Source organism: Salmo salar, chromosome 04, assembly GCF_965601325.2.
Source record: "Salmo salar chromosome 04, fSalSal1, whole genome shotgun sequence".
In the NCBI taxonomy this organism is placed as follows: domain Eukaryota; kingdom Metazoa; phylum Chordata; class Actinopteri; order Salmoniformes; family Salmonidae; genus Salmo; species Salmo salar.
This window is the reverse complement of record NC_138294.1, coordinates 86,357,785-86,501,963: the sequence shown is the minus strand read 5'-3', so window position 1 is coordinate 86,501,963 and position 144,179 is coordinate 86,357,785. Positions and strand designations below refer to the sequence as shown.

Sequence of the window (144,179 nt, the reverse complement as noted above, 5' to 3'; positions counted from 1 at the left end):
AATAACTCTAAATAGCAGGTTGAAAGTTGTGTATTTCGTACAGGCAAAAAAAAAGATTAGAAGAAATATCAGAAAACATGTTGCACCCAAGAGAACCCAAGGTCTGCCACTCATTGGCTGACTCAGTGATATTGTCTCATGAGGTGACTTGCTGTGCTCCTCTACTTCCTCTCTGCCATGACGGTGACAAAGCCATCCCAGTCTTCTTCAATCAGCAGAGTAATTTGACATCTCTACACTTCACCGGTAAGGACACTGTCTTCCCCTCAGGCAGTATCAAGGAGGATGGAGTTCAAAATATTCTGGGGGTGTACATTAAGTAGTTCAAGGAAAATGTCACTTTTTTTTAAAATCTTCTTCATTTAACCTTTTATTTAACTAGGCAAGTCAGTTAAAGAACAAATTCTTATTTACAATGACGGCCTACATCGGCCAAACCCGGACGACGCTGAGCCAATTGTGTGCCGCCCTATGGGACTCCCAATCACGGCGGGTTGTGATACAGCCTGGATGAACATGCACAGGATAACGTTTTATTGTCTTCAGACCGATAGTCTTTTTCCACATTTTGATACGTTACAGCCTTCATTTAAAATGGATGAAATCGTTTTTTTCCCCTCATCAATCTAAACACAATACCCCATAATGACAAGGCAAAAACAGGTTTTTAAAAATGTTAACAAATGTGTAAAATAAAAACACTGAAATATCACATTTACATACAGTGGGGAGAACAAGTATTTGATACACTGCCGATTTTGCAGGTTTTCCTACTTACAAAGCATGTAGAGGTCTGTAATTTTTATCATAGGTACACTTCAACTGTGAGAGACGGAATCTAAAACAAAAATCCAGAAAATCACATTGTATGATTTTTAAGTAAATAATTTGCATTTTATTGCATGATATAAGTATTTGATACATCAGAAAAGCAGAACTTAATATTGGGTACAGAAACCTTTGTTTGCAATTACAGAGATCATACGTTTCCTGTAGTTCTTGACCAGGTTTGCACACACTGCATCAGGGATTTTGGCCCACTCCTCCATACAGACCTTCTCCAGATCCTTCAGGTTTCGGGGCTGTCGCTGGGCAATACGGACTTTCAGCTCCCTCCAAAGATTTTCTATTGGGTTCAGGTCTGGAGACTAGCTAGGCCACTCCAGGACCTTGAGATGCTTCTTACGGAGCCACTCCTTAGTTGCCCTGGCTGTGTGTTTCGGGTCGTTGTCATGCTGGAAGACCCAGCCACGATCCATCTTCAATGCTCTTACTGAGGGAAGGAGGTTGTTGGCCAAGATCTCGCGATACATGGCCCTATCCATCCTCCCCTCAATGTGGTGCAGTCGTCCTGTCCTCTTTGCAGAAAAGCATCCCCAAAGAATGATGTTTCCACCTCCATGCTTCACGGTTGGGATGGTGTTCTTGGGGTTGTACTCATCCTTCTTCTTCCTCCAAACACGCGAGTGGAGTTTAGACCAAAAAACTCTATTTTTGTCTCATCAGACCACATGACCTTCTCCCATTCCTCCTCTGGATCATCCAGATGGTCATTGGCAAACGTCAGACGGGCCTGGACATGCGCTGGCTTGAGCAGGGGGACCTTGCGTGCGCTGCAGGATTTTAATCCATGACGGCGTAGTGTGTTACTAATGGTTTTCTTTGAGACTGTGGTCCCAGCTCTCTTCAGGTCATTGACCAGGTCCTGCCATGTCATTCTGGGCTGATCCCTCACCTTCCTCATGATCATTGATGCCCCACGAGGTGAGATCTTGCATGGAGCCCCAGACCGAGGGTGATTGACCGTCATCTTGAACTTCTTCCATTTTCTAATAATTGCGCCAACAGTTGTTGCCTTCTCACCAAGCTGCATGCCTATTGTCCTGTAGCCCATCCCAGCCTTGTGCAGGTCTACAATTTTATCCCTGATGTCCTTACACAGCTCTCTGGTCTTGGCCATTGTGGAGAGGTTGGAGTCTGTTTGATTGAGTGTGTGGACAGGTGTCTTTTATACAGGTAACGAGTTCAAACAGGTGCAGTTAATACAGGTAATGAGTGGAGAACAGGAGGGCTTCTTAAAGAAAAACTAACAGGTCTGTGAGAGCCGGAATTCTTACTGGTTGGTAGGTGATCAAATACTTATGTCATGCAATAAAGTGCAAAATATTTACTTAAAAATCATACAATGTGATTTTCTGGATTTTTGTTTTAGATTCCGTCTCTCACAGTTGAAGTGCACCTATGATAAAAAACAATTACAGACCTCTACATGCTTTGTAAGTAGGAAAACCTGCAAAATTGGCAGTGTATCAAATACGTGTTCTCCCCACTGTAAGTATTCAGACCCTTTACTCAGTACTTTGTTGAAGCACCTTTGGCAGCAATTACAGCCTCGAGTCTTCTTGGGTATGACGCTACGAGCTTGGCACACCTGTATTTGGGGAGTTTCTCCTCTGCAGATCCTCTCAAGCTCTGTCAGGTTGGATGGGGAGCATCGCTGCACAGCTATTTTCAGGTCTCTCCAGAGATGTTCGATCGGGTTCAAGTCCAGGCTCTGGCTGGGCCACTCAAGGACATTCAGAAACTTGTCCCGAAGCCACTCCTGCGTTGTCTTGGCTGTGTGCTTAGGGTCGTGTCCTGTTGGAAGGTGAACCTTTGCACCAGTCTGAGAGCCTGAGTGCTCTGGAGTAGGTTTTCATCAAGGATCTCTCTGTACTTTGCTCCGTTCATCTTTCCCTCGATCCTGACTAGTCTCCCAGTCCCTGCCGCTGGAAAACATCCCCACAGCATGATGCTGCCACCACCATACTTCACAGTAGGGATGGTGCCAGGTTTCCTCCAGACATGATGCTTGGCATTCAGGCCAACGATTTCAATCTTGGTTTCATCACACCAGAGAATCATGGTCTGAGAGTCCTTTTGGCAAACTCCAAGCAGGATGTCATGCGCCTTTTACTGAGGAATGGCTTCTGTCTGGCCACTCTACAATAAAGGCCTGATTGGTGGAGTGCTGCAGAGGTGGTTGTCCTTCTGGAAGGTTCTCCCATCTTCACAGAGGAACTCTGGATATCTGTCAGAGTTACAATGGGGTTTTTGGTCACCTCACTGACCAAGGCTCTTCTCCCCCGATTGCTCAGTTTGGCCGGGCGGCCAGCTCTAGGAAGAGTCTTGGTGGTTCTAAACTTCTTCCATTTAAGAATGATGGAGGCCACTGTGTTCTTGGAGACCTTCAATTCTGCATAAATGTTTTGATACCCTTCCCTAGTTTTGTGCCTCGACACAATCCTGTCTTGGAGCTCTACGGACAGTTATTTTGATCTCATGGCTTGATTTTTGCTCTGACATGCACTGTCAACCTTGGGACCTTATATAGACAGGTGTGTGCCTTTCCAAATCACATCCAATCAATTGAATTTACCACAGGTGGACTCCAATCAAGTTGTAGAAACATCTCAAGGAGGATCAATGGAAACAGGATGCACCTGAGCTCAATTTCGAGCCTCATAGAAAAGGGTCTGAATATTTGTGATACTTTTCCTTTTTATAAATTTGCAAACAATTCTAAAAACATGTTTTCGCTTTGTCATTATAGGATATTGTGTATAGATTAATGAGGAAAACATTTAATTTAATACATTTTAGAATAAGGCTGTAACGTAACCATATGTGGAAAAAGTGAAGGGTTCTGAATACTGTCAGAATGCACTGTATGTACTGTAGTGATAGAGGTAGGTATGTACTGGAGTGATAGAGATAGGTATGTACTGGAGTGATAGAGGTAGGTATGTACTGTAGTGATAGAGATAGGTATGTACTGGAGTGATAGAGATAGGTATGTACTGGAGTGATAGAGGTAGGTATGTACTGGAGTGATAGAGATAGGTATGTACTGGAGTGATAGAGGTAGGTATGTACTGTAGTGATAGAGATAGGTATGGACTGGAGTGATTGAGGTAGGTATGTACTCATGTAAACAGAAAGTGGCTGGTAGCAGGATAAACACTAACGGTACTAATAATCACTATAATCTCTATAGAAGCAGTGTATGTTGTGAGTGTGTGTGTCCACGGAGGTGTGTGTGTGTGTGTGTGTGTGTGTGTGTGTGTGTGTGTGGTGGTGTGTGTGTGTGTGTGTGTGTGTGTGTGTGTGTGTGTGTGTGTGTTGTGTGTGTGTGTGTGTGCCTTAGTGGGTAGAGACCTGAGGAAGAGCCAGTTCAGGTAGTCAGTTCATAGAGTCAGTTCAGGTAGTCAGTTCAGGTAGTGGGAAAGAGCGAGGGCAGTGGTAGTTTGCTATTCAACAGTCTTATGGCTTGGGGAAGTAAGCTATCTCGGGGCCTGTTGGTCCAAGACCCAATGCTCCAGTAATGCCGGACGGGAGTAGAGAAAACAGTCCATGGCTTGGTTGACTGGAGTCTGAACATTTTTCAGGCATCAATGTCCTGGATGGCTGGGAGCTCGCCACCATTGATGCGTTGGGCTGTCCCCACCACCCTATGTAGGGCCTTGCGGTCGAGGGCAGTACCAGGAAGTGATACAACCAGTCGAAATGCTTTCCCCACCTGTACAGTTTCTTGAGGATCTGAGAGGCCGTGACAAATCAAAGGGAGAAGAGGCTTTGCCGTGCCTTCTTCACAACTATGCTAGTGTGAGAGGACCATGTTATGTCCTCAGTCATGTGGACACTAAGGAACTTGAAGCTTTTGACTCTCTGCCCCACGGCCCCGTCGATGTGGATGGGTGTGTGCAACCCCATGTTTCCTTTAGTCCATGATCAGCTCCTTGGTCTTACTGAAGTTGAGAGGATGAAACTGTTGTCCTGGCACCACACTGCCAGGTCTCTGACCTCCTCCCTGTAGGCCGTCTCATCGCCGTCGGTGATCAGCCCTACCACCGTCGTTCCCGTCAGCAAACTTGATGATGGTGTTGGAGTTGTGCGTGGCCACGCAGTCGTGGGTAAACAGGGAGTACAGGAGGTGGCTAATCACAAATCTCTGGGGGTCCCACGTGTTCAGGGTCAGTGTGGCGGAGGGGTAGTTGCCTACCCTCACCACCTGGTGTCGGCCCGTCAGGAAGTCCAGCATTTGGTATTTGGTATTTTATTAGGATCCCCATTAGTTTTTGCGATAGCAGCAGCTACTCTCCCTGGGGTCCACACAAAACATGGAACATGACATAATATAGAATATTAATAGACAAGAACAGTTTAAGGACAGAACTACAATCATTTAAAACAAGACAAATATAACTAAAAGGTTCTGTACTGACTCAATACTGAGATGCAACACAGAGGCCAGAATATTTACATTTCCATATACTAAACTTACATTCAGTAGCATCTATCAGTACATACACTTACAATATGTCAAATAGGGGTTGAGGCGTTGTGCCGAGAAGTGTTGCTGTATCTGTTTTATAAAGTCAGGTTTGTTGTTCACTTGAGCAATATGAGATGGAAGGGAGTTCCATGTAGTCATGGCTCTATATACTACTGTATGTTTCCTTGAATTTGTTCTGGAGTTGGGGACTGTGAAAAGACCCCTGGTGGCGTGTGTGTGTGTGTGTGTGTGTGTGTGTGTGTGTGTGTGTGTGTGTGTGTGTGTGTGTGTGTGTGTGTGTGTGTGTGTGTGTGTGTGTGTGTGTGTGTGTGTGTGTGTGTGTGTGTGTGTGTGTCAATGCTGTGCGTAAATTGACTGTGCAAAACATTTTGAACTTTCAACACATGAATGTTTCTTATAAAACAAGAAGCAATGCAGTCAATCTCTCCTCTACTTTTAGCCAAGGAAAGACTGGCATGCATGGTATTGATGTTAGCCCTCTGGTTACAGTGGAGAGCAAGACGTGCCACTCGGTTCTGGACCAGCTGTGGTTCTGGTTCTGGGCCAGCTCGGTTCTGGTTCTGGGCCAGCTGTGGTTCTGGGCCAGCTCGGTTCTGGTTCTGGGCCAGCTCGATTCTGGTTCTGGGCCAGCTCGATTCTGGTTCTGGGCCAGCTCGATTCTGGTTCTGGGCCAGCTGTGGTTCTGGGCCAGCTCGGTTCTGGTTCTGGGCCAGCTCGATTCTGGTTCTGGGCCAGCTGTGGTTTTTCTAGGTCCTTCTTTGTAGCACCTGACCATATGACTGGGCAATAATCAAGATAAGATAAAACTAGAGCCTGCAGGACTCGCTTTGTGGAGTATCAAACACAGCAGAGCATCTCTTTATCACAGACATACCGCTCCCCATCTTTACATTCATTGAATCAATATATTTTGACCATGACAGCTCTCAATTCAAGGTAACACCAAGTAATTTAGTCTCCTCCACTTGCTCAACAGCCACATTATTTATTATCAGATTCAGCTGAGGTCTAGAATTTAGGGGATGATTTGTAGCAAATACAATGGTTTTAGTTTTAGAGATGTTCAGGAGTCAGGACCAGTTTAATACTGGTCACCAATTCTAAAACTGACTGCAACTCTTTGTTTAGGGTTGCAGTGATTTCACTAGGTGTGGTTGCTGACGTGTATAGTGTTGAGTCATCAGCATACATAGACACACAGGCTTTGTTTAATTCTAGTGGTAGGTCATTAGTAAAAATAGAAAAGAGTAGAGAGCCAAGAGAGCTTCCCTGTGGTGTTGAAGAGAGCTTCCCTGAGGTACAACACATGGGAGTTGATAAGAGGGAGGTGTTCAGTCCCAGGGTACTGAGCAGGACCCAGTTGCAGAGGGAGGTGTTCAGTCCCAGGGTCCTGAGCAGGACCCAGTTGCAGAGGGAGGTGTTCAGTCCCAGGGTCCTGAGCAGGACCCAGTTGCAGAGGGAGGTGTTCAGTCCCAGGGTACTGAGCAGGATCCAGTTGCAGAGGGAGGTGTTCAGTCCCAGGGTCCTGAGCAGGATCCAGTTGCAGAGGGAGGTGTTCAGTCCCAGGGTACTGAGCAGGATCCAGTTGCAGAGGGAGGTGTTCAGTCCCAGGGTCCTGAGCAGGATCCAGTTGCAGGGGGAGGTGTTCAGTCCCAGGGTACTGAACAGGATCCAGTTGCAGAGGGGGGTGTTCAGTCCCAGGGTACTGAGCAGGATCCAGTTGCAGAGGGAGGTGTTCAGTCCCAGGGTCCTGAACAGGATCCAGTTGCAGAGGGAGGTGTTCAGTCCCAGGATCCACTAGCGTAGCACACACTCCTGCAGCCCCCGCAAGGCAAGGGGTGCCCACAAGCTTTGGTTGGGGTCTCTCTGGATTCAGGCCCCCCAGATTACATATGGACACATCGTAAACCATGAAAGACATTTTTAGAGTTACAGGAAATTAGCTCTAGAACTGAAATATTTTTTCTCAGCCTCATGGTAAAATGTCTAGAATAACAGGAAATTAGCTCAGAGATTCTTGAAAGTCGGGACAATACTTGTCCGGCAGGGTATCTTTATTTTCATAGTTACATTTTTTGTTTGTTGCATTTAGGGGAATTTTATAACGAAAAAGGTTTGTTTTGGGATTTTTCAAAATACTTTCAATATTATACATTTTTATGTAGGCTCTATGCCTGGAAATGGCCTTGTCCAGAGCAAATTATCCCAATTTCAAACTCTCCAAAAAGTGTTTACATTTTTTTTAAACAGGCAATAGAGGATTTTAACTGAGAAAGTATTTTATGTAGATTCTTGCAATAGCCCTCTGTGACTATAAAGAATATTTCCCTCAAAACTGTGATTCCTAAAAGATGTCGCTGAAGAATTGGTCAACTCCGTCGAATATGTCTAAAATCCTCAATTAATCAGGAATGAGCAGGGCCAGCTATACCATAAGGACCCCTTATTCATGTCCTCTACATGTAGTACAAGACCACTCATGGTCTGTCAAGTTTTCTACTTTTGACCATAATAACCACCATAATCACAACCGTAGACTGTCAACTCCCTCTGCCTGATAGATTCAGATATAATTTAACCAAAATTCATATACTGTTACATTTAATTATGTTTTAGAGTCTTAAAACAACTGAGGAAAAACACAAATTAGCCCTGTAGACATTTACTAGTGATGTAAAACAAAACAAAAAGAAGTTTGGAGATTTATGTTACATATTTGAATAATTTAAAGTTATAAATAAACAATCAAGGCCTTTAAAAACTTGGACAATAATTGTAAAAATTAAATGTATTTTATGGTGGACGGAGTTGACATGAATCCAGTTAGTTGCATTTTATGAAGAATTCATTTTTTTTATTAGGAGGTGGTTCCTTTACGTGTGATAGTTGATACTTTGGTCTATAAAAATTATATATATCATAAAAGATATGTATTAAGACAAATATGTGTGGAAAGAAGTCTCCCATCTTTCAAGAATCCCTGAGCTCTAAAACATCAGCATTTTCTCTCAGCCTCATGGCAAAATGTGTAAAATAGCATGAGATTAGCGATATACTGCACATTTATCGCTCTGCCCCATAGAATAAAAAAACATATATATACATTTGGGGGGCTTGGTCGGACATTGCGGGGGCCCGCCGAATCTGCGCTATGCCACTGCCAGGGTCCCGAGCATGGTGACAAGTTTGGAGGGCACTATGGTGCTGAACGCTCTCAGATCTCAGATCCTCTCTCACGTTGGGCTCCTAAAGGTCTCCAATGAGGAGTAGCATTTGCAGATTCTTTCATGGTGTTTCTCTGACCTTTAGTGTTGACCCGCTTTATAGTCTGACTGATCTGACACAATGTGGATAAGCAATGCCCACAGAGGAGGCTTACCATGCTCAAGCACTCAGTGAATGTTGGTTACTATTGGGTTGTTGCATATGATTTCAATCACTTTCTGACTGCACCCCTTTTCATTTGAACGAAACCTTCCATACATGTTTGCCCATGGTAAAAGTGGTCAGAAAGTGACTTTTTGGACGTGAATGCAAAAACATTCAGGAGATGGAGGTGCTCCATTTTGATCCACAGTTGACCCATTTTGCATACCTCACCCTACCATGAGACGTCAATGAGTTTGATATAATTTTAAAGTTTATGAACAGGTTTGTAAAACTATTTGAAAATGACTCGTCGGACCGCCATCTTTCATATTCATATGGAACAACCCTATTGCCACTGAGAACTATGTAACTTCTAAGAGTGTAGAGAGTCAGTTGTGAAGTGAAGCATCACAAACACTGCTATAACAAAACTCACATTATCACGGTTGTAAAAGTGAAACCAACCTAAAGGTTAATGGTTTTGCTGATGTTTTATTTATGTAACCTTTATTTAACTAGCCAAGTCGATTAAGAACAAATTCTTATTTACAATGACGGCCTACATCGGCCAAATCCAGACGATGCTGGGCCAATTTTGCGCCGCCATGTGGGACTTCCAATCACAACCGGTTGTGACACAGCCTGGGAACAAACCAGGGTCAGTAGTGACGCCTCTAGCACTGCAATGCAGTGCCTTAGACCGCTGCACGACTCGGGAGGCCTGATAATGTAAGCTTGGGGAAACATCTGTGACTTCAACTGCAGGGGGCTGCCATAATCAACATCCACATCTTCAGCACCTGGGGAACAGTGGGTTAACTGCCTTGCTCAGGGGAAGAACGACAGATTTTTACCTCGTCAGCTCTGGGATTCAATCAAGCAACCTTTCGGTTACTGGCCCAACACTCTAACCACTAGGCTACCTGCCGCCCCTACACTCTAACCACTAAGCTACCTGCCGCCCCTACACTCTAACCACTAGGCTACCTGCCCCACTACACTCTAACCACTAGGCTACCTGCCCCCCCCTACACTCTAACCACCAGACTACCTGCCACCCTACACTCTAACCACTAGGCTACCTGCCCCCCCCTACACTCTAACCACTAGACTACCTGCCGCCCCTACACTCTAACCACTAGACTACCTACCCCCCTACACTCTAACCACTAGGCTACCTGCCGCCCCTACGCTCTAACAGCTAGGCTACCTGCCGCCCCTACGCTCTAACCACTAGGCTACCTGCCGCCCCAACGCTCTAACCACTAGGCTACCTGCCGCCCCAACACTCTAACCACTAGGCTACATGCCGCCCCAACACTCTAACCACTAGACTACCTGCCGCCCCAACACTCTAACCACTAGGCTACCTGCCGCCCCTACACTCTAACCACTAGGCTACCTGCCGCCCCTACACTCTAACCACTAGACTACCTGCCCCCCCTACACTCTAACCACTAGGCTACATGCCGCCCCTACGCTCGAACCACTAGGCTACCTGCCGCCCCAACGCTCTAACCACTAGGCTACATGCCGCCCCAACACTCTAACCACTAGACTACCTGCCGCCCCAACACTCTAACCACTAGGCTACCTGCCCCCCCCCCCCTACACTCTAACCACTAGGCTACCTGCCGCCCCAACGCTCTAACCACTAGGCTACATGCCGCCCCAACACTCTAACCACTAGACTACCTGCCGCCCCAACACTCTAACCACTAGGCTACCTGCCCCCCCCCCCCCTACACTCTAACCACTAGACTACCTGCTGCCCCAACAATCTAACCACTAGGCTACCTGCCCCCCCTACACTCTAACCACTAGGCTACCTGCTGCCCCAAAACTCTAACTACTAGGCTACATGCCCCCCCCTACACTCTAACCACTAGACTACCTGCTGCCCCAACACTCTAACCACTAGGCTACATGCCACCCCAACACTCTAACCACTAGGCTACATGCCGCCCCAACACTCTAACCACTAGGCCACCTGCCGCCCCAACACTCTAACCACTAGGCTACATGCCGCCCCAACACTCTAACCACTAGACTACCTGCCGCCACTACACTCTAACCACTAGACTACCTGCCCCCCCTACACTCTAACCACTAGGCTACCTGCCGCCCCTACACTCTAACCACTAGACTACCTGCCCCCCCCCCAACACTCTAACCACTAGGCTACCTGCCGCCCCTACACTCTAACCACTAGGCTACCTGCAGCCCCAACACTCTAACCACTAGGCTACATGCCGCCCCAAAACTCTAACCACTAGACTACCTGCTGCCCCAACACTCTAACCACTAGGCTACCTGCCGCCCCTACGCTCTAACAGCTAGGCTACCTGCCGCCCCTACGCTCTAACCACTAGGCTACCTGCCGCCCCAACGCTCTAACCACTAGGCTACCTGCCGCCCCAACACTCTAACCACTAGGCTACATGCCGCCCCAACACTCTAACCACTAGACTACCTGCCGCCCCAACACTCTAACCACTAGGCTACCTGCCGCCCCTACACTCTAACCACTAGGCTACCTGCCGCCCCTACACTCTAACCACTAGACTACCTGCCCCCCCTACACTCTAACCACTAGGCTACATGCCGCCCCTACGCTCGAACCACTAGGCTACCTGCCGCCCCAACGCTCTAACCACTAGGCTACCTGCCGCACCAACGCTCTAACCACTAGGCTACCTGCCGCCCCTACACTCTAACCACTAGACTACCTGCCCCCCCCAAACACTCTAACCACTAGGCTACCTGCCGCCCCTACACTCTAACCCCTAGGCTACTTGCAGCCCCAACACTCTAACCACTAGGCTACATGCCGCCCCAAAACTCTAACCACTAGACTACCTGCTGCCCCAACACTCTAACCACTAGGCTACCTGCCCCCCCCTACACTCTAACCACTAGACTACCTGCTGCCCCAACACTCTAACCACTAGGCTACATGCCGCCCCAACAATCTAACCACTAGGCTACCTGCCCCCCCTACACTCTAACCACTAGGCTACCTGCTGCCCCAAAACTCTAACTACTAGGCTACATGCCGCCCCAACACTCTAACCACTAGGCTATATGCAACCCCAACACTCTAACTACTAGACTACCTGCCGCCCCAACACTCAAACCACTAGGCTACATGCCGCCCCAACACTCTAACCACTAGGCTACATGCCGCCCCAACACTCTAACCACTAGGCCACCTGCCGCCCCAACACTCTAACCACTAGGCTACATGCCGCCCCAACACTCTAACCACTAGACTACCTGCCGCCACTACACTCTAACCACTAGACTACCTGCCCCCCCTACACTCTAACCACTAGGCTACCTGCCGCCCCTACACTCTAACCACTAGACTACCTGCCCCCCCCCAACACTCTAACCACTAGGCTACCTGCCGCCCCTACACTCTAACCACTAGGCTACCTGCAGCCCCAACACTCTAACCACTAGGCTACATGCCGCCCCAAAACTCTAACCACTAGACTACCTGCTGCCCCAACACTCTAACCACTAGGCTACCTGCTGCCCCAACACTCTAACCACTAGACTACCTGCCGCCCCAACACTCTAACCTCTAGGCTACATCTCGCCCCAACACTCTAACCAATTGGCTACCTGCCGCCCCTACACTCTAACCACTAGGCTACATGCCGCCCCAACACTCTAACCACTAGCTACATGCCGCCCCAACACTCTAACCACTAGGCTCCCTGCCGCCCCAACACTCTAACCACTAGGCTACATGCCGCCCCAACACTCTAACCACTAGGCTACATGCCGCCACAACACTCTAACCACTAGGCTACCTGCCGCCCCAACACTCTAACCACTAGGCTACCTGCCGCCCCAACACTCTAACCACTAGGCTACATGCCGCCCCTACACTCTAACCACTAGGCTACCTGCTGCCCCAACACTCTAACCACTAGGCTACATGCCGCCCCAACACTCTAACCACTAGACTACCTGCCGCCACTACACTCTAACCACTAGACTACCTGCCCCCCCTACACTCTAACCACTAGGCTACCTGCGGCCCCTACACTCTAACCACTAGACTACCCGCCCCCCCCCCCCCCAACACTCTAACCACTAGGCTACCTGCCGCCCCTACACTCTAACCACTAGGCTACCTGCTGCCCCAACACTCTAACCACTAGGCTACATGCCGCCCCAACACTCTAACCACTGGGCTATATGCAACCCCAACACTCTTACTACTAGACTACCTGCCGCCCCAACACTCTAACCACTAGGCTACATGCCGCCCCAACACTCTAACCACTAGGCTACATGCCGCCCCAACACTCTAACCACTAGTCCACCTGCCGCCCCAACACTCTAACCACTAGGCTACATGCCGCCCCAACACTCTAACCACTAGACTACCTGCCGCCACTACACTCTAACCACTAGACTACCTGCCCCCCCTACAATTTAACCACTAGGCTACCTGCCGCCCCTACACTCTAACCACTAGACTACCTGCCCCCCCCCCCCAACACTCTAACCACTAGGCTACCTGCCGCCCCTACACTCTAACCACTAGGCTACCTGCAGCCCCAACACTCTAACCACTAGGCTACATGCCGCCCCAAAACTCTAACCACTAGACTACCTGCTGCCCCAACACTCTAACCACTAGGCTACCTGCTGCCCCAACACTCTAACCACTAGACTACCTGCCGCCCCAACACTCTAACCTCTAGGCTACATCTCGCCCCAACACTCTAACCAATTGGCTACCTGCCGCCCCTACACTCTAACCACTAGGCTACATGCCGCCCCAACACTCTAACCACTAGCTACATGCCGCCCCAACACTCTAACCACTAGGCTCCCTGCCGCCCCAACACTCTAACCACTAGGCTACATGCCGCCCCAACACTCTAACCACTAGGCTACATGCCGCCACAACACTCTAACCACTAGGCTACCTGCCGCCCCAACACTCTAACCACTAGGCTACCTGCCGCCCCAACACTCTAACCACTAGGCTACATGCAGCCCCTACACTCTAACCACTAGACTACCTGCCCCCCCCCCAACACTCTAACCACTAGGCTACCTGCCGCCCCTACACTCTAACGACTAGACTACCTACCCCTACTACACTCTAACCACTAGACTACCTACCCCCCCTACACTCTAACCACTAGGCTACCTGGCCCCCCCTACACTCTAACCACTAGACTACCTGCCCCCCCTACACTCTAACCACTAGACTACCTACCCCCCCTACACTCTAACCACTAGGCTACCTGGCCCCCCCTACACTCTAACCACTAGACTACCTGCCCCCCCTACACTCTAACCACTAGACTACCTACACTCTAACCACTAGACTACCTACCCCCCCTACACTCTAACCACTAGACTACCTGCCCCCCGCCTACACTCTAACCACTAGACTACCTACCACCCTACACTCTAACCACTAGGCTACCTACCCCCCCTACACTCTAACCACTAGGCTACCTGCCGCCCCTACACTCTAACCACTAGACTACCTGCCCCCCCTACACTCTAACCACTAGGCTACATGCCGCCCCTACGCTCGAACCACTAGGCTACCTGCCGCCCCAACGCTCTAACCACTAGGCTACATGCCGCCCCAACACTCTAACCACTAGACTACCTGCCGCCCCAACGCTCTAACCACTAGGCTACCTGCCCCCCCCTACACTCTAACCACTAGACTACCTGCTGCCCCAACACTCTAACCACTAGGCTACATGCCGCCCCAACAATCTAACCACTAGGCTACCTGCCCCCCCTACACTCTAACCACTAGGCTACCTGCTGCCCCAAAACTCTAACTACTAGGCTACATGCCGCCCCAACACTCTAACCACTAGGCTACATGCCGCCCCAACACTCTAACCACTAGGCTACCTGCCGCCCCAACACTCTAACCACTAGGCTACATGCAGCCCCTACACTCTAACCACTAGACTACCTGCCCCCCCCCCAACACTCTAACCACTAGGCTACCTGCCGCCCCTACACTCTAACGACTAGACTACCTACCCCTACTACACTCTAACCACTAGACTACCTACCCCCCCTACACTCTAACCACTAGGCTACCTGGCCCCCCCTACACTCTAACCACTAGACTACCTGCCCCCCCTACACTCTAACCACTAGACTACCTACCCCCCCTACACTCTAACCACTAGGCTACCTGGCCCCCCCTACACTCTAACCACTAGACTACCTGCCCCCCCTACACTCTAACCACTAGACTACCTACACTCTAACCACTAGACTACCTACCCCCCCTACACTCTAACCACTAGACTACCTGCCCCCCGCCTACACTCTAACCACTAGACTACCTACCACCCTACACTCTAACCACTAGGCTACCTACCCCCCCTACACTCTAACCACTAGGCTACCTGCCGCCCCTACACTCTAACCACTAGACTACCTGCCCCCCCTACACTCTAACCACTAGGCTACATGCCGCCCCTACGCTCGAACCACTAGGCTACCTGCCGCCCCAACGCTCTAACCACTAGGCTACATGCCGCCCCAACACTCTAACCACTAGACTACCTGCCGCCCCAACGCTCTAACCACTAGGCTACCTGCCCCCCCCTACACTCTAACCACTAGACTACCTGCTGCCCCAACACTCTAACCACTAGGCTACATGCCGCCCCAACAATCTAACCACTAGGCTACCTGCCCCCCCTACACTCTAACCACTAGGCTACCTGCTGCCCCAAAACTCTAACTACTAGGCTACATGCCGCCCCAACACTCTAACCACTAGGCTACATGCCGCCCCAACACTCTAACCACTAGGCTACCTGCCGCCCCAACACTCTAACCACTAGGCCACCTGCCGCCCCAACACTCTAACCACTAGGCTACATGCCGCCCCAACACTCTAACCACTAGACTACCTGCCGCCACTACACTCTAACCACTAGACTACCTGCCCCCCCTACACTCTAACCACTAGGCTACCTGCCGCCCCTACACTCTAACCACTAGACTACCTGCCCCCCCCCCAACACTCTAACCACTAGGCTACCTGCCGCCCCTACACTCTAACCACTAGGCTACCTGCAGCCCCAACACTCTAACCACTAGGCTACATGCCGCCCCAAAACTCTAACCACTAGACTACCTGCTGCCCCAACACTCTAACCACTAGGCTACCTGCCGCCCCTACGCTCTAACAGCTAGGCTACCTGCCGCCCCTACGCTCTAACCACTAGGCTACCTGCCGCCCCAACGCTCTAACCACTAGGCTACCTGCCGCCCCAACACTCTAACCACTAGGCTACATGCCGCCCCAACACTCTAACCACTAGACTACCTGCCGCCCCAACACTCTAACCACTAGGCTACCTGCCGCCCCTACACTCTAACCACTAGACTACCTGCCGCCCCAACGCTCTAACCACTAGGCTACCTGCCGCCCCAACACTCTAACCACTAGGCTACCTGCCGCCCCTACACTCTAACCACTAGACTACCTGCCCCCCCCCAACACTCTAACCACTAGGCTACCTGCCGCCCCTACACTCTAACCACTAGGCTACCTGTAGCCCCAACACTCTAACCACTAGGCTACATGCCGCCCCAAAACTCTAACCACTAGACTACCTGCTGCCCCAACACTCTAACCACTAGGCTACCTGCCCCCCCTACACTCTAACCACTAGACTACCTGCTGCCCCAACACTCAAACCACTAGGCTACATGCCGCCCCAACACTCTAACCACTAGGCTACATGCCGCCCCAACACTCTAACCACTAGGCCACCTGCCGCCCCAACACTCTAACCACTAGGCTACATGCCGCCCCAACACTCTAACCACTAGACTACCTGCCGCCACTACACTCTAACCACTAGACTACCTGCCCCCCCTACACTCTAACCACTAGGCTACCTGCCGCCCCAACGCTCTAACCACTAGGCTACCTGCCGCCCCAACACTCTAACCACTAGGCTACATGCCGCCCCAACACTCTAACCACTAGACTACCTGCCGCCCCAACACTCTAACCACTAGGCTACCTGCCGCCCCTACACTCTAACCACTAGACTACCTGCCGCCCCAACGCTCTAACCACTAGGCTACCTGCCGCCCCAACACTCTAACCACTAGGCTACCTGCCGCCCCTACACTCTAACCACTAGACTACCTGCCCCCCCCCAACACTCTAACCACTAGGCTACCTGCCGCCCCTACACTCTAACCACTAGGCTACCTGTAGCCCCAACACTCTAACCACTAGGCTACATGCCGCCCCAAAACTCTAACCACTAGACTACCTGCTGCCCCAACACTCTAACCACTAGACTACCTGCCGCCCCAACACTCTAACCACTAGGCTACCTGCCGCCCCTACACTCTAACCACTAGACTACCTGCCGCCCCAACGCTCTAACCACTAGGCTACCTGCCCCCCCCTACACTCTAACCACTAGACTACCTGCTGCCCCAACACTCTAACCACTAGGCTACATGCCGCCCCAACAATCTAACCACTAGGCTACCTGCCCCCCCTACACTCTAACCACTAGGCTACCTGCTGCCCCAAAACTCTAACTACTAGGCTACATGCCGCCCCAACACTCTAACCACTAGGCTACATGCCGCCCCAACACTCTAACCACTAGGCTACCTGCCGCCCCAACACTCTAACCACTAGGCTACATGCAGCCCCTACACTCTAACCACTAGACTACCTGCCCCCCCCCCAACACTCTAACCACTAGGCTACCTGCCGCCCCTACACTCTAACGACTAGACTACCTACCCCTACTACACTCTAACCACTAGACTACCTACCCCCCCTACACTCTAACCACTAGGCTACCTGGCCCCCCCTACACTCTAACCACTAGACTACCTGCCCCCCCTACACTCTAACCACTAGACTACCTACCCCCCCTACACTCTAACCACTAGGCTACCTGGCCCCCCCTACACTCTAACCACTAGACTACCTGCCCCCCCTACACTCTAACCACTAGACTACCTACACTCTAACCACTAGACTACCTACCCCCCCTACACTCTAACCACTAGACTACCTGCCCCCCGCCTACACTCTAACCACTAGACTACCTACCACCCTACACTCTAACCACTAGGCTACCTACCCCCCCTACACTCTAACCACTAGGCTACCTGCCGCCCCTACACTCTAACCACTAGACTACCTGCCCCCCCTACACTCTAACCACTAGGCTACATGCCGCCCCTACGCTCGAACCACTAGGCTACCTGCCGCCCCAACGCTCTAACCACTAGGCTACATGCCGCCCCAACACTCTAACCACTAGACTACCTGCCGCCCCAACGCTCTAACCACTAGGCTACCTGCCCCCCCCTACACTCTAACCACTAGACTACCTGCTGCCCCAACACTCTAACCACTAGGCTACATGCCGCCCCAACAATCTAACCACTAGGCTACCTGCCCCCCCTACACTCTAACCACTAGGCTACCTGCTGCCCCAAAACTCTAACTACTAGGCTACATGCCGCCCCAACACTCTAACCACTAGGCTACATGCCGCCCCAACACTCTAACCACTAGGCTACCTGCCGCCCCAACACTCTAACCACTAGGCCACCTGCCGCCCCAACACTCTAACCACTAGGCTACATGCCGCCCCAACACTCTAACCACTAGACTACCTGCCGCCACTACACTCTAACCACTAGACTACCTGCCCCCCCTACACTCTAACCACTAGGCTACCTGCCGCCCCTACACTCTAACCACTAGACTACCTGCCCCCCCCCCAACACTCTAACCACTAGGCTACCTGCCGCCCCTACACTCTAACCACTAGGCTACCTGCAGCCCCAACACTCTAACCACTAGGCTACATGCCGCCCCAAAACTCTAACCACTAGACTACCTGCTGCCCCAACACTCTAACCACTAGGCTACCTGCCGCCCCTACGCTCTAACAGCTAGGCTACCTGCCGCCCCTACGCTCTAACCACTAGGCTACCTGCCGCCCCAACGCTCTAACCACTAGGCTACCTGCCGCCCCAACACTCTAACCACTAGGCTACATGCCGCCCCAACACTCTAACCACTAGACTACCTGCCGCCCCAACACTCTAACCACTAGGCTACCTGCCGCCCCTACACTCTAACCACTAGACTACCTGCCGCCCCAACGCTCTAACCACTAGGCTACCTGCCGCCCCAACACTCTAACCACTAGGCTACCTGCCGCCCCTACACTCTAACCACTAGACTACCTGCCCCCCCCCAACACTCTAACCACTAGGCTACCTGCCGCCCCTACACTCTAACCACTAGGCTACCTGTAGCCCCAACACTCTAACCACTAGGCTACATGCCGCCCCAAAACTCTAACCACTAGACTACCTGCTGCCCCAACACTCTAACCACTAGGCTACCTGCCCCCCCTACACTCTAACCACTAGACTACCTGCTGCCCCAACACTCAAACCACTAGGCTACATGCCGCCCCAACACTCTAACCACTAGGCTACATGCCGCCCCAACACTCTAACCACTAGGCCACCTGCCGCCCCAACACTCTAACCACTAGGCTACATGCCGCCCCAACACTCTAACCACTAGACTACCTGCCGCCACTACACTCTAACCACTAGACTACCTGCCCCCCCTACACTCTAACCACTAGGCTACCTGCCGCCCCAACGCTCTAACCACTAGGCTACCTGCCGCCCCAACACTCTAACCACTAGGCTACATGCCGCCCCAACACTCTAACCACTAGACTACCTGCCGCCCCAACACTCTAACCACTAGGCTACCTGCCGCCCCTACACTCTAACCACTAGACTACCTGCCGCCCCAACGCTCTAACCACTAGGCTACCTGCCGCCCCAACACTCTAACCACTAGGCTACCTGCCGCCCCTACACTCTAACCACTAGACTACCTGCCCCCCCCCAACACTCTAACCACTAGGCTACCTGCCGCCCCTACACTCTAACCACTAGGCTACCTGTAGCCCCAACACTCTAACCACTAGGCTACATGCCGCCCCAAAACTCTAACCACTAGACTACCTGCTGCCCCAACACTCTAACCACTAGGCTACCTGCCCCCCCTACACTCTAACCACTAGACTACCTGCTGCCCCAACACTCAAACCACTAGGCTACATGCCGCCCCAACACTCTAACCACTAGGCTACATGCCGCCCCAACACTCTAACCACTAGGCCACCTGCCGCCCCAACACTCTAACCACTAGGCTACATGCCGCCCCAACACTCTAACCACTAGACTACCTGCCGCCACTACACTCTAACCACTAGACTACCTGCCCCCCCTACACTCTAACCACTAGGCTACCTGCCGCCCCTACACTCTAACCACTAGACTACCTGCCCCCCCCCCCAACACTCTAACCACTAGGCTACCTGCCGCCCCTACACTCTAACCACTAGGCTACCTGCAGCCCCAACACTCTAACCACTAGGCTACATGCCGCCCCAAAACTCTAACCACTAGACTACCTGCTGCCCCAACACTCTAACCACTAGGCTACCTGCTGCCCCAACACTCTAACCACTAGACTACCTGCCGCCCCAACACTCTAACCTCTAGGCTACATCTCGCCCGAACACTCTAACCAATTGGCTACCTGCCGCCCCTACACTCTAACCACTAGGCTACATGCCGCCCCAACACTCTAACCACTAGCTACATGCCGCCCCAACACTCTAACCACTAGGCTCCCTGCCGCCCCAACACTCTAACCACTAGGCTACATGCCGCCCCAACACTCTAACCACTAGGCTACATGCCGCCACAACACTCTAACCACTAGACTACCTGCCGCCACTACACTCTAACCACTAGACTACCTGCCCCCCCTACACTCTAACCACTAGGCTACCTGCCGCCCCTACACTCTAACCACTAGACTACCCGCCCCCCCCCCCCCAACACTCTAACCACTAGGCTACCTGCCGCCCCTACACTCTAACCACTAGGCTACCTGCTGCCCCAACACTCTAACCACTAGGCTATATGCCGCCCCAACACTCTAACCACTAGGCTATATGCAACCCCAACACTCTAACTACTAGACTACCTGCCGCCCCAACACTCAAACCACTAGGCTACCTGCCACCCCTACACTCTAACCACTAGGCTAACTACCACCCCTACACTCTAACCACTAGTCTACCTGCCCCCCCAACACTCTAACCACTAGGCTACATGCCGCCCCAAAACTCTAACCACTAGACTACCTGCTGCCCCAACACTCTAACCACTAGGCTACCTGCTGCCCCAACACTCTAACCACTAGACTACCTGCCGCCCCAACACTCTAACCTCTAGGCTACATCTCGCCCCAACACTCTAACCAATTGGCTACCTGCCGCCCCTACACTCTAACCACTAGGCTACATGCCGCCCCAACACTCTAACCACTAGCTACATGCCGCCCCAACACTCTAACCACTAGGCTCCCTGCCGCCCCAACACTCTAACCACTAGGCTACATGCCGCCCCAACACTCTAACCACTAGGCTACATGCCGCCACAACACTCTAACCACTAGGCTACCTGCCGCCCCAACACTCTAACCACTAGGCTACCTGCCGCCCCAACACTCTAACCACTAGGCTACATGCAGCCCCAACACTCTAATCACTAGGCTACCTGCCGCCCCAACACTCTAACTACTAGACTACATGCCGCCCCTACACTCTAACCACTAGACTACCTGCCCCCCCCCCAACACTCTAACCACTAGGCTACCTGCCGCCCCTACACTCTAACCACTAGACTACCTGCCCCCCTACACTCTAACCACTAGACTACCTACCCCTACTACACTCTAACCACTAGACTACCTACCCCCCCTACACTCTAACCACTAGGCTACCTGGCCCCCCCTACACTCTAACCACTAGACTACCTGCCCCCCCTACACTCTAACCACTAGACTACCTACACTCTAACCACTAGACTACCTACCCCCCCCTACACTCTAACCACTAGACTACCTGCCCCCCGCCTACACTCTAACCACTAGACTACCTACCACCCTACACTCTAACCACTAGGCTACCTACCCCCCCTACACTCTAACCACTAGACTACCTGCCCCCCCTACACTCTAACCACTAGGCTACCTACCCCCCTACACTCTAACCACTAGGCTACCTACCCCCCTACACTCTAACCACTAGACTACCTACCCCCCCTACACTCTAACCACTAGACTACCTACCCCCCCTACACTCTAACCACTAGACTACCTACCCCCCTACACTCTAACCACTAGGCTACCTACCCCCCCTACACTCTAACCACTAGACTACCTACCCCCCCTACACTCTAACCACTAGACTACCTACCCCCTTACACTCTAACCACTAGACTACCTACCCCCCCTTAACTCTAACCACTAGACTACCCACCACCCCTACACTCTAACCACTAGACTACCCCCCTACACTCTAACCACTAGACTACCTACCCCCCCTACACTCTAACCACTAGACTACCTGCCCCCCCCTACACTCTAACCACTAGACTACCTACCACCCTACACTCTAACCACTAGGCTACCTACCCCCCCTACACTCTAACCACTAGGCTACCTACCCCCTTTACACTCTAACCACTAGACGAAATACCCCCCTACCCCCCCTACACTCTAACCACTAGACTACCTACCCCCCCTACACTCTAACCACTAGACTACCTACCCCCCCTACACTCTAACCACTAGGCTACCTACCCCCCCTACACTCTAACCACTAGACTACCTGCCCCCCCTACACTCTAACCACTAGGCTACCTACCCCCCTACACTCTAACCACTAGACTACCCACCACCCCTACACTCTAACCACTAGACTACCCCCCCTACACTCTAACCACTAGACTACCTACCCCCCTACACTCTAACCACTAGACTACCCCCCTACACTCTAACCACTAGGCTACCTACCCCCCTACACTCTAACCACTAGACTACCCCCCCTACACTCTAACCACTAGACTACCCCCCCTACACTCTAACCACTAGACTACCCCCCTTGCACTCTAACCACTAGACTACCCCCCCTACACTCTAACCACTAGACTACCCCCCTTACACTCTAACCACTAGACTACCCCCCTTACACTCTAACCACTAGACTACCCCCCCTACACTCTAACCACTATACTACCTACCCCCCCTACACTCTAACCACTAGACTACCCCCCCTACACTCTAACCACTAGACTACCTGCCCCCCCCTACACTCTAACCACTAGACTACCCCCCCTACACTCTAACCACTAGACTACCCCCCCTACACTCTAACCACTAGACTACCCCCCTTACACTCTAACCACTAGACTACCTACACTCTAACCACTAGGCTACCTACCCCCCTACACTCTAACCACTAGACTACCACCCCTACACTCTAACCACTAGACTACCCCCCCTACACTCTAACCACTAGACTACCCCCCTTACACTCTAACCACTAGACTACCTACACTCTAACCACTAGGCTACCTACCCCCCTACACTCTAACCACTAGACTACCACCCCTACACTCTAACCACTAGACTACCTGCTGCCCCAACACTCTAACCACTAGGCTACATGCCGCCCCAACAATCTAACCACTAGGCTACCTGCCCCCCAACCTACACTCTAACCACTAGGCTACCTGCTGCCCCAAAACTCTAACTACTAGACTACCTGCCGCCCCAACACTCAAACCACTAGGCTACATGCCGCCCCAACACTCTAACCACTAGGCTACATGCCGCCCCAACACTCTAACCACTAGGCCACCTGCCGCCCCAACACTCTAACCACTAGGCTACATGCCGCCCCAACACTCTAACCACTAGACTACCTGCCGCCACTACACTCTAACCACTAGACTACCTGCCCCCCCTACACTCTAACCACTAGGCTACCTGCCGCCCCTACACTCTAACCACTAGACTACCTGCCCCCCCCCCCAACACTCTAACCACTAGGCTACCTGCCGCCCCTACACTCTAACCACTAGGCTACCTGCAGCCCCAACACTCTAACCACTAGGCTACATGCCGCCCCAAAACTCTAACCACTAGACTACCTGCTGCCCCAACACTCTAACCACTAGGCTACCTGCTGCCCCAACACTCTAACCACTAGACTACCTGCCGCCCCAACACTCTAACCTCTAGGCTACATCTCGCCCCAACACTCTAACCAATTGGCTACCTGCCGCCCCTACACTCTAACCACTAGGCTACATGCCGCCCCAACACTCTAACCACTAGCTACATGCCGCCCCAACACTCTAACCACTAGGCTCCCTGCCGCCCCAACACTCTAACCACTAGGCTACATGCCGCCCCAACACTCTAACCACTAGGCTACATGCCGCCACAACACTCTAACCACTAGGCTACCTGCCGCCCCAACACTCTAACCACTAGGCTACCTGCCGCCCCAACACTCTAACCACTAGGCTACATGCCGCCCCTACACTCTAACCACTAGGCTACCTGCTGCCCCAACACTCTAACCACTAGGCTACATGCCGCCCCAACACTCTAACCACTAGACTACCTGCCGCCACTACACTCTAACCACTAGACTACCTGCCCCCCCTACACTCTAACCACTAGGCTACCTGCGGCCCCTACACTCTAACCACTAGACTACCCGCCCCCCCCCCCCCCCCAACACTCTAACCACTAGGCTACCTGCCGCCCCTACACTCTAACCACTAGGCTACCTGCTGCCCCAACACTCTAACCACTAGGCTACATGCCGCCCCAACACTCTAACCACTGGGCTATATGCAACCCCAACACTCTTACTACTAGACTACCTGCCGCCCCAACACTCTAACCACTAGGCTACATGCCGCCCCAACACTCTAACCACTAGGCTACATGCCGCCCCAACACTCTAACCACTAGTCCACCTGCCGCCCCAACACTCTAACCACTAGGCTACATGCCGCCCCAACACTCTAACCACTAGACTACCTGCCGCCACTACACTCTAACCACTAGACTACCTGCCCCCCCTACAATTTAACCACTAGGCTACCTGCCGCCCCTACACTCTAACCACTAGACTACCTGCCGCCCCAACACTCTAACCACTAGGCTACATGCAGCCCCTACACTCTAACCACTAGACTACCTGCCCCCCCCCCAACACTCTAACCACTAGGCTACCTGCCGCCCCTACACTCTAACGACTAGACTACCTACCCCTACTACACTCTAACCACTAGACTACCTACCCCCCCTACACTCTAACCACTAGGCTACCTGGCCCCCCCTACACTCTAACCACTAGACTACCTGCCCCCCCTACACTCTAACCACTAGACTACCTACCCCCCCTACACTCTAACCACTAGGCTACCTGGCCCCCCCTACACTCTAACCACTAGACTACCTGCCCCCCCTACACTCTAACCACTAGACTACCTACACTCTAACCACTAGACTACCTACCCCCCCTACACTCTAACCACTAGACTACCTGCCCCCCGCCTACACTCTAACCACTAGACTACCTACCACCCTACACTCTAACCACTAGGCTACCTACCCCCCCTACACTCTAACCACTAGGCTACCTGCCGCCCCTACACTCTAACCACTAGACTACCTGCCCCCCCTACACTCTAACCACTAGGCTACATGCCGCCCCTACGCTCGAACCACTAGGCTACCTGCCGCCCCAACGCTCTAACCACTAGGCTACATGCCGCCCCAACACTCTAACCACTAGACTACCTGCCGCCCCAACGCTCTAACCACTAGGCTACCTGCCCCCCCCTACACTCTAACCACTAGACTACCTGCTGCCCCAACACTCTAACCACTAGGCTACATGCCGCCCCAACAATCTAACCACTAGGCTACCTGCCCCCCCTACACTCTAACCACTAGGCTACCTGCTGCCCCAAAACTCTAACTACTAGGCTACATGCCGCCCCAACACTCTAACCACTAGGCTATATGCAACCCCAACACTCTAACTACTAGACTACCTGCCGCCCCAACACTCAAACCACTAGGCTACATGCCGCCCCAACACTCTAACCACTAGGCTACATGCCGCCCCAACACTCTAACCACTAGGCCACCTGCCGCCCCAACACTCTAACCACTAGGCTACATGCCGCCCCAACACTCTAACCACTAGACTACCTGCCGCCACTACACTCTAACCACTAGACTACCTGCCCCCCCTACACTCTAACCACTAGGCTACCTGCCGCCCCTACACTCTAACCACTAGACTACCTGCCCCCCCCCCAACACTCTAACCACTAGGCTACCTGCCGCCCCTACACTCTAACCACTAGGCTACCTGCAGCCCCAACACTCTAACCACTAGGCTACATGCCGCCCCAAAACTCTAACCACTAGGCTACCTGCCGCCCCTACACTCTAACAGCTAGGCTACCTGCCGCCCCTACGCTCTAACCACTAGGCTACATGCCGCCCCTACGCTCTAACAGCTAGGCTACCTGCCGCCCCTACGCTCTAACCACTAGGCTACCTGCCGCCCCAACGCTCTAACCACTAGGCTACCTGCCGCCCCAACACTCTAACCACTAGGCTACATGCCGCCCCAACACTCTAACCACTAGACTACCTGCCGCCCCAACACTCTAACCACTAGGCTACCTGCCGCCCCTACACTCTAACCACTAGACTACCTGCCGCCCCAACGCTCTAACCACTAGGCTACCTGCCGCCCCAACACTCTAACCACTAGGCTACCTGCCGCCCCTACACTCTAACCACTAGACTACCTGCCCCCCCCCAACACTCTAACCACTAGGCTACCTGCCGCCCCTACACTCTAACCACTAGGCTACCTGTAGCCCCAACACTCTAACCACTAGGCTACATGCCGCCCCAAAACTCTAACCACTAGACTACCTGCTGCCCCAACACTCTAACCACTAGGCTACCTGCCCCCCCTACACTCTAACCACTAGACTACCTGCTGCCCCAACACTCAAACCACTAGGCTACATGCCGCCCCAACACTCTAACCACTAGGCTACATGCCGCCCCAACACTCTAACCACTAGGCCACCTGCCGCCCCAACACTCTAACCACTAGGCTACATGCCGCCCCAACACTCTAACCACTAGACTACCTGCCGCCACTACACTCTAACCACTAGACTACCTGCCCCCCCTACACTCTAACCACTAGGCTACCTGCCGCCCCAACGCTCTAACCACTAGGCTACCTGCCGCCCCAACACTCTAACCACTAGGCTACATGCCGCCCCAACACTCTAACCACTAGACTACCTGCCGCCCCAACACTCTAACCACTAGGCTACCTGCCGCCCCTACACTCTAACCACTAGACTACCTGCCGCCCCAACGCTCTAACCACTAGGCTACCTGCCGCCCCAACACTCTAACCACTAGGCTACCTGCCGCCCCTACACTCTAACCACTAGACTACCTGCCCCCCCCCAACACTCTAACCACTAGGCTACCTGCCGCCCCTACACTCTAACCACTAGGCTACCTGTAGCCCCAACACTCTAACCACTAGGCTACATGCCGCCCCAAAACTCTAACCACTAGACTACCTGCTGCCCCAACACTCTAACCACTAGGCTACCTGCCCCCCCTACACTCTAACCACTAGACTACCTGCTGCCCCAACACTCAAACCACTAGGCTACATGCCGCCCCAACACTCTAACCACTAGGCTACATGCCGCCCCAACACTCTAACCACTAGGCCACCTGCCGCCCCAACACTCTAACCACTAGGCTACATGCCGCCCCAACACTCTAACCACTAGACTACCTGCCGCCACTACACTCTAACCACTAGACTACCTGCCCCCCCTACACTCTAACCACTAGGCTACCTGCCGCCCCTACACTCTAACCACTAGACTACCTGCCCCCCCCCCAACACTCTAACCACTAGGCTACCTGCCGCCCCTACACTCTAACCACTAGGCTACCTGCAGCCCCAACACTCTAACCACTAGGCTACATGCCGCCCCAAAACTCTAACCACTAGACTACCTGCTGCCCCAACACTCTAACCACTAGGCTACCTGCTGCCCCAACACTCTAACCACTAGACTACCTGCCGCCCCAACACTCTAACCTCTAGGCTACATCTCGCCCGAACACTCTAACCAATTGGCTACCTGCCGCCCCTACACTCTAACCACTAGGCTACATGCCGCCCCAACACTCTAACCACTAGCTACATGCCGCCCCAACACTCTAACCACTAGGCTCCCTGCCGCCCCAACACTCTAACCACTAGGCTACATGCCGCCCCAACACTCTAACCACTAGGCTACATGCCGCCACAACACTCTAACCACTAGACTACCTGCCGCCACTACACTCTAACCACTAGACTACCTGCCCCCCCTACACTCTAACCACTAGGCTACCTGCCGCCCCAACACTCTAACCACTAGGCTACATGCAGCCCCTACACTCTAACCACTAGACTACCTGCCCCCCCCCCAACACTCTAACCACTAGGCTACCTGCCGCCCCTACACTCTAACGACTAGACTACCTACCCCTACTACACTCTAACCACTAGACTACCTACCCCCCCTACACTCTAACCACTAGGCTACCTGGCCCCCCCTACACTCTAACCACTAGACTACCTGCCCCCCCTACACTCTAACCACTAGACTACCTACCCCCCCTACACTCTAACCACTAGGCTACCTGGCCCCCCCTACACTCTAACCACTAGACTACCTGCCCCCCCTACACTCTAACCACTAGACTACCTACACTCTAACCACTAGACTACCTACCCCCCCTACACTCTAACCACTAGACTACCTGCCCCCCGCCTACACTCTAACCACTAGACTACCTACCACCCTACACTCTAACCACTAGGCTACCTACCCCCCCTACACTCTAACCACTAGGCTACCTGCCGCCCCTACACTCTAACCACTAGACTACCTGCCCCCCCTACACTCTAACCACTAGGCTACATGCCGCCCCTACGCTCGAACCACTAGGCTACCTGCCGCCCCAACGCTCTAACCACTAGGCTACATGCCGCCCCAACACTCTAACCACTAGACTACCTGCCGCCCCAACGCTCTAACCACTAGGCTACCTGCCCCCCCCTACACTCTAACCACTAGACTACCTGCTGCCCCAACACTCTAACCACTAGGCTACATGCCGCCCCAACAATCTAACCACTAGGCTACCTGCCCCCCCTACACTCTAACCACTAGGCTACCTGCTGCCCCAAAACTCTAACTACTAGGCTACATGCCGCCCCAACACTCTAACCACTAGGCTATATGCAACCCCAACACTCTAACTACTAGACTACCTGCCGCCCCAACACTCAAACCACTAGGCTACATGCCGCCCCAACACTCTAACCACTAGGCTACATGCCGCCCCAACACTCTAACCACTAGGCCACCTGCCGCCCCAACACTCTAACCACTAGGCTACATGCCGCCCCAACACTCTAACCACTAGACTACCTGCCGCCACTACACTCTAACCACTAGACTACCTGCCCCCCCTACACTCTAACCACTAGGCTACCTGCCGCCCCTACACTCTAACCACTAGACTACCTGCCCCCCCCCCAACACTCTAACCACTAGGCTACCTGCCGCCCCTACACTCTAACCACTAGGCTACCTGCAGCCCCAACACTCTAACCACTAGGCTACATGCCGCCCCAAAACTCTAACCACTAGGCTACCTGCCGCCCCTACACTCTAACAGCTAGGCTACCTGCCGCCCCTACGCTCTAACCACTAGGCTACATGCCGCCCCTACGCTCTAACAGCTAGGCTACCTGCCGCCCCTACGCTCTAACCACTAGGCTACCTGCCGCCCCAACGCTCTAACCACTAGGCTACCTGCCGCCCCAACACTCTAACCACTAGGCTACATGCCGCCCCAACACTCTAACCACTAGACTACCTGCCGCCCCAACACTCTAACCACTAGGCTACCTGCCGCCCCTACACTCTAACCACTAGACTACCTGCCGCCCCAACGCTCTAACCACTAGGCTACCTGCCGCCCCAACACTCTAACCACTAGGCTACCTGCCGCCCCTACACTCTAACCACTAGACTACCTGCCCCCCCCCAACACTCTAACCACTAGGCTACCTGCCGCCCCTACACTCTAACCACTAGGCTACCTGTAGCCCCAACACTCTAACCACTAGGCTACATGCCGCCCCAAAACTCTAACCACTAGACTACCTGCTGCCCCAACACTCTAACCACTAGGCTACCTGCCCCCCCTACACTCTAACCACTAGACTACCTGCTGCCCCAACACTCAAACCACTAGGCTACATGCCGCCCCAACACTCTAACCACTAGGCTACATGCCGCCCCAACACTCTAACCACTAGGCCACCTGCCGCCCCAACACTCTAACCACTAGGCTACATGCCGCCCCAACACTCTAACCACTAGACTACCTGCCGCCACTACACTCTAACCACTAGACTACCTGCCCCCCCTACACTCTAACCACTAGGCTACCTGCCGCCCCAACGCTCTAACCACTAGGCTACCTGCCGCCCCAACACTCTAACCACTAGGCTACATGCCGCCCCAACACTCTAACCACTAGACTACCTGCCGCCCCAACACTCTAACCACTAGGCTACCTGCCGCCCCTACACTCTAACCACTAGACTACCTGCCGCCCCAACGCTCTAACCACTAGGCTACCTGCCGCCCCAACACTCTAACCACTAGGCTACCTGCCGCCCCTACACTCTAACCACTAGACTACCTGCCCCCCCCCAACACTCTAACCACTAGGCTACCTGCCGCCCCTACACTCTAACCACTAGGCTACCTGTAGCCCCAACACTCTAACCACTAGGCTACATGCCGCCCCAAAACTCTAACCACTAGACTACCTGCTGCCCCAACACTCTAACCACTAGGCTACCTGCCCCCCCTACACTCTAACCACTAGACTACCTGCTGCCCCAACACTCAAACCACTAGGCTACATGCCGCCCCAACACTCTAACCACTAGGCTACATGCCGCCCCAACACTCTAACCACTAGGCCACCTGCCGCCCCAACACTCTAACCACTAGGCTACATGCCGCCCCAACACTCTAACCACTAGACTACCTGCCGCCACTACACTCTAACCACTAGACTACCTGCCCCCCCTACACTCTAACCACTAGGCTACCTGCCGCCCCTACACTCTAACCACTAGACTACCTGCCCCCCCCCCCAACACTCTAACCACTAGGCTACCTGCCGCCCCTACACTCTAACCACTAGGCTACCTGCAGCCCCAACACTCTAACCACTAGGCTACATGCCGCCCCAAAACTCTAACCACTAGACTACCTGCTGCCCCAACACTCTAACCACTAGGCTACCTGCTGCCCCAACACTCTAACCACTAGACTACCTGCCGCCCCAACACTCTAACCTCTAGGCTACATCTCGCCCGAACACTCTAACCAATTGGCTACCTGCCGCCCCTACACTCTAACCACTAGGCTACATGCCGCCCCAACACTCTAACCACTAGCTACATGCCGCCCCAACACTCTAACCACTAGGCTCCCTGCCGCCCCAACACTCTAACCACTAGGCTACATGCCGCCCCAACACTCTAACCACTAGGCTACATGCCGCCACAACACTCTAACCACTAGACTACCTGCCGCCACTACACTCTAACCACTAGACTACCTGCCCCCCCTACACTCTAACCACTAGGCTACCTGCCGCCCCTACACTCTAACCACTAGACTACCCGCCCCCCCCCCCCCAACACTCTAACCACTAGGCTACCTGCCGCCCCTACACTCTAACCACTAGGCTACCTGCTGCCCCAACACTCTAACCACTAGGCTATATGCCGCCCCAACACTCTAACCACTAGGCTATATGCAACCCCAACACTCTAACTACTAGACTACCTGCCGCCCCAACACTCAAACCACTAGGCTACCTGCCACCCCTACACTCTAACCACTAGGCTAACTACCACCCCTACACTCTAACCACTAGTCTACCTGCCCCCCCAACACTCTAACCACTAGGCTACATGCCGCCCCAAAACTCTAACCACTAGACTACCTGCTGCCCCAACACTCTAACCACTAGGCTACCTGCTGCCCCAACACTCTAACCACTAGACTACCTGCCGCCCCAACACTCTAACCTCTAGGCTACATCTCGCCCCAACACTCTAACCAATTGGCTACCTGCCGCCCCTACACTCTAACCACTAGGCTACATGCCGCCCCAACACTCTAACCACTAGCTACATGCCGCCCCAACACTCTAACCACTAGGCTCCCTGCCGCCCCAACACTCTAACCACTAGGCTACATGCCGCCCCAACACTCTAACCACTAGGCTACATGCCGCCACAACACTCTAACCACTAGGCTACCTGCCGCCCCAACACTCTAACCACTAGGCTACCTGCCGCCCCAACACTCTAACCACTAGGCTACATGCAGCCCCAACACTCTAATCACTAGGCTACCTGCCGCCCCAACACTCTAACTACTAGACTACATGCCGCCCCTACACTCTAACCACTAGACTACCTGCCCCCCCCCCAACACTCTAACCACTAGGCTACCTGCCGCCCCTACACTCTAACCACTAGACTACCTGCCCCCCTACACTCTAACCACTAGACTACCTACCCCTACTACACTCTAACCACTAGACTACCTACCCCCCCTACACTCTAACCACTAGGCTACCTGGCCCCCCCTACACTCTAACCACTAGACTACCTGCCCCCCCTACACTCTAACCACTAGACTACCTACACTCTAACCACTAGACTACCTACCCCCCCCTACACTCTAACCACTAGACTACCTGCCCCCCGCCTACACTCTAACCACTAGACTACCTACCACCCTACACTCTAACCACTAGGCTACCTACCCCCCCTACACTCTAACCACTAGACTACCTGCCCCCCCTACACTCTAACCACTAGGCTACCTACCCCCCTACACTCTAACCACTAGGCTACCTACCCCCCTACACTCTAACCACTAGACTACCTACCCCCCCTACACTCTAACCACTAGACTACCTACCCCCCCTACACTCTAACCACTAGACCACCTACCCCCCTACACTCTAACCACTAGGCTACCTACCCCCCCTACACTCTAACCACTAGACTACCTACCCCCCCTACACTCTAACCACTAGACTACCTACCCCCTTACACTCTAACCACTAGACTACCTACCCCCCCTTAACTCTAACCACTAGACTACCCACCACCCCTACACTCTAACCACTAGACTACCCCCCTACACTCTAACCACTAGACTACCTACCCCCCCTACACTCTAACCACTAGACTACCTGCCCCCCCCTACACTCTAACCACTAGACTACCTACCACCCTACACTCTAACCACTAGGCTACCTACCCCCCCTACACTCTAACCACTAGGCTACCTACCCCCTTTACACTCTAACCACTAGACGAAATACCCCCCTACCCCCCCTACACTCTAACCACTAGACTACCTACCCCCCCTACACTCTAACCACTAGACTACCTACCCCCCCTACACTCTAACCACTAGGCTACCTACCCCCCCTACACTCTAACCACTAGACTACCTGCCCCCCCTACACTCTAACCACTAGGCTACCTACCCCCCTACACTCTAACCACTAGACTACCCACCACCCCTACACTCTAACCACTAGACTACCCCCCCTACACTCTAACCACTAGACTACCTACCCCCCTACACTCTAACCACTAGACTACCCCCCTACACTCTAACCACTAGGCTACCTACCCCCCTACACTCTAACCACTAGACTACCCCCCCTACACTCTAACCACTAGACTACCCCCCCTACACTCTAACCACTAGACTACCCCCCTTGCACTCTAACCACTAGACTACCCCCCCTACACTCTAACCACTAGACTACCCCCCTTACACTCTAACCACTAGACTACCCCCCTTACACTCTAACCACTAGACTACCCCCCCTACACTCTAACCACTATACTACCTACCCCCCCTACACTCTAACCACTAGACTACCCCCCCTACACTCTAACCACTAGACTACCTGCCCCCCCCTACACTCTAACCACTAGACTACCCCCCCTACACTCTAACCACTAGACTACCCCCCCTACACTCTAACCACTAGACTACCCCCCTTACACTCTAACCACTAGACTACCTACACTCTAACCACTAGGCTACCTACCCCCCTACACTCTAACCACTAGACTACCACCCCTACACTCTAACCACTAGACTACCCCCCCTACACTCTAACCACTAGACTACCCCCCTTACACTCTAACCACTAGACTACCTACACTCTAACCACTAGGCTACCTACCCCCCTACACTCTAACCACTAGACTACCACCCCTACACTCTAACCACTAGACTACCCCCCCCCCTACACTCTAACCACTAGACTACCCCCCTTACACTCTAACCACTAGACTACCTACACTCTAACCACTAGGCTACCTACCCCCCTACACTCTAACCACTAGACTTCCCCCCCTACACTCTAACCACTAGACTACCCCCCCTACACTCTAACCACTAGACTACCCCCCCTACACCCTAACCACTAGACTACCCCCCCTACACCCTAACCACTAGACTACCCCCCCTACACTCTAACCACTAGGCTACCTACCCCCCCTACACTCTAACCACTAGACTACCCCCCTACACTCTAACCACTAGACTACCCCCCCTACACTCTAACCACTAGGCTACCTACCCCCCCTACACTCTAACCACTAGACTACCCCCCCTACACTCTAACCACTAGGCTACCCCCCCTACACTCTAACCACTAGACTACCCCCCTTACACTCTAACCACTAGACTACCTACACTCTAACCACTAGGCTACCTACCCCCCTACACTCTAACCACTAGACTACCACCCCTACACTCTAACCACTAGACTACCCCCCTTACACTCTAACCACTAGACTACCTACACTCAACCACTAGGCTACCTACCCCCCTACACTCTAACCACTAGACTACCACCCCTACACTCTAACCACTAGACTACCCCCCCTACACCCTAACCACTAGACTACCCCCCCTACACCCTAACCACTAGACTACCCCCCTACACTCTAACCACTAGGCTACCTACCCCCCCTACACTCTAACCACTAGACTACCCCCCCTACACTCTAACCACTAGACAACCCCCCCTACACTCTAACCACTAGACTACCCCCCCTACACCCTAACCACTAGACTACCCCCCCTACACCCTAACCACTAGACTACCCCCCCTACACTCTAACCACTAGGCTACCTACCCCCCCTACACTCTAACCACTAGACTACCCCCCCTACACTCTAACCACTAGGCTACCCCCCCCCCCCTACACTCTAACTACTAGACTACCCCCCCTACACTCTAACCACTAGGCTACCTGCCCCCCCTACACTCTAACCAGTAGACTGCCTGTCGCTACACAGAGCTGTAACCCTGTGTAACGTATGCCTCTTTATGCCAGGTCTTGGAGGACGTCAACAGACAGACCTATCTATCTATCCACTGCTTGTGAGTTAGTATTCTTAGGGAACACAAGACATGATACATTGAAATTCACCATACTTTCATTGTTGGGTAACACACGTGTACATCAGAGGAGGCTGGTGGGAGGTGCTATAGAGGGACAGCTCATTGGAATGGCTAGAATGGAATCAACGGAAAGGAGTCAAGCATGTTGTTTCCATGTGTTTGGTACGATTCCATGCAAGCCCTTAAAATGAGTCTTTCCTCCTGTAGCTCCTCCCACCAGCCTCCTCTGGTGTACAGGTATACAGCTCTCCAGAGTATGCAGAGTTCTCTGGGACGAGGTAAATAAACATTCTTCAAGCACTGGGAGGAGTGCTGATTTGTTAGTTGTGTTTCTTCTGTTTCACACAGTATTTTTCTGACTAAATCAATCCACTCTCATTGTAGCAGTACACTCAGTACAAAAGCCATAGTCAGACCTATCCTCAGTTATTCATTATACTGTAGTTTGTGTATAAATGGCCTGAACGTAAAACTCTAAGATGCACAATCAAAGGTTCTCTCCTTCTCACATCAAGAACAAGAAAAGCTGATGTAGCTAGTCCTTCACAGACATATCTGACAGTTTGATTCTTACACATCATCATCCCATCATGCCACCTTCGGGAAACAATTCTGTGCACCTCATTTTGAGACAAACACTTCCTCTTGCCTCCAGCAAGAAAAAGATGTGACAGTTTAGATACCGAAACAAAATGGATATGAAAGGAGGGAGGCTTATTTTTTTTCACCACACACTACTTTGTGTAATAATGACGGGAATGACCGTTGTGATTTCTGTACGGGGCGAATGCACTGAGACCTTCCACTGGGCGCGGACGCCAGTTCACCGCCTACTTTGGTTGAGTTATCAACAAACGTGAATTTAACGTGAAATCAACAAAACAAACTATGTCATTGGATTTAGGTTAAAAGTTGGGTGAAAAAAAATATATATTCTTTTACAGCCCCATCCCTTACATTGATGATTTTTTTTTCTCTCAAATCCAATCAGTTTTCCACGTTGATTCAACATCATCGCATAGAATTTTTTTGGATTGAAATAACGTTGATTCAACCAGGTTTTGCCCAGTAGGTTCCTGCCTCACTGTCTGCTTTCCAAAGGTTTAAAGCTTTTAAAAGTATAATGGAGCTGAAAGTGAAAGACCTCTGAGTAGCAGATGAGTCTTGCTCTTTCACCTTTCTCACAGGCCAGGGAAAACAGCCAGGGGGTCTGAGGATGGATGGGAGATAAAAATGCTTTTAATGTGCTGTGAACCAAAAACAAAAGAAGGCACAATCAATATGACAAATGGTTGAAGAATAATGGATGTCAGCTGTTCGGATGGTTTGTTCCATTATTCATCTGTTTAATATTTCATCCATTGGCCTCTTTTCATAAATGGGCACCACATGGAAATACGTCGCGCCCCGGGACTTGACAAATTACTGCACATGATGTACAAAATGGGCCTGCCTATCTGTGACTATTTGTCGTGGCCCATCGCCAGCCATAGATTCAACCAGTCTTCCCATGAGTGATTGCAGTGGTCAGCTGGTGCGATTAATGCATGTACAATTGAACCTGCAACTCCTCAGTGATTCATGCGGTAATGTAAATCCCCAAAGAAACTTGTGCTTACTTACTTATGACTTACTTTCAGTCTTTTGGATGGTTACGATAAACGAGTGTCCTGACTCTCTGTGGTCAGTGAAGATCCCTTGGCACTTATCGTAAGAGTAGGGGTGTTAACCCCGGTGTCCTGGCTAAATTCCCAATATGGCCCTCATACCATCATGGTCACCTAATTATCCCCAGCTTCCAATTGGCTCATTCATCTCCTCTCCTCTGTAACTATTCCCAAGGTTGTTGCTGTAAATGAGAATACGTTTTTAGTCAACTTACCTGGTAAGTGTTAATAAATTCAGACTAAGAGGTCAGTGGGATTTACCCAGGAGACAGTTCAAATCCTGGATAATTCATTCAGCAGCAAACACATTATCATATAATGCATTATCATCCCATGATATTTAGCATAGAGGGTGAAGCAGCAGGTAGCCTAGTGGTTAGAGCATTGGACTAGTAGCCGAAAGGTTTCAAGATTGAATCCCCGAGCTGACAAGGTAAAAATCTGTCGTTTTTTCCCGCTGAACAAAGCAGTTAACCCACTGTTCTTAGGCCGTCATTGTAAATAAGAATTTCTTGTTAACTGACTTGCCTAGTTAAATAAAGGTTAAAAAGAATGGTGATGCTTACTGTATGTTGTTGCCAGTTTTGAGGGTCTAAACACATGGTGTTGAAATCTCACACACCAGTCCTATATCCTAGGTTCCTATTGGACTATTTTATTGTTGATTTTGCTTGCTATAGGAGGCTTTTCAGTGCTAACTAAATTATACAAAAAGTAAGCCAAAACTCAATTATTCAATTTAGAGTATTAATGTATTATTTATGAATATCAATTATATATTTTGTTTTGTTTTTCAACAGACTCTCAACAACTACAATAGCTAACTCACATAAGGCATATTCCTGGCACTTGCTTCAGAAGCCCAATTACCATGAGAGAGCACCGTGAATTCCCTCTAAAACAGCCACGACGTAGAACTGTCCAATTCCACCCTGGTGTTACTACTGTGTGTAAAGTGAATATTTAATCAGTAAAAAAAGCCTGTAATTGTAAACTAACAAGACACTGTTTAGTAAAATGGCATTCCAAAGCATTTTTTTTTCTTTCCCTACTGTATGTAATCTAATGATCTCAAAGTGGATAGTGCTCATGCACCCTGCTCTTAATTACTTAACAACATAGTGTAAAAGCTCAGTGTTCTATCTGTTGCACGGATATGAAAGAGGGTTTTCCTCTATCCAGGAACACATCTTATCCAAGTGAATATTACAGATCTTGAACATTATACTATTGGTTTAAAGGGAGTGTTTGTAATATCATTAGTTGTAGTTTCCATGAAACAAATCAAGTGTCTTTAAAAAAAAATGTTAAAATAAATAAATAAATTAATTAATGAATTAAAACAACATTTATTTGGGGATTTAAAACATCCATTATCAACTAAGAAAATACAAAGTGATAGTCACTTGTGCGTGTGTGTTTTCCCGATTACAGACATCATACTGTTATCATGTGCATAACTCAAGATGACAGTACAGCCCGGTGAGGTAGAGTCAAGGCATTGGCTCTGGGAGCTAACGCAAGTCTACAAGTATGACTTAATTAAGGTTATACTCTTCATGCAGGAGTTGTTCACCGAACCATCTTTGCTACATATGAAGTGACAGTGATACCTTGCATTCCTCCTCCTACTCATCTCATCACTCATTCTATACTGTCCAGTACCATGGTAACATTCCTGTGGAGGTGACATCTACACACCCACCCTACATATTCTCTCTAAACACATCCACAAGTGAAAACATATTCCATCTTACCAAATACTATACTGTTTGTGTTCTAACAAATAAACTGAAATGTTCATCTTGCAGAAATATGTATCTTCTTCTACGCATTTTGAATTTAACAATGGCTGACTCTCTGGTTGTGAAATTCTGTGATTCATTGTTGTGATGAAAATGCCATCTTCACTCTCTATTACTGTCATCTATTTACTGATGACTCATGATTCACAATATGCATCAAATCTGAATCTAGAATTCAAGGTGAGGAAATGTGTTTGAATGACATTGCATCTTGCATAATGTGTTAGGAATACCACAAAACAACATGCCATGGATGTAAACACAACAAATGGGCTTTTACAGTCATGTCTGAGATCTAGAGAAAATAATGGTCCCACAGCTAGAAAGATTGATTCCAACAGTGTTTAATTCCTCAGGTTTGTAATGCATTATGTCATTTTGCATTTAATAGATGCTGTGAATGCACAATGCATTCATCCTTTATTCATTGTCTAGTTTTCAACTGTTGAACATCGGGAAAATCGGGATTTAACTTTAGTCAATATATGAGCTCCTGCTGTGAGGTTGCTATAGAATTGTGCAGCAGATGCACGTGACAACGTTGTTTTAAGATGTTGTTTTATTGCTAGCATGGTGACAGTATACACTCAGCACTGTGGTAAACATATGGAAGAGATTTAGTATTAGTAACTGTTATCCAAATAGGCCTATCACAAAGCCAGTAGCCCATGAAATGTTTCTCCCATTTGCAAAAAAAAACAACCTATAGCGTCAATAAATATTCTGCTGTCCAAAAAGAGCAATCTCTAAAAATCACTTCTGTGTCCGTGTCTCTCTCCTGATCCAAAGTCATAAGACTCCAGACACGAGAACAGTGGTGGGGCCAAACGAGGTAGTAATGAGGCTATTATCAGGCCACACGCCGCCTGTTATGGCGTTCATTCATTTCCGATGTCCTGGATTAGAGCGCGCGCAAAGAGTTGATCTCGGGTCGACTGCATATTAAGACAAAACCGCAGTCTTGTTGTCTGATTTCTGATGTATAGGCAGAATTTAAACACTGTGCCGTATATATGTTATTATTGTGACAGAGCAGTTGTGAGGGTCAGGCCAATATACCGTATCTTTCAAGAGATGTATGACTGTAAAATAACGCATGTTAAAATTCTCCGTATTTATTATCTTACTGTCGGTCTACACCTTGATGTCAGTCGCAAAACAGCCTCATTAGGCTATACATTTGTGTTCTGTAACCTAATAATAACATATGTATGTGTCATAAAATAGTTACCTATATGTGTCATTGTTTTCACTATACTTGTGTACATACGATGTAATTAACTAGTTAACTATATGTGTCATTATTTTCACTATATTTGTCAACATAAAATGTAATTAACTAATCGATTTAGGTTGCCATTTGCGACCAATCATAAACCGGTAATGAGCTGCTTGCACAATCATTATGCCGTGAACGTCTTGGCAACTCCACTACTGGTTTATTAACACAGTCTGGGCAAGGGGATTTGGGCATTCCCAGATCTGTAACGATTTATCTAAGCGTAATTCTCATACGATACTGTGTGAATACGGTGACAGAATGTTCAGAAAACCATCATGAGCTCCGATTTAATGCTGACATAATCGTAGCTCCGCAGTTTGTATCTAAAGTAGGTAGGGCTCCGTCTGCTTGTGTATTGACACCGTCATTATCTTTAGCTCTGCGCGCACCGCAGACAGCGAGAGAGAGAGCGCCAGGGTAGGGAGAGAGCGGTTGTGACTCAAGCTCTGCGAATTCAGTTAGTCTACTACAACTATGAATGCATTGTGAGTGGCTTTGTGGGCAACAGAAGCAGACCTTTATTTGGAATTTGTTTATTTTTTCGTCGCCAATGCAAAAGGAAATATGCAGCGAAGACTTACCTTGGCCTTTGTTAGTTTTTGTGTTGGGTTTTGCTCTGGTTCAAGTTTCCCAAGTAATATAAATATAGGTGAGTATTATCAACACGGAATGCTTATTATATCACTACTGCGTCCTGTCAGTTTGACATCTAAACTGCTGCGTAATTCCAAAGTTGCAAGACAGTCCCCATTCGTTTTATTTTGTAATAGGCTACGTTAAAATATTCGTTGTTTGATGACAGTTGATGTGAACCCTTTTCAATGATGGCCTTTGTCTTGCACACAGGGGGATTGTTCCCAAACGCCTCCCACGAATATGAGGTTTTTCGGTTTGCACTCTCTCATCACCAGGATATCCCCAAACTGGTACCACAAGTGGACATGGTCGACACAGCAAGCAGCTTTGCTATGACATATGCATGTGAGTTTAGCCTTTATCTCCCTTAATGAACAGCACATGTACAGATGCCATATCTTAATTTGATCATCCTGTTTTTGCAGGAATTTTCCTGCATAGCAGGAAACGCAAACGTGTAGTGTATTCGAGGTTAAACGAGGTTAGAATCCTTTTGCATAATCATTTCCACTTTCAAATTTCAGACCTCATTTGCCCAAACCTCTACAAAAAATGTCCATTCATTATAATCTACATAACAATTCACATTAACTGTTGCTGCACGTTTATTTTCCTGTTGTGTGAAACTGGCTCAAATTAAGGCATCTGGCATTTTTTAAATTTGTATTTATTAGGGATCCCAATCAGCTACTCTTCCTAGGGTCCAAACACATTAAGGCACTTACATCACACACTAAACAAAAAATAAAACAGTACAGTACATATAACATTACTATACCACAACATATCTACAATACAACATGTATAATACCACCGTACAACAATATTACAATGTACGTGTGTAGAGTGTGTGTGCTAATGTGTGTGTGCTAGCGTGCGTATGCGTGTGTGTCTCTTCCTAGTCCTCGTTGTTCCATAAGGTGTAGTTTTAACCGTTTAAAAAAAAAATCTGATTTTACTGCTTTCATGAGTTAATTGATGTGAAATAGAGTTTGTAGTCATGGCTCTGTGTAGTACTGTGCGTTTTCCAGAGTCTGTTCTGGACTTGGGGATTGTGAAGAGACCCCTTGTGGCATGTCTTGTGGGTGTGTGAGCTGTGTGCTAGACAGCTCTATGTTTTTCAACATGTCAGTGCCTCTCACAAAGACAAGTAGTGATGCAGTCAATCTCTCCTCTACTTTGAGCCATGAGATATTGACATGCATGTCATCTCTCCATGCTGCTCTTTTCTGGGACAACTGTCCCTCTTTGTGGCACTTGACCATATAACTGGTCAGTAGTCCACGTGCAACAGAACTAGGACCTGTAGGACTTGTTTTGTTGATAGAGATGTCAAGAAAGCAGAACGTCACTCAATATGTTTAGACCATGTCAGTTTAGAATTGATTTAACTAGTCAAGTCAGTTAAGAACAAATTCTTATTAACAATGACGGCCTACCCGGGAACAGTGGGTTAAACTGCCTTGTTCAGGGGCAGAACAACAGACGTTTACCTTGTCAGCTCTGGGATTCGATCTAGCAACCTTTTGGTTACTCGCCCAACACTCTAACCACTAGGCTACCTGCCGCCCCAATCCAGGGTTACTACAAGCAGCTGAGTCTCCTCAACTTCCTCAATTTACACATTATTCATTACAAGATTTAGTTGAGATTTAGGGTTTAGTGAATGGTTTGTTCTTTGTAATTGACTAACTGACTGCAGTTATTTGTAATTGCACTGAATAGTGTTTTCACTTTGATGACAGTGTTCGAGGTGTTCAAATGCCGTCTCCATTGCATTAACATCTGTTGCTTTACTAAATGTCAACGATAGTGTCAGTAACCTCTTCTCTAACATTCTGTCATAATGATTTTGGAGGTACAGTAGGAAATGATCCTGTCTAGGCACTCATTTCCAGGAATATGCAGTTTTCTAAAAGATTAGAACATTTTAAGGCACCATCTGTTGGCGTCATGCAGTTACTTTTTGACTTTCATGTCGTCTATAAGATAGCGCTGATCAAAACGCATCCCAGTTGGGCAATAATGGGTATTTTAGGCACCAAAAAACCACGGAGAGATTTTATTTTATTGATCGTAGCAGTCATGAAACGTGTGAATCAACAGGGGGAGTTGAGCTGTATCAGCGTCATTTTGTGGAAATTATGTTAAATAGCACGTTTAGGGAACCATAATTATGCCAATGTGAAGATTATCTGAAAAACTTGACGTATCAAATTGACTACATTTCCTATGTGTCTCAATTGAGTAACATAGAATAAACGCATTCCAGGCACTCAATGAGTTCCCGCAAGCTTCCAATAATTGTAACCTTGCAATGAGAAAGTGGAAGATGGAATGTGGGAGGAAACATGAAAATTGCACACAGACAGCAAACCCAACGGTACGGACATTTTTCTGTGGATTCGTAATTTCAATTGACAGGTGAAAGAGGCGGCTTGCAATTGAAGACTTGGTATTCTGATCCTGGGTCCTCACCTCTCATCTCCTGGAGATATTATATTATGATTGGATGAGTTTTATGACTTGCTTTAGACACAGTGACCAGTCAGTGTTGATTTGGTTTTTGAATGTATCCTGATTGGCTGTTCTCTCTCTTAAGAAATTCACTTTTGTGCAACCTACTTAAGAGTTAAGGAAACTTTAAGGGAAAAGATAAGGGGGAAATGAACTTAAGGTATTTTATGCAACCGGGCCCTGGGCCCTTATTAAAGGAGCTCAGTGATTCAGTGTTGTTCCTGTCAATGCCTCCTCATTCTAGACATTAGTGTGAGCCGCTTATGACATCAGGATTTGCATTAGGAAGGAATAGCAGTGTTTCATCAGTTGATTTAAAAAGACGCAGACAATCTGTAAATGACCTTAGCAATTCAGTGTTTTTGATTTATTTTCTTCTTCAGACAACACAATGGATCATAGTCATGAGCAACATCATACTTCCTTGGCTGTATCAGACAGGGGGGCAACCTATTCATGGGTTTCACAGACTCCTCACTCCATTGTTATGGACGTTATCAGCACGACTGACTCCCATTCTGACTGTGCTGCCCCAGGCATTCTGACTGTGCTGCCCCAGGCATTCTGACTGTGCTGCCCCAAGCATTCTGACTGTGCTGCCCCAGGCATTGTGACTGTGCTGCCCCAGGCATTCTGACTGTGCTGCAGCGCTGTGTGACTGTGCTGCCCCAGGCATTCTGACTGTGCTGCCCCAGGCGTTGTGACTGTGCTGCCCCAGGCATTCTGACTGTGCTGCCCCAGGCATTCTGACTGTGCTGCCCCAGATATTGTGACTGTGCTGCACCAGGCATTGTGACTGTGCTGCCCCAGGCATTCTGACTGTGCTTCCCAGGCATTCTGACTGTGCTGCCCCAGGCATTCTCAATGGGGGCCAATGATGATTTTGTCTTTAGAACACTAAAGTGGCTTGGCAATACAATTATATTTCTAAAGTAAGCAAATAATTCACAAGAACCCTTTTTTTGTCATCAGTAAGATATTGTCGTATTTACTTTAGACAGATGGTTATGTTACCGTAATATAGCAACCATCATCATTAAAAAACTAATTGAGTTGCCCAGGGTGAGTGGGAGGAATGACAAGGTACGGAGAGTCATATTAACAGTTACAATAATAACTGTATATAGTAGAACAATAATAACATCCAATGAATATATTGGGACCATTAACTAGGCTACCAAGGACTCAGAGACACCATTGGCTGCCTACCAAGTTGAAGGATTCATGTGGAATGTATGTGGTTATTCAGGCTAATGTGTCTGCATGCGTCACACACACACACAGTCACAGCCGTCTACAGCCAGGGTCTCAGAAAATGCAGACACAGCTTCCTGCTTCTCCCAGGCAGCACAGCATCACTCACCTGGTAGAGAGCTCTGAGACACATGGCAAATGCAGTTAGTGAACAATGGACAGTTTCTTGTGCCACAAATGACCTGAGGTGTCCCACATAGCTACAAGTCGGTACCAATAATCCTTAAAGACTTAAACATTTCCATCAACACATGATGGCTCCAGTGCGGCCTTTCTAGCCACCTAAATGCCACCAATAAGGAGATGTATAGGTTGAAGCAGAGAGGAAGAGGTGACGCGAGAGACGAAGCAAGAGGTTTTACTCCACCCAAAATCTGTTCACGGAAAAAAAAGAACCCCACAAAGTGAGTAATATTTGCATGGAGGTCAATGAGAGAGTGTCGAATTTGGCCAACAAAAATGTAACTGCTCATTTTCTACGTGAGGCTTATTTGATCGAAAATAAGTTTCGTAATGGTTTGGTTGTTACAAATGCACTGATTTAAGTGGACACACGCAGCATTTCAGCAACTCTGAAATGAAAACTTTATATTGGAGTTGTGGCTGTTGTCATAGAGATAGATAGAAGACTCATCATGGATATGATCCGTTTTAGCATGGACATTGCCATTGAGGGCTTCCACCATTTAATAGTAGTCAACTGTGTGGGGATTCTTATAAGTTGGGAGCAATCAGCCAATGAAGAAGAAGAACATTTACTACTTTAAAATGGAGATAGCCTCAATGGCGCTGGCCATGCTGTCACAGATGCTATAATGGAACTGTTGTTCACATGCCTATCTGCCCTCTCATTGGCTAGAATGGTCCCACCTGAGCAGCAGTAAAATAACAATAGCAAGTCTATGTACAGGGGGTACCAGTACAGAGTCAATATGCGGGGGCACCAGTTGAGGTAAGATTTACATGTAGAGAGTAGTAACAACAGAGAGTAACAGTGGTGTAAAGTGGGGGGAAATGCAAATAGTCTGGGTAGCCATTTGATTAGGCGTTCTGGAGTCTTATGGCTTGCGGGTAGAAGCTGTTTAGAAGCCTCTTGGACCTAGACTTGGCACTTTGGCGCTTTGGTTGAAGCCATAATGTGTATCCTGACATCAGGCCTATAGAGGGCAGTGTTGGGGCTAAGACTAAATAAGTGCTGATAGTTACAGTGTCTTCTAGTCCAGTAAAACCAAGTGCTGCATGTCTCACTCTCATACAGAGAGAGAGAGAGAGAGAGGAGAGAGAGAGAGAGAGAGAGAGAAATGGAGGGAGGGAGGGAGAGAGAGAAATGGAGGGAGGGGGGAGAAATGGAGGGAGGGAGAGAGAGAGAAATGGAGGGAGGGAGAGAGAGAGAGAAATAGAGGGAGGGAGGGAGAGAGAGAGAGAGAGAATGGAGGGAGGGAGGGAGGGAGGGGAGGGAGGGAGGGAGGGAGGGAGGGAGGGAGGGAGGGAGGGAGGGAGGGAGGAGAGAATGGAGGGAGGGGGGAGAAGTGGAGGGAGGGCGAGAGAGAGAAATGGAGGGAGGGAGGGAGAGAGAGAAAGGGAGGGAAGGAGGAAGATAGAGAGAGAAATGGAGAGAGGGAGAGAGAGAGAGAAATGGAGGGAGAGAAGGAGAGAGAGAGAGAGAGAGAGAGAAATGGAGGGAGAGAGAGAAATGGAGGCAGGGAGGAAGGGAGAAATTGAGGGAGGGGGAGAGAGGGATGGAGGGATAGAGAGAGAAATAGAGGGATGGAGGGATGGAGGGAGGGAGAGAGACAGAAATGGAGGGAGGAAGAGAGAGAGAAAAAGAGGGAGGGAGAGAGAGGAAATGGAGGGAGGGAGAGAGAGAGAAATGGAGGGCGAGAGAGAGAGAAAATGGAGGGAGAGAGAGAAATTGCGGGAGGGAGGAAGAGAGAGAGAGAAATGGAGGGAGGTTAGGGAGAGAGAGGCACTGCAGTTCAACAGGGACATGATTCTCTTTCTAGACAAACCCGACATTCCCCCAAGCCAACTTAATGTTAATGTAATGCCATCTTACTCTTCTGCAATCACCCAGTCTGCTCCCTCATTTCTGTTTTTAAGGGTGTCACATTTGACTGTTTATTCAAAAGACTGGTTTCCCTTTGCCAGAGAAGGTTGAGAAACCTGGTTCAATGATTGAATGTACTACTGTAGTTCAGTAATCAATGGTGTCTAGAATTATCAATCGTTTTGGAGGCACAAACAGATAAAGATGGATAATGTTGAATGGAATATGGTTTATCAGTGCTGGAGTATTTTTTTGTGGAATTACACATTGTACTGGTAGATAATTCTCATTGAATGAAGAAGTTTCCTAAGAAACAACTGACTGTGGTTTTAATGAGAATCTGGGCATGCACTCTTAATGTGTGCATCAGCTGGTGTTTTATCACTGGATGAACTACTAAACAGACATGTCACTGTTGGTGTTCTATCACTGGATGAACTGCTAAACAGACATGTCACTGTTGATGTTCTATCACTGGATGAACTGCTAAACAGACATGTCACTGTTGGTGTTCTATCACTGGATGAACTGCTAAACAGACATGTCACTGTTGGTGTTCTATCACTGGATGAACTACTAAACAGACATGTCACTGTTGGTGTTCTATCACTGGATGAACTACTAAACAGACATGTCACTGTTGATGTTCTATCACTGGATGAACTGCTAAACAGACATGTCACTGTTGGTGTTCTATCACTGGATGAACTGCTAAACAGACATGTCACTGTTGGTGTTCTATCACTGGATGAACTGCTAAACAGACATGTCACTGTTGGTGTTCTATCACTGGATGAACTACTAAACAGACATGTCACTGTTGGTGTTCTATCACTGGATGAACTACTAAACAGACATGTCACTGTTGATGTTCTATCACTGGATGAACTGCTAAACAGACATGTCACTGTTGGTGTTCTATCACTGGATGAACTACTAAACAGACATGTCACTGTTGGTGTTCTATCACTGGATGAACTGCTAAACAGACATGTCACTGTTGGTGTTCTATCACTGGATGAACTACTAAACAGACATGTCACTGTTGATGTTCTATCACTGGATGAACTGCTAAACAGACATGTCACTGTTGGAGTTTTATCACTGGATGAACTGCTAAACAGACATGTCACTGTTGGTGTTCTATCACTGGATGAACTGCTAAACAGACATGTCACTGTTGGAGTTTTATCACTGGATGAACTGCTAAACAGACATGTCACTGTTGGTGTTCTATCACTGGATGAACTGCTAAACAGACATTTACATTTAACATTTTTACATTTAAGTCATTTAGCAGACGCTCTTATCCAGAGCGACTTACAAATTGGTGCATTCACCTTATAATATCCAGTGGAACAACCACTTTACAATAGTGCATCTAAATCTTTGTCACTGTTGATGTTCTATCACTGGATGAACTGCTAAACAAACATGTCACTGTTGGTGTTCTATCACTGGATGAACTGCTAAACAGACATGTCACTGTTGGTGTTCTATCACTGGATGAACTGCTAAACAGACATGTCACTGTTGGTGTTCTATCACTGGATGAACTGCAAAACAGACATGTCACTGTTGGTGTTCTATCACTGGATGAACTGCTAAACAGACATGTCACTGTTGGTGTTCTATCACTGGATGAACTGCTAAACAGACATGTCACTGTTGGTGTTCTATCACTGGATGAACTGCAAAACAGACATGTCACTGTTGGTGTTTTATCACTGGATGAACTGCTAAACAGACATGTCACTGTTGGTGTTCTATCACTGGATGAACTGCTAAACAGACATGTCACTGTTGGTGTTCTATCACTGGATGAACTGCTAAACAGACATGTCACTGTTGGTGTTCTATCACTGGATGAACTGCTAAACAGACATGTCACTGTTGGTGTTCTATCACTGGATGAAATGCTAAACAGACATGTCACTGTTGGTGTTCTATCACTGGATGAACTGCTAAACAGACATGTCACTGTTGGTGTTCTATCACTGGATGAACTGCTAAACAGACATGTCACTGTTGGTGTTCTATCACTGGATGAACTGCTAAACAGACATTTACATTTAACATTTTTACATTTAAGTCATTTAGCAGACGCTCTTATCCAGAGCGACTTACAAATTGGTGCATTCACCTTATAATATCCAGTGGAACAACCACTTTACAATAGTGCATCTAAATCTTTGTCACTGTTGATGTTCTATCACTGGATGAACTGCTAAACAGACATGTCACTGTTGGTGTTCTATCACTGGATGAACTGCTAAACAGACATGTCACTGTTGATGTTCTATCACTGGATGAACTACTAAACAGACATGTCACTGTTGGAGTTCTATCACTGGATGAACTGCTAAACAGACATGTCACTGTTGGTGTTCTATCACTGGATGAACTACTAAACAGACATGTCACTGTTGGTGTTCTATCACTGGATGAACTGCTAAACAGACATGTCACTGTTGGTGTTCTATCACTGGATGAACTGCTAAACAGACATGTCACTGTTGGTGTTCTATCACTGGATGAACTGCTAAACAGACATGTCACTGTTGGTGTTCTATCACTGGATGAACTGCTAAACAGACATGTCACTGTTGGTGTTCTATCACTGGATGAACTGCTAAACAGACATGTCACTGTTGGTGTTCTATCACTGGATGAACTGCTAAACAGACATGTCACTGTTGGTGTTCTATCACTGGATGAACTGCTAAACAGACATGTCACTGTTGGTGTTCTATCACTGGATGAACTGCTAAACAGACATGTCACTGTTGGTGTTCTATCACTGGATTAACTACTAAACAGACATGTCACTGTTGGTGTTCTATCACTGGATGAACTGCTAAACAGACATGTCACTGTTGATGTTCTATCACTGGATGAACTGCTAAACAGACATGTCACTGTTGGTGTTCTATCACTGGATGAACTACTAAACAGACATGTCACTGTTGGTGTTCTATCACTGGATGAACTGCTAAACAGACATGTCACTGTTGGTGTTCTATCACTGGATGAACTGCTAAACAGACATGTCACTGTTGGTGTTCTATCACTGGATGAACTGCTAAACAGACATGTCACTGTTGGTGTTCTATCACTGGATGAACTGCTAAACAGACATGTCACTGTTGGTGTTCTATCACTGGATGAACTGCTAAACAGACATGTCACTGTTGGTGTTCTATCACTGGATGAACTGCTAAACAGACATGTCACTGTTGGTGTTCTATCACTGGATGAACTGCTAAACAGACATGTCACTGTTGGTGTTCTATCACTGGATGAACTGCTAAACAGACATGTCACTGTTGGTGTTCTATCACTGGATTAACTACTAAACAGACATGTCACTGTTGGTGTTCTATCACTGGATGAACTGCTAAACAGACATGTCACTGTTGATGTTCTATCACTGGATGAACTGCTAAACAGACATGTCACTGTTGGTGTTCTATCACTGGATGAACTACTAAACAGACATGTCACTGTTGGTGTTCTATCACTGGATGAACTGCTAAACAGACATGTCACTGTTGGTGTTCTATCACTGGATGAACTGCTAAACAGACATGTCACTGTTGGTGTTCTATCACTGGATGAACTGCTAAACAGACATTTACATTTAACATTTTTACATTTAAGTCATTTAGCAGACGCTCTTATCCAGAGCGACTTACAAATTGGTGCATTCACCTTATAATATCCAGTGGAACAACCACTTTACAATAGTACATCTAAATCTTTGTCACTGTTGATGTTCTATCACTGGATGAACTGCTAAACAGACATGTCACTGTTGATGTTCTATCACTGGATGAACTGCTAAACAGACATGTCACTGTTGGTGTTCTATCACTGGATGAACTGCTAAACAGACATGTCACTGTTGGTGTTCTATCACTGGATGAACTACTAAACAGACATGTCACTGTTGGTGTTCTATCACTGGATGAACTACTAAACAGACATGTCACTGTTGGTGTTCTATCACTGGATGAACTGCTAAACAGACATGTCACTGTTGGTGTTCTATCACTGGATGAACTACTAAACAGACATGTCACTGTTGGTGTTCTATCACTGGATGAACTGCTAAACAGACATGTCACTGTTGGTGTTCTATCACTGGATGAACTACTAAACAGACATGTCACTGTTGGTGTTTTATCACTGGATGAACTGCTAAACAGACATGTCACTGTTGGTGTTCTATCACTGGATGAACTGCTAAACAGACATGTCACTGTTGGTGTTCTATCACTGGATGAACTGCTAAACAGACATGTCACTGTTGATGTTCTATCACTGGATGAACTGCTAAACAGACATGTCACTGTTGGTGTTCTATCACTGGATGAACTGCTAAACAGACATGTCACTGTTGATGTTCTATCACTGGATGAACTGCTAAACAGACATGTCACTGTTGGTGTTCTATCACTGGATGAACTGCTAAACAGACATGTCACTGTTGGTGTTCTATCACTGGATGAACTGCTAAACAGACATGTCACTGTTGATGTTCTATCACTGGATTAACTACTAAACAGACATGTCACTGTTGGTGTTCTATCACTGGATGAACTGCTAAACAGACATGTCACTGTTGATGTTCTATCACTGGATGAACTGCTAAACAGACATGTCACTGTTGGTGTTCTATCACTGGATGAACTGCTAAACAGACATGTCACTGTTGATGTTCTATCACTGGATGAACTGCTAAACAGACATGTCACTGTTGGTGTTCTATCACTGGATGAACTGCTAAACAGACATGTCACTGGATTCTTTATGCAAATTGAGGTATTAGTCACAATGCCCTCCAGTGAAGAAAAAACATTACCTTAATCTGCCATTGAGGATAATTAAAATGAAGGCAACAAACTCATACATGTCCAATGTGCTGTTGGTTGCGAGGCATGTTTCATTTTGATTCCAACTTTCTATGTTAGCGCCAATATTCTCCTTATCAGCAATTTACAGATTGGTTGAGCGAAGAATGGAAATATTTGCCGGGGGGTACTTTCTAGTCATTTGTTTTGTGTTTGCATAAAAATACATCATGTCACACAATGTTGGGCAAACCCCCCAAAAAAAGATTGAGCTTGGTGTCATCCGTTTGCTTCCTGTGAGATAAGTTGACTTTGATGAGTGACATTGGAGCAGCTAACTGAGTGCCTCCACCTTGGCAAGAAACCATTCCAGTTGGATTATCCCCAATTATATATACATGGTGTAGTGCTATCACTAAGTTGAAGCCAAGTCTTTCAGGCTATAGGAGAAACTGACCTGTAGCTTACAGCATGTGTGTGTGTGTGGTGGACGTGGGGAACAGCATGTTTACAGTACACACCTGTTTTCCCTCATGGCAGGGGTGAAAAGACACAGGTAGACAGACTGTCATGTTAAAGGGCAACGTGTAAGTGTGTGTGTGAAATACACAAGAAAGCCTGTGTGATTGCCCTGATATACTGTAGCTTGAGACGGTTGCATATAAGTGATGTTGCTGTCTCTATGGAGCTTGTGCCTTTTATGAGAATCGTTTAGCGGGGCCTTGCCTCAACAAACCCATTTAATCTATTATTCATTGTATCATAACTAAACAGATTATTTTCTTCAGTTAAGAGTAGTGAATATGTGGAATTAACTCTGGTGTAGAGTGAAAGGGGAGTTCAGTTGTCAAAAATCAATTTAAGTAGGAAGGGGATTGCCAGTGTTTAGCAGAAGCAGTACAAGTGTTCTCCTGTGGTTGTAATCACACAAAGGAATTCTATTTTTAGGCCTATAATGCTTTAGATTACCATATCAAGGGGATAGCCAGCCTCAAAAGGTTGTGGCAAGACATTCCCACTGGGCACACACTGGACCAATGATAGTATACCTAGTTTCACGTTGAAATGATGGTGTCCTCTGGGAAAATCAGATGTCAATGTAACTTACATAAACCCAACCTCACTCCGAATGTACTTTCACATACAGCTTGTGTAAGAAAAGTTAGGCGTTACTTTCAAATTTCAATATTATTAAGGTAGTCTGTGCAAAGGAGTATGGAAGCTGACCCGTGTTTAACGTTGTTGAACACAGCTGACTGTTCCCCGGGCGCCGAAGACGCGGATGTCGATTAAGGCAACCCCCCGCACCTCTGATTCAGAGGGGTTGGGTTCTGCCAGTCACATTCTGATAAAGGTCCCCAAAGCACACACATCCCTGTGTCGCTCCTCTTTTCAGTTCGCTGCAGGTAGCGACTGGAACGAGCTGCAACAAACACTCAAACTGGACAGTTTTATCTCAATCTCTTCATTCAAAGACTCAATCATGGACACTCTTACAGACAGTTGTGGCTGGTTTGTGTGATGTATTGTCGTCTCTACCTTCTTGCCCTTTGTGCTGTTGTCTGTAACCAATAATGTTTGTACCATGTTTTGTGCTGCTACCATGTTGTGTTGCTGCCATGTTGTTGTCATGTTGTGTTGCTACCATGTTGTTGTCATGTTGTGTTGCTACCATGTTGTTGTTATGTTGTGTTGCTACCATGCTGTGTTGCTACCATGTTGTTGTCATGTGTTGCTGCCTTGCTATGGTGTTATCTTAGGTCTATCTTTATGTAGTGTTGTGTTGTCTCTCTTGTTGTGATGTGTGTTTTGTCCTATATTTATATTGTATTTATTGTATTTTTTTTTATCCCAGCCCCCGTCCCCGCAGGAGGCCTTTGCCTTTTGGTAGGCCTTCATTGTAAATAATAATTTGTTCTTAACTGATTTGCCTAGTTAAATAAAGGTTAAATAAATAAAAAAAAATATATATATAAAATGCAGAAGACACATTTCAGTTGAAGGCATTCCGTTGTACAACTGACTAGCTATCCCCCTTTCCCTTGTTCCCAAAGCTAAGCAGTGTATGTAGAGGTACTATTATATCTGTATGGTAGAGGTATTCTCACTGCAGTGCATTACCCCTCTTTATACCAGTAGGAGTCAGTGTTCAGGAAGTAATTGTTGGACTGTGGCTTCAGATTTGATTTCAATATACCTCTTTATTTATGGCATGATGTTGGAACAATGATGTTGATTCAAACATACCATTTTAATATCAAAATTGAAACAAGGTAAATAACATATGTTTAATCAAATATGAAATTCAACATAATTTCAGTCACCCAAAATACTGTATATTGAATATAGGATGAAAAAGATTATTGACGTTTCTATGTGAAATGTTCAATGAATTTTGAACTTATACATAGTTCTGATGATTGTGTTGACATTAGATTGATGTAACAACCCGATAGTCAGGTTAAATCAATCTATTTAAGTTGAAGATTTACCCTAATTTCAATGTTTAAAACACAGGTTGAAATGAGATGAAAACAGTACTGGTTGATAACTTTTGTTTTCCTCGTTGATTCCACGTCACAATACGTTGACAAATCACATTGAAACAATGTTAATTCAACCACTGTGTTCCAAGTGGGTTGTCAGTTGGTAGAAAATGACAAGAATGTGATTCTGTGGGAGCAGCATTCTTGATCAGGAGCCAGAGCCTGTGGTGTTGTCCAGCGGGAGCCTGTGGTGTTGTCCAGCGGGAGCCTGTGGTGTTGTCCAGCGGGAGCCTGTGGTGTTGTCCAGCCAGAGCCTGTGGTGTTGTCCAGTGGGAGACTGTGGTGTTGTCCAGCGGGAGCCTGTGGTGTTGTCCAGCGGGAGCCTGTGGTGTTGTCCAGCGGGAGGCTGTGGTGTTGTCCAGCGGGAGCCTGTGGTGTTGTCCAGCGGGAGCCTGTGGTGTTGTCCAGCGGGAGCCTGTGGTGTTGTCCAGCCAGAGCCTGTGGTGTTGTCCAGTGGGAGACTGTGGTGTTGTCCAGCGGGAGCCTGTGGTGTTGTCCAGCGGGAGCCTGTGGTGTTGTCCAGCGGGAGGCTGTGGTGTTGTCCTGCGGGAGCCTGTGGTGTTGTCCAGCGGGGGCCTGTGGTGTTGTCCAGCGGGGGCCTGTGGTGTTGTCCAGCGGGAGCCTGTGGTGTTGTCCAGCGGGAGGCTGTGGTGTTGTCCAGCGGGAGCCTGTGGTGTTGTCCAGCGGGAGCCTGTGGTGTTGTCCAGCGGGAGGCTGTGGTGTTGTCCAGCGCGAGCCTGTGGTGTTGTCCAGCCGGAGCCTGTGGTGTTGTCCAGCGGGAGCCTGTGGTGTTGTCCAGCGGGAGGCTGTGGTGCTGTCCAGGGGGAGCCTGTGGTGTTGTCCAGCGGGAGGCTGTGGTGTTGTCCAGCGGGAGGCTGTGGTGTTGTCCAGCGGGAGCCTGTGGTGTTGTCCAGCGGGAGGCTGTGGTGTTGTCCAGCGGGAGCCTGTGGTGTTGTCCAGCGGGGGCCTGTGGTGTTGTCCAGCGGGGGCCTGTGGTGTTGTCCAGCGGGAGCCTGTGGTGTTGTCCAGCGGGAGGCTGTGGTGTTGTCCAGCGGGAGCCTGTGGTGTTGTCCAGCGGGAGCCTGTGGTGTTGTCCAGCGGGAGGCTGTGGTGTTGTCCAGCGGGAGCCTGTGGTGTTGTCCAGCCGGAGCCTGTGGTGTTGTCCAGCGGGAGCCTGTGGTGTTGTCCAGCGGGAGGCTGTGGTGCTGTCCAGGGGGAGCCTGTGGTGTTGTCCAACGGGAGGCTGTGGTGTTGTCCAGCGGGAGGCTGTGACGTTGTCCAGCGGGAGCCTGTGGTGTTGTCCAGCTAGAGCCTGTGTTGTCCAGCCAGAGCCTGTGGTGTTCTCCAGCGGGAGCCTGTGGTGTTGTCCAGCGGGAGCCTGTGGTGTTTTCCGGCGGGAGCCTGTGGTGTTGTCCAGCGGGAGGCTGTGGTGTTGTCCAGTCAGAGCCTGTGGTGTTGTTCAGCGGGAGCCTGTAGTGTTGTCCAGCGGGAGGCTGTGGTGTTGTCCGGCGGGAGCATGTGGTGTTGTCCAGCGGGAGGCTGTGGTGTTGGCCAGTCAGAGCCTGTGGTGTTGTCCAGCGGGAGCCTGTGGTGTGTCCAGCGGGAGGCTGTGGTGCTGTCCAGGGGGAGGCTTCTGGTGTTGTCCAGCCAGAGCCTGTGGTTTTGTCCAGCGGGAGCCTGTGGTGTTGTCCAGCGGGAGGCTGTGGTGTTGTCCAGCCAGAGCCTGTGGTGTTTTCCAGTGGGAGCCTGAGGTGTTGTCCAGCGGGAGCCTGTGGTGTTGTCCAGCGGGAGCCTGTGGTGTTGTCCAGCTAGAGCCTGTGGTGTTGTCCAGTCAGAGCCTGTGGTGTTGTTCAGCGGGAGCCTGTAGTGTTGTCCAGCGGGAGGCTGTGGTGTTGTCCGGCGGGAGCCTGTGGTGTTGTCCAGCGGGAGGCTGTGGTGTTGTCCAGTCAGAGCCTGTGGTGTTGTCCAGCGGGAGCCTGTGGTGTTGTCCAGCGGGAGGCTGTGGTGCTGTCCAGGGGGAGGCTGTGGTGTTGTCCAGCGGGAGGCTGTGGTGCTGTCCAGGGGGAGCCTGTGGTGTTGTCCAACGGGAGGCTGTGGTGTTGTCCAGCGGGAGGCTGTGACGTTGTCCAGCGGGAGCCTGTGGTGTTGTCCAGCTAGAGCCTGTGTTGTCCAGCCAGAGCCTGTGGTGTTCTCCAGCGGGAGCCTGTGGTGTTGTCCAGCGGGAGCCTGTGGTGTTGTCCGGCGGGAGCCTGTGGTGTTGTCCAGCGGGAGGCTGTGGTGTTGTCCAGTCAGAGCCTGTGGTGTTGTTCAGCGGGAGCCTGTAGTGTTGTCCAGCGGGAGGCTGTGGTGTTGTCCGGCGGGAGCCTGTGGTGTTGTCCAGCGGGAGGCTGTGGTGTTGTCCAGTCAGAGCCTGTGGTGTTGTCCAGCGGGAGCCTGTGGTGTTGTCCAGCGGGAGGCTGTGGTGCTGTCCAGGGGGAGGCTGTGGTGTTGTCCAGCCAGAGCCTGTGGTTTTGTCCAGCGGGAGCCTGTGGTGTTGTCCAGCGGGAGGCTGTGGTGTTGTCCAGCCAGAGCCTGTGGTGTTTTCCAGTGGGAGCCTGAGGTGTTGTCCAGCGGGAGCCTGTGGTGTTGTCCAGCGGGAGCCTGTGGTGTTGTCCAGCTAGAGCCTGTGGTGTTGTCCAGTCAGAGCCTGTGCTGTTGTTCAGCGGGAGCCTGTAGTGTTGTCCAGCGGGAGGCTGTGGTGTTGTCCGGCGGGAGCCTGTGGTGTTGTCCAGCGGGAGGCTGTGGTGTTGTCCAGTCAGAGCCTGTGGTGTTGTCCAGCGGGAGCCTGTGGTGTTGTCCAGCGGGAGGCTGTGGTGCTGTCCAGGGGGAGGCTGTGGTGTTGTCCAGCCAGAGCCTGTGGTTTTGTCCAGCGGGAGCCTGTGGTGTTGTCCAGCGGGAGGCTGTGGTGTTGTCCAGCCAGAGCCTGTGGTGTTTTCCAGTGGGAGCCTGAGGTGTTGTCCAGCGGGAGCCTGTGGTGTTGTCCAGCGGGAGCCTGTGGTGTTGTCCAGCGGGAGGCTGTGGTGTTGTCCAGCGGGAGCCTGTGGTGTTGTCCAGCGGGAGCCTGTGGTGTTGTCCAGCGGGAGCCTGTGTTGTTGTCCAGCCAGAGCCTGTGGTGTTGTCCAGCCAGAGCCTGTGGTGTTGTCCACGGGAGGCTGTGGTGTCCAGCCAGAGCCTGTGGTGTTGTCCTGCGGGAGCCTGTGGTGTTGTCCAGCGGGAGCCTGTGGTGTTGTCCAGCCAGAGCCTTTTGGTGTTGTCCAGCGGGAGGCTGTGGTGTTGTCCAGCGGGAGCCTGTGGTGTTGTCCAGCGGAGCCTGTGGTGTTGTCCAGCGGGAGCCTGTGGTGTTGTCCAGCTAGAGCCTGTGGTGTTGTCCAGCCGGCGCCTGTGGTGTTGTCCAGCGGGAGCCTGTGGTGTTGTCCAGCTGGGGAGAGCAGTGGGCATGGCACGGCCCATCCCTCAAGGGTAAAGGCATCGAAGGATACATGTTGTTGCCCTCTACAGTGCACATGTGCTGCACTCCAGGCATAGATACTGTGTGGCCTTAACCTCCTGGCCTGCTCCTATAGTTTGGGTGATTTGTATTATTGTTAGTCTCAGACTACTGTCTCTCTATTGTGTGCCATACATTCGCGTAGCATGCTCTCCAGTAGGTATATTGCACTGGTCATCACCAAAGCCAACACTTCCTTTGGCCGCCTTTCCTTCCAGTTCTCTGCTGCCAATGACTGGAACATATTGCAAAAATCTCTGAAGCTGGAGTCTTATATCTCCCTCTCTAACTTTAAGCATCAGCTGTCTGAGCACCTTACCGATCACTGTACCTGTACACAGCCAGTCTGGATATAGCCCACCCAACTACCTCATCCCCATATTGTTATTTATCCTCTTGCTCTTTTACACCCCAGTATCTCTACTTGCACTTCATCATCTGCACATCTATCACTCCAGTATTAATGCTAAATTCTATTTATTTTCACCTCTAGGGCCTATTTATTACCTACCTCACTACTCTTCTACATTTTCAACACACTGTACATAGATTTTTCTATTGTGTTATTGACTGTACGTTTGTTTATGTGTAACTCTGTGTTGTTGTTTTTGTCGCACTGCTTTGCTTTATCTTGGCCAGGTCGCAGTTGTAAATGAGAACTTGTTCTCAACTAGCCTACCTTGTTAAATAAAGGTGAAATAAAAATAAAAATCATTGCCTCCTGCCTAAAGGTGTGGCTAGAGTATTGATGAATGACTGACATGTGGCTGGTGCAGCAGCAGCATTTTTACATTGATTCTAAACAAAGGCACCTCATTGTTTATGCCTATAAAAGCAATTGATTGTGGTAACTCACGAGGTCCAAGGGAATTCATGCACAATATGTCTGGATAAAACAAAGTGACCATGTTGTCAAATTATGAATATGAATGTGTGTGTGTGTGTGTGTGTGTGTGTGTGTGTGTGTGTGTGTGTGTGTGTGTGTGTGTGTGTGTGTGTGTGTGTGTGTGTGTGTGTGTGTGTGTGTGTGTGTGTGTGTGTGTGTGTGTGTGTGTGCACGCGTGTTTGTGTGTGTGTGTGTGTGCGTGCGTGTGTAGGATTCACATGAAGAGGACATCTGGTCTAATCCTTCACAAGTGCAATTCCAATTTGCCTGTATACAGTCAGTCTTTCTCAGTTTGAGCATATGGTAACAGTTTGAGCATATAGGAGCCTTGTATTTTTTTTTGGGGGGGGGGAACAGTGTTTTTTTTCAATACATGCGTAGGACTATGCATTCCAGCAGTAAGAGACATGCACAAATAAATTCAGTCCGGCCCCTATTCACTGACCCACACTAGTAGCACGTCATTCTTGTGCCAGGTTGTCCAGTGTGTTTCATCGGTCAGAGATTGCTTGTGGTCATCCTCCCAACTCATGTCACCTCCTTCACAATGGTGACATGCAGCCAGGCCAGATGTCCCAGTCATGTCACTCAACCACAGCCCCACAAGAGCCTGCGTGATGATAGCAGGGTTTATATTATACACATGGAGAACAGGAAGCCTCTCTCCATCTCCCCTTCCCTCCTTCCCAGGGGCTTTATAACTAACAGTCATTCCTGACAGTCTTTCTCCACGCACTGCCTTTTAATGAAAGGTGTCCTTGAGTGTCCTGAATGGCATCTGCTATATACAATGTATTATTATTAGTAGTAGGAGTAGTATTTGTATTATTATTATTATTATTAGTAGTAGTAGTAGTAGTAGTATTGTTGTTATTGTTATTATTATTATTGTTATTATGATTGTTGTTGTTATTATTATTATTGTTATCGTTATTATTGTTATTATTATTATTGTTGTTATTGTTATTATACATGTTATAGGTATTATTATTATTATTATTATTGTTATTATTATTATTATTATTATTATTGCTACTATTATTGTTGTTATTGTTATTATACATGTTATAGGTATTATTATTATTATTATGATTGTTATTATTATTATTATTATTATTATTGCTACTATTATTGTTGTTATTGTTATTATTATTATTGTTGTTGTTATTGTTATTATTATTGTTGTTATTGCTATTGTTTTTATTATTGTTATTATTGTTATTATTATTATTATTATTATTATTGTTAATATTATTATTGTTGCTGTTATTGTTATTATTATTGTTATTGTTGTTGTTGTTATTAGAACACTCACTAAAGGTTCTGAATCACATAGCACCTACAGATTGTGAGGCATCGTGTTTGAATCTAGGACCAGCTGCAGGCCCTGTAGCAACTATTAGCAGCTCTGGGTTATTTAGAAATAAAGTGCTGTCACACTTGGGCATTTATCCCTCTGTATGTGGAATAGGTTGGTTTTAGGGTGTTTCTGTGTTGATTGTATGTGACAGATATCTCATTAGCTTGATAGAATTTGCCGACAGGAACAGGACCAAGGCCAGAGAGGACATGACGAGGACAGCTGGTCTCTGGAGTGCTAGGTTGTTCAGATATCCTGTCTGTTTCTTCAGTCTGCTCAGCGTAAACTGTTAAAGTATATGACCTCTTTAAGTCTTTGGCTATACATAGTATGGCTGGTGGCAATATTCCAGACCTCTGTAGTGATGTGAGCTAGAGGGGGAATGCAGCACATTAACTGACTAGGTCTGTATCAAGGTTATAATAGATATGTGTTTTAATATGTAAAAAAACATTTTTTTAAATCATTTTTTTTTAGACCTGAATTGCTAGTTTTTATTTAGTTATAGTTGTATACAAATATTTCTAATGCGTTTTTAGTTTCATTTATAGCGGTAGGGACATACAGTAAAGCATACCTGGGAGGATAGGAGACATTGTGCTGTATAGTGTTTTTGTTTATTGGGGGGAGATTTCACTTCTTACAACTGGGGGGCAGCAATACATACAGTGATGGGTCAGATCACAGGTTAGGTTAGGTTTAAATAATAAAGTCAATCTCAATGTGACTTGGATTTAAAAGACTGGTGCAAAAATATGGTTGAAGGAAACTCTCTCTCTCGCCCATGTTTACACCAGTGATGTATAGGGGTTTACACCAATCCAATGCCTTTTAACTTGTGAGAAGAATCAAGTTAGCTGCCTAGCTGTTTTATCCCGGTTTAGCTAGTGATAGTGATGCACAAGATAGCCCTATTTGAAACATCACTCTCTACTGGCAGCATTTACACACCAGATTCAGTAGTTTGAAAATACCCCCAAAACTCAGTTGAAAACCCCATTAGATTTTTTCCCAAAGTTTAGGAAAAAAACTAAAATTGAACATAATTCATGAGGGTTTTTATTTTAGTTCGTTTTGGAGTCAAATATAATTGTTTCAGTATAGTTTTACTTTTTCAAACAGGTTTGTTAATTATTTTATTTCAGTTTTTGTATTAGTTTCAGTTTTAGTTTACTATAATAACCTTGGTATTTGAGGTTTGAAAAGGCTTCTGATGTCTGTAATTTCCATTTTGAAATTTCAGACTTGATTTTCCCTGAAGAAAAATGTATCAACCCCTACAAAGTTGCCCATTAGTTATAAATTCCCATGAATTATGCACCCATTATATTAGAGGGGGCACGATAGAGGGTGGGGTGGTCGGACGGGGGGCTTTGCCCCTTTTGGAAGTCAGAGAATTTAGAATTTTTCAAACACCTGAAACAGCTTTTGCCTGCAATCTAGAGACATAATTATTATGCCTAATTCTATATAAAAAAAAAGTTACAACATTTTGCGTAGGTTATCTAAGCATACCTCATTACCTGTTCAATTATCAATTTAATTAATAATGAACTTTTAAGCCTTAGGAGTTTAGTACAACTGCCACACTGGTATATAGCATCATAAACCAATAATTAAAGAGATTTTAGTATTCTCTAAAGTTTAGCAACCTTGCCAGCAGGCATGACAGCTAAGATAGTTAGACAAGCTACTTTAACTTGATTGAAAGCCTGAAATAGCTTGGTAGTTAGTTATGAGATTGGGAATTTATGTAGCTGACTAGCTGAAGCCAACTCCAAGCCTAATTGGTTGCTAGTATTACAGAGAAACAACAAATCAAATCAAATCAAATGTATTTATATAGCCCTTCTTGCATCAGCTGATATCTCAAAGTGCTGTTCAGAAACCCAGCCTAAAACCCCAAACAGCAAGCAATGCAGGTGTTGTGTCACATCCTGACCATAATAAGTTGTTATTTTCTATGGTAGAGTGGTCAGGGCATGACAGGGGGTGTTGATGTGTTTTTGTGTTCTGTTTTCTATTTCTATGTTGTAGTTCTAGTTTGTCCATTTCTATGTTGGGGTTTATTGTGTTGACCTCAAATTGGAGGCAGCTGGTCCTCGTTGCCTCTAATTGGAGGTCATATTTAGTAGGGGTGTTTCTTCATGTTGTTTGTGGGTGATTATCTTGTGAGTAGTGTGTAATCCTCTCTGCGTCACGGTTTGTTGTTTTTGTTAGTTAAAGTATTTATGTATTGCATCACGTTTCACGGTTAAAATAAATATGTGGAACACAAACGCTGCATCTTGGTCCGCTCCTTATCACAGCCGTGACAGAATCACCCACCACCGAAGGACCAAGCAGCGTGGAAGGGAGCAGCAGGAGGATTGGATTAAGCAGCGTGCCCAGGAGGAGCAATGGATCCTGGGCCAGGGAAAGGATGGAATGGAGGACGTCCTGGACATGGGAGGAGGTAATGGCAGGGGACAAGACCCTGCCATGGAAGCAGGTGGAGACAGCGAGGGAGGAACGGCGACATTACGAGGAGCTAGCCCAACGAAGGAAGCACGAGAGGCAGCACTCAACATTTTTTTGGGGGGGGGGCACACGGGCAGATTTGCTGGGGTGGTTTTAAGACCTGAGCCAACTCCCTGTGCTTACCGTGGGGAGCGAGTGACCGAGCAAGCACCTTGTTATGCGGTGGTGCGCACTGTGTCGCCAGTGCGCACTCACAGCCCGGTGCGCTCGGTGCAAGCTCCTCACCGTTGCCATGCGAGAGTTGTCCGTCAGCCAGGTAGATGTGTGCCGGTTCAGCGTATCTGGTCTCCAGTGCGTCTCTTCGGTCCAGGTTATCCTGCGCCTGCTCTACGCACGGTACCCCCCTTTCACCAGCACAGCCCAGTTCGTCCTGTGCTGGCGCTCCGCCCTTGCTTGGCGCAAATCACCATTCAGCCAGGACGGGGTGTGCCAGCTCTAAACTCCAGACCTCCGGTGTGCCTCCGGAGCCCAGTACGTCCTGTGCCTCCTCCTCGCACTAGCCCTGAGGTGCGTGTTACTAGTCTGGCGCCTCCAATGCCAGTCCCACGCATCAGGCCTCCAGTGCGCCTAACCAGTCCGGGGCATCCTGTTCCTGCTCCCCGCACTAGCCCTGAGGTGCATGTTACTAGTCTGGCGCCTCCTAAGCCAGCCCCACGCATCAGGCCTCCAGTGCGCCTGACCAGTCCGGGGCATCCTGTTCCTGCTCCCCGCACTCGCCCTGAGGTGCGTGTTACTAGTCTTGCGCCTCCTATGCCAGTCCCACGCATCAGGCCTCCAGTGCGCATCCATAACCCGGTACAGCCAGTGCCTGCTGTGAGCACTCGGCCATTAGTGCGTCTTCCCAGTCCGGTGAGACCGATTCCTGCTCCACGCACTCTCCCTCCAGTGTGCATCCATAACCCGGTACAGCCAGTGCCTGCTGTGAGCACTCGGCCCCCAACGACGCTCCTCAGCCAGGAGCCTCCAGCGATGCTCTCCAACCCAGAGCCTTCAGCGGCGGTCTGCAACCCAGAGCCTTCAGCGGCGGTCTGCAACCCAGAGCCTTCAGCGGCGGTCTGCAACCCAGAGCCTTCAGCAGCGGTCTGCAACCCAGAGCCTTCAGCGGCGGTCTGCAACCCAGAGCCTTCAGCGGTGGTCTGCAACCCAGAGCCTTCAGCAGTGGTCTGCAACCCAGCGTCTTCAGTGGCGGCTTTTAGCCCAGAGTCTTCAGCGGCGGTTGGCGGTCCGAAGCCTCCGACGATGATCCATGATCTGGTTCCTCCGGACAAACAGAAGCGGGGGGATCAGCGGGCGGTGGGGGTAGTACGGCCGGAACCTGAGCCGCCGCCATAGACATTTTTCAGCCACCCTACCCTCCCTATGTGTTTTTTTTTTTGGGGGGGGGCGGGGGGTTATTTATTTATTTTGTTGTGTTTGCATTCGGAGTCTGCACCTTTGGGGGGGGTCGGGGGTACTGTCACGTCCTGACCATAATAAGTTGTTATTTTCTATGGTTGAGTGGTCAGGGCGTGACAGGGGGTGTTGATGTGTTTTTGTGTTCTGTTTTCTATTTCTATGTTGTAGTTCTAGTTTGTCTATTTCTATGTTGGGGTTTATTGGGTTGACCTCAAATTGGAGGCAGCTGGTCCTCGTTGCCTCTAATTGGAGGTCATATTTAGTAGGGGTGTTTCTTCATGTTGTTTGTGGGTGATTATCTTGTGAGTAGTGTGTAATCCTCTCTGCGTCACGGTTTGTTGTTTTTGTTAGTTAAAGTATTTATGTATTGCATCACGTTTCACGGTTAAAATAAATATGTGGAACACAAACGCTGCATCTTGGTCCGCTCCTTATCACAGCCGTGACATGTTGAAGCACGGTGGCTAGGAAAAACTCCCTAGAAAGACCAGGCTATGAGGGGTGGCCAGTCCTCTTCTTGCTGTGTCGGGTGGAGATTATAACAGAACATGGCCAAGATGTTCAAATGTTCATAAATGACCAGCATGGTCAAATAATAATAATCACAGTAGTTGTCGAGGGTGCAACAGGTCAGCACCTCAGGAGTAAATGTCAGTTGGCTTTTCATAGCCAATCATTGCCACTCCTGCTGTCTCTAGAGAGTTGAAAACAGAAGGTTTGGGACAGGTAGCACGTCCGGTGAACAGGTCAGGGTTCCATAGCCACAGGCAGAACAGTTGAAACTGGAGCAGCAGCACGGTCAGGTGGACTGGGGACAGCAAGGAGTCATCATGCCAGGTAGTCCTGAGGCATGGTCCTAGGGCTCAGGTCCCCCAAGAGAGAGAAGGAAAGAAAGAAAGAATTAGAGAGAGCACACTTAAATTCACACAGGACACTGGAGAAATACTCCAGATATAACAGACTGACCCTAGCCCCCCGACACATAAACTACTGCAGCATAAATACTGGAGGCTGAGACAGCAGGGGTCAGGTGACACTGGCCCCATCCGATGATACCCCCAGACAGGGCCAAACAGGCAGGATATAACCCCACCCACTTTGCCAAAGCACAGCCACCAGACCACTAGAAGGATATCTTCAACCACCAATTTAGCTATAAAATAGTGTAATCTAGCTATAATGATAGTGAAGCTTTAGTCTGGTGTAACACTTTTGTTTTATTTATTCATCAACAAGGAATCAATAGGCTACATACTTCCTGCAAGTCCTGTCCATCACTAAAATCAAATCAAATGCTGTGTCTGTCACTCGAAACTCTCTCCCCCACTGATGATACTGTCTGCACTAGAGTATCTAGCATCCTGCTAACATATTTTTGCTCCTTGATGCATCTAGGAAGCAACGACTTACTAGGCAGAATGGGGGGCTAGCGTAATCTGGTGTAATCTGGCTCTAATGATAGTGTAGCTATAGTCTGGTGTAATCTGGCTCTAATGATAGTGTAGCTATAGTCTGGTGTAATCTGGCTCTAATGATAGTGTAGCTATAAAATTGTGTAATCTGGCGCTAATGATAGTGTAGCTATAATCTGGTGTAATCTGGCTCTAATGATAGTGTAGCTATAAAATTGTGTAATCTGGCACTAATGATAATGTAGGAATAGTCTGGTGTAATCTGACTCTAATGACAGTGTAGCTAAATAATGGTGTAATCTGGCGCTAATGATAGTGTAGCTATAGTCTGGTATTATTTGGCACTAATGATAATGTAACAATAGCCTGGTGTAATCTGTCTCTAATGATAATGTAGCTATAGTCTGGTGTAATCTGGCTCTAATGATAGTGTAGCTATAGTCTGGTGTAATCTGGCTCTAATGGTAGTGTAGCTATATTCTGGTGTAATCTGGCTCTAACGATAGTGTAGCTATAAAATAGTGTAATCTAGCTATAATTATAGTGAAGTTTTAGTCTGGTGTAATCTGACTCTAATGATAGTGTAGCTATACAATTGTGTAATCTGGCTCTAATGATAATGTAGGTATAGTCTGGTGTAATCTGACTCTAATGATAGTGTAGCTATAAAATGGTGTAATCTGGCACTAATGATAATGTAGGTATAGTCTGGTGTAATCTGGCTCTAATGATAATGTAGGTATAGTCTGGTGTAATCTGACTAATGATAGTGTAGCTATGTCTGGTGTAATCTGGCTCTAATGATAATGTAGGTATAGTCTGGTGTAATCTGACTAATGATAGTGTAGGTATAGTCTGGTGTAATCTGGCTCTAATGATAATGTAGCTATAGTCTGGTGTAATCTGACTCTAATGATAATGTAGCTATAGTCTGGTGTAATCTGACTCTAATGATAATGTAGGTATAGTCTGGTGTAATCTGGCTCTAATGATAGTGTAGGTATAGTCTGGTGTAATCTGGCTCTAATGATAATGTAGGTATAGTCTGGTGTAATCTGACTCTAATGATAGTGTAGGTATAGTCTGGTGTAATCTGGCTCTAATGATTATGCAGGTATAGTCTGGTGTAATCTGGCTCTAATGATAATGTAGCTATAGTCTGGTGTAATCTGGCTCTAATGATAGTGGTAGGTATAGTCTGGTGTAATCTGACTCTAATGATAATGTAGGTATAGTCTGGTGTAATCTGACTCTAATGATAATGTAGGTATAGTCTGGTGTAATCTGACTCTAATGATAATGTAGGTATAGTCTGGTGTAATCTGACTCTAATGATAGTGGTAGGTATAGTCTGGTGTAATCTGGCTCTAATGATAATGTAGCTATAGTCTGGTGTAATCTGGCTCTAATGATAGTGGTAGGTATAGTCTGGTGTAATCTGACTCTAATGATAATGTAGGTATAGTCTGGTGTAATCTGACTCTAATGATAATGTAGGTATAGTCTGGTGTAATCTGGCTCTAATGACAGTCTTTGGTTAATATGTTGTGAGAATGATAGAGCACCACATCTCACCACAATAAACTCAGTAACAAATCAGATTTTTTGTACCAAGGCTGCAGAACATGAGGGGATTACCATTATTACAATTCACGTAAAGAGCCTGAGTTTAGGCCAAAGAAGTGAAATGTATTGAGCTCTGGCTCTGATTCATGATTAGCTCTGGCTCCAGTTCTAGCCTGGAAAAGTGACTTGTCTCGATGCTCTTAAAAGTCAATATGCATTATCACTGTTGTCAACACGGCGTGCTTCCGCAAAGATAAGGTTGCGTAAGACTGTCCCAACTGGACGGACAGTCTTTATTTGATCCTCTCTGTAGCCAAAGCAAATCTCACCAGCTAGAGAGCAGGCTGCCAGACGAGAGAGCCTCAGCTGCCCTCAGCTGGTTTTCACTGGGGAGCCAGAGAATCAGAGAGGATCATTCACTTTCGGAGCGTTCTGCATCTCCCAAGCCCCCCCCCCCCCAGGAGAAAAAGCTGTTTTTCTCACTGCTGAGTGCAGGCTGTGGTGCAAACAATCTCCATGTAGCACAATCCAATCAACATTGTTTCAATGTCGTTTGTCAACGCATTGTGACGTGGAATCTACCCGTGGAAAATACATCAGAACTGTTGTTTTGTGAAATGTCAACCACATGATTATGTCATCATGTTAACCAATTTTCAACATAGACAAACCTTGTGTAAAATATCTTGAATGTGTACCTTTGAAACAACATCAAATCATCAACGTAATATCCACTAAAATCCCCAAATAACAATAAACTGAACAGCACCTCCTGCTGGAGAGTTGATTTATCTACAGCTATCCTTTTAGTCTCCCATCCAGGATTTTAAACAAGCCCAGCTTTGATATTTGCCACTGATTTACCAATGTGCTATTATGAGAATGAGTGTTTAGAACCTCCACTTACTGGATTCACTATTCATGTCAAAGTCATTCCAAAGGGTAAATTGAACAGAGCAAATTAAATATAATCATACTTTATCAATTATATATCATCAATGGGGCTATTTAGGCCAATTTGGCATTTGGGAAGTAATCAACATGTATTGTTTAAATTCAGTCCAGGATTAAACTAAAAATAGACAAAACATATATTCTGAATATACAAAACAATAAGAACACCTGCTCTTTCCATGACGTAGACTGACCAGGTGAATCCAGGTGAAAGCTATGATCCCTTATTGATGTCACTTGTTAAATCCACTTCAATCAGTGTAGATGAAGGGGAGGAGACAGGTTAAAGAAGGATTTTTAAAGCCTTGAGACAATTGAGACATGATTTTGTGTGTGTGTGTGTGTGTGTGTGTGTGTGCCATTCAGAGGGTGAATAGGCAAGACAAAATATTTAAGTGCATTTGAACAGGGTATGGTAGTAGGTGCCAGGCGTACCAATTTATGTAGAGAACTGCAACGTTGACGGATTTTTCACACTCGACAGTTTCCCGTTTGTATCAAGAATGGTCCACCATCCAAAGGACATCCAGCCAACCTGATACACCTGTGGGAAGCATTGGAGTCAACATGGACCAGCATTCCCGTGGAAGGCATTGAATTGAGGCTGTTCTGAGGGCAAAAGGGGAGAAATGTAATTTTAGGGAGGTGTTCATAATGTTTTGAACACTCAGTGTATTTATTAAACTTTAAAATGAGTAACACATCCTTGGCCACATTTTGAGGTTACTGTAACAATAAATGTCTTCTTATGAAGTCATAGAAAGTGTGCATGTTCAAGATGGCATGCAAATGTCCTAAGTCTGTGGAGATCTTCACAAATGCTACAATCATCTGTGCAGAATCTCAAATTGCAATGACCAACCACATGCATCAAGTACAGTTGAAGTCGGAAGTTAACATACACCTTAGCCAAATACATTTAAACTCAGTTTTTCACAATTCCTGACATTTAATCCTAGAAATAATTCCCTGTTTTAGTTAAGTTAGGATAACAACTTTATTTTAAGAAGTGAAATGTCAGAATAATAGTAGAGAGAATTATTTATTTCAGCTTTTATTTCTTTCATCACATTCCCAGTGGGTCAGAAGTTTACATACACTCAATTAGTATTTGGAAGCATTGCCTTTAAATTGTTTAACTTGGGTCAAACGTTTCGGGTAGCCTTCCACAAGCTTCCCACAATAAGTTGGGTGAATTTTGGCCCATTCCTCCTGACAGAGCTGGTGTACCTGAGTCAGGTTTGTAGGCCTCCTTGCTCGCACACGGTTTTTCAGTTCTGCCCACACATTTTCTATAGGATGAGGTCAGGGCTTGGTGATGGCCATTACAATACCTTGACTTCGTTGTCCTTAAGCCATTTTGCCACAACTTTGGAGGTATGCTTGGGGTCATTGTCCATTTGGAAGACCCATTTGCGACCAAGCTTTAACTTCCTGACTGATGTCTTGAGATGTTGCTTCAATATATCCACATAATTTTCCTGCCTCATGATGCCATCTATTTTTTGAAGTGCACCAGTCCCTCCTGCAGCAAAGCACCCCCACAACATGATGCTGCCACCCCCGTGCTTCACGGTTGGGATGGTGTTCATCGGCTTGCAAGCCTCCCCCTTTTTCCTCCGAACACCGATGGTCATTATGGCCAAACAGTTCTATTTTTGTTTCGTCAGACCAGAGGACATTTCTCCAAAAAGTACGATCTTTGTCCCCAGGTGCAGTTGCAAACCGTAGTCTGGCTTTTTCATGGCGGTTTTGGAGCAGTGGCTTCTTCCTTGCTGAGCGGCCTTTCAGGTTATGTCGATATAGGACACTTTTTTACTGTGGATATAGATACTTTTGTACCTGTTTCTTCCAGCATCTTCACAAGGTCCTTTGCTGTTGTTCTGGGATTGATGTGCACTTTTCTCACCAAAGTACATTCATCTCTAGGAGACAGAACGCGTCTCCTTCCTGAGCGGTATGACGGCTGCGTGGTCCCATGGTGTTTATTCTTGCGTACTATTGTTTGTACAGATGAATGTGGTACCTTCAGGTGTTTGGAAATTGCTCCCAAGGATGAACCAGACTTGTGGAGGTCTAAAAAAAATTCTGAGGTCTTGACTAATTTCTTTTGATTTTCCCATGATGTCAAGCAAAGAGGCACTGAGTTTGAAGGTAGGCCTTGAAATACATCCACAGGTACACCTCCAATTGACTCAAATTATGTCAATTAGCCTATCAGAAGCTTCTAAAGCCATGACATCATTTTCTGGAATTTTCCAAGCTGTTTAAAGGCACAGTCAACTTAGTGTATGTACACTTCTGAACCACTGGAATTGTGATACAGTAAATTATAAGTGAAAAAATCTGTCTGTAAACAATTGTTGGAAAGATTATTTGTGTCATGCACAAAGTAGATGTCCTAACCAACTTGCCAAAACGATAGTTTGTTCACAAGAAATTTGCGGAGTGGTTGAAAAACAAGTTTTAATGACTCCAACCTAAGTGTAAGTAAACTTCCGACTTCAACTGTATTTAAAAAATCTAAATTTCAATCCAGGGTTATTTGGTTTTGCTATTAGATGAAGCACAGTCATAACACTTTTAAGGTGTTGTATAAATTGACAAAATATCTGACATTGTATTCCCATTTAAACTTTGCTGTGCTTTTAAATGTTTGAAAGCACAGTGATAACACATTTAGTTGACAACTAAACCGAAAATCAGATATTGATTTTCCATTGGAATTTGCTTGTACTTTTAGATGGTTGAAGCATTGTGGTAACAGATTGGGAATTCAACAAACATTTGACTGTCTTTTTGAGTGGGTGAAAATAGATTGTAATCTCATTGATCAACGTATCAAACCAAATGTTACCCAATTCTCCACGTTGAAATTACGTGGTGTGCCCAGTGGGAGGAATTTGTTATAGCTAGTATACTCTACTTAAATACACTGGAGGGTAATGATAAAGAGATTAAAGGTACATGGGGACAAGGATATAAAAGAACTGTCGAGTCTTGTATTGCCTTTGTATCTCCTAGCGAGAAAGATGTGTATCTTGAAAATAATAAAAGAGACTTCTGGTATCTTTTGCATTGGAGGAAAAATGGCCCTGGCTGTTACAAGGATAAATGTGGTTGTGATTTAGATAGGAACAACATAGCATACACAGTAAAGACTAATAAAATCTACACAAAATACAGAATCTTAATTTGATCACCAAAAAAATGTAAAACTTGTAGTGCATTTGAGGTTTAAAAAGGCTTCTGAAGTTTGTAATTTCCACTTTGAAATTTCAGACTTGATTTCCCCTTAACAAAAATGTACAATCCCTGCAAAAAATATCCATTAATTATAATCCACATAATAATTCACATTTCCTGTTAATGCAGGAAAAAATGTACGCTGTAACAAACTGTCTCAAATTAAGATCCTACATCTGTTTAATCAGAAACAAACTAAATTCAAATCCGCTTAATATGAGTAATTCCAATTAGGTTTATTTTTGAAGTTCAAACAATAACAAAGCGTTCTCCCTGCAAACACAGGTGCAACAGAGAAACTTTTAGCAGTTCTCCAGATCAAGTCTTCCTCTTGTAGATTTGAATCACTGTTTTGGTTTTCTTTCTTCACTGAACAGCCATGTCTAGATGAATAAAGGCAGATGACTCGCTAGCAGGTAAACAGCCATGTCTAGATGAATAAAGGCAGATGACTCGCTAGCAGGTGAACAGCCATGTCTAGATGAATAAAGGCAGCTGACTTGCTAGCAGGTAAACAGCCATGTCTAGATGAATAAAGGCAGATGACTCGCTAGCAGGTGAACAGCCATGTCTAGATGAATAAAGGCAGATGACTCGTTAGCAGGTAAACAGCCATGTCTAAATGAATAAAGGCAGATGACTTGCTAGCAGGTGATATACATCAAAGCGTTCTCTAAAGATATAGACAGTGTGTATACCACACCTTTGTTGCAGTTCTTTATCATATAATTTTTATGGCAGCAGCTCCTGTCTTTTCAGATCCCTACAAGAGACTTCTATCGGATAACAAGCAAACCACTTGCAGAGAGAAGCCACAATGAGTGACAGTGCAGAAATGATTGAGCCTCACTATGGAATGGAAGAAAAGATATACACAGACAAATAGAGACGTGAACGAGATAAAAAGAACACCTTATTAAGAGCATCAATGAATGGTTGCAAAGATAGCTGTCACCAACATGGCACTGCGTTGCATTCCTGATGTGACAATTACCCCATCTCTTCTCACTGTTCTCATTCAAATAGCACTGCATTTATTTTTATAACCCGTTTTATACAGTGCTGTGAAAAAAAGTATTTGCCCCTTTCTGATATTCTTGATTTTTGCATATTTTTTATACTGAATGTTATCAGATCTTCAACCAAAACCTAATATTAGATCAAGGGAACCTGCGTTTACAAATTACAAATAAAAGATATACTTATTTTATTTTTTTAATTAACAAAGTTATACAACACTCAATTCCCCTGTGTGAAAAATAATTGTCCCCTTACACTCCAAAAAGTTGACTCAAGTTTGTCAAAAAGCACCTGGAAGTACCTGGATGATAATCAAGACACTTGGAAGAATGTTCCATGAAGAGATGAGTCAAAAGTATAACTTTAACGACGACATGGGTCCCATTATGGCAATCAAATCAAATCACATCTCCTCCTCTTTCCTTTTCCTCTCCACCTAACCCTACCATAACCCAACCCTACCCTAACCCTAACCCTACCCTAACCCTACCCTAACCCTACCCCAAACCCTACCCTACCCTAACCCTACCCCAAACCTAACCCCACCCTACCCTAACCTTAACCCTAACACTACCGTAACCCTACCCTAACTGTTACCCTTACTCTAACCCTACCCTAACCCTACCCTAACACTACCCTTACCCTAACCCTAACCATACCCTACCTAACCCTACCCTAACACTACCCTTACCCTAACCCTACCCTACCCAACCCTACCCTACCCCTACCCTAACCCTACCCCAACCCTAACCCTAACCCTAATCCAGGTGGATAGCAACATGTAAGACCTTGGCTCCACTTGGTATGAATGGTAAAGAGGAGGATAAAGCATTGACAGTGGGAGTTAGTGAGGGCCTAATTAAGAGAGCCGGAGGGGCCACCGACATGAGGAGGAAGTTCAATAAAAAACAATGTATTTATTTGCTCAATCTGGTTTTGTCGTTTTTTATATTTAATTGTATTATATCAAGCACTTTAACATAGCACTTATCTTTGTACCACTTAATCCCTTCATCCCTTGGTGTGATTTTCAATTATGTACTATTGAATTATTTATCTATTAATTTATTGATCCAGTTTGCATGTTTTATTATACAAAATGTGTTTTTTAAAATTAAACTTGTTTACCCCCAGCACTTTATCAACAATTGTCTTCCCCCTGTTGTTGAACTGTGACCCCTCGGAGCTCTCATCCTTCCATGTTCTCCCACCCTCTCCAGACCGGTCTGATGTACTTTTATAGAAACAGGGCAGAAAGTTGCAATAGGCCCGTGCAACCCAAGGTTTAATACCAGCATCAACAGAAACTCTCATAAACCTAACATGTTCACCTTTCCTCTTCTTTACTTTTCCTCTCCACAGTTTGTTCACAGTTTTCCAAAGGAGTCTATGCCATCATTGGATTGTATGACAGGAAGACCATGAACATGCTCATGTCGTTCTGCGGGGCTCTCCACGTCTGCTTTGTGACACCCAGTTTCCCAATTGAAACCAACAACCAGTTTGTCATCCAGCTCAGACCGGAGCTTCAGGAGCCCCTCATTGCCCTGATCCAGCACTACAAATGGACCAAGTTTGTCTACATGTATAGCTCTCATTCAGGTACTGGTCATCATTCTCTCACATTTCTTTGCGTCTTTACAAGTGGAACCTCTTGAGCAGGTTAAACTATACAGTAGTCTCGACGTCACATAGTCTCACAATACACTGGTAGAGCACAGTTGGACTGATGTCAAGCTCTCTGCAAGTGTTATTGTACATATTTTTCAAGTAGCCTAGCTGTTATTTAGTCTTTGTGGATATGTTGTGGATACTTGTTAGATGTAGCCTATCTCGGTTCAGGGTGACATTCATTGAAATGGTGTATAGTCAGACTAGTCCATATTAAAGTTTGCTTTACTATTTTGTCTCTAACATATACTATACTGTATATGGTATGATATATTGTCCTACAACATCTGTGGATGCGTTTGAGTTTGGTATTCTTAGCTGTTAAATCTACAGTATTATTTGGTATTTTTAGCTGTTAAATCTACAGTATTATTTGTAATTATTAGCTGTTAAATATATTGTTTGTTATTCTGCCAGAAGCTCCTCTAGATGTGTAAGCTGTACTCTGTAAACTGTATGTCCTCAATGCACATTTTGTGCTTGGATGGGCATATATGACTGCAATGGTTTCCTATGGGAAATGAGCCCCTGGTGCGTGTACCTCTTCAATTTGCAGCCACTCAACTGTGACCTTCACTCATCTTCAGTGCCATCAGAAACAGATGCAGCTAGAAGGATATGTTAACTGTTTAATGATGCAGAGTCTGGTCGGAGCAGTGTATGTGCCCAGGACAAAGGCTGCAGACTGAAGGGCATGACCCGAAGATGAACAAATATAATTACATAATGTGTAACTTGCTTGCTTATCTTCATTTTACACGGTATATGATCTGCACCGAAGGGCTTCTTTGACCATAGATAGTTTCATTGAGTCAAAATTATTTCCGGTGAGATGTTCATGCAGCGGGACAAATGCTCCTTGGATTTATTTAGCTAGTCTTAGCACTTCAGTCTTGGACGAGGAACTCAAGGTTGCTGACTTCTTCATGACAGATCTGAGAGCCCCACCTGTTGCTTGGATACAGCACTGCACAGTCAGTGGTTATTTAAGCCTTTTAGGAAACTTCACTCCAATCTTAATGTCAGTGACTCTGTGTCTGTGTTATATGTGTGTACGTGGGGTTACATTACATATGTACTTTTCAGGAAATGACCAGGGATTAATCACGGCTGCTTTTCTGTTTAACGCTGAAGCCAGAGCTCGGGGTGTTTGGTATAATTTCCCTTTACCTATTGGAATTGTTTAAGGGCGTTGCATAGAGCCAGTCAAACATGTCCTTAGGTAAGGGAATAATTTACGAGTTTTACAGTAGTTTGAAGGCATGTAATGCAGAAAGAGTCTCTGGTTACCATGGAGACGACCTGATTCGCTGAATGAGTATGTCTCGTCAAAGAGATCGCATTTATTTTGGGAGATCGCCAAATAAAACTTCTACATTCAAGACAGGAGAAACAAATTGATTAAGAAGATAATAAAACATTTATTTTAGTTACTTTTCTCTAAAATTATTTCTATTACATTCTAGCACGTCAAGCTAACTTACAACGTAGGTAGCTAGCTAGCCAGTTAGCTTTGTAGCTATGGATTGTGCACCTTCCAATGTTTAGCTACCTTGCTGGTTGATGTTTTCCTTTTGAAACCAGGGCAGAAGAAAGCAACATTCACCTCCACAAATGCTGTTTACATTGATATCCATACTGAATGAAGCAAAAGACCTCATAGGGAACCCTTAACTTTTTCACTTAATTTAAGGGGGAAATTTACCATAAAATGTTTTAAAGTTAAGGAAACTTTAAGTGAAAAGATAAGGGGGAAATTAACTTAATTAGATGCTTTATGGAACCGGGCCCTGGGCTAGAGAAGCAACATAGTCCTGCTCAGTATTGTGACACCTCAAGACTAGACTCCAGAGCATAGTTTGGTAACTATACGACAAGACATGGTTCCCCTTAAGTGCTAAGTAGTACAGTGTGATTGCTCTCACAGACTACAAGATGACTGTAAAAGGTTTTACTTGTACGTTAGACTTTTTGATGTATGTAGCTATGTGATGTGTTTTATTCTTTGTTTTCCCCGTGACTCTAGAACTGGAATCGAGTTCCTTGGCTCCTCTTCTGACTGACTGCATCCCACAGTGCAGTCCCAGGGGGAGAGTGGGTGGTGGGTAGTTCCTCATCCTACTGACTCCATCCCACAGTGCAGTCCCGGGGGGGGGGTGATTAGATTAACCCTTGTCTTCCTGCCTTGCCATCTCACACATATGTTTGCTATTGTAAAAAAGAAGACAAATCTATCGTTTCACAACAAAAGCTCATCATCTTAAGCTAGACAGGGTCTATATAAGTACCAAGATCCACTTGAACAATGACTGCATACAGGTGTTCAAAAATGTACACTGTACACAAATAGAGACTGTGGGAATGTAATTTGCGTTTGTGCGACATTTCAGAGAAGCTGTGATAGGCAGATCTCTGAGACCAGCAGAAAAAGGGGCTGATAGAAGCCCAGGCTGCATTCCCTGCCAATCCTAACGTTTCACTTGCTTATCTGCACTGCTGCAGTGGCGTGATGCGTCGCTAACACTACACAGATAGAGCACAGCTTTTGTCTCTCTCTCTAGTTTATCTGCAGGTTAGTCCCAGCTAACAACAAGCATTCCCATAACTTTGAAGAACGTTCCCTTAAGAGTCTCATTAGGCCATTAGCTAATGTTTTCATAGGAATGTTCCCATGATGTGCAAGGAATGTTTCCAATAGACCATTCTCTTATATGTCAAATATAACTTATCCAGAACGTGGTTACATGTTCTCAGAACTTAAGATATTAATGACCTAGACATGTTTCATTGGAATGTTGCATGAACATTCATGTGTCTGGTTATCTGTGGGTTAGGAGAATATTCCATCAATGTCCCTGTCACGTTCTGACCATAGAAAGCTTTTATTTTCTATGGTAGAGTAGGTCAGGGCGTGACAGGGGTTTTTGTCTAGTTTATTTATTTCTATGTTGGTTCTAGTTTCTTTTTTCTATGTTGGGGTTTTTGTGTAGTTTCTGTATTTCTATGTGGGGTTCTAGTTTCTGTATTTCTATGTTGTTGTTTTTTGGGATGATCTCCAATTAGAGGCAGCTGGTCATCATTGTCTCTAATTGGGGATCATATTTAAGTTGTTGGTTTTCCCACTAGGTTTTGTGGGAGGTTATTTTGTGTAAGTGTATGTTGCACCTCTTCGTCACGGTTTGTTGTTTTGTTTATGAGTTTATTTGTATGTCTTGCATAGTTTCACAGTTAAAATAAATTGTGGAACGATACACACGCTGCGCCTTGGTCCCATTCTTCAGACAACCGTGACAGAATCTCCCACCAAAAACGGACCAAGCAGTGTGGTCAGGAGGACTGGACCTGGGAGGAAGTCCTGGATGGGGCAGGACCCTGGACAAGGCCTGGGGAGTATTGCCGTCCAAAGGAGGAGATTGAGAGCTGAGGAGGAGAGCTGAGGTGTGAACCAGAGCCAGTCAGGGAGACGAGTGAAGAACTCGACGCAAGATTCCGGAGAGAGGTGTTGGCATTGAGAGTGCTGCAGAGCGGGCGTGCTGAGGAGCGTGACACCAGTCCGGTGTCATATGCACGAGTTTCACGCATCTGGCCTTCAGTGCGCCTCCCCTGTCTGGTACGTCCTGTGTCTCCTCCACGCACTCGCTTGAGGGAGCGTGTGACCTGTCAGGCACCATGTTTTGCAGTGATACGGACGGTGTCTCCAGTGTGTCCTGTGCCAGCGCCCCGCACTTGCCGGGCTAAAGTGAGCATCCAGCCAGGACGGATTGTGCCAGCCCTACGCTCCAGACCTCCAGTGCGCCTCCACAGCCCAGTACGCCCTGTGCCTGCTCCTCGTACTCGCCCTGAAGTGCGTGTCACCAGTCTGGCGCCACCTGTGCCAGCCCCACGCATCAGGCCTCCAGTGCGCCTGCCCAGTCCGGGGTGTCCTATTCCTGCTCCCCGCACTCACCCTGAGGTGCGTGTTACCAGTCTGGCGCAACCTGTGCCAGCATCAGGCCTCCAGTGCACCTACCCATTCTGGTGTGTCCTGTTCCTGCTCTCCGCACTCGCCCTGAGGTGCGTGTTACCAGTCTGGCGCCACCTGTGCCAGCCCCACGCATCAGGCCTCCAGTGCGCCTTCCCAGTCCAGAGCTTCCGGCGACAGTTCCCAGTCCAAAGCTTCCGGCGACGTTTTACAGTCTGGAACCTCCCGAGACGGCCCACAGTCCGGAGCCTCCTGAGACGGCCCACTGTCCGGAGCCTCCTGAGACGGCCCCCAGTCCGGAGTCTCCAGCGGCGGTCTGCAGTCCGGAGTCTCCAGCGGCGGTCTGCAGTCCGGAGTCTCCAGCGGTGGTCTGCAGTCCAGAGCCTCCGGCGATGATCCACGGTCCGGTGACATGAAAGTGGAGGGATCAGCTGGCGGAGCGGGGCTACGCTCCGAACCCGGAGCCACCTCCTATGCTGGGGGATAAGCAGGATGAGCGGGTTCTTCGTCCCGCACCAGAACCGCCTCCGATGCAGGAGGATCTGCGGGATGAGAAGGTTCTTCGTCCTGCACCAGAGCCGCCACCGACATTAGACACCCACCCTAACCCTGCCTGTTTTTTTTTGCTGTTTAGGGTTTTGCGTTCGGAGTCCGCACCTTGGGGGGGGGGGGGGGGTACTGTCACGTTCTGACCATAGAAAGCTTTTATTTGCTATGGTAGAGTAGGTCAGGGCGTGACAGGGGGTTTTGTCTAGTTTATTTATTTCTATGTTGGTTCTAGTTTCCTTTTTCTATGTTGGGTTTTTTGTCTAGTTTCTGTATTTCTATGTGGGGTTCTAGTTTCTGTATTTCTATGTTGTTGTTTTTTGGGATGATCTCCAATTAGAGGCAGCTGGTCATCGTTGTCTCTAATTGGGGATCATATTTAAGTTGTTGGTTTTCCCACTAGGTTTTGTGGGAGATTGTTTTGTGTAAGTGTATGTTGCACCTCTTCGTCACGGTTTGTTGTTTTGTTTATGAGTTTATTTGTATGTCTTGCATAGTTTCACAGTTAAAATAAAATGTGGAACGATACACACGCTGCGCCTTGGTCCCATTCTTCAGACAACCGTGACAGTCCCACCAAACATACACAGAACATGGTTCTCAGAACATAAGATATTAATGTTCTAGACACGTTTTATGGGAATGTTGCAAGAACATTTGTATCAAACAAATATGTCATTACACGTAATGTCTTGTTACTGTTGCCGAGCATATCAATGCCCTGATTGGTGACCCGCTGATCCATTCATATGTCTTTGTCTGTTGGCAAGGATAGAGATACTCGCACCAACAGTGTTTTTAACGTTGTGTTTTCAACTTAAATATTTAACACACTTTACATTTTACATTTTTACATTTTAGTCATTTAGCAGACGCTCTTATCCAGAGCGACTTACAGTAGTGAATGCATACATTTCATTTCCTGTGCTGGCCCCCCGTGGGAATCGAACCCACAACCCTGGCGTTGCAAACACCATGCTCTACCAACTGATTACAACTGATTACATTGTGTATGTTCATTTATACTTTATAATTATTATTCAAGATGTCCTCACCTGTCACGTCCTGACCAGTAAAGGGGTTATTTGTTATTGTAGTTTGGTCAGGACGTGGGAGGGGGGTGTTTGTTTTATGTGGTTTGGGGTTTGTTGGGATATGTGTTTATGTAGATGGGTGTTTGTTTAGAGTATGCCGGGGTTTTTGGTTATGTTCTATGTTTTGTAATTCTATGATCTGTCTATGTTGTGTATATCTTCGTTGGCCTGGTATGGCTCTCAATCAGGAACAGCTGTACATCGTTGTTGCTGATTGAGAGTCATACTTAGGTAGCCCTGTTTTCACATGTCCCTTGTGGGAAGTTGTTTTTGCACTGCTGTGTTTAGCCTGTAATACTGTGCGTTCGTTCGTTTTCTTGATTTGTTTATTTAGTGTTCAATAAAAGTTAAAATGAGCACTCAACCCGCTGCGCCTTGGTCCACTATATAGGACGACTGTTACCTGGAATTTGAATTCACAACCTCTTGGTTCACTGTACTCTGATCTATCTGCTACGCAACCATGTCTGTGCCAGATGTCAGTCCGTCTGACTAGTCTTTTATCATTGAGCTTTCTGTATAGTTGTCTAATGTTAGTGGGGTATATTAATCTGTTTTTAAATGATACTCCTGAATCACTGATCAATAATAGTTTTCCTTGAGTGTACTTTTAACAGAACTGAGATTTACTTCAAAGTGAAATTATCCTGGTGCTTACACCTATCAGGCTGTTTCAGATCTAGTGCCTAGGGAGGAGGGGTTAGAGTTTCTTCTGGACCTATCAGGATGTTCCAGATCTAGTGCCTAGGGAGGAGGGGTTAGGGTTTCTTCTGGACCTCACTATACTGGCCCAATAAGCACATGCCCTAGAGATATCCCTTATTGGGACAGTGGTTAGGGTGTTAGTCATGGATGCTGGTGGCCTAGACATATCCCTTATTGGGACAGTGGTTAGGGTGTTAGTAATGGATGCTGGTGGCCTGGAAATATCCCTTATTGGGACAGTGGTTAGGGTGTTAGTCATGGATGCTGGTGGCCTGGAGATATCCCTTATTGGGACAGTGGTTAGGGTGTTAGTCATGGATGCTGGTGGCCTGGAGATATCCCTTATTGGGACAGTGGTTAGGGTGTTAGTCATGGATGCTGGTGGCCTAGAGATATCCCTTATTGGGACAGTGGTTAGGGTGTTAGTCATGGATGCTGGTGGCCTGGAGATATCCCTTATTGGGACAGTGGTTAGGGTGTTAGTCATGGATGCTGGTGGCCTGGAGATATCCCTTATTGGGACAGTGGTTAGGGTGTTAGTCATGGATGCTGGTGGCCTGGAGATATCCCTTATTGGGACAGTGGTTAGGGTGTTAGTCATGGATGCTGGTGGCCTGGAGATATACCTTATTGGGACAGTGGTTAGGGTGTTAGTCATGGATGCTGGTGGCCTGGAAATATCCCTTATTGGGACAGTGGTTAGGGTGTTAGTCATGGATGCTGGTGGCCTGGAGATATCCCTTATTGGGACAGTGGTTAGGGTGTTAGTCATGGATGCTGGTGGCCTGGAGATATCCCTTATTGGGACAGTGGTTAGGGTGTTAGTCATGGATGCTGGTGGCCTAGAGATATCCCTTATTGGGACAGTGGTTAGGGTGTTAGTCATGGATGCTGGTGGCCTGGAGATATCCCTTATTGAGACAGTGGTTAGGGTGTTAGTCATGGATGCTGGTGGCCTGGAGATATCCCTTATTGGGACAGTGGTTAGGGTGTTAGTCATGGATGCTGGTGGCCTGGAGATATCCCTTATTGGGACAGTGGTTAGGGTGTTAGTCATGGATGCTGGTGGCCTGGAGATATCCCTTATTGGGACAGTGGTTAGGGTGTTAGTCATGGATGCTGGTGGCCTGGAGATATACCTTATTGGGACAGAGGTTAGGGTGTTAGTAATGGATGCTGGTGGCCTGGAGATATCCCTTATTGGGACAGTGGTTAGGGTGTTAGTCATGGATGCTGGTGGCCTGGAGATATCCCTTATTGGGACAGTGGTTAGGGTGTTAGTCATGGATGCTGGTGGCCTGGAGATATCCCTTATTGGGACAGTGGTTAGGGTGTTAGTCATGGATGCTGGTGGCCTAGAGATATCCCTTATTGGGACAGTGGTTAGGGTGTTAGTCATGGATGCTGGTGGCCTGGAGATATCCCTTATTGGGACAGTGGTTAGGGTGTTAGTCATGGATGCTGGTGGCCTGGAGATATCCCTTATTGGGACAGTGGTTAGGGTGTTAGTAATGGATGCTGGTGGCCTAGAGATATCCCTTATTGGGACAGTGGTTAGGGTGTTAGTCATGGATGCTGGTGGCCTGGAGATATCCCTTATTGTGACAGTGGTCAGGGTGTTAGTAATGGATGCTGGTGGCCTGGAGATATCCCTTATTGGGACAGTGGTTAGGGTGTTAGTCATGGATGCTGGTGGCCTGGAAATATCCCTTATTGGGACAGTGGTTAGGGTGTTAGTAATGGATGCTGGTGGCCTGGAGATATCCCTTATTGGGACAGTGGTTAGGGTGTTAGTCATGGATGCTGGTGGCCTGGAGATATACCTTATTGGGACAGTGGTTAGGGTGTTAGTCATGGATGCTGGTGGCCTGGAAATATCCCTTATTGGGACAGTGGTTAGGGTGTTAGTCATGGATGCTGGTGGCCTGGAGATATCCCTTATTGGGACAGTGGTTAGGGTGTTAGTCATGGATGCTGGTGGCCTGGAGATATCCCTTATTGGGACAGTGGTTAGGGTGTTAGTCATGGATGCTGGTGGCCTAGAGATATCCCTTATTGGGACAGTGGTTAGGGTGTTAGTCATGGATGCTGGTGGCCTGGAGATATCCCTTATTGGGACAGTGGTTAGGGTGTTAGTCATGGATGCTGGTGGCCTGGAGATATCCCTTATTGGGACAGTGGTTAGGGTGTTAGTCATGGATGCTGGTGGCCTGGAGATATCCCTTATTGGGACAGTGGTTAGGGTGTTAGTCATGGATGCTGGTGGCCTGGAGATATCCCTTATTGGGACAGTGGTTAGGGTGTTAGTCATGGATGCTGGTGGCCTGGAGATATACCTTATTGGGACAGAGGTTAGGGTGTTAGTAATGGATGCTGGTGGCCTGGAAATATCCCTTATTGGGACAGTGGTTAGGGTGTTAGTCATGGATGCTGGTGGCCTGGAGATATCCCTTATTGGGACAGTGGTTAGGGTGTTAGTCATGGATGCTGGTGGCCTAGAGATATCCCTTATTGGGAGAGTGGTTAGGGTGTTAGTCATGGATGCTGGTGGCCTGGAGATATCCCTTATTGGGACAGTGGTTAGGGTGTTAGTCATGGATGCTGGTGGCCTGGAGATATCCCTTATTGGGACAGTGGTTAGGGTGTTAGTCATGGATGCTGGTGGCCTAGAGATATCCCTTATTGGGACAGTGGTTAGGGTGTTAGTCATGGATGCTGGTGGCCTGGAGATATCCCTTATTGTGACAGTGGTTAGGGTGTTAGTAATGGATGCTGGTGGCCTGGAGATATCCCTTATTGGGACAGTGGTTAGGGTGTTAGTCATGGATGCTGGTGGCCTGGAAATATCCCTTATTGGGACAGTGGTTAGGGTGTTAGTAATGGATGCTGGTGGCCTGGAGATATCCCTTATTGGGACAGTGGTTAGGGTGTTAGTCATGGATGCTGGTGGCCTGGAGATATCCCTTATTGGAACAGTGGTTAGGGTGTTAGTCATGGATGCTGGTGGCCTGGAGATATCCCTTATTGGGACAGTGGTTAGGGTGTTAGTCATGGATGCTGGTGGCCTGGAGATATCCCTTATTGGGACAGTGGTTAGGGTGTTAGTCATGGATGCTGTTGGCCTGGAGATATCCCTTATTGGGACAGTGGTTAGGGTGTTAGTCATGGATGCTGGTGGCCTGGAGATATACCTTATTGGGACAGAGGTTAGGGTGTTAGTAATGGATGCTGGTGGCCTGGAAATATCCCTTATTGGGACAGTGGTTAGGGTGTTAGTCATGGATGCTGGTGGCCTGGAGATATCCCTTATTGGGACAGTGGTTAGGGTGTTAGTCATGGATGCTGGTGGCCTGGAGATATCCCTTATTGGGACAGTGGTTAGGGTGTTAGTCATGGATGCTGGTGGCCTAGAGATATCCCTTATTGGGACAGTGGTTAGGGTGTTAGTCATGGATGCTGGTGGCCTGGAGATATCCCTTATTGGGACAGTGGTTAGGGAGTTAGTAATGGATGCTGGTGGCCTGGAGATATCCCTTATTGGGACAGTGGTTAGGGTGTTAGTCATGGATGCTGGTGGCCTGGAGATATCCCTTATTGGGACAGTGGTTAGGGTGTTAGTCATGGATGCTGGTGGCCTGGAGATATCCCTTATTGTGACAGTGGTTAGGGTGTTAGTAACGGATGCTAGTGGCCTGGAGATATCCCTTATTGTGACAGTGGTTAGGGTGTTAGTAACGGATGCTAGTGGCCTGGAGATATCCCTTATTGGGACAGTGGTTAGGGTGTTAGTTTAGTCATGGATGCTGGTGGCCTGGAGATATCCCTTATTGGGACAGTGGTTAGGGTGTTAAGTCATGGATGCTGGTGGCCTGGAGATATCCCTTATTGGGACAGTGGTTAGGGTGTTAGTCATGGATGCTGGTGGCCTAGAGATATCCCTTATTGGGACAGTGGTTAGGGTGTTAGTCATGGATGCTGGTGGCCTGGAGATATCCCTTATTGGGACAGTGGTTAGGGAGTTAGTAATGGATGCTGGTGGCCTGGAGATATCCCTTATTGGGACAGTGGTTAGGGTGTTAGTCATGGATGCTGGTGGCCTAGAGATATCCCTTATTGGGACAGTGGTTAGGGTGTTAGTCATGGATGCTGGTGGCCTGGAGATATCCCTTATTGTGACAGTGGTTAGGGTGTTAGTAACGGATGCTAGTGGCCTGGAGATATCCCTTATTGTGACAGTGGTTAGGGTGTTAGTAACGGATGCTAATGGCCTGGAGATATCCCTTATTGGGACAGTGGTTAGGGTGTTAGTCATGGATGCTGGTGGCCTGGAGATATCCCTTATTGGGACAGTGGTTAGGGTGTTAGTAATGGATGCTGGTGGCCTGGAGATATCCCTTATTGGGACAGTGGTTAGGGTGTTAGTAATGGATGCTGGTGGCCTGGAGATATCCCTTATTGGGACAGTGGTTAGGGTGTTAGTAATGGATGCTGGTGGCCTGGAGATATCCCTTATTGGGACAGTGGTTAGGGTGTTAGTCATGGATGCTGGTGGCCTGGAGATATCCCTTATTGAGACAGTGGTTAGGGTGTTAGTCATGGATGCTGGTGGCCTAGAGATATCCCTTATTGGGACAGTGGTTAGGGTGTTAGTCATGGATGCTGGTGGCCTGGCGATATCCCTTATTGGGACAGTGGTTAGGGTGTTAGTAATGGATGCTGGTGGCCTGGAGATATCCCTTATTGGGACAGTGGTTAGGGTGTTAGTCATGGATGCTGGTGGCCTGGAGATATCCCTTATTGAGACAGTGGTTAGGGTGTTAGTCATGGATGCTGGTGACCTTGGTTTGGACCTGCTAGGGGAGTCACCCTACTCTCACTATATGTTAATATTACCGTTTTGAATGTTGTTAGAATACTTATTATCATGTGTGTAGATTTCTCCTCTTTCATGCATTTCTGGGACTTTATTTTCCAACTTTGTGCCTTTGTGCTCAACCTCCAGATGCTTTTGGGGGTTTGATGTGATGTTTCTGGCAAAGAGAACCATGCTGCCTTTGTAGAGTTTGCATTTGACAAAAATGTTTTTCTCTTTCTCCTTGATTAACTCAAAATAATGAGAGCATTTCATGTTAAAAGCATAGTTTGTGTGAGAGTTTCCCTAACCTCACCAACATACAAAAGGAGCTGTGAATAGATTTGTGGTTCACCAATCAGGGCCTTGATGGGCTTGACAACAGCAACAAGGTGTGATGTGTAATTCATTTTTGTTGTTGTTGGGGGGAAGAACATTTCTTTTGGACCATCAGGCGACCTCCTGACATCACATTTACATTTAAGTCATTTAGCAGACGCTCTTATCCAGAGCGACTTACAAATTGGTGCATTCACCTTATGATATCCAGTGGAACAACCACTTTACAATAGTGCATCTAAATCTTTTAGGGGGGGGGGGGGGGGTTAGAAGGATTACTTTATCCTATCCTAGGTATTCCTTAAAGAGGTGGGGTTTCAGGTGTCTCCGGAAGGTGGTGATTGACTCCGCTGTCCTGGCGTCGTGAGGGAGCTTGTTCCACCATTGGGGTGCCAGAGCAGCGAACAGTTTTGACTGGGCTGAGCGGGAACTGTGCTTCCTCAGAGGTAGGGAGGCGAGCAGGCCAGAGGTGGATGAACGCAGTGCCCTTGTTTGGGTGTAGGGCCTGATCAGAGCCTGAAGGTACGGAGGTGCCGTTCCCCTCACGGCTCCGTAGGCAAGCACCATGGTCTTGTAGCGGATGCGAGCTTCAACTGGAAGCCAGTGGAGAGAGCGGAGGAGCGGGGTGACGTGAGAGAACTTGGGAAGGTTGAACACCAGACGGGCTGCGGCGTTCTGGATGAGTTGTAGGGGTTTAATGGCACTGACAACTGATACACAGAAATGTTCTTGCAGCGTTCCCGTGAAACATGTCTAGAACATTAATATCTTATATTCTGAGAACATGGCAACCATATTTTGTGTATGTTTGATGTGACGTTGATGGAATATTTTCCTAACCCTCAGAGAACTAGACACATGAATGTTCTTGCAATGTCCCATAAAATGCTTCTAGGACATTCATTTTGTATATTCTGAAAACATTGCAACCACATTCTAGAGAAGTTCTGCTTGACATTAAGGGAATGTTCTCCTAACTTTAACACCAAAACATGTTAAAAAGGTTTTTAGAAGGTTTTTGTTAACATAGATATAATGTTCCCCCAACTAATGGAAAACTGGACACTCAAACATTAGGGGAAAATGACGGTTAACATTACAAAAACGTTGCCTCTCCTTAATATTGTTAGCTGGGATGCTGCTCAGTGGGCGATAAAGCTGGTTTGCTCTCTGGTGTGAGACGATTCCACAGCTGCTGAGACAAGCTCTATGTGCCTATACAGAGATGGCAGGAAGTGTATTGCAAGGCCAGCAGTGGCAGTTTAAAAATTGGATCCGACACACTGTTTTAATTAACATGAAACGCTCTTTGCAGCATCACTGTTACTTCTTCCAAAACTACTTTTGTCATCTGTTGCGTAATCCATGTCGCAACTAAAATTTGAAAAACGTAACTTTATCTGTTTCTATATACAACTATAAAAAATTGCAAGGACTTTGTAAACCATTCAATCTCTCTTAGAACATAACATATTTTGTTCCCTCTGCTAATGAATGCAAATGCAGAAGTATTATACATAGCACACACCACTAGGAGTCTCTCCTTGTCAGGTCAGATGGTCAGCCTTGTGCATAAGTAATGCATAATGTAATTGATGTGACATTTGCATACGAACTCAAAGCTGTGGGCTCCAGTGAAGTATCATCCAAACAAATGGAATGAGGAAGCAGCTTGTTGTGGCTCCAAATTTACCATCTCCATTTGGCTTTACTTTAGTATTGTTTTGTAAATTATATGCATTTTGTTCATGTTTATGCAAATCCAATTCAGGGCATAAAGATTCGTGTCTATATTTATACATTTCATCTCTATTGACCAAAATGTAATTTTATCCAATTCCTTCAGCACAAAGCTCTTGTTCTTTAAGAGATAATTGTAATGAGGGCTTTGGTACTGAGTTCACCTACTGGTTGATTCAGATGACATATACTACTGTAAACAACAGAAACCAGACAAATCAACAACAACAATATATCTAATGCACATCGGAACTAAAACAATTATCTCTCACTTGGTTCTCGCCAAGGAGTCTCAAATGACAAACATTTTATTGCAATAGTAGACTTCATGAACATACATAATGATAATTCCAACTTCATATTGTGTTGTTGTTGTAAAAAAAAAAAGGCCACTCCTCTCAAGCGAACTATGTTCTCACCACCTACATCACTTGCCAATCACCTAGCGCAATGGATAGGTGTGAGCTTTAATAAACAAAATGTTGTTTGAATGTGGGGTTCACATCCTGCTGTTGTTTTTTGCCTTCCCAGTTCACTATTTTCTCAACAACTGTGCATCCGTGGTACTATGTAGGATGCTGAAGACAAAAGATTACCATAGGTTTCACTAAATAAAACAAATTATTTGAACAACAATGTCCAGCTCGTGTGGTTTCAAATAAAATAATTTTCCAAATTTAGCCAGGATTTAATCCTGTGCCTATGGTGTCTGGAGGATTCCTAATTCTCGACCCTATCTCCTGGGCTACCGTTCAGGAACCACAGCGGATGGTAATCCACAGGGGGAGAATCTCACTCACCACTGCTTTACAGGCTTAGCCACCTGTCAAGTGAAAGTAAGTGAAGAATATCTAGACTAAGTTTGGAAGTGGTGTCCAGCGCAGGTTGATGTTTTGAAAGGCACAGTGGGATCCAACAAAGCTTTTATCACGTGTAACTGTCGGTCACCTTTTGAATTTAATTAAACTTTTTAAACTCGCTTTGACATATTAACAAATAACTTTGGATCCATAATTTGATCATTGCCTATAACAACTAGAGCTGTTTAAATTAATATCACTTTGGCTCTACGCCCAGAGCCAACTTTCCACCTGTTTAGCAGCAGGTCGGCGCTCTTTGTCCAGCAGTTCCTACAGTTGTCAGATGGTAGTGTGATGTCTGAAGATGCAAAACATCATCAATCACGTGTTATTGTTACTTTGATACAAGCATCGGTACTTTTCTGTCCTACTTACTCTACTTTACTGACTTTATTGTCCCCGTGGGGAAGGGTTGTTGCAGTGTCATGTACACGTTTAAAGTGGCGTTTAAATAGAAAAAAAATGGACAATACAACTTTCATAACAGTTACATACCAATAAAAAGAGACTAGCCTGCTAGCCTTACTGGGTCGATAGGAACATTAGCCCAAGCTATTTAAGAGGGATATCACACCAGCACAAATGATCGTCTAGTTGTGTTTTTCCTGCCGAAGGGTCCCCTATACCTGCACCCAGGGGGGAGTAGTTCAAGGTCCGGGTACAAGGGGTGTCTTGGGTCAAAAATGATTTTGTGATAGGACAGTCAACATTAAAATATCCCAGCTTTTTGAGAACGTACAGTCTTTGTTGACTCTTTTTGTAGATCAGGTCTGAACATTTACTCCACTGAAGCTTATTGTTCAAGAGGACACCCAGATATTTGTATTCCTCTACAATCTCTATGTTCTGACCTCTGATAGATGTTGCAGAGGTAGGTGTTGTACGCTTCCTGAAGTCTATGCACATCTCTTTGGTCTTGTTGGTATTGAGGAAGTGTGATTGGTCACACCACTCTACAAAGTCATTTAGGACCGGGCCATAGTGTTCTTCGTCATCATGCAAAAGGCTGATCGAGGCAGTGTCATCAGCGAACTTAACGAGGTGTCTGTCAGGATGGAAACTAGTACAACTATTAGTATACAATATGTACAGGAGTGGGGACAAAACACATCCCTGAGGAGAACTTGTGTTGTTGTTGCGTATGTCCGACACATGGGGACCTACTTTGACCCTCTGTGACCGCTGGCTCAGGAAGTCCAACAGCCACAAAACCAGCCCCCCATCTAAGGAGAAGTCCCTTATGAGTCTCTGTGCCAGAATGTAAGGCTGGAGGCAGAAGAAAAGTCAACAAACAGAACCCTGAAATGGGATTTGGCACCCTCTAGATGTCTACAGACCATGTTGAGGAGAGTAAGAATGGCATCATCAACTCCTGTGCTGGGCTGATAGGCAAACTGAAACGGGTCGAGGAGCTTCTGGGTGGCGCTGAGAAAATAATTTTACAATATGATAAATATTACATTATTTATCAGGTGGATCGTTTGCAGGTCAGAGCTGAGGGTGCCAGGATGGTGTATTTAAATGACATTGAATACTTTTGTTTTAGATGTTTTGTTGTTGCTGCTCAGCAGTGGCGCTTTGTTGGAGGCTTTCTGTGTTGGTCAGAAATGTGGAGGATTTCTGTGTTGGTCAGAAATGTGGAGGATTTCTGTGTTGGTCAGAAATGTGGAGGATTTCTGTGTTGGTCAGAAATGTGGAGGCTTTCTGTGTTGGTCAGAAATGTGGAGGCTTTCTGTGTTGGTCAGAAATGTGGAGGATTTCTGTGTTGGTCAGAAATGTGGAGGATTTCTGTGTTGGTCAGAAATGTGGAGGATTTCTGTGTTGGTCAGAAATGTGGAGGGTTTCTGTGTTGGTCAGAAATGTGGAGGGTTTCTGTGTTGGTCAGAAATGTGCTTTGAAAATAGCCACACTCTGGCCCTGAAGTAAAGGCACAATGGGAGCCTATTTAAAGTCAGTATTTTAATGACCTTTGCTGCTACTGCACATTTTACACACACGTGAAGTGCTTACGACATGGAAGATCATAGCACTATGGTGTCTTCATTTATTTATTTGAAATTAAAGTGCTTTAATCTTGTTCTAAAGATATGTCCAAAGAGTACATTATACCTACAGTACCGGCATGTACACTATCGCAACTGTAGAGTGCTGCTGTCTGAACCATTGTTGTCTGTTGTGAAGAAATGTCTGTCTTGCACAATGCATCTACAGTAGGAGTTCGTTGAGGCAATATATTTAGATCATAGATAGTACACGCTTAGCTGAACACTTTTATCATGTCAAAACTGTCCAATTTACAATTTGATCATGAGTAAGGATCTTTCCCCCAGTACTTATGATTCGAGTCTAGCTGAGCCCTGCATGCAAGCTTGTATGCAGGATACATGTGTTTAAAAAAAACTAGTTTTTTAAACATCTGTTAGATAAGTGGATTTCTCACTTCTAAGGCCTTTAGTTAGGATCATTGTTAGAGAATGCTCAGAGGAAGCGCTGTCATTTATCAGTGCAGACATATTACTGTAATGTACATTCAAAATAATGATGAATGTGTTGCTACTCTGTATTATGAATTACATCTAACCTTCTGTGTTTCTATCGTGCTGCAATGAGCCTCTGCCCATAAAAACAACGTCCTCTCTGGGCAGCTTTAAAAATAAAGTAGAAAACTGTTTGATGTCTTCTGTGCCCATATGAATGATCCCTACGATGTAACTGAAATGATGAAATAGATGTTCTTCTTCTTTGTTTTTATGTTTTATTATCTCACTGTCATACTGTGTTCAACCATTGTCGGATCTTGACTAGACATCTTGTCTCAAGAGGATCACAATGGAAATAAGTCCCAGACTGTATTGTGTGTTATCCTTCATGATTTAACAATGGAAATAAGTCCCAGACTGTATTGTGTGTTATCCTTCATGATTTAACAATGGAAATAAGTCCCAGACTGTATTGTGTGTTATCCTTCATGATTTAACAATGGAAATAAGTCCCAGACTGTATTGTGTGTTATCCTTCATGATTTAACAATGGAAATAAGTCCCAGACTGTATTGTGTGTTATCCTTCATGATTTAACAATGGAAATAAGTCCCAGACTGTATTGTGTGTTATCCTTCATGATTTAACAATGGAAATAAGTCCCAGACTGTATTGTGTGTTATCCTTCATGATTTAACAATGGAAATAAGTCCCAGACTGTATTGTGTGTTATCCTTCATGATTTAACAATGGAAATAAGTTCCAGACTGTATTGTGCATGATTTAACTCATGTGCATGTATGGCTTTTTTAAAGTTTTATGTGTGCTTGTTTTTTTTTTTAAATGGTCAAATTAATAAACTAAACAAAAACTAAAGGTGCTGTAATACACTACCAGTGTTGGGATTAGGTACTTGGGAAAGTAATATATTACATATTGGTTAACAAAAGCAACTTTACAATATTACTTTTTGAGGAAAGTAACACGTTATATTTAAGCAATAAGTCAAAAGTGGGTGTGTTATATGGCCAATATAAACAAATTTGTGCACAATTTTAAGGTAAGCTTTTTGTATGTATGGAACTTTTTTAAATTAAAAATAAAAATAAAAATTCCACCTCATGAAACACAGGACCAACACTTTACATGTTGCGTTTATATTTTTGTTCTTTAAGGCACCTCGGGAGTTTGTGGTATATGGCCAATATACCACAGCTAAGGGTTGTGCTTAGGCACGACGCAATGCCTGGATACAGCCCTTAGCTGTGGTATATTGGCCATATACCACAAACTCCCGAGGTGCCTTAATGCTATTATAAACTGGTTACCGACGGAATTAGAACAGTAAATAGTAATTTTGTTGTCATACCCATGGTAAACTGTCTGATATACCACAGCTTTCAGCCAATTCAGGGCTCGAACCACCCAGTTTATAATACTCTTTATATTACTTTCATTAAAAAAATCTCAATCTCACAGTTTGTTTGACTGTATGAGGAAGCATTTACATTACATTTTACATTTTAGTCATTTAGCAGACGCTCTTATCCAGAGCGACTTACAGTAGTGAATGCATACATTTCATTTCATGCATTTTTTTGTTTGTTTTTGTACTGGCCCCCCGTGGGAATCGAACCCACAACCCTGGCGTTGCACACACCATGCTGGTGTTGCAAACACCATGCTCTACCAACTGAGCCACAGGGATCACGAGGCGAGCCGCGCACGCTCTACCAAAGATAGTCTACTTACTAACTCAGGTTTTATCACTAGTTTCTCCTTTCATCTGTGGCGCTGCTGTCCTGTGCTAGTCTACAAGTGCTCTGACATATATGGGCTGCTTAATTAGCCATATATACCTAGCTAGCAATGAGGAATCGGCCCAGAAGCAGCCCTCTTCCGGGGGGCCGGAACTGATTGAATCGGCCTGGAATCGGGTGTTGGACTCGGCCCGGAATCAAAATGAATGACTGCCCAGATTCGGCCCAAGTACATACTTCTTAAACAGGACTCTTAAATCATTTTATTTAAATGTGAATTGTATTTTTTGATAACAGAAACAATGAGAAAATATGGAATAAATAAATAAATAAATAATGAAATGTTAATTATATAAAGCAGCCTGTGTAATCATCTGCCAGAGAGCAGCCCCAATCGACCCGAACCCCAAGTAATACATTTGGGCCAGATAACTTACACAGGAATCGGCCCGAGCTCAATCCCCACATCCTAGCCATAAGTAATACTGCCGAAGGCGGCCCAGACTCGTACCACACGACGTCGACCGAGTCTGACTCTCAGCCGAGTGCCCCGACCCGCAGCCGGAATCGGCCCAGATCCACTGTGCTAGCTGGGAAGTATACTGTAAGCCAAACATCTGTACAGATTTATTCTCTTTTTATTCAAAATCTTTCTCACGAGCCGCGGGTTCTGGTAATAGACCGCACGTGCACAGACCCATAGAGTTGTATAGAGGGCATACTTGCCACAAGACGGGAAAGCCCTCTATGGGCTTTGCTATCACAGAAGCGATCAATGACAAAGTTCAGAAGTGCTCCCTCTATATATTTATATGGACAGCAGCTGTCATGACATTTCTCCAAACAGCCTTTCTCCGCTTGCTCGAGAACTAAATGAGGAAACAAGTTGATATCGGATTCATGGAAACACACATCCAGTAGAGATATGATTCTGAAAGTAACGCACGCGTTGTTTGACAAAGAAACTGTAGTAATATTACTCAATTCAGGAAGAAGTTAGTAATGTCATTACATAACGCGTTACTTTTGTAACACGTTACCCAAAACACTGTACATTACTGTACATTATGCCCCATAATGACAAAGTTTAAATATGTTTTTAGATTTTTTTTGCTCATTTAAAAAAAATGAAATACAGAAATATCTAATTGACATAAGTATTCACACCCCTTTGCTATGAGACTCCAAATTGAGCAGATGTCACGTCCTGACCATAGAGAGCTCTTATTTTCTACGGTAGAGTAGGTCAGGGCGTGACTGGGGGGTTTATCTAGTTCTATGCTGTTTGGTTCTAGTTTCTATGTTGGGGTTTTTGTATGATCCCCAATTAGAGGCAGCTGGTCATTGTTGTCTCTAATTGGGGATCATATTTAAGTAGTTGTTTTTCCCACGTGTGTTTGTGGGAGATTATTTTGAGTTAGTGCATGTTGCACCTCTTTCGTCACGGTTTGTGTTTTGTTTGTAGTTTACTGTTTGTTTTGCGAAGTTTCACATTAAAATAAAAGATGTGGAACGATACCCACGCTGCGCTTTGGTTCGTTCCTACACACACTCGTGACAGCGTATGTGTATCCAATTTCCTTGAGATGTCACTACAACTTGATTGGAGTTCACCTGTGGGCCAATCCAATTGTTTGGACATGACAGAAAAAAACACACCTGTCTATAAGGTCCCACAGTTGACAGTGCATGTTAGACCAGAAACTATACCATGAAGTCTATCTCCGAGATATAATTGTGATGAGGCATTTATCTGGGGAAGGGTATAAAACAATTGAAAGTTTCCAAGAGGACAAACTGAGCAACCAGGCAAGAAGGACCTTGGTCAGAGAGGTGACCAAGTGTAACGGCCGTCGAAGGGAGTAGACCAAGGCGCAGCGTGTTGAGTGCTCATTGTGTATTTATTATACTGAGAACACATAAACAAAGAAACAATAACGACAGCCAAACAGTTCTGTCAGGTAAACAACACTAAACAGAAATTAACCACCCACGAAACCCAAAGGAAAACAGCCTGCCTAAGTATGGCTCCCAATCAGCGACAACGATATACAGCTGTCCCTGATTGAGAACCATACCCGGCCAAAGCAAAGAAATACAAAACATAGAAAAAAGGACATAGAATGCCCACCCTAGTCACACCCTGGCCTAAACAAAATAGAGAACAAAAACCTCTCTATGGCCAGGGCGTGACACCAAGACCCCAATGACCACTCTGACAGAACTACAGAGTTCCTTGGCTGAGATGGGACCACCTGCCAGATGTCTCTACAGCACTTTACCAATCTGGGCTTTATGGGAGAGTGGCCAGACGGAAGCCATTCCTGAGAAAAAGGCACATGACACATGGAGTTTGCAAAAATGCTTGTGAAAGACTCTGAAACCGTAAGGCAAAAGATCCTGTCTAATGAAACAAAATGTTTACTCTTTGGCCTGAATGCAAAGCTCTATGTCTGGAGAAAACCAGGCACAGCTCATCACCTGTCTAATACCATCCCTACCATGAAGCATGGTGGTGGCAGCGTCATGCTATGGGGATGCTTTTCAGAGGCAGGGACTGAAAGACTGGTGAGGTTATAAGGAACAATAAATGGAGCCAAATAAAGCAAACCCTTGATGAGAACCTGCTTCAGAGTGCAAACATTGAACAGGACAATAACCCCAAGCATACAGCCAAAGCAATGCTGAAATGCTTCAGAACAAAAATGTGAAAGTCATTGAGTGGCACAGCCAAAGTCCAGACTTTAATCCCATTGGAAATCTGTGGAAGACTTGAAGATTGATGTTCACGGTCGCTCCACATCTAATTTAACAGAGTTTGAAAAAAGCAGCAAGGAAGAACGGGAGAAAATCCCCAAATCTAGATGTGCAAAGCTGATACAGACAACTCCAAGACAACTCCAAGCTGATACAGACATACCCAAGACAACTCCAAGCTGATACAGACATACCCAAGACAACTCCAAGCTGATACAGACATACCCAAGACGACATAAAGCTGATACAGACATACCCAAGACGACATAAAGCTGATACAGACGTACCCAAGACGACATAAAGCTGATACAGACATACCCAAGACAACTCCAAGCTGATACAGACATACCCAAGACGACATAAAGCTGATACAGACATACCCAAGACGACATAAAGCTGATACAGACGTACCCAAGACGACATAAAGCTGATACAGACATACCCAAGACGACATAAAGCTGATACAGACATACACCAAGACGACAAGTAAAGCTGATACAGACATACCCAAGATGACATAAAGCTGATACAGACATATCCAAGACGACATAAAGCTGATACAGACATACCCAAGACGACATAAAGCTGATACAGACATACCCAAGATGACATAAAGCTGATACAGACGTACCCAAGATGACATAAAGCTGATACAGACATACCCAAGACGACATAAAGCTGATACAGACATATCCAAGACGACATAAAGCTGATACAGACATAACCAAGACAAAGTAAAGCTGATACAGACATACCCAAGATGACATAAAGCTGATACAGACATATCCAAGACGACATAAAGCTGATACAGACATACCCAAGACGACATAAAGCTGATACAGACATACCCAAGACGACATAAAGCTGATACAGACATACCCAAGATGACATAAAGCTGATACAGACGTACCCAAGACGACATAAAGCTGATACAGGCGTACCCAAGACGACATAATGCTGATACAGACATACCCAAGATGACATAAAGCTGATACAGACATACCCAAGACGACATAAAGCTGATACAGACATACCCAAGATGACATAAAGCTGATACAGACGTACCCAAGACGACATAAAGCTGATACAGACGTACCCAAGACGACATAATGCTGATACAGACGTACCCAAGACGCCATAAAGCTGATACAGACATACCCAAGATGACATAAAGCTGATACAGATGTACCCAAGACGACATAAAGCTGATACAGACATACCCAAGATGACATAAAGCTGATACAGACATACCCAAGACGACATAAAGCTGATACAGACATACCCAAGACGACATAAAGCTGATACAGACGTACCCAAGACGACATAAAGCTGATACAGACATACCCAAGACGACATAAAGCTGATACAGACGTACCCAAGACGACATAAAGCTGATACAGACATACCCAAGACGACATAAAGCTGATACAGACGTACCCAAGACGACATAAAGCTGATACAGACGTACCCAAGACGACATAAAGCTGATACAGACATACCCAAGACGACATAAAGCTGATACAGACATACCCAAGACGACATAAAGCTGATACAGACGTACCCAAGACGACATAAAGCTGATACAGACGTACCCAAGACGACATAAAGCTGATACAGACGTACCCAAGACGACATAAAGCTGATACAGACGTACCCAAGACGACATAAAGCTGATACAGACGTACCCAAGACGACATAAAGCTGATACAGACGTACCCAAGACGACATAAAGCTGATACAGACGTACCCAAGACGACATAAAGCTGATACAGACATACCCAAGACGACATAAAGCTGATACAGACGTACCCAAGACGACATAAAGCTGATACAGACGTACCCAAGACGACATAAAGCTGATACAGACGTACCCAAGACGACATAAAGCTGATACAGACGTACCCAAGACGACAGTAAAGCTGATACAGACGTACCCAAGACGACATAAAGCTGATACAGACGTACCCAAGACGACATAAAGCTGATACAGACATACCCAAGACGACATAAAGCTGATACAGACGTACCCAAGACGACATAAAGCTGATACAGACGTACCCAAGACGACATAAAGCTGATACAGACGTACCCAAGACGACATAAAGCTGATACAGACGTACCCAAGACGACATAAAGCTGATACAGACGTACCCAAGACGACATAAAGCTGATACAGACGTACCCAAGACGACATAAAGCTGATACAGACGTACCCAAGACGACATAAAGCTGATACAGACGTACCCAAGACGACATAAAGCTGATACAGACGTACCCAAGACGACATAAAGCTGATACAGACATAACCAAGACGACATAAAGCTGATACAGACATAACCAAGACGACATAAAGCTGATACAGACATAACCAAGACGACATAAAGCTGATACAGACATAACCAAGACGACATAAAGCTGATACAGACATACCCAAGACGACATAAAGCTGATACAGACGTACCCAAGACGACATAAAGCTGATACAGACATACCCAAGATGACATAAAGCTGATACAGACGTACCCAAGACGACATAAAGCTGATACAGACGTACCCAAGACGACATAAAGCTGATACAGACATACCCAAGATGACATAAAGCTGATACAGACGTACCCAAGACGACATAAAGCTGATACAGACGTACCCAAGATGACATAAAGCTGATACAGACGTACCCAAGATGACATAAAGCTGATACAGACGTACCCAAGACGACATAATGCTGATACAGACATACCCAAGACGACATAAAGCTGATACAGACGTACCCAAGACGACATAAAGCTGATACAGACGTACCCAAGATGACATAAAGCTGATACAGACGTACCCAAGACGACATAAAGCTGATACAGACGTACCCAAGACGACATAAAGCTGATACAGACGTACCCAAGACGACATAAAGCTGATACAGACGTACCCAAGACGACATAAAGCTGATACAGACGTACCCAAGACGACATAAAGCTGATACAGACATACCCAAGACGACATAAAGCTGATACAGACGTACCCAAGACGACATAAAGCTGATACAGACATACCCAAGACGACATAAAGCTGATACAGACGTACCCAAGACGACATAAAGCTGATACAGACGTACCCAAGACGACATAAAGCTGATACAGACGTACCCAAGACGACAGTAAAGCTGATACAGACGTACCCAAGACGACATAAAGCTGATACAGACGTACCCAAGACGACATAAAGCTGATACAGACATACCCAAGACGACATAAAGCTGATACAGACGTACACAAGACGAAGTAAAGCTGATACAGACATACCCAAGACGACATAAAGCTGATACAGACATACCCAAGACGACATAAAGCTGATACAGACGTACACAAGACGAAGTAAAGCTGATACAGACATATCCAAGACGACATAAAGCTGATACAGACGTACCCAAGACGACATAAAGCTGATACAGACATACCCAAGATGACATAAAGCTGATACAGACATATCCAAGACGACATAAAGCTGATACAGACGTACCCAAGATGACATAAAGCTGATACAGACGTACCCAAGACGACATAAAGCTGATGCAGACATACCCAAGACGACATAAAGCTGATACAGACATACCCAAGACGACATAAAGCTGATACAGACGTACCCAAGACGACATAAAGCTGATACAGGCATACCCAAGATGACATAAAGCTGATACAGACGTACCCAAGACGACATAAAGCTGATACAGACGTACCCAAGATGACATAAAGCTGATACAGACGTACCCAAGATGACATAAAGCTGATACAGACGTACCCAAGATGACATAAAGCTGATACAGACGTACCCAAGACGACATAAAGCTGATACAGACATACCCAAGACGACATAAAGCTGATACAGACGTACCCAAGACGACATAAAGCTGATACAGACGTACCCAAGATGACATAAAGCTGATACAGACATACCCAAGACGACATAAAGCTGATACAGACGTACCCAAGACGACATAAAGCTGATACAGACGTACCCAAGACGACATAAAGCTGATACAGACATACCCAAGACGACATAAAGCTGATACAGACGTACCCAAGACGACATAAAGCTGATACAGACGTACCCAAGACGACATAAAGCTGATACAGACATACCCAAGACGACATAAAGCTGATACAGACGTACCCAAGATGACATAAAGCTGATACAGACGTACCCAAGACGACATAAAGCTGATACAGACATAACCAAGACGACATAAAGCTGATACAGACGTACCCAAGACGACATAAAGCTGATACAGACGTACCCAAGACGACATAAAGCTGATACAGACATAACCAAGACGACATAAAGCTGATACAGACGTACCCAAGACGACATAAAGCTGATACAGACGTACCCAAGACGACAGTAAAGCTGATACAGACGTACCCAAGACGACATAAAGCTGATACAGACGTACCCAAGACGACATAAAGCTGATACAGACGTACCCAAGACGAAGTAAAGCTGATACAGACATATCCAAGACGAAGTAAAGCTGATACAGACGTACCCAAGACGACATAAAGCTGATACAGACATACCCAAGACGACATAAAGCTGATACAGACGTACCCAAGACGACATAAAGCTGATACAGACATACCCAAGACGACATAAAGCTGATACAGACATACCCAAGACGACATAAAGCTGATACAGACGTACCCAAGACGACATAAAGCTGATACAGACGTACCCAAGACGACATAAAGCTGATACAGACGTACCCAAGACGACATAAAGCTGATACAGACGTACCCAAGACGACATAAAGCTGATACAGACGTACCCAAGACGACATAAAGCTGATACAGACGTACCCAAGATGACATAAAGCTGATACAGACATACCCAAGACGACATAAAGCTGATACAGACGTACCCAAGACGACATAAAGCTGATACAGACGTACCCAAGACGACATAAAGCTGATACAGACGTACCCAAGACGACATAAAGCTGATACAGACGTACCCAAGACGACATAAAGCTGATACAGACGTACCCAAGACGACATAAAGCTGATACAGACGTACCCAAGACGACATAAAGCTGATACAGACGTACCCAAGACGACATAAAGCTGATACAGACGTAACCCAAGACGACATAAAGCTGATACAGACGTACCCAAGACGACATAAAGCTGATACAGACGTACCCAAGACGACATAATGCTGATACAGACGTACCCAAGACGACATAAAGCTGTAATCCATCCCAAAGGTGCTTCTACAAAGTATTGACTCAGGGGTGGGAATAACGTATGTAAATTAGATAGTTCTGTATTTCATTTTCAATAAATTAGCAAACATTTCTAAAAATGTTTTCACTTTGTCATTATGGGGTATTGTGTGTAGATGAGTGAGACAAACATCTTTTTAATCCATTTTGAATTCAGGCTGTAACACTACAAAATGCGGAATAAGTCAAGGGGTATAAATACTTTCTGAAGGCACTGTATATGGGGGAATACTGATGAGGCAGGGTTATAGATACGGGGAAGGAATGGCATTAATTCAGATGGTTCAGCTGCATTCACACATCATCTGTCTAAGTTCTAAGTCATGTTCCTCAAAGAGAGAAGAAGAGAGGTGAGGAAGGAAGGAAGGCGGGGGGGGAGAAGTTCTCTCCACTTCATAGATCTTTCTCACTATGATCACCCCAGACTCCAGATTAACTCAGTACAAAAATACTCAGCATTTCCATTTCCAGTATTGAAAGGGGGGAACCAAATGCTACATTTGGTCGTTTTCAAACTCAGGGCCCTTGGGAAAGCAGATATGAAGCAGCACATTCACTTTGGCTGGGGAGAATACACAGGCATTCAGGCAGCAGCACCTCAGCCTGGCTGTCACAGTTTTAGGTGCGGTGACAGTGATTTCAGGTGACTGCCGTGAAAACGACCGGAGCAACTCTGCCTCGTACACAGTCTTCTGTGTAGCTCTCAAAATCCTCTGTTTTCTATATGCAGCGGTGCTGTGCTAAACAAACCACTCCTGATCACAAAAGCATTAGGCCTTTATAATACCCGTTTATTTACGAATCTACTTTTAAAGAGAAGACTACACGTGTGTTCAATAGAAGCTGAGAGTAGAGGAAATCAACTGAGGCTTCGCTGGATACGTTCAGCCAACTCAAGTGCTTCTGTAAGTCACAACGTCATTGGAGCTTGCCCCATACAGCAGGTGAAGCCAAGAAAAGAGATGTAAAGAAAGATTGTGTAAAGAAAAGAGATGTAAAGAAAGAATGTTTAAAGAAAAGAGATGTAAAGGAAGAAGGTGTAAAGAAAGAATGTGTAAAGAAAAGAGATGTAAAGAAAGAATGTGTAAAGAAAAGTGATGTAAAGAAAGAATGTGTAAAGAATAGGTGTAAAGACAGAAGGTGTAAAGAAAAGTGATGTAAAGAAAGAATGTGTAAAGAATAGGTGTAAAGACAGAAGGTGTAAAGAAAAGAGATGTAAAGAAAGAATGTGTAAAGAAAAGTGATGTAAAGAAAGAATGTGTAAAGAATAAGTGTAAAGACAGAAGGTGTAAAGAAAAGAGATGTAAAGAAAGAATGTGTAAAGAAAAGTGATGTAAAGAAAGAATGTGTAAAGAATAGGTGTAAAGACAGAAGGTGTAAAGAAAAGAGATGTATAGAAAAGAGGTATACAAATGGAGGTGTAAAGAAAATAGGTGTAAAGAAAGGAGGTGTAAAGAAAAGAGGTGTACATTACATTTTAGTGACTACAAAGGATCAAAAGAAAAGTTAATATTAAGATCATTTTACTCGTCAATTATTACCCAAGGTCCAACTGAAATACTGACTACTGCTTTATCCCAATCTCTGAAAGACAGTCGTACAGTACATAAACAGGCTGGAGAGATTGGATATGGGGACTGTTACATACATACAGAGGATGAAAAGGTTGGATCAGGGGACTGTTATATAGATATAGAGGCTGGAGACATCGAGTGAGTCGTCTGTTACATACTTATAGAGGCTGGATCAGGGGACTGTTACATACTTATAGAGGCTGGATCAGGGGACTGTTACATACATATAGAGGCTGGAGACATCGAGAGAGTCGACTGTTACATACATATAGAGGCTGGATCAGGGGACCGTTACATACATATAGAGGCTGGAGACATCGAGAGGGTCGACTGTTACATACATACAGAGGCTGGATCAGGGGACTGTTACATACATATAGAGGCTGGATCAGGGGACTGTTACATACATATAGAGGCTGGATCAGAGGACTGTTACATACATATAGAGGCTGGATCAGGGGACTGTTACATACATATAGAGGCTGGATCAGGGGACTGTTACATACATATAGAGGCTGGATCAGGGGACTGTTACATACATATAGAGGCTGGATCAGAGGACTGTTACATACATATAGAGGCTGGATCAGGGGACTGTTACATACATATAGAGGCTGGATCAGGGGACTGTTACATACATATAAAGGCTGGATCAGGGGACTGTTACATACATACAGAGGCTGGATCAGGGGACTGTTACATACATACAGAGGCTGGATCAGGGGACTGTTACATACTTATAGAGGCTGGATCAGGGGACTGTGTCACGTCCTGGCCAGTATAAGGGTTAATTGTTATTGTAGTTTGGTCAGGACGTGGCAGAGGGTATTTGTTTGATGTGGTTCGGGGTGGTGTTTTTGTAGTAAGGGCATTTGATTTAGTATTCCGGGGTTTTTTGGGCACTGTTTGAGATTCATGTATTCTATGTTTAGTCTAGGTAGTCTGTTTCTATGTTGAGTTAATTGGGGTGGACTTCCAATTGAAGGCAGCTGTGTGGTGTTGCCTTTGATTGGAAGTCCTATATTAGTTGGGTGTGTTTGTCTGTGTGTTTGTGGGAGATTGTTCCGTGTATAGCATCAAGGCTTACAGGACTGTTTATTGTCGGTGTGTTTCTTTTGTATACGTGTTTATTTTTGGTTTTCCTTCTTTCCATATAATAAAGAAGATGAGTTTACACATACCTGCGGCATTTTGGTCCTCCTTAACCAACGACAACCGTGACAGACTGTTACATACATACAGAGGCTGGATCAGGGGACTGTTACATACATACAGAGGCTGGATCAGGGGACTGTTACATACATATAGAGGCTGGATCAGGGGACTGTTACATACATATAGAGGCTGGATCAGGGGACTGTTACATACATACAGAGCCTGGATCAGGGGACTGTTACATACATATAGAGGCTGGAGACATCGAGAGAGTCGACTGTTACATACATACAGAGCCTGGATCAGGGGACTGTTACATACATATAGAGGATGGATCAGGGGACTGTTACATACATATAGAGGCTGGATCAGGGGACTGTTACATACATACAGAGCCTGGATCAGGGGACTGTTAGAGGCTGGATCAGGGGACTGTTACATACATACAGAGGCTGGATCAGGGGACTGTTAGAGGCTGGATCAGGGGACTTTTACATACATATAGAGGCTGGATCAGAGGACTGTTACATACATATAGAGGCTGGATCAGGGGACTGCCACATTGGGCGCCCGTGGAGCAATTGTTGTGGGAGGTTAAGTGACTTGCTAAAGGGGAACAACAGCAGGCAATGGCATCTAGGATTTGATACCAGCAACCCTCTGATTGCTCGCTCACTTCCTGAAAGATTTTTTCCCTGTCAGACCCAGGATTCAAACTGACAACCCTCCGACTGCGAGCTCGCCTCTCCCGAGTGGTGCAGCGGTCTACGGCACTGCATCTCAATGCTAGAGGCGTCACTACAGACCCTGGTTCGATTCCAGGCTGTATCACAACCGGCCGTGATTGGGAGTCATGTAGGGCGGCGCACAATTGGCTCAGCGTCGTCCGGTGTAGGGTTTGGCCGGGGTAGGCCTTCATTGTAAATTAGAATTTGTTCTTAACTGACTTGCCTAGTTAAATAAAGGTAAAATAAATAATAAAAATAAGCGCTAGGCTACCTGCACCCCGTCACCTAAGTAAAGTACCTAAGTGTGGTTTACTTCACCTAAGTAAAGTACCTAAGTGTGGTTTACTTCACCTAAGTAAAGTACCTAAGTGTGGTTTACTTCACCTAAGTAAAGTACCTAAGTGTGGTTTACTTCACCTAAGTAAAGTACCTAAGTGTGGTTTACTTCACCTAAGTAAAGTACCTAAGTGTGGTTTACTTCACCTAAGTAAAGTACCTAAGTGTGGTTTACTTCACCTAAGTAAAGTACCTAAGTGTGGTTTACTTCACCTAAGTAAAGTACCTAAGTGTGGTTTACTTCACCTAAGTAAAGTACCTAAGTGTGGTTTACCATCAAATATGCCCAGACTAATTAGCGTGTACCTTCGGTGTTTGTCTTGTAGGCCTGACAGTGCTGCAGAAGATTCTGGATACGGCGGCAGAGAAGACGTGGCAGGTGACATCAGTGAACCTGGACAGTGGTATGGATCAGGTGGGCTTCCTGAAGGTGGTTCAGGACCTAGAGAAGAAGAAGGAGTACAACATCATCCTGGACTGTGAGCTGGAGAGACTCAACTTGATCCTCAACCTGGTAAATAACATCAGATAGATAGACAGTCCAGTGAATGAAAAAAGGGTGGTGACTATTGAGAGCTTAATGAATGAAGAGATGCTCCGTAAACTAGACAGATTAGTTCAGTAAATTGGAATGGATGGGTTCACTCCAACAAGAAGATCATGTAGCTAGAGTAACAACATAACCCTTCCTCCTTTTACTGAGTTTTACAACTCAAACTATTGACAAAGGTTCAGTTGCAAGGGTTCAGTTTGAACACTGTGTGGTATTGTTATAGTGTCTCTGTTCTATACTGGGCCCGTCTCTGGGGGACAGTGGAAGGAGGTTCGTAATGAAGACAAAGATAGATGTGTATGACTTGGATTCCATGCTGCTGCTGGAAGATCATATCATCATCCAGTTCTCCAGGGACAATATTGTTCCCTGGTACCATTTATATATTGTACTATAAATGGAATCACCACAGTACAGTGAGTAGATCTGGACTAAAACTATTCAAAAACCTAGCTAAAGAAACATTCATAGCAAACCTTTTTATAAATGTAGTCTATCTTGTTTGGGAGGGATAACAGTTCCTTTGAGCTATTTTGAATATGTAAAATCTCTTTAGTCCCGTTGGGCCAGTAACCGAGAGGTCGCTTGTTCAAATCCTTAAGACGACTCGGTGAAAAATCTGTCGATGTGCCCTTGAGCAAGGCACTTAACCCTAATTGCTCTTGTAAGTCGCTTTAGATAAGAGCTAAATGACTAAAATGTAAAAAATGTCATGGTTTCTGAATAGCAGAGAGCTAGTGAAATTAGTATATTCAAAAACATGTAGTTTACAGATAAGCATTTAGAAATATGGTCAGGCTCAATTATCCCTGCCGGCTGCTTCATTCTGTCTCCCAGAGGCGATCCCGGGCCTATCCATCACAGGTGTACTAGTGATTTTGATACAGATTGTGAACATGTAGTCATTAAAGCTCTAATTGGGCTTCCCACAGTGACAGATGCCAAATCCTTCCCAGCTCTCCACGGCGAGTTGTTCCAGCTGCCCCCTTTCTGCTGAGCACTGATATTTTACTCAGACATGCAGGCAGAGACAGGAGATGAGTAATTAGACAAGAACAATTAGCTTCTATTTGGGAGGACCGCAATACATTTTTTTTATGTAACATTTATTTAACTAGGCAAGTCAGTTAAGAACAAATTCTTATTTACAATGACGGCCTACCCAGGGCAAACCCTAACCCGGACGACACTGGGACAATTGTGCACCTCCCTATGGGACTCCCAATCACAGCCGGATGTGATACAGCCTGGATTCAAACCAGGGACTGTAGTGACGCCTCTTGCACTGAGATGTAGTGCCTTAAACTGCTGCGCCACTCAGGATTAATGGGACTCTTCAATCCACATCTGGAATGAAATAGCTTTATCTTCATTGACGTGTTGCGAAATGGACATAATTTCCCATTTTTGTTATGCTTTCCAGATCGCTGCTCAGAAGAAGAACCTGAAAAATTACCACTACATATTGGCAAACCTGGTAAGTCTAGCCCTCTCTGAAACAATTGAAGCTTTAATGCAACATGCAGGCTCCAATGTATTTCATTGTAATCTATTTTCACTCCATCTGAAATGTCTTCATTGTAGATATTGCTGGAACTCCCAGTCAAGACAACTCTACTGTGAAATTGATAGTATTTTTTTGTTGTTGTTCTGATCACGACACTACAGACGCCCCTATTGAGAAGTAAAATAACACTGTACCTTCATCCCCACTGAACGATTAAAAACATGTAAGCACAACTGTAGTTTCATCTTTTGCAGAATTGATGGAAACCATTTTTTTTTTACTAATCTATGGTGGCGTTGTTCCATGTATTGGTACCTCTTCATCTTCTCTGTATCTGGCAGACCATAGAGCTTCTGCTTGTCTGTGCAGAACACAATGTAGGCAGATTGCTGATTACCCGCTGAGCAAGTATATTATCATTTCTACTCCTTTAAGGCAATTGTAGTGCTCTGAGCTTCTTTTTATGTGTGTGTGTGTGTGTGTGTGTGTGTGTGTGTGTGTGTGTGTGGTTCTTTGCGTAACTTAACAGAAGTTAGTTTTCCATTATTATTAATGAGCTCAATTCATTGCTTCATGTTAATATTCATTGGTCACCAGACCTAATCAGTTCCTAGATATCAGCAGTAGTAGGTAGAAGGGACTCTGTTAGAATGATTCTGCATTCCACACATATCCAGTTGTACTGAAGTATAGTTGCCTCGTAAGTCATTCTATGTCTAGGGTTGCCTCTCACGTTAGCATAGCTTCATATAGAGATCAACCACCCGAGCCACTGCCTGTTCACCCCGAGGTCAGTACAGGTGCATCAAAGCTGGGACTGAGAGACTGAAAAACAGCTTCTATGTCAAGGCCATCAGACTGTTAAACAGCCGTCACTAAGACATTAGAGGCTGTTGCCTGTAGGCATAGACTAGGAATCACTGGCCACTTTATGGAATGGAATACTAGTCACTTTAATAATGTTTACATATCTATCATCTCATGTGTATATACTGTATTCTATAATATTCTATGGTATCTCATTCACTTAGTAATGCTTACATATGTTGCATTACTCATCTCATATGTATATATGGTTTTCTATACTATTCTACTGTATCTTAGTCCGTTCCGCTCTGACATCATATGTATATAGTCTTAATTCATTCCTATTTAGATTTGTGTGTATTGGGTATATGTTGTGTAATTTGTTAGATATTACTTGTTAGATATTACTGCACTGTCGGAGCTAAAAGCACAGGCATTTCGCTTCACCCACAATGACATCTGCTAATCAACGTGTATGTGACCAATAAAATGTGATTTGATTTGAGATCTGAGGTCAACTGTCGCCCATTAAGCAACAAGCTAGCCGCTTGCTCTAGTGGTATGTCGTCTTGTGTTACTCACAGTACTTCACCAGGAAAGGATGCTGTACGTTTTGCTTAAGAGTTGCATGTCAGGAGCGTGGTCTAAACATGCACTCCAGAGGGCTCAACTCAGAGATCTAGAAACATTTGTTGTGGTAGAACACATAAAGTACACTGTGAAATACAGAAAAAAAAACGTTGACTTTACCGGCAGGATTGTTACATTTATAACCGAATTGTGCCGCAGGAAACATGATTATAAAGGTGGCAAGATGCAACACTCCGCGGTTCCTTACCATTTCAACCATTTGCCAGATGGGGCACACACTCACACACACGCACACACACACACACACACACACACACACACACACACTCACACACACACACACACACACACACACACACACACACACACACACACACACACACACACACACACACGCGCACACACACACACACTCACACACACACACACACTCACACACACACACACACACTCACACACACACACACACACACACACACACACGCACACACACACACGCACACACACACATGCTCGCACACACTCACACGCACGCGCACACACACGCACGCGCGCGCACACACACACACTCACACACACGCACGCGCGCACACACGCACACCCATGCTCGCACACACACACTCACACGCACGCGCGCACATACACACACACACACACACACACACACACACACACACACATGCTCACACACACACACACTCACATGCACGCGCACACACACACGCACACGCATGTGCACACACACACACATGCTCGCACACACACACACACACACACACACACAAACACACTCATACTCCCTCTGTTTATTGATTAAGTCTATGTAACGAGATGTGATCTTAGTTATCAGCCTGTGAAGACTCCCTAAACTTCCAACAGTCTTCTTGTTATTTATAGCCTCGGGGGGTAAGAATGTGATCTGTGACTTTCTATCATTCAAATAAAGCATTCAAAGAACGTTTGCTGAAGCCTGTTTCCGAGGCTAGCTGCAGCGTGACTCCAGCTGGGTAAGTTTAATGTAGTTAGACGTTCTTACTCTGGAGATGCAGGTAATTAAATGCAAACAAGGTGAGGGGAGCCTCTCCCACTTGGTTGTCCACCATATCCCTAAGTCAATCAAAGATAGCACGAGGAACAATTCAATTTGAAGATCCGGAATAACCTCTGACAAGCTGATTTGTAATTACATGTCCTTGTTCCACTTGTGTAATAACCTAGACCGCTAAACCCTTATTACAGTATAATTACATAGTATTTACATAGTAATTACATGTAACTACTATGTTATAAATACATGTATTACTATTTAGTTACATCTTCATTAGTATACACTTAAGGTGAAGTGTTACCGAAGTTCCATTTTGAAGTCGTCAGGCTGTGTGTCTGATGTGTGTTTTAATGGACTGTACACACTTCCTTGAACGCTCAGAGACTGTGGGAGTGCTGTCCTGTGTTTGACTTGATTATATCTGCATGACTACAAGGAGTCAAATGTCTAAATCAAAATAGTAAAAGAGGGCAGATGCAGTTGAAAAGACATCTGCTTGTCAAACTGTAGAATACTGGTTTTCATTTCCTGCTTCATAGATTTGTAGTGATTGCCTGGACCTGCCAACTGGGCACAGACATCAGTTCAACGTCTAGTTTTGATTTACGTTTGGTTGAGTTGTCAACTAATGTATATTCAATGTGAAATCAACAAAAACAGTCACCATGTCAATGGATATAGGTAAAAATGTGGCTGAAAATATTCAAAATTCCCCTTACGTTGATGACTTTATTCAAATCCAATCAGTTTTCCATGTTGATTCAACGTCAGCACATTGACTTTTTGTTGTTGAAATGACGTGGAAACAACGTTGAGTCAACAAGTTTTTGCCCAGTGGGTGACTTCTCGAGTGGGGTTGAACAGCTGAATAGCAGCTCTATCTAAATCCAAGCTTTCAATAGCAACACTCTGAAAAAACACTGTCATCCAATGATCTGCTCCATGCTTACGGCCATGTTTGGTTCTGTTTTGTTTACTTAGCTTAAGTTTGCTTCTGTTCTATGGTAAGAATGTGATTCCTTCTTTCTCAGGGATTTTTGGACATGAATTTCACTGAGTTCCAGAAGAGTGGTGCCAACATCACCGGGTTCCAACTAATGAACTACTCAGACGAAAATGTCAACAAGGCCATAGAGGAGTGGGTGGACTTTGACAGCAAAGACCTTAAGCTACCCAAGAGAAGACTGAAGGTATGATCAAACTGTCTCGGAGATCTTTCCATTTATGTTCTCAAGGTTTCAATAAACATATATCAGCCTCTAATGTTGCCTCGTCGGACTTGCCCTCTTAGTACACAGGAGCCCTCACATACGACGGAGTGAGCGTCATGGCAACCGCCTTTCAGAACCTCCGGAAGCAGCGTATTGACATCTCCCGGCGAGGCAACGCTGGCGAGTGTCTGGCCAACCCACCAGCTCCCTGGGGCCAGGGTATCGACATCCAGAGAGCCCTACAGCAGGTAGGTAGATAGCACCACTCACTCCACAGCCACAGAGAATAGAAGGACTAGGCTTCATGTATGACTATGAGAAATACTGTACAATAGAAAACAATACTAGCTTTAATTAAGTACTATTGTGTTAAACTCTCAGTTAAATGCAAACTTGTGAGCTATATGTACAGTACAGTAATCCTTAAATAGTTATCTTGTGACCTGTAGACTTGTAGGATTTCAAATGTTATGTTAGACATCATGCGATGTCAACACAACCAGCTGGTAATATTGGAATCCTGAAATAGCAATCTTGTGTTCTTGAGATAAGAAAAGGACATTTCTGCAGTTTTTGCTCCTAGCTATAATATAATCATACAGTATTGTGTAAAATATATATTATATCGGTGGTCGGCAAGGGATTTTTTTGGGGGTCTCACCAAAATGTTTAATGAAAAAAATATATATAATTATAGGATTTTAGCTTTTGGTCAAAAAGGACTGATAAATCACCAGGAAATCACTAAAATTGAGTTTAATTTAGGAAATCTGTTCCCAAGTATTCCCACCAATATAAAAAGGAGACGTTATAACGTCATCAAAGAAATCTCTTTTCCCCCCGACCATCCGCTAAGACAAAAATTGTCCCGCAGCTGAATCTAGTTGCCTACCCTTGTATTAGGTGTTGATTTCTTTGCGTACTGTAGCTACTTAAAACGACTTGAGCATTATTCGTTTTTCAGATTCCAGGTTGCACAGATACAGGTCTCAGAGAGTTAACAGTTCTTCATACCAATCCTGGTCAATATCTGGTTTGTCCTACAGGTTCGAATTGAGGGCTTGACTGGACATGTCCAGTTTAACGAGAAAGGCCATCGGATCAACTACACGGTCAGCGTCATGGAGCTGAGCCCGAGTGGACCGCTGAAGGTGAACTGAGACTTGTCCATAACCTCTATAATTATCAATCAACCACTTTTTATCCTCCTCAGGGGAAATCTGTTGTTTTAGATAGTTAGATAGGATACTGTATGACACTTGACCTTACGAGTAGGAGTACTCCATCAGAGAACATCACCCTCAATGGACTCATCATCTCAACTGTAATTTTCTGTACACATTGTTTTCATCTTAACTACAAATCCTTTTTTAAGACACTTTGTTCCAAAAAAAACTTTACTAGTCATTCACTAGCATTGTGCCCAGCAACAAGAAGCGCTGGAGCCAAATTGAACCACTGGAGCCAAATTGAACCCGCTGGAGCCAAATTGAACCACTGGAGCCAAATTGAACCCGCTGGAGCCAAATTGAACCGCTGGAGCCAAATTGAACCGCTGGAGCCAAATTGAACCGCTGGAGCCAAATTGAACCGCTGGAGCCAAATTGAACCACTGGAGCCAAATTGAACCGCTGGAGCAAAATTAAACCACTGGAGCCAAATTGAACCGCTGGAGCCAAATTGTCAATCAGAAAATGAATTACCCTAGCTCTTCAAGTTTCAAGTTTCTAATATATCCATGTATATTTCATATGAGAAAATGCACAGCATATCAGAGTAAATAAACTCAGCAAAAAAAAGAAATGTCACTTTTTCAGGACCCTGTCTTTCAAAGATAATTTGTAAGATTATCTTTGAAAGACAGGGTCCTGAAAAAGTGATAATTGTAAAAATCCAAATAACTTCACAAATCTTCATTGTAAAGGGTTTAAACACTGTTTCCCATGCTTGTTCAATGAACCATGAACAATTAATGAACATGCACCTGTTGGAACGTTCGTTAAGACACTAACAGCTTACAGACGGTAGACAATTAAGGTCACAGTTATGAAAACTTAGGTCACTAAAGAGGCCTTTCTACTGACTCTGAAAAACACCAAAAGAAAGATGCCCATGGTCCCTGCTCATCTGCGTGAACGGGCCTTAGGCATGCTGCAAGGAGGCACGAGGTCTGCAGATGTGGCCAGGGCAATAAATTGCAATGTCCGTACTGTGAGATGCCTAAGATAGTGCTACAGGTAGACTGGACGGACAGCTGATTGTCCTTGCAGTGCAGACCACGTGTAACAACACCTGCACAGGATCGGTACATCCGAACATCACACCTGCGGGACAGGTACAGGATGACAACAACAATTGCCCAAGTTACACCAGGAACGCATAATCACTCCATCAGTGCTCAGGCTGTCTGCAATAGGCTGAGAGAGGCTGGACTGAGAGCTTGTAGGCCTGTTGTAAGGCAGGTCCTCACCAGACATCACCGGCAACAACGTTGCCTATAGGCACCAACCCATCGTCGCTGGACCAGACAGGACCGGAAAAAAGTGCTCTTCACTGACGAGTCGCAGTTTTGTCTCACCAGGGGTGATGGTCGGATTCGCGTTTATCGTCGAAGGAATGAGCGTTAGACCGAGGCCTGTACTCTGGAGCGGGATCGATTTGGAGGTGGAGGGTCCGTCATGGTCTGGGGCGGTGTGTCACAGCCTCATCGAACTGAGCTTGCTGTCATTGCAGGGAATCTCAATGCTGTGCCTTTCAGGGAAGACATCCTCCTCCCTCATGTGGTACCCTTCCTGCAGGCTCATCCTGACATGACCCTCCAGCATGACAATGCCACCAGCCATATTGCTCGTTCTGTGCGTGATTTTCTGCAAGACAGGAATGTCAGTGTTTTGCCATGGCCAGCGAAGATCTCGGATCTCAATCCCATTGAGCACGTCTGGGACCTGTTGGATCGGAGGGTGAGGGCTAGGGCCATTCCCCCCCCCACAGAAATATCCGGGAACTTGCAGGTGCCTTGGTGGAAGAGTGGGGTAACATCTCACAGCAAGAACTGGCAAATCTGGTGCAGTCCATGAGGAGGAGATGCACTGCAGTACTTAATGCAGCTGGTGGCCACACCAGATACTGACTGTTACTTTTGATTTTGACCCCCCCCCCCCCTTTGTTCAGGGACACATTATTCAATTTCTGTTAGTCACATGTCTATGGAACTTGTTCAGTTTATGTCTCAGTTGTTGAATTTTGTTATGTTCATACAAATATTTACACATGTTAAGTTTGCTGAAAATAAACGCAGTTGACAGTGAGGACGTTTCTTTTTTTGCTGGGTTTACATGAAAGCAACCAGCGGCTCATTGGCTATAGTACTCAGTGAACCAGAGTCTCATTGGCTATAGTACTCAGTGAACCAGAGTCTCATTGGCTATAGTACTCAGTGAACCAGAGTCTCATTGGCTATAGTACTCAGTGAACCAGAGTCTCATTGGCTATAGTACTCAGTGAACCAGAGTCTCATTGGCTATAGTACTCAGTGAACCAGAGTCTCATTGGCTATAGTACTCAGTGAACCAGTCTCATTGGCTATAGTACTCAGTGAACCAGAGTCTCATTGGCTATAGTACTCAGTGAACCAGAGTCTCATTGGCTATAGTACTCAGTGAACCAGAGTCTCATTGGCTATAGTACTCAGTGAACCAGAGTCTCATTGGCTATACTCAGTGAACCAGAGTCTCATTGGCTATACTCAGTGAACCAGTAGCTCATTGGCTATAGTACTCAGTGAACCAGCAGCTCATTGGCTATAGTACTCAGTGAACCAGCAGCTCATTGGCTATAGTACTCAGTGATCTTGCATACTGTATTTGGAGCAAATTCCTCGTATCATTTGGTATGCAAGATATTTGTACATAAAGATGACTCTCTTTAAAGTTATCACCGACAGTCTTACAACCTGAGAGTAAGATAATCTGGCCCTGATGTACAGTAGGAGGTGTTGGTTATCACTGAGTATAGCGTAAGGACTAGCTAGGGGATTAGCCATATGACTTAATGGATGTTCTTATGCCCAAACAAAGAGGTGTAATGGGTTTGCACTCAATAAATATATTGCATAAAGCTTACTTCATTATTCCAACATTTTTTTCACTGACGTTTCGTCTTTACAGCCTTCTTCAGTGTGTAGGTACAACTTTCTTTAATTCAAAACAGCATTTGTAGGGAACAGCAGATGGGTAGCAGGTGGTTCTAATCAGGGTTGCCACTCATCTGCCAATCAGGGATGTGGCTTTTCTGGTCTGCCTGTATACAAACTAGTCACAAAAAGATACACAATTATAGGGTACGGGAGAAGGGCACGAAGTACAACTCACAAATCAATCACCCCAGGTGTCCGCTCGCCTAAATACATCACGTCAATTGATGAGATAGCCCACCACAAAAGGCATCAGGCAAAGCCGTTCATAAATATTTGGGACCCTCATAAACGATATGCTAAATCTGATATGGACAGTGTTCTTATGCCCACGCTACATGTGTGTATAGGCTAATTGTGCTTCATACGTCAGTGATATTAATATTTCTTACGCTATAAATAGAGATGTATGATCTCCTCCGCTGTGTGTGTTGATACGCTGTGTCCTTTCTGACTGTAGGTGGGCTACTGGAACGAGAATGAGAACTATGTGAACACAGCGGTATACACACCGGTGGTTGAAGAATTCTTCGGACTGCAAAACAGGACCTACATAGTGACCAGTATCCTTGTGAGTCTCACTAGAATGAATGAATGACATTTTATTTTCGTGTCGAATCGGGATTAATTGATACATAAACAAACATTACAATAATTCACTGTGATAATTTAGTAATACTTCTTCTTCTAGCTTAACTGATAGGCTCAATGTTTCGATTCTGATAATGGGTTTCACTGACGAAAAAAGGACAATTGTTTGAGGCTGTGTTTGATATGGCTATACTGGAAAATAGGGATTTTTAGGTTGGATTCACACAGGGATAGAAATTAGTGGCAACTATCCCAGAAAAATTGGACAGTGAATTTATTTTAACTTTCATATCCAAATGGCAGGGTTTCTATTTTGTACAGCACATTCATCCATCTAAGCAATCCCTAAAATGGGCTATCATTACCAGTGGGTCAAGTCATCTACATGAGGGAGGGAAGGGGAGAGAGCGAAAAACAGAGAGAGAGAGAGAGAGAGAGAGAGAGAGAGGTAGAGAGCGAGAGAGAGAGCGAGAGGGAGAGAGTAAGGGATGGGGAGGGAGAGAGAGAGAGAGAGCGAGAGAGAGAGAGGAAGGGAGAGAGTAAGGGATGGGGAGCGAGAGTCCTTGCGTGTCTCAAAATGCTTCTGGCTAAATCTGAACTCTGAAATACTGTCCTTGTGAAACTATCTCAGCCCCATGATTTCCAGATTGTACTCTATGTTGTGTTCACCTGTGGCCTGGCCATGAGGGCTGTTTTCACAGCAGCTCTGTTCTGCTTTACCTGGAGGGCAGACCCAGAGCGCCTCTTTACAGTCATCCTGGCCTGGCCAGCCAGAAATAGCAGGAGTGCTGCTTGCCCATCAGATCTGAGTCACCCCACACTGAGGAGAAGGTGTGAGATTGTGTCCAGACCCCCGGGGGTGGCCACTTCCTCGCTATGAATAATGTAATTTGAAGTCCCCTTTGTATACACAAAGCAATTGACAGAAATTGGTGTGAAGCCCCATGGTTGTAAACAAGTTCATATATTATACCGTACCATGTACAACTTTTTTATCCAGGGCCCCCTTTTTAACATTTGAAAAACGTCACAAATGCCTTCCCCAAATGTTATTCAGCTACCAAATATGTTTTATTATGGTAATTTATATGAACCCTCAATTTAATTACATTATTCTCTTTTACAGAAAGTGATTAGATCAATTGATAGCGACAGAGTATCAGATTACTTTCCAAGCAAAGTCAGATAGATTTCTTTGACTCCTCAAATTTAGAAATGCGTAGCTCAGCTTCCGAATGTCATAAAGACTAACCAAAGTTATTCCCATATGCATCCGAGGGACTTCTTCCTCTGGTATTTTACCACTTGTTTCTAGCCCAATGCATCGCAGATTTATGCGTCGTTTCAGATTAGTATAAACAATTGCGAATTGTATTTCTTTTTTTTTATAATCTACGGTATGTACTTTTTTTACCCCTCAAAATCAAGGAAAGTCCCTGTGCTTTATCCCAGAGAAAGCTGTACAGGAAAGATTTATATATATGCCCCTTTTAAAAATGTGTGAAAAATGAATGGTGAATGTGTGCAGAGTGAAGAAAACCAAGAAAAACAAACATCAATGTTGTCCTTCATGTTTTCTAGGAATCTCCACATGTTGTCCTTCATGTTTCCTAGGAATCTCCACATGTTGTCCTTCATGTTTCCTAGGAATCTCCACATGTTGTCCTTCATGTTTTCTAGGAATCTCCACATGTTGTCCTTCATGTTTTCTAGGAATCTCCAAATGTTGTCCTTCATGTTTTCTAGGAATCTCCACATGTTGTCCTTCATGTTTCCTAGGAATCTCCACATGTTGTCCTTCATGTTTTCTAGGAATCTCCATATGTGATGCTGAAGAAGAATCATGAGCAGCTGGTGGGGAACGATAAGTATGAGGGCTATTGTGTGGAGCTGGCCGCGGAGATCGCCAAGCATGTGGGCTATACTTATAAACTGGAGATCGTAGGGGATGGCAAGTATGGAGCCAGAGACGCTGAGTCCAAGATGTGGAATGGGATGGTGGGCGAGCTCGTTTATGGGGTTAGTAACCATCTCATGAACACACTGGGAAACTCACTAGGCTCTGAGACAGGAGAAATGTGTTAATTGTACAGTCTCAGTCAACACAGCTGTCCATGGAATTCGTCCAATAGCAAGGACAAATTTTTAATGCAACCACTTTCGGTTTATATACTGTAGTAGCAGTAACCAAAATGTTGCAGATGTGGTACAGTATCTGTCGTTTATACAACGGGTGGGTCTAATCCTGAATGCTGATTGGTTAAAACCGCATTTCAGCCGGTGTCTATTCCACAAGTTACTCCCGGCTAAATCTATGACGGTAAAATGCCTATTTACTCTGTTCCATCTGACTGTGCAATTCACTGTCTCATCAGCCCAGCCAGACAATTTATAAACTTAATCTTCACTATAAAAAGCATCTTGACATGATTTCACATTTATTTTAGACTAACATGTAGTTTTCCAAGTACACACCATCTTTTATCTCAACCTTCACTCTAGCCTTTCCCCCAGTCAATATTCAAGATTCAATATTCATACAGACATGACTTTAAGCATTAATCCTAACATAACAAATGTATGCAAAAAGACGTGTGCAATGATTTCGTTAGTGGATGTGTGTCACATACTAAATACGTAAAAACAAATTCAATGTGGCCTTTAGTATAAATACTGTTTCCGTTGTGTTATTTTATAAGTCTGGAGCATATACAGATCTACATTGTACATTCCTTTGCAACTGTAGCCAAAGGACATACTGCAGCGCAGTTTATTTCATTCCAATATTATGTAGGTTTGACACACATTCTTTGCGATAACAATAACATTGTGTTGGAGAAGTATTTCACAGCTTTACTTCAGAAAGGACGCAGCGTGTCCCTACAAGTTCTAAAATATATTCGGACAAAGGTCTATACCTCTCACTTTACATATCCAGCAGCTTCCTCAATGTCAAAACACATAGCCACACAATTCAGATGGGCCTTGATAGGCTGCCAATGTTGAAGTGATAGTGTAACAAATAGTCAAAAAGCTGTTGTCTGGTAACCAAAGAATTGGGCAACAGGCAACAGATTGAGAACAGTAACAGTATCTGGATTTGTATTCCAGGAAGGCTGTTATTGAAACGTCCCTAACAGAACTGTCACTTCTCATATCTTCTTCCATTGTTCCTGTGAATCATGTCAAAACACTATTTCTCTGCCCTCAGGAAGTTGAGATGAAAGATACGCTCCTAGTTTGGTCTAGTGTACAGTAGAATGTTTGTTCTGTCCTTACAATGACAGAGGCGCTGGGTGGACTCAACCAAATCAAGTCTCGCTTGGAGGGTTTTATTTTTTTTCTCTCAGTGTTGTAAGCCTAATATTTCTTGAAAGCGATTCATTATTATTCAGCTTGAAAAGGCTCAGTGTTTATGTAAGCTGGAGAGTGATTTTAGAAAGTTGTCTTATGGGAACAGAGTTTACTATTACTGAGCCGTATGCTAATCCTTGTGATTTACATTCCTTCACATCACCTTAAAGGGGCAATCTGCAGTTGTTACATCCATTTTTTTAAACTTATGGACCCATTGATTCATGAATAAAATTGCTTATTGATGCCTCATGAGCTTAGTTCAACTTTTCTACCCCATCAGAACCCAAAATATAAGCTTGTTTTACACCATTATTATAAACAAAGTAAATGTAAACAGACACTATATAGCCTCAAGATATGGTTAAAACTATCATTTTGATGTCGTCGATGGTAAGTCCTTGAATCGACGGCTCTGTCTATGAATTGAAAATGGTTACATTTATTTTCTCTTTATTTAACTAGGCAAGTCAGTTAAGAACAAATTCTTATTTACAGTGACTGCCTTCACCAGCCAAACCTGGATGACGCTGGGCCAATTGTGCCCCTCCCTATGGGACTCCCAATCACAGCTGGTTGTGATACAGCCTGAATTCAAACCAGGGTTCCTGTAGTGACACCTCTAGCACTGAGATGCAGTGCCTTAGACCACTGAACCAGGGTCTGTAGTGACACCTCTAGCACTGAGATGCAGTGCCTTAGACCACTGAACCAGGGTCTGTAGTGACACCTCTAGCACTGAGATGCAGTGCCTTAGACCGCTGAACCAGGGTTTCTGTAGTGACACCTCTAGCACTGAGATGCAGTGCCTTAGACCACTGAACCAGGGTCTGTAGTGACACCTCTAGCACTGAGATGCAGTGCCTTAGACCACTGAACCAGGGTCTGTAGTGACACCTCTAGCACTGAGATGCAGTGCCTTAGACCACTGAACCAGGGTTTCTGTAGTGACACCTCTAGCACTGAGATGCAGTGCCTTAGACCACTGAACCAGGGTTTCTCTAGTGACACCTCTAGCACTGAGATGCAGTGCCTTAGACCACTGAACCAGGGTTTCTGTAGTGACACCTCTAGCACTGAGATGCAGTGCCTTAGACCACTGAACCAGGGTTTCTCTAGTGACACCTCTAGCACTGAGATGCAGTGCCTTAGACCGCTGAACCAGGGTTTCTGTAGTGACACCTCTAGCACTGAGATGCAGTGCCTTAGACCACTGAACCAGGGTATCTGTAGTGACGCCTCTAGCACTGAGATGCAGTGCCGTAGACCGCTGAACCAGGGTCTGTAGTGACGCCTCTAGCACTGAGATGCAGTGCCTTAGACCACTGAACCAGGGTCTGTAGTGACACCTCTAGCACTGAGATGCAGTGCCTTGGACCACTGAACCAGGGTGTCTGTAGTGACACCTCTAGCACTGAGATGCAGTGCCTTAGACCGCTACGCCACTCAGGAGCCCTGGTTTCTTTAGCCACATCCCTCAGCTTTTTACCAAAGCAGGGGCTGGGAAAATGCTTTGTTATTGTTGCAATTGCTGATTGCCCCTTTAAGGAAATGCTTTTGTCATATCCACTTGAAGTCTTTATGGATGGAAGGACGAATACAGAGATGGATTTCTGAGTGTAGGGATACTGTTGGAAGGACAAATACAGAGATGGATTTCTGAGTGTAGGGATACTGTTTGAAGGACAAATACAGAGATGGATTTCTGAGTGTAGGGATAATGTTGGTGAATGATACATTGAGGGAGAGCTACATAGATGAACACGTAATTCTCTCCTTGACTCCTAGAAAGCAGACGTAGCAGTAGCCCCGTTGACCATCACCTTGGTGAGAGAGGAGGTGATCGACTTCTCCAAGCCCTTCATGTCCCTGGGCATCTCCATCATGATCAAGAAGCCCACCAAGTCAAAACCTGGAGTCTTCTCCTTCCTCGACCCACTGGCCTACGAGATCTGGATGTGCATCGTGTTTGCCTACATCGGTGTGAGCGTGGTTCTCTTCCTGGTCAGCCGCTTTAGCCCGTACGAGTGGCAGGGGGACGACTCAGAGGGAGAGGAGGGCCAAGAGCAGCAGCAGAGACAGCAGTCGTCCAGTCCCAGGAGAGAGCCAGGACAGTCCCAGTCCCAACCGGGCCAAAACCAGGGCCAAGGACAGGGCCAGTCCCAGTCCCAACCGGGCCAAAACCAGGGCCAAGGACAGGGCCAGAGTCAGAATGAGGGGCACACCAATGAGTTTGGGATATTCAACAGCTTGTGGTTCTCGCTGGGTGCCTTCATGCAGCAGGGCTGTGACATCTCGCCAAGGTAGGCAAACGTTTTTTCGACCCCCACTGTTACGTGTAGTGTTTCAACTAACAATATCCTTTCACACTATAATAGTCTCCCCACAGTGAAGACATGGAAGATGAGTCATCAGCAGAAAGGATACAGAGGCATCCTGCAGAACAGAACAGATCAGATTAGAAGACATCAGAACAGATCATAACAGATCAGAAAAGAACAGAACAGATCAGAACAGCACAGAACAGATCAGAACAGCAGAAAAGATCAGAACAGCAGAAAAGATCAGAACAGATCAGAACAGATTAGAACAGATCAGAACAGATTAGAACAGATCAGAACAGATTCAGAACAGAACAGCAAAAAGATCAGATTAGAACAGATCAGAACAGATCAGAACAGATTAGAACAGATCAGAACAGATTAGAACAGATTAGAACAGATCAGAACAGATTCAGAACAGAACAGCAAAAAGATCAGAACAGAACAGATCAGAACAGATTAGAACAGATTAGAACAGATCAGAACAGATTAGAACAGATTAGAACAGATCAGAACAGATCAGAACAGAACAAGAGCAGAGTGACAGACTGACTGGACTTGGCCTTCAGGAGCCTGTTTTCTTATTACAACCCAAGACAGCAGTCATGGGGTCCAGGCGAGACCCTGGTCAGGGGTTCCCTAGGCCCAAGCCCCAGGGTCCAGTCCAGGCTGCTGTTGGAGGTGCGTGTAGTTGTGCTCTTATCAGGGGAGACGTGGACATCAGCAGAAGCTTCTCAGAGAGGAGAGACAAAGGTATTCCCTAAGATAGGGGTATTTATGGCACACAAAAGAGGGTGTATTTTTCATGTTGATTCTTGGTGAATAGACATGTCAAATTCAAAAGAAGAATTGGAGAAATTAGATGGATTCAGATTCAGTTACGGTTCTTACAGGATTCCAGTGAGTTAAAGTGAAAAGAACCCTTTCGGATGGATAACTTTACATTGTGCCTCCTGGATCTCGATGAAAGAAAATATATTTTCACATATATTGGATTGCAGCTGCTTTGGTCGTATGTACTGCAGATCTATGTGTGGCCTTATTCACTGCTCCCTTGCCACATGGCAGGAGTACCATTATCATTATCACAACCCTTTTGTTTCCAGCTAACCATACTGTACTGTGTCCTGTGCCCCTCCCTGCCTGCCTGCCTGCCTAGCCTGACCTGCGCCTGGCTCTTTGTTTCCAGCTAACCATACTGTACTGTGTCCTGTGCCCCTCCCTGCCTGCCTGCCTGCCTAGCCTGACCTGCGCCTGGCTCTTTGTTTCCAGCTAACCATACTGTACTGTGTCCTGCGCCCCTCCCTGCCTGCCTGCCTGCCTAGCCTGACCTGCGCCTGGCTCTTTGTTTCCATCTAACCATACTGTACTGTGTCCTGCGCCCCTCCCTGCCTGCCTTCCTAGCCTGACCTGCGCCTGGCTCTTTGTTTCCATCTAACCATACTGTACTGTGTCCTGCGCCCCTCCCTGCCTGCCTTCCTAGCCTGACCCACGCCTGGCTCTTTGTTTCCATCTAACCATACTGTACTGTGTCCTGTGCCCCTCCCTGCCTGCCTTCCTAGCCTGACCTGCGCCTGGCTCTTTGTTTCCATCTAACCATACTGTACTGTGTCCTGCGCCCCTCCCTGCCTGCCTGCCTGCCTAGCCTGACCTGCGCCTGGCTCTTTGTTTCCATCTAACCATACTGTACAGTGTCCTGCGCCCCTCCCTGCCTGCCTGCCTGCCTAGCCTGACCCACGCCTGGCTCTTTGTTTCCATCTAACCATACTGTACAGTGTATATTATTATTATTATTATTATTATTGTATATTATTATATTATCAATGTATTCCTTCATAAAGTCATGTGGGGATTCATTACCAGATCTTTAGTTCAGGTCAATCTGGTGACATTCCTCCATTCCCACTGCCTCCTCCTCCTCATTATAAAGTAAGGCCCCTGGGCGCTTGGCTTGCTCTAATTGCTGGCTCCTCAGTCACTGCCTGACATTTAGGTGGACATGTGTATCCTTCTGCTTTGAGGGAACTAATGAGTTCAAATTACATTACATTTGCAGAAAGCTTCCTAATGGGCCCAAATTAGATTACATTTGCAGAAAGCTGCCTGTGACAGATGTTGTTTTCTCGGTCACAATTTAACCCAGCCAGAATTTTTAAGCTTCAGGAGAAGAACTCTTTAGCGCTGGCTGTTCCAAGGACAATCCAAGTCTTACTTTGTCTTAGTTTGTGCTGTAAAAGATTTTCTCTGTCCCCCTATACTGACCAACGAGGCACAGTCGTGAACTGCAGATGGTTGATTCCTCTAAATGAAATCATTACAAAGACTTTGATCTTGTATCTTCTCTTCGCTTGTCTTCTCTGCAGTTTTCTGTTTTAACACATCGGTTTCCCCTCTCCTCAGTTGACTTGGGAGCAATCTCTCTCTCTCTCTCTCTCTCTCTCTCTCTCTCTCTCTCTCTCTTGCTCTCTCTCTCTTGTTCTCTCTCTCTTTCTCTTTCTCTCGCTCGCTCGCTCTTTCTTTCTCTCTCTCTCTCTTTCTCGGTCTCTCTCTCTCTCTCTCTCTCTCTCTCGTTCTCTTTCTCTCTCTCTTTCTCTTTCTCTCGCTCGCTCTTTCTCTCTCTCTCTCTCTCTCTCTCTCTCTCTCTCTCTCTTTCTCTCTTTCTCGGTCTCTCTCTCTCTCTCTCTCGCTCTTTCACGCTCTCTCTCCTGTGTGAATCATTTGGGTTTCATGGTCTAAGCCTCTTGGCGGGCTGGTGATTTGACTTCGTCTCTCAGGCTGTCAGAGGAGGGGCGACCTGACAAATAGAGGAGGGGAGACCTGACAAAAAGTGGTGATTCACCTCCCAGCTACCTCATGGGGTTATACAGTAATGGAGAAACTCAGTGGGATAAGGACCTCTTTACCCATGAGGCCAGAGCACAGATGAGTTACATTCATGTCTCAAACACATAGTGACTCTCTTAATCAGTCATGCATCACACTAGGTAATACTTGTAGCCTACACAGGATGGCTTTTATAAGAACACCTCTCCACTCTATTTTGAAGAGTCTTGTGAGAATCTACATTCACTTTATTAAGTATACCCATCTAGTACTGGGTCGGACCTCCCCTTTGCCTCCAGAACAGCCTGAATTCTTCAGGGCACGGAAACGTTGCTCAATTGGCATCAAGGGACCTAACATGTGCCAGGAAAACATTCCCCACACCATTACACCACCTCCACCAATCTGTACCACTGAGATACTGGAACCGGCGCGCCTGACACCGACGATCATACCACCCTCAAAGTCAATTAGGCTACTCGTTTTGCCCATTCTAACATTCAATTGAACAGTAACTGAATGCGTCGACGCCTGTCTACCTGGTGTACCTATAAACTGTCCGCCGAGTGTTTAGTCATGTGCCTTCTTTAGTATTGCGAAAATCTACAATATATTCAGGTAGCTTCTTCAGCACTGCGAAAGCGTGTGCAGCGAGGGTACTGCATCTCTGAGGGAGTCTAATTTGGAGCAGATAGGTGGCACTATGAAAGGTCACCTGAAGGTCAATATGAATAGAAAGGTCAACTTGCTTCTCACACTGGTGTGTTCAGTGAGCTGACCTGCAGTAAAACAGCTCAAATGTCATATATTGATAGCAGCTCTGAGGAAAGAACAGTTTAAAGAACTGGCCGGCCAGCTGCATTTGGCAGGATGCTATTTGTCAGAGAATTCAGTAACTGGGAAGCCTGCCATGTTGATGATAATCTCCAAACAACCAGATCGAAACAGAACTTTGAAGAACAAGAGCAATGGGAGATGGAAGGAGCAGCTTTGTGGGCAGACCCCAGCTATTTATTAATGATAGCATGTGTCTGATCTCTGTAAATGTCACCACTGCCACTCAGAGAAGGGGTCGTCATGTAGCAACTCACAGAAGCCACTAGACGCCCAGTTTAACTTCTGAGGTAAATGGCTGTGTGTGTCATCTTAAGTGCACACTTATTACAGATTATATGTCATTATCTTATTGTTATTAGATATGATTAGCCTCACAGACATGCAGCTGTTAGCAACGTTCTTCAAACTGCACCCAGATACATAAAAATGGTGTCCATGAGATCATCTAACTCTGGGGAAGTAGATAAAGAGACTTGTTGCCAAAATACCAAAGTATCTCTTTAACCTTTTTGTTCTCCACTTTGCAAAGCCGATGGGATTCCCTCCCATTCACAGGGACAATCAAATATGAAATAATGTTTCACTAACGTCTGGCGTGATCAAGGCAGTGAGAAAGTGTCAATACCGCCTCCCTCCCTCCACGCCTCCCTCCATCACGCCATCCATCCCTCCCTCCCTCCATCCCTCCATCCATCCCTCCCTCCCTCCCTCCATGCCTCCCTCCATCCCTCCCTCCATCCCTCCACGCCTCCCTCCATGCCTCCCTCCCTCCATGCCTCTCTCCATCCCTCCCTCCCTCCATGCCTCCCTCCATCCCTCCCTCCATCCATCCCTCCCTCCCTCCCTCCCTCCCTCCATACCTCCCTCCATGCCTCCCTCCATACCTCCCTCCATACCTCCACGCCTCCCTCCATCCCTCCCTCCCTCCATCCCTCCCTCCCTCCCTCCATACCTCCCTCCACGCCTCCCTCCATCCCTCCCTCCATCCATCCCTCAATCCCTCCGTACCTCCCTCTATACCTCCCTCCATACCTTCCTCCATACTTCCATCCCTCCCTCCATACCTCCTACCATACCTCCCTCCCTCCACCCCTCCATTCCTCCCTCCATACAATTCCTGCTGTACAGCAGACTGATGCCTCCCTGGTACTGCTAGACTCTGCTCAGCGAAGATAGACGCTCCTGTCTGCTTGGATGTGTGTTTGCTACTGTGTTTTTGCCCTGAGGGGGATCTCACTCTCAGCCTCATACGCTCCACTTTCACCGCTGGAGGAATGTATGCTGCACTTCTAATGCTATTGTAACTTTTCACAGCTCATTAAAGTAATTTATTGGACACAATATCTCATACTTACGTATGTCATACAGAGGTTTCTGAAGATAGATGAGTTATGAAAGGGTTAAGATTAGTTTGAAATAATTAGCCAGGGAGATACACTACACGACCAATAGGAATGTGGACCCCTGCTTGTCGAACATCTCATTCCAAAATCATAGGCATTAATATGGAGTTAGTCCCCCCTTTTCTGCTATATCAGCCTCCACTCCTCTGGAAAGGCTTTCCACTAGATGTTGGAACATTGATGCGGAGACTTGCTTCCATTCAGCCACAAGAGCATTAGTGAGGTCGTGCACTGATGTTGGGCGATTAGGCCTGGCTCTCCGTCGGCATTCCAATTCATCCCCAAGGTTTTTTTTTGGGTTGAGGTCAGGGCTCTGCGCAGGCCAGTCAAGTTCTTGACAAACCATTTCTGTGTGAACCTCACTTTGTGCATGGGGGGATTGTCCTGCAGAAAAAGAAAAGGGCCTTCCCCAAACTGTTGCCACAAAGTTGGAAGCACAGAATCGTCTAGAATGTCATTGTATGCTGTAGCGTTAAGATTTCACTGGAACTAAGGGGCTTAGCCCGAACCATGAAAAACAGCCCCAAACAATTATTCCTCCTCCACCAAACTTTACAGCTGGCACTATGCATTGGGGAAGGTAGTGTTCTCCTGGCAATCCCCCAAACCCCGATTCATCCATCGGACTGCCAGATGGTGAAGCATGATTGATCGCTCCAGAGAATGCGTTTCCACTGTTCCAGAGTCCAATGGCAACGAGCTTTACACCACTCCAGCCGACGCTTGGCATTGCACATGGTGATCTTGGGCTTGTGTGCGGCTGCTCGGGCCATGGAAATACATTTCATAAAGCTCCCGACGAATAGTTATTGTGCTGAAATTGCTTCCAGAGGCAGTTTGGAACTCGTTAGTGAGTGTTGCAACTGAGGACAGACAGGTTTTTTTTTACGCGCTACGCGATTTAAAGCTCGGCAATCCCGTTCTGTGATCTTGTGTGGCCTACCACTTCGGGGCTGAGCCTTTGTTGCTCCTGGTCTTCACAATAACAGCACTTACAGTTGACCGGGGCACCTCTAGCAGGGCAGATATTTGATGAAATTACTTGTTGGAAAGGTGGCATCCTATGACAGTGCCACGTTGAAAGTAATTCTACTGCCAATGTTTGTTTATGGAGGTTGAATGGCTGTGTGCTCAATTTTATGCACCTGTCAGCAATGGATGGGGCTGAAATAGCCAAATCCACTAATTTGAAGGAGTGTCCATATACTTTTGCTTATATATTGTATCAATTTAAGGAGAGAAAGGTATAAGTGTGTTCATATGTACAGTACGTATGTGTGCACACAGTGGGGAAGGGTCAGTGTATAACCCGGACCAGTCCCCTTTGCCTGTGTGTCTGCAGTGAGACGTGGTGGTGTACGGGTCAGAGCTCTCTCTTAGTGTGACCAGACGCCCCGAACGCTCCTCTTCCTGCCCCAGGCACAGCCTGTCACTTCAATTCTATTGTTAAACACACACACACACACCCCAAACACAACGCCCAGCCATCCCATAGCTAAAACATTTACACACTCGTCACTCATTCTACTCCTTTAACAGTACATACAGTACACACACACACGGACACAAACAGACACTCACACAAACCCAACTCTGCGGGCCTCACAGCCCTTTCCCTGTACAGAGGTGACCCAGAAACCCTCAGTGTTATGACATGCTTAACAGTGTTTAACAACGCTTCTGTCAAAAATAGAGATCACATCTGAACTGTGTTGCTGCAGTTGCAGTATTCTGTTCAAACAATACAGACTGACAGAATGCACGTTTTGGACTTCAGCATCGTCTCTGGAGACTCGTTACCCGCCCCAGACTTGGCTGACAGACCTACGGACATAACACTGCCTCCCTCTGATGAGCTCAAATATTTGGAGAGGACAGTTCACCATGACCATTCACCACCATGAGTATTGTGTGTTTGTGTTTGTGTGTTTGTGTTTGTGTGTGTGTGTTTGCATGCGTGCTGTGTGTGTGTGTGTGTGTGTGTGTGTGTGTGTGTGTGTGTGTGTGTGTGTGTGTGTGTGTGTGTGTGTGTGTGTGTGTGTGTGTGTGTGTTTTTATGTGTTTGCTCTAGCACACACTTGGGAAATGATTTGTCATTTTAAAATGTATTAATGCAATTGGTGATGTGCATGGTTACCTCATTACCTCTTATTTGTAATTAAAAGTAGTGTTATAGCTATCCACATTAATGTCAACCCTGTTTACCAGTTAGTTTGCATTGAAATAAATGAATGCCCATTTTAGAATCGTTCCCTGCTGCTAACATGCTGGAGGTGTAACTGTACGACCATCGGGAGTTTTTATCCCATCTCATTGTGGTGGGCTGGATCTAGAGAATCCCCTGTCCAGTTCTTGGTGGCTTAAACTATTGGCAGGCTGTTTCTCTGGAGATCAGCTTGTTGGCTGGCTAGTGCTGAGGCTTCAAAAGATCTCTGTGCCTGCAAGCTGTCATGAATTGAAGTTTGAAGGGCTTATTGTTTTTGCTTTCCTTTTGCTGGAGTTTCCAGTGGCATTCTCACATGCTACCCTCCACCCCTAGTCTTAGGCTCACTCTGTTCTCGCTGCTTTTAAATTCTCTTTTAGTGTGTGAGCTGCATTGTGTACAATGGATTCAGGGCAATAAAAGGAGGTTTTGTTCAGCGAATCTTCCAAGAGGAACGGTTTCTGAATTTGGAAACAGGTCTGTGGGTGAGGATGTTCTTCTCCCTGAATTTGCAAATCCAAATACTGGAGCCAGCTTATCCTCTGTTTTGCATAAAACAACACAGAACAACAATTTGCTATTTTTACAGCAATTTTTTTTCACAAAATTTCTGTCCTTTAGTTAGTGCTTTGCTGCTTTCAAAAGAGGAGTGTCGTCTTTGAGAAATCTGCATTTGGCACTCAGAGATCCTACAACGCTGAACGCCATTTTCTACAGATCTATCTGTCTTTCCCCTTCAGCCCACACAACTTTCATGTTTGTTTACGCCTGCTCTGACTGAAATTGAGAGGATTGTTTCATACAATGCATACTAATTGGGTGGGTGCAACCTACAAAGGACAATCCAACAATGTGTGTTTCTGTTTTCATAAATGTGATCTCTGTTTTGTAGCGCTGCTGTGATCTTTGGAGCAGCTGTCTCTGCTGTAGTTCAGAATACATTTGTAGCATAGATTTAGGCCAGGAATGGAGTCAGGTCTTTTGAAGGTACAATTATCGCAATGATTTGATTGCAAATATTTTTTGGGGCTTATTTTTTCACATATAGTGTATATTTGTGTGAACAGTTAGAGCTTATTTACTAATCGCTCACAATCAATCAAACAAGGAAAAGCAATTAATACACGTCTCTATACCTGTGGCAATGTGAGAAACTGAGTGATTATCCAAGTGATTGAGTGATTATCTGTATAGTGTCAACAGAAATCAATATATCATTGTGTGCCAAGAAATGATTAGTGTTACTCTTGAAGCATTGATTTATCACTTCCCTCACTCAACACGTCCACTTTCCTTTGCTTCTATCTGAGATGGCAATGTTTGGATTGTTAGAGACTCCTCTCTCTCTCTTCTCTCTAGGTCCCTCTCTGGTCGCATTGTAGGGGGAGTGTGGTGGTTCTTCACCCTCATCATCATCTCCTCCTACACGGCCAACCTGGCTGCCTTCCTCACCGTGGAGAGGATGGTGTCGCCCATAGAGAGTGCTGAGGACCTGGCCAAGCAGACAGAGATCGCCTATGGTACTCTAGACGGAGGCTCCACCAAAGAGTTCTTCAGGGTAAAGCTGAAGCTCTAGATGTCATCACTCTGGAAAAGCAGCAACTGTCATGAAGTGGCTCCAAGTAGTTTTTGACGAGGCGGTTACATTTCTCATAGAGCATCTATATACAGTATTTTACCAATTATTGTTTTTTTTGCACATTAGAGATCGAAAATCGCCGTATTCGAGAAGATGTGGTCCTACATGAAGTCCGCTGACCCGTCAGTGTTCGTGAAGACCACAGACGAGGGCGTGGTGCGGGTCAGGAAGTCCAAAGGGAGGTATGCCTACCTGCTGGAGTCCACCATGAACGAGTACATCGAGCAGAGGAAACCCTGTGACACCATGAAGGTCGGGGGGAACCTGGACTCCAAGGGTTACGGAGTGGCCACGCCCAAGGGATCAGCACTAAGGTATTACAGTGTGTAGGCTGGTCACGTCACCATGACGATCGACCACACATGTTATATTTTACATGTAAATGCCAAATGAACCCTTGAGGTGAGTGAGGTTACACTTGCAAATTATCCCACTTATGTAAAGTAAATAAGAATTAGTGAAGAGACTATTTCTTTAATAAATGTAGCATGATGTTATATATCAATTCACAATCTTTGGGCAAATGATGCACATTTTAGTCAGTTTCAGTGATAATGCTAGTTAATGTAATGATATAGTGAGATAAAGTCTCATTCAACTATTCTCTACTTCCTGTTTTGTAACAACTCTCACCAGACGTCTAGAACAGCCCCCCCCCCCCCCCCCCACTGTCTCAACTCAGTCCATAAAGTATCATCAACATCATATTGGAAGCATGACTGTTCAGGCCCTTACTTTCTTCAGACAGACACTGGTTATAATCCCATTTTGTAATGTCTTTCTCCTTGGAATAACTAAGAACACTGGGGATAATAACTGTTACGAAAATGTAAATTTAGTCTTGATAGATAGTAAATGAAAGCTATTTAATGAAACTAACTTTAAATTGAACCCTGATGTTAGTACCTGCATCTTTTTATCTCAGAACTTCTAGAGATGTGCACTTTGGTCATAAATATCAAAAAGGTATTTTCCCAAGAAATAACACTTGAATTAGAATCCTAGGTTTTAGTTATTACCTTTTCTGTACATCTCCTGTGATTTAATTACCATTTTATTTTAGTACCAAAAACCAATTATGAACCAGTATTTTACAAGTTATTTCAGGGTAACGGCGCCCAGTTAAAACTTTTTTTTGCAAGATTCTGCTGTTCATATTTAGGAACTAATGTGTTTCACCACTTTTAATGCATCTGTGTTCAATCCGATTTTATTGTCCTCATATTAACAGGCCCATCTTAATGGGCTGCAGGCCCCATTCACAAAGCACATAGGCTTTATCAATCACACCTAGCAGCCTTTTTGATCGATCACTCATGTTGTTTACCTAGTTTATAGTCTACCAATATCTTTATCAAGGTGACAGAAAGAGTGGTGTTTCACAAAGGCTTTCAAAGTTACACTCAATATCAAGTGTGATGGCTGGTTCAGACTGGGCTTTGACTGACTCATAGATGCTCTGAGATTAATTGTATTTTCACACTGTGGCTGTGGGTTCAAATGATGTACATTTCAAAAATCTGGAGCTAATTCTGTGAATTGGTGTTTTTATGGATTTATGTGTATACGATTGATATTTTCCTATTCTACGGAACATTCTCTAAAGTCGTAATCAATGAGCTCTTGAAAAATAACCATATAAAACGTCTTTAAACAAAACAGTGATCCCCATGCCACAGTGTACAAGCCTGTATTTGCGCTTTAATGATAGTTTGTGTCTGTTGAAAGTAGAAAATGATGTTGAAATGACTGCTGTATGAACTGTAACAACTTTGCCACATCAGATACATACTATTCTATATGAGCTTAAGGTTTTGATGATTTGGAAAAATCTCTTAACCATCAGCTCTAAATATGTTGCTACGTCATATTCGGACAACACCCTTATCCTCTATCATAAAGTTGTAAACTGTGATCAGTTCTCCATAATATTTATGAAACAGAAATGGACTAAGAGTCCTTCATTGCTATGTATCTGATGTGGCATACCATTACATCCCACCCTTGTCTTGCCTTTTACCTGTTGAAAAGAAAAACTAATCTTCTTCCTTCCTGTTTTATTCCTGACATGTTTTCCCCACATCATCATCGTCACATCACTTTATTTTGTCAGTCGCATCACAAGAAAACTGCCGCTCTCAAAGACAAATGCTACTAAAATCCTAATAGAGCATGTGGATTTATTTGACTCATCCATTAGCCAGACGGAACTCTTTCTTTCCCTCTGAATAGAGAAAGAATTCCGAGGTTTTACTGAGAAAGACTCTAGCTTGCTGAGGTTCATGCTGACATAATGTTTCCATTAGTCTACTGTACAGCAGCACCTTCTACCATGTTAGTTATGAGAGGGTTGTCCATAATGGACCAGCAACAGCAAAGGGTGAAGAGAATGGAGTACAATGCCTAATATCAGTAATGCCTTGGATAGTGCTCCCTGACCACAAAAATAACACAATGAATGATGATATCTGATGATAACTGAATATTACAAAGTGAATCGACAAGTTGGCTGTTAATGCCTATTCCTTATCTACTTCTTTTAGTTTTTAACTGAAATACATACCCACGCAACCAATCCAAGACATTTTCTGATATTTATATAGTTCTCCTACCTAGAATCCTTGTCTTGCTTGGTAAAATCTGTCATGGTTTAGCCATGTAGTATAATGTTTATATACAGAACGAGAAACAAATGTTTTTTTAATCTTACAGTGGCAGGCACATTATTAGTAGCCTTATTTTTTATACATTTTTCATTGTTCTGATAACAGTACCTCCTTTTGACTATTTTGACTTTATTTCTGAACTACCTCTGCCACACCGTATCACATCTCCATAAATGCTGACCAGTATTATTCTATTATCATTTCAAGAAACCCAGTAAACTTGGCAGTGTTAAAACTGAACGAGCAGGGCCTGTTGGACAAATTGAAAAACAAATGGTGGTACGACAAGGGCGAGTGCGGCAGCGGGGGAGGTGATTCCAAGGTCAGCCCCAGTATGAGAAACCTAGCGGGTAACCACGACGATGGGGGGTAACCGGCAACGTACCTTCAAAAAAACACAGCGGCTGCAATACCACAAATCCCCCTTCGTCCTTGTTGACGTTAGTTTGTGTAAACTTACAACTATATTGTATGATGAATTCTTCAAAAACGTGCCGTTTACTTTCAAATTAGTTGCATTAGCAATCCCCCCCCCCCCCAAAATAATAGCACAGATTCGTGTATGTTTTCTCAAGTACTGTCTTGTTAAAGCAACAATAATTGACAGGTTTGCATATCCGAGTGTTTACATTTTGCCGGTTACCCAAAGTGATATAGTAATACACATCTTGCAAGTAGGGAAAAAGGACACAAAGCTAGATGGAGTATTAATGCATATCACTTTGGCAGTGACAGTTTCAAGTTGTGATTGTGTTTTTTTTTTTTTTTTTTTTATCTGTCTAGACATGTACGTAGAACATATCTAGACATAATAATGGGTGTATGTTTACTATGTACTGAATAACATAAGATAACATGGGTGATGTTATTTATGTCATTTCCTGGTTGAAGAATCCCCGTAAACCTAGCGGTGTTGAAACTCAATGAGCAAGCCATCTTAGACAAACTGAAAAACAAATGGTGGTACGATAAGGGAGAGTGTGGAAGCAAGGACTCCGGAAGAAAGGTCAGTCCACGTGTTGGTCCTATACTTAACACCAAGATTGAGTATTAGCACTTCTGTAAGGTCCCTCGTCCCCCTCCCTAGCACTCTTTCTCTTTCTCTCCAATCTGCCATTTACACAAACTGGTGTCCTTATAACTGTGATTTATGTCAGCCCTGGAACTCAGACACCTTTAGTGATTAGTGATAATTGCTGTGTCCTCACATGCTATGGATGAGTCAGTGGCCCGTAATTAGATCTTGGTAAATGCTTGTTTCGTCTAAACCAAAAAGTAGACCCAGGGTTGTATTCTATTCTCCAAAATGTGTGTAGCTAATGATGATGAACCAATTACAAGGGTAACAATTGAAACTGTATAGTGTAGGAATAACACAGTTACTGTCAGTGCTAATACCCTTTTTTTCCAGTGTCTGGGATATTCTACAGACATCTACAGGCAAAGTATTCACAGTTTTATGAATGAATAGAATTTAGATTTAGTTGTGATTTTAACTTTCAAAGTCAAATGAAGAGACACAGGTAAATGACAGCGTGGAGAGAAAGGCCCTTTATACAAGACCTTCTCCAGAACTGGGATCTCCTCTCCTTTAGTGCTGTTTTCCTTGTCTCTGTCTTTAGACAGTGTGCATGCAATTGGTTGAGACCCAAGACACGGCCAATCTGCCTCCAAACCCAGACTACGCATGTCACAGATGTGCGCAACCCCTCTTGTGATGTCACGGCAACCACGGCTTGTCGAATCAATTGCCCTCCCTTATCTGGTGCATTTACTTAAAAAGCAAATTATATTTTATAAAGATACCTCTACCTATGACGTAAACCAAAAAAAAAAACTTTGACCTTTCCCCCTTGCATGGTTCCACTCTATGAAAATTCTGTCTTGGAATGTTTTATAATACACACCACCAACTACATATTATTCTGATAGTGTGACGCGCTCTCCCTTGAAAAAGAGATTCTCATCTCAAGGGACTTCATTGGTTTAGTAAATGATCAAAAACCAGCGAGGCGATATAGAATGGAATTAATGTAAGTGTTTTAATGCATATTTGTTTTTGAATGACTGGACATTATGTCTGGTATAAAAGACACGTGTTACCTGTAAATGCACATTAGTCAGCTACTTTCTAAAGATATGTTCACCCCAAGCCTGTTACATGTGCATGACTCTGCATGTTTCTGTCAGTCTTTGATATGTACTGTATCAAGTATGTTGTTGATAGTAGTCAGTTAAATTAGAAAGATATGTCAGCACCTCTCTAGGAGATAAACAATAACCTGTTGATTTATCATGAAGGTACACTTACCGGTATGTGCCGTGTAAGTTCACTAGGACAGTAGTGAGACCAGTAGTTGAATGGTTAATTACACTATCTTTATCCTATAGAGACCAGTAGTTGAATGGTTAATTACACTATCTTTATCCTATAGAGACCAGTAGTAGAATGGTTAATTACACTATCTTTATCCTAGTGTGTTGTGTCTCTTGGGCATGGTCCGGTGCGTCTCACCCTGTGTCTCTGTGCCTGTAGGACAAGACCAGTGCTCTAAGCCTCAGCAATGTGGCTGGGGTGTTCTACATCCTGATTGGAGGGCTGGGGCTGGCCATGCTCGTGGCCTTGGTCGAGTTCTGTTACAAGTCCAGGATCGAGTCGAGGAGGATGAAGGTAAGCTAAGTGGAGGATGGCAGGACGTGACCCCGACTCTCCAAATGTGCCTCAGGGGGAGTTGGGATGTGGAAAAAATATATTTTCAATTCACACGTGCGTATTAATACACAGTTGTACAGATGTAGGTTCTTAATTTGATCTCTCTTTTGTTGATGAGAATTTTCCTGCACAGCAGGAAATGCAAGCTAGTGTAATCAAGATTTGAAAAGGCTTCTAAAGTTTGTAATTTACACATTAAAAAATCTGACTTGATTTGTCCTAACGTAAAATGTATCAACCCTTACAAGAAAAGTCCATTGATTATAATCCACGTAAAAATTCACATTTCCTGTTGCTGGAGGATTATTTTCTTGCTGTAGCAAACTGTCTCAAATTAAGATCCTACATCTGTACATGTGTGAACTAGAACAAAAATAAGCACCCTCTTAATTATTATTTTTATATTATTTTAACCTTGAAATAATGACGAAGGCTCTATAATATAATAACATACAATATTTATGACTCTTGGCAATAATTATTATACATTTCTGCCGCCTATATGACTCACACAAATATGCTGTTAAACCTCCTGAACTACAGAGATAATGTTAAAACCCCTGAACTACAGAGATACTGTTAAAACCCCTGAACTACAGAGATACTGTTAAAACTCCTGAACTACAGAGATACTGTTAAAACTCCTGAACTACAGAGATACTGTTAAAACCCCTGAACTACAGAGATACTGTTAAACCTCCTGAACTACAGAGATACTGTTAAAACCCCTGAACTACAGAGATACTGTTAAACCTCCTGAACTACAGAGATACTGTTAAAACCCCTGAACTACAGAGATACTGTTAAAACTCCTGAACTACAGACATACTGTTAAAACCCCTGAACTACAGAGATACTGTTAAAACCCCTGAACTACAGAGATACTGTTAAAACCCCTGAACTACAGAGATACTGTTAAAACCCCTGAACTACAGAGATACTGTTAAACCTCCTGAACTACAGAGATACTGTTAAAACCCCTGAACTACAGAGATACTGTTAAAACCCCTGAACTACAGAGATACTGTTAAAACCCCTGAACTACAGAGATACTGTTAAAACCCCTGAACTACAGAGATACTGTTAAAACCCCTGAACTACAGAGATACTGTTAAAACCCCTGAACTACAGACATACTGTTAAAACCCCTGAACTACAGAGATACTGTTAAAACCCCTGAACTACAGAGATACTGTTAAACCTCCTGAACTAGAGAGATACTGTTAAAACCCCTGAACTACAGAGATACTGTTAAAACCCCTGAACTACAGAGATACTGTTAAAACTCCTGAACTACAGAGATACTGTTAAAACCCCTGAACTACAGAGATACTGTTAAAACCCGCTCGACACTGACCCCGACCGAGATACTGTTAAAACCCCTGAACTACAGAGATACTGTTAAAACCCTGCCGGTCGAACCCTGACACGAGATACTGTTAAAACCCCTGAACTACAGAGATACTGTTAAAACCCCTGAACTACAGAGATACTGTTAAACCTCCTGAACTACAGAGATACTGTTAAAACTCCTGAACTAGAGAGATACTGTTAAAACCCCTGAACTACAGAGATACTGTTAAAACCCCTGAACTACAGAGATAATGTTAAACCTCCTGAACTACAGAGATACTGTTAAAACCCCTGAACTACAGAGATACTGTTAAAACCCCTGAACTACAGAGATACTGTTAAACCTCCTGAACTACAGAGATACTGTTAAACCTCCTGAACTACAGAGATACTGTTAAAACTCCTGAACTACAGAGATACTGTTAAAACCCCTGAACTACAGAGATACTGTTAAAACCCCTGAACTACAGAGATACTGTTAAAACCCCTGAACTACAGAGATACTGTTAAAACCCCTGAACTACAGAGATACTGTTAAAACCCCTGAACTACAGAGATAATGTTAAAACTCCTGAACTACAGAGATACTGTTAAACCTCCTGAACTACAGAGATACTGTTAAAACTCCTGAACTACAGAGATAATGTTAAAACCCCTGAACTACAGAGATACTGTTAAACCCCCTGAACCATCGGACTGAAGACTAAAGCACTTTGTCAGGCTCAGAGCTGTTTCAGTGAAGGGTCCATGCAGTCAGCTATTGACTCTACAGCTACTAGATGAGTTATGTGTGTGAGGAGAATGTCACACTACTTCTTAGTTAAACAGTATTTATTTTTCTGTTGTGTACTGTATCGTGTGAGGTGTAGAGACACCTGGCTTTTGTTTGTCATCTATATCTTTGATGACGTAGGTTTGATTTGAAAACAATCACACAATAGCTGCCAGATGCATGTGATCATACTACACTATACAGTAAGTTCCTATTTAGATCAAAGACGTGGGTATCTTTTCATCTTATCAGATAATTCGTTAAGACTTGTGTATGACTTTCATTTGCAACTTCTCATTAACCTCATGAACTTAAATACTTAATTTTTTTTTTTCAATGTATTTATTTATTTATGATACATTTTCAAAAATGAATGTCCAAATATCAGTAGATTGTAATTAGATGGGTTGTTTACTGCAGCAGAAGACATGAAACCAGGGACTTTCTTTGCATATGAGCAACAGAAGAGAAGTAATGTCATGGTGATATCTTAATGTGGATAGTATACTTCCCGGCTGTACAGTACACGTTTAGCTCGATCATAAACAGCCTTTTCTGTTGAAAATGTTTACATGTCATGTCGACAACAGAGTCACGCAACTCCTGTGTTTTAAAGTATCTCAGCCACATATCGCTGCTGTGAGTAGACCAATTAGTCTGCATCAACCCGAAGAACATAATCCTCTGGATCTATTGAAGTGTACTTGATTTAAATCATTTATACACTGAGGATGTACAAGCCAACATCCAGATCATTAGCTCCAGTTTCAAGCCTACGGGTGTTTCATTATGTTAAACTAATGCAAAAGAGAGTAGGCTGGGAGCTAGCGCCGCACGGTTCTGCTTGCGTTATTGTTACGGGTTCCGTCTCATATTTTGCATGGTACAGTTATTGGCTCTCCACTGTGTGAGATAACCAGAGCGAAATGAGCAGAGAGAGCAAGTGTCATCTTTCACAAGAGTTTACCAAGGAAGAAAATACATTGCGTGACTCATAGCACAGAAGTCAGGATTGTCTGTTTGCAAATTCCTGTTTTATACCAAGTAACTGAACCAATAATGACTTAATGGCTGTTTCAAGTACATTTTTGTTTATTAACTCAGGAGAGTTCAGTAGATTAACTCAGTAAAATTCAGTAGATTAACTCAGTAGAGTTCAGTAGATTAACTCGATAGAGTTCAGTAGATTAACTCAGTAGAGTTCAGTAGTTTAACTCAGTAGAGTTCAGTAGATTAACTCGATAGAGTTCAGTAGATTAACTCAGTAGAGTTCAGTAGATTAACTCAGTAGAGTTCAGTAGATTAACTCAGTAGAGTTCAGTAGATTAACTCAGTAGAGTTCAGTAAATTAACTCAGTAGAGTTCAGTAGATTAACTCGATAGAGTTCAGTAGATTAACTCAGTAGAGTTCAGTAGATTAACTCAGTAGAGTTCAGTAGATTAACTCAGTAGAGTTCAGTAGATTAACTCAGTAAAATTCAGTAGATTAACTCAGTAGAGTTCAATAGATTAACTTGGTAGAGTTCAGTAGATTAACTCTGTAGAGTATAGTAGATTAACTCGGTTGAGTTCAGTAGATTAACTCTGTAGAGTATAGTAGATTAACTCTGTAGAGTTCAGTAGATTAACTTGGTAGAGTTCAGTAGATTAACTTGGTAGAGTTCAGTAGATTAATTTGGTAGAGTTCAGTAGATTAACTTGGTAGAGTTCAGTAGATTAACTTGGTAGATTAACTCAGTAGAGTTCAGTAGATTAACTTGGTAGAGTATAGTAGATTAACTCGGTAGAGTATAGTAGATTAACTCGGTAGAGTATAGTAGATTAACTTGGTAGAGTTCAGTAGATTAACTCGGTAGAGTATAGTAGATTAATTTGGTAGAGTATAGTAGATTAACTCGGTAGAGTATAGTAGATTAACTCGGTAGAGTTCAGTAGATTAACTCAGTAAAATTCAGTAGATTAACTCAGTAGAGTATAGTAGATTAACTCTGTAGAGTTCAGTAGATTAACTCGGTAGAGTATAGTAGATTAACTCAGTAGAGTTCAGTAGATTAACTCGGTAGAGTTCAGTAGATTAACTCAGTAGAGTTCAGTAGATTAACTCAGTAGAGTTCAGTAGATTAACTCAGTAGAGTTCAATGGATTAACTCAGTAGAGTTCAGTAGATTAACTCAGTAGAGTTCAGTGGATTAACTCAGTAGAGTTCAGTAAATTAACTCAGTAGAGTTCAGTAGATTAACTCGATAGAGTTCAGTAGATTAATTCAGTAGAGTTCAGTGGATTAACTCAGTAGAGTTCAGTAGATTAACTCAGTAGAGTTCAGTGGATTAACTCAGTAGAGTTCAGTAGATTAACTCAGTAGAGTTCAGTGGATTAACTCAGTAGAGTTCAGTAGAGTTAATGGGTAACTATCATGTGTTGTTGATGTGTAACTCCCTGTGTTATCCAATGCAGCAAATCATCGATGCAGCCATGCTGAGTTCCACCCTGAGCCGGATGACCAGGACAGGGAGCGGGGGCGAGAATGGACGAGTGGTCGCCCATGACTTCCCCAAAGCGTCACAGACTCTCCCCTGCATGAGCCAGGCCGCGGGCATGTGATGGGGCAGTCCTTCCTCTGCACAGACCACACCAAAAAGAGGAAAGGAAAAGAGGGGGGAAAGTGTTGCACTGCGGCTTGACTACTGCCAAAAGGATTCACTGACTGATCACTCTGAAGATAGAAACAACAAACAAAATCACTTTTGTAAAGAGACGGTTTATTTGGATATTTTCTGCTGCAATAAAGATGGCTGTCTTGGACTTTAATTGATGGCATACTTTTGTGTATCAAAAAAAAAAAAAAAAAGAGAAGCTCTTCCCCAATCCAATAATAGTGACACTTTTTGCACTATGTCAATTCAGTTTTTACTGTCTACTACTATCATTAACAGTCAAGAACAGCTACAGTGGAGTCTGAAATAATTGAACCCCTTGATAAAGATGAGCAATAATGTATAAAATAAATAATTCAAATACTAAGCTATATTGTATGCAACATTTTAAAAAAATGTGGAAATTATATTATTTTATACTAATACAATAGCTTGGAGAAAGAGATTTTTTTTAACAAGTTTACTGATTTTTTTTCTCAAAAAGGCAAGGGTCAAACCGATTGACACCCCTGAAGATTCTTATAAATAAAGTAGTCAAAAGTTTAGTATTTAGTCCCCATATTCCTAGCACGCAATGACTACATCAAGCTTGTGACTCTACAAACTTGTTGGGTGCATTCGCAGTTTGTTTTGGTTGTGTTTCAGATTATTTTGGGCCCAATAGAAATGAATGGTAAATAATGTGTTGTGTCATTTTGGAGTCATTTTTTATTATAAATGGGAGTAGAGTATTTTCTGAACATTAAATGTGGTTGCTACCATGATTACGGATAATCCTGAATTAATTGTGAATAATGATGAGTGAGAAAGTTACAGAGGGTCAAAGATCATTCCCCAAAGCCATGAAGATAGCATGTTTTGGGGGGTATGACCTTTTGAGTACACAATATAGCTCAGCATTTTAATTATTTCTATTATACAGTCATTAATGCTTAGCTGTATCAAGGGTGTCAATCATTGTGCCTTATACTGAACAGTGATTTTGTTCCTTGTGACACATAAATTCAAGCATTTCCAATTCCAAACATTTGACTTTCAACCTATCTATAGGTGCATACAGTATGTCGAATAAAACTACTGCTGAATGTTTTCACACATCACATAGGAATTGATGATGTCTCTATTGTTTCTCATATCAGCCACTTTGTCAATGTCACTGCATTGAAATTTAATTCCGATTTACAGATTTCCTCTCTTATATGCCCAACACCTGACATGGAGAATATATTTACATTTTGAAATTACTACAAAACTATACATTTTTGTGCAGCTATGACATATTTCCCAACCATTTTCCCTATTGTGTTCCCTTGTCATATAAATATGTTAAACCACCAGTTTGTAGGTCATTACCATTTAGAGGAGTGAGTCGTTTATCAGACGCTCTTATCCAGAGCCACTTACAGTAGTGAGTCATTTAGCAGACTCTCTGATCCAGAGCCACTTACAGTAGTGAGTCATTTATCAGACTCTCTGATCCAGAGCCACTACAGTAGTGAGTCATTTATCAGACTCTCTTATCCAGAGCCACTACAGTAGTAAGTCTTTTAGCAGACTCTCTGATCCAGAGCCACTTACAGCAGTGAATCATTTAGCAGACTCTCTTATCCAGAGCCACTACAGTAGTGAGTCATTTAACAGACTCTCTTATCCAGAGCCACTACAGTAGTGAATCATTTAGCAGACTCTCTTATCCAGAGATACTACAGCAGTGAATCATTTAGCAGACGTTCTTATCCAGAGATACTACAGTAGTGAGTAATTTAGCAGACACTCTTATCCTTGCAGTAGTGAGTGCATTTTTGTACTTTTTTTCATACTGGTCCGCAGTGGGAATCGAACCCACAACCCTGGCGTTGCAAGCGCCATGCTCTACCAACTGAGGATTTAAATGATTTACCAGAGTACAGGTAGAACAGACAATATAATTTCTACCTGCTGTTTCATTCCGCATGTTTCCATTAATAGTTCAGAGTTGAAGTATGAGCCATTGATAAAGATATGAAAATGTTCTAATGCACTGGTAAGTAGATAGCAGTAGAATATCTAGTGTTATAAAATCTATGACATTTTTTATTTTTGTATTTTTTATTTAACCTTTATTTAACTAGGCAAGTTAAGAACAAATTCTTATTTACAATGACAGCCTACCAAAAGGCAAAAGGCCTCCTGCGGGGGACGGGGGCTGGGATTGAAAAATACATAATACAAAAATAATACAAAAATCTAGGACATGAATGACATGACTAATCGAGTGGCTTTAGCGTTGGAAATGAGATGGTACGAGAGGATGACACAATTAGCCCACAAATTAGGACGTGCCATTTTCATTTTACTCTACTAATCCACTGATGTTTCAGGCTTGTCAACCTACCAAACCATCTAACCTACATCACCTAACTTAAGCTACCTACCTTCATGTGGACATGTTTTTGAAAACAAAAAAAGGCATATGATTTAAGACAATTGTACAATTTCACAACTTTTTGGATCTACAGTACAAAGACAGTACAAGCACAAGAACACTCTTAAAATGGACACTGCACGGTCGTATTTGTACTGTAACATGCTATTGTCCTGTGAGGGACAGCATCTCATGGTTGTTGAGCAGCCATCCATTGTATGTCACCATCCCATCACCCAATATGTTACTGTAGGACTCGGAGGGTCATCGTCTTCTATTCATTTGTCATCCTCTTTGGCATAGCACATTAAAAGTGTCACACAACTCAAACTTTGTTTTGTACTGTACCTTAATCAATTTGTTTAAAAAGATAAATACAACTAATATCCACATTTGTATGGTAAGAAATGTAATGTAAGACACCCTGGTGATGTTGAGATGATGTTCCATTCTGTTGACCAGGTACAGCCAGTTTTGTTCAAAGCTTTTCTCAGTCCAATAGATTTTGTGCATTTATAGTGAGACTACATTTATATTGTCCTTTTAAATAATATTTTGATCTGGCACTACTTTGTTTAATTTACTTCTCGAAATGCAAGAGAAAATCTACCTTATGTCTTTGTGTTCACCTCTGTCTCAAGAGATAGCTTTTAGAAAAAGACTAATGCAAAATTTGGATTTCAATAGGTGGGGAGAGAACTTTGTTGAGTAATAGTGCTCTCAATAAATTCAAAACTTTTGTAACCACATGCCTTGGTTCTCTTTTTCTTTATTCAGCACTCTGCTTGGTGTGGAGAGAATAGGATGGTGAGGCTAAGGAGTGAAAATAGTCCTGGGGAGATGGAGAGACAGAGAGAAAGAGAGGCTCCCCTTGTGTTTATTTCTACAGTGTCATTAAATCCGTGAACTGAAGAAGGGTAATTGTTTGAAGATTGCCTTTTAGAATGTTCACAAAACATGTCCTGATGGAGTCTCTTGAATTGGAGTTATCAAGTGGATCTATTACTTCGTATAGTAAAACTTTGTCTTGACTCTTTCTCCTCATTTCCCTCCTTTGATTTCCCCATGAATGAGCCACTTTACAATTCCCACCAGGTGGGTTAACCCTTTTGGCGTGATGCGTAGGGTGTTTGCCTAGGTATTCATCCCTGCCCCGCCCCCTCTTTCGGTACAATAGATACTGTATCTCCATGGTCTTCTTTTCACATGCTGTGCTGCGAGTCGTCCTGTTGAAGCAGAGTGGGGTAGGGGCCAAAGGGTTAGTTGAACCACCCCTCATTTCTAGGAAACCATAAACAAAAATAATCATTAGACCAAATATTTAGCAAGAGGTCATAATTTTATGGAGTCTGTGAAGGAAGAAACCACATGGAAAAAGTGGTAAGCAAGTTAGGTCCAAAAAACGGATTTTCACCAGGTCAAATGAATTGTGTTAGAGGTTACATGATGCTTGTATCTAAACCAAAGTAGATCATGTTAAGATTGTTTTATACATCAGTTGGGGTCTTTATAAGCTGCAATATGAGGTCCTAAATCTAGCAGGTCCTAAACCTAGCCTTGGGGTAAGTTGAGCCAATGACCATGAGGTAAGTTGAGTCAATTGCCACCATACCCCATACAAATGATGATTACATTTCTTCTGTTTTATATATAGTATGCATAGTATATTTTCAATGTGTTATACATATGAAATCAATATAGTGCATTTTTATTGTTACCGAGCAGACATCACCCTGTGTTTACAAACATAAAACAAGCAGGGGTATAGCCCCCTTGAGGTTCTTGAGAGCAGCCAAGGAAGTGAGAGAAGGGAAGAAGTCCAGCAGCAAGAGATGAAAAAATAGACTGAATATAAGCACCCACCAAATGTTTTTATTTATTTTAAGAGGTACATTGACAAAAAAGAAAACGGACATGTGAAAGAGAGGCTATGATAGAGTAGCAGTGGCACACCAGCTATTATCTGATGACATGGAGTCTGAACTTGTTAAACATATCAAGAATTTTGCAGAATCCTGGCTTAGGAAGGCCACCAAAAATTCTGAGATTTCCATACCCAACTACTACATCTTCCATCAAAGTAGAACTGCCAAAGGGGGAGGAGTTGCAATCTACTGCAGAGATAGCCTGCAAAGTTCTGTCATACTTTTCAGGTCTATACCCAATCAGTTCGAACTTCTAATTTTAAAAATGAATCTCTCCAGAAATAAGTCTCACTGTTGCCGCCTGTTACCGACCCCCCTCCGCTCCCAGCTGTGCCCTGGACACCATATGGGAATTGATCGCTCCCCATCTAGCTTCAGAGTTCGTTCTGTTAGGTGACCTAAACTGGGATATGCTTAACACCCCGGCAGTCCTACAGTCTAAGCTAGATGCCCTCAATCTCACAAAGAATCATCAAGGAACCCACCAGGTACAACCCTAAATCCGTAAACATGGGCACCCTCATAGACATTATCCTGACCAACTTGCCCTCCAAATACACCTCTGCTGTCTTCAATCAGGATCTCAGCGATCACTGCCTCATTGCCTTTATCCGTTATGGGTCCGTGGTCAAACGACCACCCCTCATCACTGTCAAACGCTCCCTAAAACACTTCTGTGAGCAGGCCTTTCTAATCCTGGAAAGATATTGACCTCATCCCGTCAGTCGAGGATGCCTGGTCGTTCTTTAAAAGTCATTTCCTCACCATCTTAGATAAGCATGCCCCTTTCAAAACAAATGCAGAACTAAGAACAGATATAGCCCTTGGTTCACTCCAGACCTGACTGCCCTTGACCAGCACAAAAACATCCTGTGGGCAGACTGCAATAGCATCAAATAGTCCCCGCGATATGCAACTGTTCAG

The 144,179-nt window shown here is 45.3% G+C and overlaps 1 protein-coding gene across 3 annotated transcripts; it reads left to right on the top strand.

The window, feature by feature from the left end:
- Positions 1–40,274: 40,274 nt before the first annotated feature.
- Positions 40,275–142,079, top strand: gria1b (glutamate receptor, ionotropic, AMPA 1b). Of its 3 annotated transcripts, none has more exons than XM_014198174.3 (16): positions 40,284–40,766; positions 40,964–41,098; positions 73,218–73,457; positions 104,015–104,202; positions 105,665–105,718; positions 109,226–109,384; positions 109,486–109,653; positions 110,452–110,556; positions 114,058–114,168; positions 116,001–116,207; positions 119,331–119,845; positions 128,489–128,687; positions 128,835–129,082; positions 132,326–132,440; positions 133,971–134,105; positions 138,727–142,079. In XM_014198174.3, the coding sequence occupies exons 1-16, from the start codon at positions 40,682–40,684 to the stop codon at positions 138,871–138,873; spliced, it is 2,811 nt and encodes a 936-aa protein (XP_014053649.1). In that variant the 5' UTR covers positions 40,284–40,681; the 3' UTR covers positions 138,874–142,079. The 3 variants fall into 3 exon arrangements, with proteins under 3 accessions (XP_014053650.1, XP_014053649.1, XP_014053648.1); XM_014198173.3 differs by lacking the exon at positions 132,326–132,440 and adding an exon at positions 131,642–131,756; XM_014198175.3 differs by lacking the exons at positions 132,326–132,440; positions 138,727–142,079 and adding an exon at positions 131,642–131,756 and having other exon boundaries at positions 40,275–40,766; positions 133,971–134,114.
- The last annotated feature ends 2,100 nt before the right edge of the window (positions 142,080–144,179 follow it).

Coding starts and splice junctions, on each gene's coding strand:
- gria1b (XM_014198174.3), top strand. CDS start 40,682: ATGCAGCGAAGACTTACCTTGGCCTTTGTTAGTTTTTGTGTTGGGTTT. Junction 114,169..116,000: donor ACATAGTGACCAGTATCCTT/GTGAGTCTCACT, acceptor CATGTTTTCTAG/GAATCTCCATATGTGATGCT. Junction 116,208..119,330: donor TGGGCGAGCTCGTTTATGGG/GTTAGTAACCAT, acceptor CTTGACTCCTAG/AAAGCAGACGTAGCAGTAGC.